We start from the raw sequence: 142,826 nt of genomic DNA, 5'->3' as shown, positions 1-142,826 counted from the left end.
GGCCAGGTGGAGACATCCAATCAGTAAAAGTACACATACTGTCTCCCTAACCACCAAAGAATGTAAACTCCGCCCTTTGGGCGCCAAACTTGAGTGCCAATTCTGACCAGAGTAATAGGTTAGTTCAAACAGCTACTCTAGGGTAAATTGTAATTCAACTGGCCACCTGCGTGTGACCTAACATGACTGTGCAACTTTCTCTGTGTGTTACAATCTCATTGGCCACCTATGTGTGGCCAAGCTTTTGCTCTATAAAAGGTAGTCTGTAAGATGGGGAGGGGTCGCCCTCTTCGGAGGCGGCCCTGACCGGTCAGTCAGTCAATTCTTAAGCCTGTAAGCTGGGGGTGGTCGCTCTCTTCGGAGGCGGCCCTGACCGGTCAGTCTGACTTCTAATGCTTAGCATAGAATAGAGCTTTGCATAACTTTCACCTTGTCTCAGTCTCGTTCCCCTGGCCAATCAGTCTAACTTCTAATACTTGTCATAAAATAAAGCTTTAAATAACTTTCACTTTGTCTCAGTCTCATTTCGTTTAATAACAGACCTAATACCCACATATATTGACTCATTTAACTCTGTAGCAGAGCGAGGCACAGGGCCTCACAACCAGTGGGCTTTTCTCAGAAAAGGCTTCCCAGAGGAGGGAGGGCTTGAGTTCGAAAGATGGGCACTGTATTCTGACTGAGAAGGACAGTAAAGGCAGGACGTGGTTTCCACATGGCCCTGGTTAAAATGCACTCACAACCTCGGAGGGTTCTTGGCTGTAAGAAGAGCCTGAGCCTTGAGGTACAGAAAGGAAACAGATGTAGCTCCGGGCTGGATGGGAGGGGAGGGGGGCGGAGACCTAGGAACCCAATAGGACACGCCCATGTCCTCCCACATGCTCTGACCAGGGCCACCCCCACTCTTCCTTAGCAAAACAAAGCTCACAGCCAGATGATTTTTCATACGAAATCAGGCTATTTCTGCTTTCTTTACCTCCGTCCTGTCTCTATCCATTCTTTTTTTTTAAGATTTTTATTTTTATTTATTTATTTGACAGATCACAAGTAGGCAGAGAGGCAGGCAAAGAGAGAGAGGAGGTAGCAGGCTCCCCACTGAGCAGAGAGCCCGATGCGGGGCTCGATCCCAGGACCCTGAGATCATGACCTGAGCCAAAGGCAGAGGCTTAACCCACTGAGCCACCCAGGCGCCCCTCTATCCATTCTTGAAGCTAATGTGGTTTTAGCCTCATGGACCCTCCTATTCCGAGGCCCTGGAAAAATCAGGAGGAATGTGCTCGCTCCAACTGGCCTCCCATTGTGCTGAGCGGAGTTGGAGTGACCAGGGACGCTCGGGGGGATCCTGCTTAGGGAAAGCTGAGTTGGCAAACCCACTTAGCCTGAAACCACGGATAGTACTGAACCCTATATTTCCTAGGTTTTTCCTATACATACACGCCTATGGTAAAGTTTAGTTTAGAAATTAGGCGGAGTAAGGAGTTAACAAGGTAGCTAACATTAAAATAGAACAATTATAATACACCGTCAAAGAAGTTGTATGCATGTGGGCTCTCTCAAATTATCTTACTGTCCTATACTCCCTCTTCTTGAAGGGGTGGTCTGCTCCTTCTAGAATGTGAGCTCACAAGCACAGTTTGTCTTTATTATACTCACTGCTGTATCCTCAGTACTTAGAATAGTGCCTGGCACCTAGTAGGCGTTCAATATTTGTTGAATGAATGAATCAATGAATCAGGAGTGGTCCAGACAGAGGAAGAGTGTGTGCAAAGATCCAGAGATGAAAAGGGGTGTGTGGCTTATTCAAGGAATTCTAAGGTTTTTTTTAATATTTTTTATTTGACAGACAGAGATCACAAGTAGGCAGAGAGGCAGGCAGAGAGAAAGGAGGAAGTAGGCTCCCCGCTGAGGAGAGAGCCCAATGCGCGGCTCTATCCCAGGACCCTGAGATCATGACCTGAGCTGAAGGCAGAGGCTTTAACCCACTGACCCACCCAGGTGCCCCAGGAATTCTAAGTCTTAAGGAGAAAGATCAAACCAGGAGAGTGGCAGGGATACCTGGGTGGCTCAGTGGGTTAAGCCCCTGCCTTCGGCTCAGGTCATGATCCTGGAGTCCTGAGATCAAGCCCCGCGTCGGCCTGCCTGCTCAGTGGGGAGTCTGCTTCTCCTTCTCCCACTGCTGCCCCCCCTGCTTGTACTCTCTCCCTGGCTCCAGCTGAGTCAGGCAAAGCAGACAGGAACCAGAGGGTGAAGGACTCCATGGACCAGAATGAGGATATTGGACTTCAGAGCAAGGAAAATCCACTGAAGAGTTATTAACCAAGGGAGCGGCATGAGCCTAGTTCGGCGCCATCATTGGCCATCATAGAGAAGACGGCTCTCTGTGGCAGTGGGGTGGGAGCGGGGGTGAGGCTTAAGGACTGGAGGCAGAAACACCAGTAAGAGGCTTCTGGAGCAATCCAGGTAAGAGATGATGATCTCAGAATAATTTGGGCAGTGCCAGTGGATTTGGGGGTCAGAGAGAAAGAGAAGTGTTAAGATCATTTGTTCAGGAAGGAGACTCAGGAAACTGTGATGATGGAACAACAGTAGAAGGGGTTTTGATAAGAGGGTGGTCATCTGTGCTGACTGTTGCTAGGAGGTCAAGCTACTGAGGACTGAAAGGTGTCTGTTGGAATTAGTGACATGGTGGGAGCTGGCAATCTTGTCAGGAGCATTTCCATGAAATGGGGACAGTGCCAATCCTCCGGTCTACACAAGTGACAAGTGAGTGGGGTCTGAAGATGTGGGGGTCTCTTTACATGTCCACAAAGTGCCTGACACCCAGTAGGCTCTCAGTACTTTTCCTCCCTCCTTTCCCTGTATTCCTTTTCTATTTAAGTAAGCTCCACACCCAACATGGGACTCAAACTCATGATGCCGATATCAAGAGTCTCACGCTCTCCCTCCTGAGCCAGCCAGGCACCCCCCCTTTCCCTGTATTAATGGTGTTGCGCATCTGCAACAGTTTTGTTGATTAAACTCTAGGTAAAGAAAAAAATGTTAAATTAACACATGACCATCAGCAGTCAAATATTTACTATTCCTTTGGTATCAGGTTTCCTAAGGTAAAATATTAAATTCAAATATTAATGAGGAAAACAGCTGGCATTGAATATTCAAGCTCCCAGAGGACCACATTAATGAATCATTTTTAAAGCCGGACAGCTTCCCACTTAATCTGTTCAAGGAATAGGAACACAGTCATTTCTCAATTATTGTTTTATAAAATGAATGTAAATTTCCCATTAGTCTGTTCCTGAAAATGGAAACAGCCTTTTAGCATTATAATAATAAACGAAATTCAGGCATGGACTTAGGGCAAAAAGGAGGCAGGGGAGACAGAGTTGCAGCTTTCCAAGATGAAAAACGCTCTGCAGCTGGACGGCTGTGATCGTCGCATAGCAGTACGAATGTACTTGATGCCAATCAAAGGTACACTTAGAAATAGTAAAAATGGCAAATTGCATGTTACACATATTTTACAATTTAAAAAATAAACCATTAAAAAAAAGAAGAAGAAGGGGGTGGTTACCGGGGGGAGGAGGACGGGGGGATAAGAGAACTAGGGGCTGGGGATGAAGGAGGGCACTTGTCCTGATGGGCACTGGGTGACGTATGGAAGCGTTGAATCACTATATTGTACACATACTGTACAGCCGCAACTAACGGTAATACTGTGTGTTAACCCACTGGAATGAAAACAAACTTTAAGAAAAAAGAAGAAAGGGAAGATCACCCCCTACTTACCTTACTTATGGTGGAAGTTAGCAGAGGGGATCATTCATTCTTCATTCATTCATTCTTCATTCATTCATTCGTCGCTGGGCGGATATTGACCGAAGGCCTGCTATACTCCAAGCACATGTCTAGGTGCGGAGAATACTTAGCGAACAGGGGTGCCTGAGTGGCTCAGCGGGTTAAGCCTCTGCCTTCGGCTCAGGTTATGATCTCAGGGTCCTGGGATCGAGCCCCGCATCGGGCTCTCCGCTCAGTGGGGAGGCTGCTTCCCCTCTCTCTATGCCTGTCTCTCTGCCTACTTGTGATCTCTCTCGGCCAAATAAAATGAATAAATGAAAAAAATGAATAAAAAATACTTAGCGAACAAAACAATGTCTTTTCCCTGGCGCTGAGCTTCCTTCCAATGGGGGAGAGAGCCCATAAACAAACAGGGGAGTATGTATTATGTGAGATAGTGATAAATGATCTGGAGAACGATAAGGCAGAGAAGGGAGAAACTGAGTGACGAAGACGTTGTGATTTTCTACAAGGAAGCCCTCGCTGATTAGGGGACATTTGAGTGAGGATTGGAAAGAAGAGCATTCCAGGCAGCGGGAATAGCCAAGGCCAAGATCCCAAGGCAGACGGAGGTTTGATGTGTTCGAGGAACAACAAAAAAGCCAGGGGCTGGAGTAGAGTCAATGAGGGGAGAGGATAGGAAAGGATGTCAGAGAGGCTCAGAAGGGTACCAATCACATGGGTCTCTGAAAGCGCCCAGAAGGACTTTGGGATTTTATTCGGAGGGAGGATGGAAATCACGCGAGAGTTTGAGCAGAGGAGTGGGCTGATATTAATTTGGTTTAAAAAAAAAAATCACTCTGGGACGCCTGGGTGGCTCAGTTGGTTAAGTAGCTGCCTTCGGCTCAGGTCATGATCCCAGCGTCCTGGGATCGAGTCCCACATCGGGCTCCTTGCTTGGCGGGGAGCCTGCTTCTCCCTCTGCCTCTGCCTGCCACTCTGCCTGTGCTCGCTCGCTCTCCTCTCTCTCTGACAAATAAATAAAATCTTTAAAAAAAAAAATCACTCTGGCTGCTGCGTTGAGATTAGAGTGAAAGAGAGCAAGGCATGAAGTGAGGAGAAAAATTAAGCAATTGTCATAATCCAGGTGGAAGAGATGGTGGCTGAGACAGGGATGGTGGCCGTGAAGACGGTGATTAAGTGCTCTGATTCTGGACTTACCTAGAAGGCAGAGCCAATGGCATCCACAGGACTAGACATAGGCAAGGGAAGATATAGGCTTTGTGTAGCCAAAAGCTTCTCTAACTTGGGGTCGGGGGTGGCACCTGGGTGGCTCAGTGGGTTAAGCCTTTGCCTTCAGCTCAGGTCATGATCTCAGGGTCCTGGGATCGAGCCGGGCATCAGGCTCTGCTGGGCAGGGAGCCTGCTTCCCCCCCCCCCCCGCCTGCCTCTCTGCCTATTTGTGATCTCTGTCTGTCAAATAAATAAATAAATTTTTTTTAAAAAGAAGGTACAAAATTAGGTACAAAAGTGAATATTTCAAACAAGAAAAGAAATCCCAATATATTACAAATTTTTAAAAGCTGACAATGGATGCCTGGGTCGTGCAGTTGGTTAAGTGAATGACTCTCCATTTCAGCTCAGGTGATGATTTCAGGGTCCTGAGATCGAGCCCCACATAGGGCTCTGTGCTTAGCATGGAGTCTGCTTGGGACTCTCTCTCCCACTTCCTCTGCTCCTCACCACTGCTCTCTCTCTCTCTCTAAAATAAATAAATCTTTTTTTTTTAAAGAGCTGACAAATACTACAAACATCAGAAAACGTGGAAAATACTAACCTCCCGCCACACCCCTCCAAGGTCTTTTTCCTATATTGCCAGTTGTGTACCATTTAGTCACCTGTCCATGTGATGATTTTGCAATCTTGTCTATAAAAGAATAGAAGAAAAATTCTCTCCTCTCACATAGTTGATCAAAATTTGTATTTTATTACTGATACTTCAAGTTCATTTTTATCATTGATAGAGTATTTAACTGTCATTGGGATAATAAGACAGGCTTTGACAGGCTGGTCTTCCTCTCAGTTTATAGATGTCGCTTCCTTCCTATCAAATTTAAATTCTTCTGCATTAAAAATTGCAGAAAACATACAAAAGTGATCTGAAAATACAGGCAATTAGAATGTGTTTAAATGTTTGAGGTGCCTGGCTGGCTCAGTCAGCGGAGTGTGCAACTCAGCCTCGGGGTTGGGGCTTTGAGTCCTTAAGGCTTAAAATAAAAGTCCTTTGAGTCCTTTGAGGCTTAAAATAAAAACTTTTAAAAAAAATCGGCACTGCATTATATTATGTAACTGTATAGTCAAATACTCTTAATATTGCATACATCGATTTATTAATTGGTTATTGGTTAATTATTGATTAATTGATTTATTAATTAATATGTTTAGGCTTTGGGGCACCTGGCAGACTCAATGGGTTAAGTACCTGCTTGTACTCCCTCTTTCTACTACTTTCTCTCAAATGAATAAATAAAATCTTTTTTTTTAAAGATTTTATTTATTTAGGGGCGCCTGGGTGGCTCACTGGGTTAAAGCCTCTGCCTTTGGCTCAGGTCATGATCCCAGGGTCCTGGGATCGAGCCCTGCATCGGGCTCTCTGCTCAGTGGGGAGCCTGCTTCCTCCTCTCTCTCTGCCTGCCTCTCTACCTGCTTGTGATCTCTGTCTGTCAAATAAATAAATAAAATCTAAAAAAAAAAGATTTAAAAAAAAGATTTTATTTATTTATTTGGAAGAGAGCATGAGAGGGGAGAAGTCAGAGGGAGAAGCAGACTGCCCGCTGAGCAGGGAGCCCAACACGGGACTCGATCCCAGGACTTGAGGATCGTGACCTGAGCTGAAGACAGTTGCTTAACCCACTGAGCCCCCCAGGCATCCCATATATAAAATCTTTAAAGATACATATACATGTTTAGGCTTTCTATGACTAGAACACTTGTTTCGTCAAGCTAGTTCGCTGTGTTCATGACACTTGAGTGTGCCATTCCCTCTGAAACCGCCAGGCTTCAACAGAACCGATCAATCAGATACATCAAAACACGATCCCATATGTCAAGAAGCATAAAACACGCAAATTCATACATGGAGAAAATCACAGGCTTGTGTTCTGCAAACATGGGATTTTTGATAAATTCTAGTTCATAAGATTCCCATAGAAATGTGCTATGGCCACTACAGAAAACAGCATGGCATGTCCTCAAAAGCTTAAAAATAGAACTAGCACGTGATCTAGCAATCCCACTTCTAGGAGTACGTCCAATAGAATTGAAATCAGGAGCTCCAAGAATTCTCTGCACTCTCATGTTCATCGCAGTATTATCCACAACAGCCAAGATATGGAAACAAGCTAATTGTCCGCGGCTGGATGGGTAAGCAAAATGTGACAGAGACGCACAAAGGAATATTACTCAGCCTTGGAGAAGGAAATCCTTTCATGGACTACAACATCCAAGAACCTTGAGGACATTATGCCAAGTGAAATAAGTCAATCACGAAAAGACAAATACCGCATGTGTCAATGTATACGAGGCGTCTGAAATACTCGAACTCAGAAGCAGAGAGTCGAAAGGCCGCTACCAGGGGCTGGGGAGAAGGGGTCGTGGGGAGTCCCTCTTCCAAGCGTATAAAGTTTCAGTTATGCAAGACAGATCAGTTCTAGAGACCTTCTATAGGACACAGTACCCATCGTCAACAATAACGCACTGTACACTTAAACTTTTACGAAGAGGGTAGAGCCTTATAGTAAGCATTTGTACCACAATGTAGAAACCGGATGGTGCATTTATAGCAGGGAAAGCTGCATTACTGAGTATATTAGCGACAGACGAGAATTCCCATTTTGACAAGGCAATGCTGGATCCTCCATACGCAGTTTTACATGGCTAATGAGTGGCAGAATTTTTCACAAGCTAGTTTCTGGCTCTGTACGTTCCAAACCTCATTTCTCCTCAACCATCTGTATTTCCAGTACCAAGTGCTGTAGGGATACATTAGTACCAAGACCGGACCTGTGGCCCTACACCATGAGTGAGCACAGTGCGAGATAAGAGTGTTCCTAGAAACCACTCCTATGCTGGGACAACCTACAAGTGACCTCAAGCCTTGTAAATACAACCGATCAAACCCCAGATAAATGTAAGCCTCGTTCAACTTCCCCCTTTTTTTATTTTATTTATTTATTTGACAGACAGAGATCACAAGTAGGCAGAGAGGCAGGCAGAGAGAGAGGAGGAAGCAGGCTCCCCACTGAGCAGAGAGCCCGATGTGGGGCTCGATCCCAGGACCCTGGGATCATGACCAGAGCCGAAGGCAGAGGCTTTAACCCACTGAGCCACCCAGGTGCCTCTCAACTTCCCCTTTGAACGACCTCCAAGTATCCACATGCACCCAGTGCCAACCCAGCCATGGAGGTGAAAATGACAGATGCTAAGCTGGAGTGGAAAGAGACAGCTATCTGAACTGACTACAATTAATTATTATTAATTTTATTAAATTTATAAATTTATTAATTTTAAATAAATTTAAAAATATTTCACTCTGGCAAATTTTACAAAAGTACGTAGTCATGTCATCCCACTGTTAGGGCCTCGTGAGCAGCCACCATGAAGGAGGAGCTCTGATGTTTAAGCTTCGTGAACTTTCTGGTGAATGTGGAACTAGATGGGGAGCGTGAGGGAAAGGGAGGAGTCGGGGATGATGGCTGGGTTTGGGGCCTGAGCCAACTGGAGTTGCGGTGTTGCCGGTTACTGAGCTACAGAAGATAAAGAGAAGTTCTCGGGGTGGGAATCAGAAGTTTGGTCTGGGATAGGAGAAGCTGAAGATGTCCTCCAGAAAGCTAAGGGGAGCGACCAAGTAAGCAGAGACGGGAGTGCTGAGTTCATGGGGAAGGTAGGTTAGGGAGACGACAGCATAGGGACTGTATCTGAAGACTCGAGATGGGATATGGAGTGGAAAAAGAGAGAGCTACCAGAGGTGGACCAAGATGGAGCCCTGGGAAACTCCAGCATTGGGGACACTGATGAATAAGGAGACTGAGAAAGAAGCCAGTGGGGCAGAGAGAAAGCAGGAGATTGCTGGGACCCAGACGCTAAGTGAAAACAGTGTTTCAAAGTGGAAGGAGTGTTCGAATCTTTCAAGTAAGTCACAGGAGGACTGAATGAAACATTATACCCGAGTTTGAATGTTCACATCAATGCAGTCAATGATGACGGAGAACTTACCAAGAGTTGCTCAGAATGAGTTGAGAAAATGGAAGGAGCTGAATTACAGACACCGGTCATACTTGGTGTTCAAAGACCTGCCCTTGGGCTTGTTCCCTATCAGCACATACAGATCTACTTGATCATTGTTTTTTTAAAGATTTAATTTATTTGACAGAGAGAGATCACAAGTAGGCAGAGAGGCAAGCAGAGAGAGAGAGAGAGAGAGGAGGAAGCAGGCTCCCTGCCGAGCAGAGAGCCCTATGTGGGACTCAATCCCAGAACCCTGGGATCATGACCTGAGCCGAAGGCAGAGGCTTTAACCCACTGAGCCACCCAGGTGCCCCTACTTGATTATTTTTAAAAGTTGTTTACTGCTTGGGGCTCCTGACCAGCTCAATCCGTGGAGCGAGAGACTCTTGGTCTCAGGGTTGTGAGTTCGAATCCCATACTGGGTGTAGAGATTACTTAAAAAAAATTTTTTTTTAATCTTAAAAAATTTAGTGTCAGGATTATTGTATTTGCCCAGTTCCCCTTTGATGGACTTTTAGGCTGTTCATCTTGGCGATTATAAATAATGCTGCAGTGAATCTCTTTGAACATAACATTTTTCCGCACATGCAAAATATGCCTCTAAAATAGATTTCTGAATTCTGATATCGCTAAATAAAGAGTGTGCACATTTCCAGTTTTGACGCATGCTGTCAAATTGCCCTCAATTGACCTTCTCATCAGTAATAATATGAGAACTGCCCTTTCCCCACATCATTTAAAGCACTGGATACTAATAACCTTTCTATCTCGCCACTCTGACAGGTTTTTAAAATAGCAATGTAATTTTATTTTGCATATCTTTGATCATCAGTAAAGTAGAACAGCTTTTTGTGTTTATGTCCATTTGATTTTCTTTTGTGTCACTGTGGGGACCTTTGTCCATTCTCCTATCTGAGCGTGTGTCCTCTTTTTATTCTAATCCATTTGTTAGAAACACGTTCATATACATGGCAAATATTTTCCCCAAAATGTTGTTTGACTCGAGATGTAATTTATGGGGTTTTTATGGCGTTTGGGTTTTTTCTATGTGGTCTAAGCTTTCATTGTTTTCTTTTAATGGTTGCTGCTTTCCATATCACAGCTGATTGTTTTTTAACAAGAGCCGCAGAAATAGATTTTAAGATTATTAACCCGAAGCTTAGAGAGAACACGTTCTCTTTTCATAGCTAATCAGACATCTGCAATGGGGACAAAATTGCCCCTCCCCACCCCCAACTTTAATCAAGACGTTTCTCTATATTACTGGCAAAAACTACCGCCTAATTGAGACTTCTGCGTACTGGATGAATGCGTCTGTGTATTTGGCCTCACAATGCCCAGGGGCTAATAGGAACATGTGCTTTCTCTAACAAACACGAGAACAGACATGAGTAAGACAGCCTATTATGGGCTTTTTCAGCCCTTTTGTAAAATATAACATTTGCAGCATGCAAATTACATAAAATGGTAATAATGCCGTTTTCTAGCTTTGAATGCATTTCAGTTCATTCTACTTATAAAGCAGACTTGAAATAAAATAATTCCATTTCAAAATATTTTTTAAAGATTTTATTTTATTTATTTGACTGAGAGAGTGTGTGCAAGCAAGGGGGAGGGGCAGAGGGAAAGACTCTCTCTCAGGCAGGACACAGGGCTCTATCTCACAACCCTGAGATCATGACCTGAGCCAAAACCATGAGTTGGATGCTTAACTGACTGAGCCACCCAGGTGCCCCCAAAGTACTTTTTTTAAGTTTTTTTTTTTTTTTTAATTTATTTGACAGAGAGCTAGAGAGCACAAGTAGAAAGAGCAGCAGGCAGAGGGAGAGGGAGAAGCAGGCTCTCCACTGATCAGGGAGCCTGATGCAGGGCTCAATCCCAGGACCCCAGGATCATGACCTGAGCCGAAGGCAGACGCTTAATGGACTGAACCACCCAGGCACTCCTGTTTTATGTATTAAATTCCACATAAGAGTGAAACCCTATGGTATTTGTCTTTCTCTGACTGACTTATTTTGCTTAGCATGATACACTCTACTTCCATCCACGTCTCTGCAAATGCCAAGAGTCCATGCCTTTTGATGGCTGAGTAATATGCCATTGTGTATATACACACCGCCTCTACATTGGCCATTCTTCAGTCAATGGACGTTTGGGCTCTTTCCATAGTTTGGCTATGGTAGATAATGCTGCTATAAACATCGGGGTGCACGTGCCCCTTCAATTTGGGCTTTTGTATCCTTTGGGTAAATACCTGGCAGTGCAATTGCTGGGTCCCAGTGTAGTCCTATCTTTAGCAAATTGAACTTTCTTTAAACCTGAAAGCTGACAAAAAGTTTCAGTATGAACTAAATTGTTACAGCAATTTTCTTAATGATTAACAGATCAACCCCCCAAAAGGCTGTCAGCTACACACAGAATAAAGATCTCTCAATCTTGTTTCTTTCCCAAAGTATCCCAAGTGTTTTAGAGGTAAATTGTGAATTCGGTAAGTGTCCAAAGAAAGAAAAACTAAATAGAGCACTTGGACTTCAATTACTACCAAAAAAAAAAAAAAAAAGCTTACAGAATCTTTCAGATCACCAGAAACTGTGAAGCTGTTAAAATATCAGAATGCAGGGGCACCTGGGTGGCTCAGTGGGTTAAGCCACTGCCTTCGGCTCAGGTTGTGATCTCAGAGTCCTGGGATCAAGCCCCGCATCCGGCTCTCTGCTCAGCAGGGAGCCTGCTTCCTCCTCTCTCTCTGCCTGCCTCTGTGCCTACTTGTGATCTCTGTCTGTCAGATAAATAAATAAAATCTTTTAAAAAAAAATCAGAATGCAGAAACAGGTCCCTCAAGCATTTCTGCCAGAGGAGCAAAAGCAGGAAAAAGATCATTCTAAAAGAACATTCTCTATTTTAAATACTTTCCTCAGACTGATCCGAGATGGTTGCTTATGAGAGTATCATACAAAATCAATAATCAGACTTTATCATAGAAGAAATTATACCACAATAGTAATAAAACCCATACAATATCTAGGACTAAAAAAAAAGAAAAATTAGCAGGAGGACCTCTCGAAAGAAAATGACAAAAGTCTTATAGGACATAACATAAAACTTTGATAAACCGAGATACATTTTATCCTTAAACAGGAAGACTCAACATTATAAAAATGTGAGTTCTCCATAAATTAATCTAGACTCAACATTATAACAATGTAAGTTCTCCATAAATTAATCTAGAAATCTAACTCTCACATAATGAAAATTCTAGAAAGAAATTCACTCAAGGGACAGATGGGGAACTTGACAAAATTATCACAAAATATGTTAAAATCTAGAAAAGGAGGGTAATAAGCAGGGATCAAGCCACTTTAATTATAATTATATATTAATATATATATTAATTATAATATAAGCCACCCTAATGAAAAGAGGGTGATACAGAAATTGACAGAAATTGGCAGTTTATAGGATCAGAATGGAGTAGAGAAATAGACTCAAATATTTGGGAGAATGTAGTACTATATGATAAAGTTGACATTCATCCATTCATTTAACAAATATTTACTGAGCCACATATGACGTAAACACGCAACGCTCAAAATTTCTGTTTTTAGAGTTTAAACTCTCATGGAGGAAAAAAATGCAATAAACAAAATATAGAGGACAGCAGACAGTCAACAGTGCTATCAAGAAAAGTCAGGCAGGGGGCGCCTGGGTGGCTCAGTTGGTTGGACAGCTGCCTTCGGCTCAGGTCACGATCCCGGAGTCCCAGGATGGAGTCCCGCATCGGGCTCCCAGCTCCACGGGGAGTCTGCTTCTCTCTCTGACCTTCTCCTCGCTCATGCTCTCTCTCACTGTCTCTCTCAAATAAATAAAAAATAAAATAAAATCTTAAAAAAAAAAAGAAAAGTCAGGCAGGAAAGAGAGATGGGACTTAGAGGAATTGGGATTTGAAACAAGTGGTCATCTCTGAGAGGGTGACATTTCAGCAAAGATCAAGAGATGAAATCAGGGGCCATGCAGGCATCTGGAAAAAGAGTAGATCAGGGTTTCTCAACCTGGGCAATATTGACAGTTTGGGCGAGATCATTCTTTGCTGGAGGGAAGGCTGTCGTGTGCATTGTAGCATGTTAGCAGTGCTCCCTAGCCTCTACCCACTGGAAGCCAAAAGCATCCTCCCCCAGGTTGTGACCATCAAAAATGTCTCCAGGGACACCTGGCTGGCTCAGTCAGTGGAGTGTGTGACAACTGATCTCAGGTCATGAGTTTGAGCCTCACGTTGGGTGTAGAGCCAACTTAAAAAAATAATTTAAAAAAAAGTTCTCCAAACATCACCAAATATCACATGGGAAGCAAAATGGCCCCCAAATGAGAACCTCTGAATTGGAAAGAACAGTGAGGACATCAGAGGTTCCGAATGGCTGAGGAGGGTGGCTGACCTATTAAAGGAACAGGAAGGGAGCAATTGTGACTGGAGTGGAGCGAGCGTGTGCCAGGGGTTCAGGGGCAGAGGGATGCTGGGAGGAGAACCGGAAGAACAGGAGGAACTATATTTCGGGGGAAGCGGTCTGTGGCAGATGGCACGGGGCCTTGTAAGACACTATGATGACTTGATCTTTTATGCAGGAGAGATGAAAAAACCATCAGAGGATTTCGTGCAGAGAAGAGATTTGATGTTTTATATTTGCAACGAACCTCTCACTCTGTGTGCTGTGTTGAGAGTATATTAGAGGGAGTGAGGGGCAATGCAGGAACACCAATTTTTGTGCCAAGCCAGAGGAGAAGTGAAGGTGACTTCCAAAAAGCTTAGGCTAGGGTCATGGTAGTGGACATGGGGAGAAGTGGCAGATTCTAGAGCTATTTTGATCGTAGAGTCAACAGGATTTGCCAACGGATGCAAATAAAAGAGGGCCATCAAGAATGAGGCCTAAGATGTTAGCTAAAGCAATTGAGAGGTAGGCTTGGCATTTACTGTTATGGGGAAATTTTCAGGGCTCACAAATTTTGAGAGAAGACTAGGACTTGGGTTTTGGACCTGTTGAACTTGAGTGGCCCTTTGTACATCAGAGTGGAGGGGATGTGGTCAGTGGATGTGTGGCTCTGAATTTCATGAGAGGTCAGGGCTGGAAATATAAATTTGAGGTCATTAGCATCTGGGTGGTATTTAAAGTCTTGAGAGCAGATGATCAATCCCAGGACCCCGAGATCATGACCTGAGCTGAAGGCAGCCGCTTAATGACTGAGCCACCCAGGCATCCTGGAAGATAGTTTCTAATAGTAAAATTTGGACATATGCAAATATCTATCACAGGGCACCGAATTTTTTTTTTTTTTAAATACCATCTATCCACAGAGTGTAATATGCTGCAGCAGTTTACAAAGACTGGAGCAGGACTGTGTGTGCTGACACAGAAAGTTACTCAGGTGATATTTTAAATGGAAAAAGCAAGTTGCAAATCACAGGAAAAAGAGGATCTTATTTTTTTAAGAAGAGAGAGGGAGGAGACTGAAGTACCATGAGCCGATGGCAGCGGTTTCCTAAGGGCGGTGGGAATGGAGCAGGAAAGGGGGTCAGAAAGCTTTCACTTTTTACTCTATACAGTTCTAAGTGACATAGTTTCTTTTTTTTTAAGATTTTATTTATTTGGGGCACCTGGGTGGCTCAGTGGATTAAGCCGCTGCCTTCGGCTCGGGTCATGATCTCAGTGTCCTGGGATCAAGCCCCGCGTCGGGCTCTTTGCTCAGCGGGGAGCCTGCTTCTCTCTCTCTCTCTCTCTCTGTCTGACTCTCTGCCTACGTGTGATCTCTCTCTCTGTCAAATAAATAAATAAAATCTTTTTTTAAAAGATTTTATTTATTTATTTGACAGACCAAGAGATCACAACTAGACAGAGAGGCAGGCGGCGGGGGAGCAGGCTCCCCACTGAGCAGAGAGCCCGATGTGGGGCTCAATCCCAGGACACTGGGATCATGACCCGAGCCGAAGGCAGAGGCTTTAACCCACTGAGCCACCCAGGCACCCCAGTGACATAGTTTCTACAAGACATTTCTTACTTTTGTAATAATTTTTTTTAAAGATTTTATTTATTTATTTGTCAGAGAGAGAGAGGGAAAGAGAGCGAGCACAGGCAGACAGAATGGCAGGCAGAGGCAGAAGGAGAAGCAGGCTCCCTGACGAGCAAGGAGCCCGATGTGGGACTCGATCCCAGGACGCTGGGATCATGACCTGAGCTGAAGGCAGCGGCTTAATCCACTGAGCCACGCAGGCACCCCCCCCCCCATGTAACTTTTTAAAAAGTAGTTTCTAACGTTACTGCAAGAGCAGCTACAGCCTGCTTTCTTGTAAATGTTTGGACAAACTGGACCACAAGCACTTTACTAATGAGTGGACGGCACTCCGTTTACCCACGTGCTCATTTCTTCATTCATTCAACTAATAGGTCTGAAGTCCCTGCTAGGTGCCTGACATTGGGTGCTTGGTGGCTCGCAGCTCACTCAGGTGATGGTTGCTAAAGCCGGCAGCCAGTCTGAAGGGCCCAAGCAGCCACAACAGTTGGGGCCTTAATCAGTTGTGTCTGATGAACAGCTACTAACAACAGAAGAACTGAAGGCCTATGTTAAGAATGTCCAAGAGTTGAAGAGAACAGGACAGAAGCTGAAATATTTTTTAAGTATCTTTTATTTATTTGTCATCTCTACACCCAGTGTGGGGCTCGAACTCACAACCCTGAGATCAAGAGCAGCCTGCTCCTCGGACTGAGCTAGCCAGGTGCCCCCGAGAAGTAGAAATTTTGAAACTAATGATTATAAAAAGAGAAAAGCAAGCAACGTTGGAAAATCCAACATGTCTCTTATAAAACTTCTGCCTCGAGCCTTTCTAGCTCTTGGAAGTGACAATGGATGGAATTCTTCCCTTGCTTGTACTTTCCGGGCTGCCGGAGTGAAAACCCACCCATGGAGCTCTGCATTTTCCTTCTGAGCCATCACGGACTCAGGGGGGAGAGAGGGGCAGGGTATTGCCATGGCAGCAGTGGGGACCTCAGGAACCATAGATCTGAATCCTTCCATTTTGGGGAAGATGGGTCTCATGGGGCCAGAACCAGAGGGTGAGGCTTCTACCAGAAGCAGTGTAAGCCACCAAGAACACAAACAGCAGGTCAAGCCAAAGCCCTTGGGGAAAAGCACAGGTCTGATCACCAGGAGGGCCTGGGGCAGGACCAAATCCAAAGAGCCAGAGGCAAGATCCAGACGGAGCCAAGAATCTGGGGCTGTGTCTCTCCTCGGCTTGCCTGCCTCCATCTCTCTGAACCACTAAATTCCCTCCTCACATTCCCCTTTCTGTCCGCCCACATCCTTTGGACTCAATGCATGATGTTGGCTTTCCTGTTAAAATCTTGGCTCTTCTCCACGTAGTGCTCTCTGCCCCAGGCTGCTGGAAAGGCCTGAGAGAAGCCAGCCCCTGGGACACTGCTACCCAAAAGTCAAGCCTGTTCCCGGTACTTTCCCCACCCCACCCCCACCCATCTGCCCTAGTCCCTTTGCTGGGGGGGAGACCAGGACCCAGAATACGGGCATGAGGATCTCATTAAGGGACCCCTGGCAAGGCCCTGTCTGAGCGGCTCTCCCTTCCCAATATCGATTTCTTGGCAATATTTGCAACACTTGGCAGGCAGATTTTTCAGTGTAAATTCTCAAACTGCTGTTTTGGATTAGCAATCGATCACTCGTAAATTTAGATAGGGCAATTCTGACCCTAGACCGGAATGCTCCTGGGGAAGCCAACAAAACAAAGTTTCTGAATCTTCAGATTTGAGGAATAGACACTAGAACCTTTCAGAAACAGACCCTAGGCCTCTGAGAGGCCCTGCTCATACAGCCAGCTGGTTTCTTTCTTTACCACCTCATGATGGCAACAGGCAGAGTCCAACAGATGATCCTGAAATGTAGGATCCTCTCCAGGAAGGCAGGCTTAAGGAAGGCCTCCAGGAGGGTCCCCCAGCAATGCGTAAAGGGTGCACAAGCATATGGCCGTAAGGATGGGTCAACGGCAAGAACGAAGACGCAGAGTGGCAAAGTGGTTAAGAATGTGGGTTCTGGGGGTGCCTCATTCGCTCAGTTGAGCATCTGATTCTTGGTTTTGGCTCAGGTCATGATCTTGCGGTTGTGGGATCGAGCCTCACGTTGGACTCTGCACTCAGTATGGAGTCTGCTTCAGATTCTGGCTCCCACTCTCTTTCTTTCTCTCTCTCAAATAAATGAATAAATACAAATTAAAAGAAGAAGAAGAAGGTGGGTTCCATCTGTGTTTGCCTCTCGGCCAGGCCACTTACAAACTGCAAGACTCTGGGCAAGTTAATTAACATCTCTGAGCCTCAGTTTCCTCATTCATAAAATGGGATCGTAATAGCACTTACGGCTACGTTATAAGAATTGAACGAGATAGTATAACAGAAGACTTAGCACAATGCCTAGCCCAGAGGAAGCACTTAGGAAATATCACCTGTTTCTAGAGGAGAGAGTACAGCTCAGGAGGTTCCAATGGGGAGAAAAAGAGAAATGAAAGAGAGCACTGACAAGGGCTCAGATAAAGTTTGCTTGATTCTCACTTTTCCCTACGACTGACCTTGAGTATTTTAGGCATTTACCCAGAATGCACTTGAATGTTTTGTACTTTCCCCATCATTACTGATTTCCAGTCCCAACTCTGTCCTTGTCTAGTTACATGACCTTCGGCCAGTCTCCTGATTGTTCTATGCCTCAGTTTCTCCAAATGTAAAACCAAATGGTTATTGTAGAAAAATGTTAAGGTCACTCTTATTCTAACATTCTGGTTCTCTTACATTCTTGTCTTTTTCTCTAGGAAAGTGTTATGGGTTGAATTGTGTCCCCCAAAAGATATGTTGGAGTTGTAGCCCCTGGCACCTGTAAACGTGACCTTATTTGGAAATAATTACAGGGGTGCCTGGGTGGCTCAGTCAGTTAAGCGTCTGCCTTCTGCTCGGGTCATGATCCCGGCATTCCAGGATCAAGCCCTACCTAGGGCTCCCTGCTTGGCAGAGAGCCTTCTTCTCCCTCTCCCTCTGCTGCTTCCCCTGCCTGTGCTCTCTCACTCTCTGTCAAATAAATAAATAAAATCTTAAAAAAAAAAAAAAAAGGAGAGACACCTAGGTGGCTCAGTCAGCTAAGTGACTGCCTTCCACTCAGGTCACGATCCCAGGGTCATCGGGCTCCTCGCTCAGCAGGGAGTCTGCTTCTCCCTCTGCCTGTTGCTCCCCTTGCTTGTGCTTACTCTCTCTCTCTCTCTCTCTGACAAATAAATGAATAAAATCTTTAAAAAAAATTTTTTTAAAAGGAAATAATTACAGATGTAATCTCATTAAGAGGAGGTCATTAGGGTCAGCCCTAATCCAATACGAGTGGTGTCCTTATAAGGAGAATAGCAGACATTTGGAAACACCCAGGGAAACATTTAGCTATGAAAAATAGGTCAACGGGCACATAAAATAAGTGTCACATTCCATTTTTACACTCAAAATCATGCTTTTAGAAACAACTGTGTTAAGCATCAAATAACATTCACGTGCAGATAACATGACCCAAAATACTTCTAAAAATCATCAAAGAACTTGATATACCTTTCAGACTATGTCTGTTTGTATGCTGAAGTAGCATTTCTACCCTGAAATTTTCCCAAACTAAGAAAATAGCCTTTAATAAAGACTCTAGTCTTATTATTCTGACTTCTGGGGCATTTGATAGCAATTTAAAGCATTATGAGACATTCCTAAGTATTTTACAGCAGCCTGCAAAATTTATCTTCTACTCTTTACTCATAAAAGAAACTTCCTAATAGATATTAATGAATTTGTATTAATACAGTAGTATGTATATAAAACCATGCTGTTTCTTGAATTTTGATTAATGAGCTGAAAGGAAAGCTACCCATTGTTAAATACAGTGTACTTAATCCTTTCATGAGTATAGAACCCACACCAGGGCATCTAGAAGGCAGGCTTAGTCCATATGCTTTTTTCTGAAATAGTATTAACAGCAGCAAAAAGTGTAACCTCAAGGAAACCATAAACTTTAACACTTCTAATAAAATGGCTTAATATATGCTTTTGTTGGGATGCCTGGCTGGCTTGGTCAGTAGAGTGCCTGGCTGGCTTGGTCTGTAGAGCATGCAACTCAACCCCTGGGTTGTAAGCTCGAGCCCCACGTTGGTTGTAGAGTTTACTTAAAATCTTTTTAAAATATACATAATGCTTTTGTTTAATAAAAAAGGAAAGAAAGAAAAACACACAGGGAAAAGACAGCCATGTGGTAATAGAAGCAGAGACTGGTGGTTTGCCTCGGTGGCTCAGTCAGTTAAGCAACCAACTTGGTTTTGGCTCAGGTCCTGATTTCAGGGTCATAAGATCGAGCCCCATGTCAGGCTCCACGCTGAGCTCAGAGCCTGCTTGAGACGCTCTCTCCCCCTCACTCTGACACTCCCCCCCATGCTCACTAGCGCCCTCTCTTTCTCTCTCTCTCAAATATATAAATAAATCTTAAAAAGAAAAAAAAAAAAGAAACAGAGACAGTAGCAACATCTAAAAGCCAAGGAACACCAGCCAACTGTCAGCAAACAACAGAAGCTCTGAGAGACAGAGAAGGACGCTTTCTTCCCAAAAGGTTTCCAAAGGAGCAAGACCCTGCTGACACCTTAATTTCAGACTTTTAGCCTCCAAAACTGTAAGAGAATCAATTTCTGTTGCTTTAAGCCCCCCAGTTTGTGGTACTTTGTTACAGTGGCCCTATGGAACTAATTCAGAAAGTTTTCCTCGAATCATGTCTGGCTTCCACTATCAAACTGTGATTTCCCAGGGTCCTGATTGCTTACATATCTCCATTTCTAATTAAAGGCAGCTTACACACAGCATTCTAAGTTCCTGATTTAGTAATTTCATTAAATGATAAAAATTAATGCATGATATACCAGATATTCAGAAAATGTAAATTGCAAGAAGATTGTTATAGCAACAGCCGTACTAATTATCATGTCTTAAGAAAGGCCATGCATGTTTAGCAACTAATTAGAATCATACAATCGAAAGAATAAAGAGCGCTTCCTTGGGGACACAAAATAAATAAATAACTACAATATTTTCATTAGATAGTTGGCAATGCTCCTTTAAACCGATTTGAGTGTTAGAAATTGATGTATAAATTAAATGGTTTTATAGTTTAGATTTGATATTTCGAAGATGTAGGCCATTAGAGAAAATGGTTTTAAAACATGCCAAATGTCTGAAAAATGCTATGATGCTTATGAGGCTGTGTGAAGAAAATGAACAGTAACTCATTTTGAATCTCGAAGAATGTTTTAGAGACCCATTTCCATATTCTTATAAGACCTGAAAAATTCTTAAAAGTTCAGAGGATTTGATTTAAAAATGTACCAATTCCCAGATCAGGGGTTCCCAACAATAACCCACAGCCCAAATTAATCTCACCCCTGGTTTCAGTCCATGGGTTAAGAATGTTTTTTTTTTTAGATACTCTAATTTTTTTTAATATAATATACTTTATTTTTTTTAAAGACTTTACTTATTTATTTGAGAGAGAGTGAGTGAGTGAGAGAGCACAAGCCGGGGGAGAGGAAGAGGGAGAAGCAGTCTCCCCACCAGGCAAGGAACCTGATGCAGGGCTCCATCCCAGGACCCTGAGATTGTGACCTGAGCCAAAGGCAGATGCTTAACTGAGCCACCCAGGCTCCCCATAGATACTCTAATATGTTTTAAATAATATATTTTTTTATTAAGTAAACTCTATGCCCAATGTGGGGCTCGAACTCATAACCCTGAGGTCAAGAGTCACATGCTCTACCGATTAAGCAGAACAGGTACTAATTTTTTAATATTTTAATTTTCTAATTTTTAAAATTTTTCTAATTTTTTAATATTTTATTTTTTATTTAAGTATAATTGACACACAATGTTACATTAGTTTCAGGTGTGCAACATGGTGAGTCAACAAGTCCCGGGGCTCCAGCACTTCGAATCTCTCTCACTGGGAAGAGTCTCATTCCTTTCAAAAGTTCGCAAAGTTCACTGGGTGGCTCAGTTGGTTAAGTGCCTGCCTTCAGCTCATGTTATGATCCGGGGTTCCTGGGATCAAGCCCCATGTCAGGTTCCCAGCTCAGCAGAGAGTCTGCTTCTCCCTCTCCCCCTGCTTGTGTTCTCTCTCTCTCTCTCTCTCTCTCTCAAATGAAAAAATAAAAAATCTTAAAAAATAATAAAGGTTCACCTGGTTAGAGGAAGTCTACCAAGGATAGTCCCAGCAGCACCTCGATTAGGGTCTAACTGAGCACCTGCAATAAAGTGTGCGTAGATCAGGGGCCAGGAATCTTGACGACCACCCCCGAATTCTGCCTGCCGTGTTGCTCTCCGCCTACTACGGCAGAGGTGAGGACCTGCAGGAGACCTCATGTGGCCCACAAAGCTGAAAACATTGACTATCTGGCCCTTGACAGAAAAAAGTTGGCTGATCCCTGCTCCAGATGAAGCTGAGTTTCACGTTCAATAACTGTGTGATCCCTGTTCAGCAAAGAACTCTAAAGCTGGGGGCAGTGTAGCAGCAAGAAGCCGCCACGAGGCTGAGGAAATGGAGGCATTACCAAAGCAGTTAAACACTTAACTCAAGCATACAGGAAAACAGATGATCCTGAAATTAATAGCACTTTCTTCAAAGAAATCATTTCAAGCACACGCTAGGGGAATAATAAAATAATTACATCATTTCATGACATCATCACCACCCAACTTTGTCAAATCTTCACATATTTGCTTCTTTCTAAGGAGCAAAACAGGGGTGCCTGACCGGCTTGGTCAGTAGAGATCTCCTGATCTCCGGGTTGTGAGTTCGGGCCCCACGTTAGACATAGAGTTTACTTAAAAGTTAAATTATATTAAAATAAATTAAATTAAATTAAAATAGAATAAAAAATTTAAAGTAACAAACAGATACAGTTGAAGCCCCCTGTTATATCTTTCTCTAATCCCACACCACTCCCTCCCACTCCAGAGGTTAACCACTACCCTGTGACCACACGTTCCCTAGACAACACATGGCCCAGTTTATCATGCCTTCGACTTTATGTAAATGGAATTATACAGCATGTATTCTGCAATTTGCATCTTTCGTTTTGTATATTTATGAGATTCGTCCACACGAATGTGTGTTGTTAAAATTTGTTCATTTTTATTGCCGTATAGTATTCTGTTGTAGGAATATACCACCCTTCGTCTATTCTCCCTGTGATATACATTTGGGTTATACCCAACTGTTTGCTATTAAAACAATGCTGCTGGGGCATCAGTCAGTAGAGCATGTGACTCTTGATCTCAGGGTTTTAAGTTCAAGCCCCCTGTTGGGTATAGAAATTACTTAAAAGTAAAATCTCTAAAAAAATTTTTTTAAGATTTTATTTATTATTTGACAGAGAGAGGGACCGCGAGAGAGGGAACACAAGCAGGGGGAGTGGAAAGGGAGAAGCAGGCTTCCCACTGAGCAGGGAGCCTTACGTGGGGCTCGATCCCAGGACCCCGAGATCATGACCTGAGCTGAAGGCAGACGCTTAACAACTCAGCCACCCAGGTGTCCTTAAAAACTTAAAAATAAAAAATAGGAGCGCCTGAGAGGCTCAGCCAGTTAAGCATCTGCCTTCGGCTCAGGTCACGATCCTGAGGTCCTGGGATCAAGTCCCGCATCCCGTTCCTTGCTCAGTGGTGAGCCTGCTTCTCTCTCTGCCCCGGCACTCCCTCTGCTTAAGCTCCTTCTCTCTCTCAATCTCTCTGTCAAATAAATAAATAGGATCTTTTGAAAAAAAAAGAATTCTAAAAATAAAAAATAAAACAATGCTGCTGTGAATATTCTTGTGTTGTCTCTTGATGCTGATGTGAAAATTATCTCTAGTGCATTTACCTGGGAGTAGAATTTCTGGGTCTTAGGGTATGTGTGTGTTTATCTTTATTAGATATTACCAAACACTTCTCCAAAATGGTTGAGCCAATTTATACTCCAACCAACAGTAAACAGAGTTCCCTTTTCCTCAATCCGTCCCAACAACTGGCATTATCAGACATTTTGCCAATCTCTGCAGGGTGACATGGTGCTTCATTATCATCTAATTTTGCAATATCTTGATCAGAAATGATAGTAAATATCTTTCCATATCTTTTTTAAAGATTTTATTTATTTGTCAGAGAGAGAGCACAAGCGGGGGAGCGGCAGGCAGAGAGCGAAGCAGGCTCCCCTCTGAGCAAGAAGCCTAAAGCAGGACTCAATCCCAGGACCCTGGGACCATGACCTGAGCCGAAGGCAGACGCTTAACCGACTGAGACACCCAAGCATCCCTATCTTTCCATAGTTTTATTGTCCCTTCGGTTCCCTCTTTTGCGACCTGTACTTGACAATTTTCCTCTTGAGCCATTTGTTCAAAGGCTTCTAATTGATCTGTAGTTCCTTACATATTCTGAATACCAATCCTTTATCATTTATAATCATTTATTCATTCCCTAAGTACTTATTAGTACATACTGGGTGCTAGACATGGGTTGAGGGCCAAGAAATATGGCAGCCAACAAAACAAAGTCCCTGCCCTCAAGGAGCTTGAATTCTAGTGGTGAAGTGGGCAATAAATAAATGAGCAGATACAGAATGTCAGGCAGTGGTAAGTGGTATGAAGGGAAAACAGAAGAGGAAGTGACGGAGACATTCTTTTCAATAAGAAGGTCGGGAGGGCCTCTCTGAAGAGGCGACATTTGGACAGAGACATTACTGACCTGAAGGGGAGAGCCAAATGTGTATTTGGACAAAGACTGTACCAGGCAGAGGAGGACCAGGTGCCAAGGGTCTGATGTAGGGACAAGGATGTCACAAATACCTCTTCCTCAACCGTGGCTTATTTTTTTCATTTTGTTCATGATTTGCTTGTACATAAATTTCAAATTTTCGGTATAGGAAAATTCATACAGGTTTCACTTAGGGTTTCTCTATTTACATTTTGTTTAAGAAATCCTTCCCTACCACAAGAACATAAAGACATTTGCCTATCTTACCTTTCAAAAGTTCTCAAGTACTTGTTACTGTTGGTCCTAAAACCACTTTGAATTTGTTTTTGTATATAGTGTGCAGTCAGGATGTAATTTTATTTTTTTTCTGTATGGATAACCAATGGTTCCAGCAACGTTATTATTAAATCATTCCTCCTGATCATAGGGCAAGGGAGGGAACAATAAAACAAGACAAAATCAGAGAGGGAGAAAAACCATGAGAGACTCTTAACTTTAGGAAACCGAGGGTCACGGAGGGGTGGGAGGTGGGGGACCGGGGTAACTGGGGGATGGGCATTAAGGAGGGCATGTGATGAGCTCACGTGATGAGCTCACGTAATGAGCACTGGGTGTTATATGCAAATAATGAATCACTAAACTCTACCTCTGCCAACTAGTAATACATTGTATGTTAATTAATTGAATTTAAATTTTAAAAAGAAAAAAAATAAATTCAAAACAATAAATTGTTCCTCCTCCTCTCTGCATTGGTCATGTATCAAGTTTCCATTTACGTGTGGGTCTGCTTCTGGGTTATGTTGTTCCACTGGTCTATTTTTTTCCTGCACTGTCTGAATTATTACCACTTATAAAAAGTGTTGACATCTGCTAGGGTATATTGTGCTGCTTTGATATTGTCTTGGCTATTCTCGGTCCTATTTAGAATTTTAATTGGAATTGCCTGAAATCCCTAAGTGAATTTAAAGGGACTTGATATGATTACTTATTAAGTTTTCCTATACATAAATATATTTCATCCCTCCATTAACTTAGGTTTCCTTTAATGTCATTCAATAAATGTGTATAGTCTTCTGCATCTTTTGTTAGATTTATTCTCTGGTGACTTACAGTGTTTGTGGCTACTGTAAACTTTAATTATTGCACTACGGACTTTTCCAGATTACTCTGATATCCTCAAACCTTGCTAACTGGTCCTAATTTTTCAATAATTTGTATATTCTCTTGTATTTTTATATAGAAAAGCATGCCACCTGCTAATAATAACCTTTGTTTCTCCTCTTTCAATCCTTACTTTTTTATTTACTTTCCTTTTCTTACTATATTGATTGGGACCTACAGTGCAACACCAAATGGAACTGATAGTTTTTCTCCTTTATTATCGTGATGATTCAATAGTTTTTTCCTTTTTTAAAGATTTTATTTATGTATTTATTTATTTATTTATTTGAGAGAGAGAGAGAGCATGAGTGCACAGAGAAAGAGGAAGAGAGCACAGAGGGAGAGGGAGAAGCAGACTCCCTACTGAGCAGAGAGCCTGATGCTGGGCTCAACCCCAGGACCCCGAGATCATGACCTAAGCCCAAGGCAGACACTTAACCCACTGAGCCACCCAGGCAACCCTCAATAGATTTTTCTAACGTTAAAAACATTCACATTATGGGGGTACCTGAGTAGCACAGTCGGTTAAGCATCTGACTCTTGGTTTCAGCTCAGGTCGTGGTCTCAGGGTCATGAGATCGAGCCCCACATAGGGTTCTGTGCTCAGCTCCAAGTCTGCTTCAGATTCCCCTCCCTCTGCCCCTCCTGCTCATGCCTTCTCTCTAATAAATAAATAAATCCTTAAAAAAATTTTTCATGTTTACAGAGATAAATACAACTTGGCCATAATGTATTTTGACACATTGTTGTTTCTTATTGCTTGTATTTTGTTTTGCATTTTTGCATGTATGTTCATAAGTGAGGTTAGCCTGTAATTGTCATTTCTCATACTAGCTTTGCTTCATTTGGCATCAAGTTTATATTAGCCTTATAAAATGAGTTGGGAGGGCACGCCTGGATGGCTCAGTTGATAGAGCAAGCGACTCTTGATCTTCCAGTTGTGAGTTCAAGTCCCATGTTGGGTGTAGAGATTAAGTAAAAATAAAATCTTAAAAAAATTAGCGGAAAGGGATTTACTGTGATAGTTTATGTAGTATTAAGATTATCTGTTCCTTGAATGTCTGATAGACTCCTCTGTATAACCAGCCCTCGAGGGGGTGTATGGTGAGTTGCATATTTGCTTGTTGGTCCATTGGTTGATTGGTTGGTAGATTTTAACTACTGCTTCAATTTCACTAATAATCATAAGTCTGCTCAGTTTCCCCATTTCGTCTTGAGTCAGTTTTGGTAAATTGCAGTTTCATATGAAATTAACCATGTCATTTAAGTTTTCACATTTGTTGACATAAAAACGTTCATAAAGTTCTCTTATTATTGTTTCAATATCCTATTTACTGTATCACTTTACACCTCTTCTCATTCTTCTTGTTTATTTGTGCCTTCTTGCCTTTTCTGTCAGAGTTGTCCCCATTATTCATCTAGCCAGAGAGCTGTCTGCTCTATTCATCTTTTTCAAACAACGAGGTTTTCTTGTATTTCTTTTTTGTCTGATTTGTGAATGCACTTACAGGAGGGACTTAAAAAGGCTACGTCACATTTTATTCCCTATTTAAACAACATTCATCAGAAAGAATAAAATTACATGAGAGGAAATACAAACATTAACAACAATTATCTGTTAACATAAGAGGTAAGTATGTGAGATCAAGCCTATCTTGACATATCTCGCATGTATATTTGTCATCTTTATATTCATATAAAAAACTAGTGTTTCATTTTGTTGTTCTTCTTAATGTGGCTTGGCATTCTATTTCATTAATTTCTTTCCTTCTACTTTTGTGTCACTTTATTACTAATTTCTTTAGTTACTTTTTAGCATTTCGCCTTTTCTAATATAAGAATTTAAAGCTATGTATTTCTTTCTAATTACCGCCTTAGCTGTATCATCATAAATACTGCCATTTAGTTCTAAATATTTTCTAGTTTCCAGTGCAATTTCTTCTTTGACCCACATACTATGTGATTATAAACATCCAAGTACAGGTCGCCTTACTTTTTTTTAAAGTTTTTATTTACCTCGGTAATCTCTACACCCAACATGGGGCTCAAACTTGTAGTCCCAAGATCAAGAGTCACATGCTCCACTGACTAAGCCAGCCAGGCATCCTATATGAGACTTTAAAATTACCCTCTTATTTGTCTTTTTTTTTTTTTTAGATTTTATTTATCTATTTGACAGAGAGAGAGAGGACACAAGAGGGGGAGTGGCAGAGGGAGAAGCAGGTTCCCTGCTAAGCCAGGAGCCCAATGTGGGGCTCGATCCCAGGACCCTGGGATCATGACCTGAGCCGAAGGCTGATGCTCAACTGACTGAGCCACCCAGGCGCCCCATAATTTCTATACTTTCTTGATGGATTGTTCCTTTCATCATGATGTAGTGCCCACATTGAGGCCCAATCATGTTTTCTACCTTAAAGTCTCGTTTGTCTGATATTAATACTGTGGCACCAGTTTTCTTTTGGTTCTATTTCCTGGGCATATTTTTTTCTGTCTTTTTACTTTCAGACTTTCTGTGTCCTTAAGAGTTCAGGTGTCTCTCTTACAAATGTGTACAGCTGAGATTTTTTAAAAACACAATTTGTCGATATACGTTGTTGAACTTATAAGTTTCATCTGTTTACACTTTCATTGTTGGTTTATGGGATTTCTTCCTACCGCCTTAATTCGTGCTTTCTATTTACCCTTCCTTTTTTTTTTTTTTTGGTCTTCATTCGCTATTTATCTATGCTTGCAAGATTAGTGTTATTTTCATTCTATGGCTGGGTTTGTTGGTGAGGGGGCACTGAGCAGAGGGGCATTTATTTGTTTGTTTTTGCAGGAAACTTTTTAATCCACATGTATCTTTTGTAAGGGTTGTTTAATTGAAGCAAGATCATATTATCCATGAATTCACTTAACTTGGCATAGTAAGTGGCAAAATCTTATAATACGCTGGAAAATGAAGAACACAGCAGCACTGCCAACCCTGCTGTATGGGGACCTTCCGCATTTCCCTCAGGATACCCTGCATCCTGCTTCTGCCAGCTGTCACACATAGGACTAAGCGAGCATGCCTGTGATGGCAATATACATATTAAATATAATACCTTACTTTTTGGTTTACAAAATGAATATATATTCTAATATTTTTATCTCTCTCCTCAAAAGGGTTAGTGTTATAGGTTGAGGGAAAGCCCCCCAAAAAAGAGATGTTGAAGTCCTAGCCCCCTGTCCCTCAGAGTAAGACCTTATTTGGAGAGAGGGTCTTTACAGAGGTAATCACGATAAAATGAGGTCATGATGGTGGGCCCTAATCCAATGTAACTGGCATCCTTTAAAGAGGGGAAATTTGGACACACAGCCAGAGACCTAGGGAGAACTCCAGGTGAGGATGAAGGCAAAGATGTCTACAAGCCAAGGAACACTGAAGATTGCCAGCAAAGCACCAGAAGCTAGGAGAGAGGCATGGAAAAATTCTCTCTCACAACCCTCAAAAGAAAAAAATCTGGGGGTGCCAGGGTGGCACAGTCGGTTGGGCATCCACTCTTGGTTTTGACTCAGGTCATGATCTCAGGGTCGTGGGATCAAGCCCTACATTGGGCTCCACACTCAGAGTGGAGTCCACTTGGAATTCTCTTCTCCCTCTGCCCCCCCAAAATAAATAAATAAATCTTTAAAAAAAAAAGAAGAAGAAGAAGAAACCTGGGAGCACCTGGCTGGCCCAGTCAGAACAGCATGCCACTCACAATCTTGGGGTCCTGAGTTCAAGTGTCACATTGGGTGTAGAGATTACTTAAATAAATAAATAAAAACTTAAAGAAAAGAAAAGAAACCCTGCTAACACCTTGATCTCAGATTCCTTGTCCCCAGGACTGTGAGATAATAAGTATCTGTACCCAGTCTGTTGCTCTTTGTCACTGCTGCTGTGTTAGCGATATAAATTAGTATTAATATTAGTGTTAGTGACGCAGGTGTGAAGCATTCACCTTGTCCACTGCATTACTGGAACTAGATGTCTATAAGGGCAATTTTTTACTTCTCAAATGCACAACCTTTTTTTAAAGATTTGATTTTAAGTAACCTCTGGGCCCAACGTGGGGCTCAAATGGACAACCTCGAGATCAAGAGTTGCAACTTACCAACTGAGCCAGCCAGGCACCCCTCTAATATGCAACTTTTAAAATGGTTTCATTCAATGAGAGAAGACAATAAGAGGATTAATAGAGTGGTGTCCCAGGGGCAAATAGATGGAGAGCCAACAAGGATATCGTTTAATTATACAATTTTTCAAAAGCAGCAAAAGAAAAGAGGCTGAGGGTAACACACTGATAAAAAGCCATGATCCCCTTTCTAGTTCCTGACCTGAGTCAGTTTTCAGATCCAAACCCACTGACTAAAGAGGTGGCTGGGTCCCCAGGAGGAAGAACTCTGCATCACCATGGCAACTACGTACCATAATAATAATACTAGTCTAGGACAGCTACATGCAAAAGAATGAAACTAGACCACTTTCTTGCACCATACACAAATATAAACTTGAAATGGGTTAAGGACCTAAATGTGAGACCTGAAGCCATGAAAATCCTAGATCAGAGCACAGGTAGTCATTTCTCTGACGTTGGTCATAGCATCGTCTTTCTAGATATGTCTCCTGAGGCAAGAGGAAACAAAAGCAAAAATAAACTACTGGGACTAAATCAAAATAAAAGCTTCTACATGGCAAAGGAAACAATCAAAAAACTTTTAAAAAAACTATAGAATGGGAGAAGATATTTGCGAATGACATACCTGATAAAGGGTTAGAATCCAAAGTATATAAAGAACGTATACAACTCAACACTAAAAAACAAATAATCCAATCAAGAAGTGGACAGAAGGGGTGCCCAGGTTGCTCAGTGGGTTGGACATCTGACTTTTGATGTTGGCTCAGGTCATGATCTCAGGGTGGTGAGATCGAGCCCCGCATCAGGGTCTGCACTCAGCGGGGAGTCTGCTTGAGAGTCTCTCCCTCTCCCTGCTTGTTCTCTTTAAAATAAATAAACAGGGGCGCCTGGGTGGCTCAGTGGGTTAAGCCGCTGCCTTCGGCTCAGGTCATGATCTCAGAGTCCTGGGATCGAGCCCCGCATCGGGCTCTCTGCTCAGCAGGGAGCCTGCTTCCTCCTCTCTCTCTGCCTGCCTCTCTGCCTGCTTGTGATCTCTCTGTCAAATAAATAAATAAAATCTTTAAAAAAATAAAATAAAATAAAATAAATAAACAAATCTTTTTTTTAAATGTACCAAAGACATGGACAGACATTTCTACAAAGAAGACATACAGATGGCCAACAGACACATGAAAAGATGCTCAATATTGCTCAACATCAGAACAATGGAAATCAAAACCACAATGACATATCACCTCATACCTGTCAGAATGGGTAAAACCAAAAACACAAGAAACAACATGGATGGAGCTAGAGAGTGTAATGCTAAGCGAAATAAGTCAAAGAAAGACAAATGCCATATGATTTCACTCATATGTGGAATTTAAGAAAACAAAGAGAAAAAGAGACAAACCCAAAAACAGACTCTTTACCTATAGAGAACAGACTGATGGTTACCAGGGGGAAGGTGGGTAGGGGATGGGGGAAACAGGTGATGGGGATTAAGAGCACAGTTAATCATGATGAGCACCAAGTAATGTATAGAATTGTTGAATCACTATATTATACACCTGAAACAAATATAACACTTAATTATACTGGAATTAAAATTTTTTAAAAAATGCTTCAAGTTCCTCCCTGCCAGGACTTATGAGCATTACTTGGGTGACTCTACACTGGGAAGACGGGGGACAGTTATATGATGATAGGACTTGAATAACCAGAGATCCAAAGTGTCTCTCAAGCAAGGGGTTCCAGGTATGAAATAGGGAGGTAAAACATAAAGTTGGATAAAAGATAGTCTATAAGTATAGGAATATTCCCCTGGGATACAGAGGAATCTGACACCCTGGCAAGGATCCTGAACAGTGACAGAAACCCATGGCTAGGATGGCTCCTAGAAGCAAGGAAAACACGTTGGCTGACACTCAGCTGGGCAGAAATGCCTGAACTTCCAGGACAGGCAGTGATCAGAAGGCGCAAAGAGGTGGGCATGCTGGAGTAGAGAAGTTATATGAGGCCAGAACACGCGCTGGAGGACTTGACTGTCCCAAGCCCACTGTTCACCAAGGCCATCGGGAATGTGCTGGTGAGAAGCGCACCAACAGCACTGAGCAGTTCCCGTGCCCCTCCTCTACGGGTCAGCGCAGGTGGCAGGAGAGGCAATCACAGAGCCAGGCTCAGGACTAGCAACAGGGATAATGGGACTTCTTCCATCCAGGAAGGAGCAGCCCTTCGTTCTCACGGAAACGGACACTTACGCCAGGCATGGTTTTGCCTTTCCTGAGTGCAGGACCTCAGCCAGAGCCACTGTTCAGGGACTTAAGGAATGCCCGATCTACATCCTGGAATCTGACCCAGCACAGCATCTGACCGGGAACTCACTTCGAAGCGAAGGAAGTGTGGGAGTATGCCTGCGACCCCAGGACACTCTGGGCATGGCACCTGCCACATGACTCAGAAGTGGCTGACTCAATAAAGCAATGGAGTGGCCTGCCGAAGATGCAGCTAAAGCAGCAGCTGAGAAGCCAAATGCTGCCAGGATGGGTTACCTTCCTCCAGGACCCGGTGTGAATGCTAACTTAGAGACCTCTATAGGACGCCTATGCCCCAAGGGGAAAAACACGTGGGTGCAGAGACCAAGGGGTGATGCAGAAGTGACTCCATATACATTGATTCCCAACAGCTTCCTGGGAAGGCAATACTGTACTTTCAGATCCCAGTATTTTGAGATCTGCAGTGTAAGGCGCACTTGCTCCCAAAGGGGACACACTCCCACCAGGGGCACGGCAGGAGTCACGTTGAACTACAAGCTACAGCTGCCGTCAGGGCCCTGGGGAGGCCGGAGGGATGGGGGTAGGAATCAAAAAGACTCTGTTACAAGGTACCTGCCCTACACATTAAGCGGTACAATATTATTTGAAAGGAGACTTAGATTCGTTAAAAATGTATGCCATGGGTGCCTGGGTGGCTCAGTTGTTAGGAGTCTGCCTTCAGCTCAGGTCATGGTCCCGGGGTCCTGGGATTGAGCCCCGCATCGGGCTCTCTGCTAGCGGGAAGCCTGCTTCTCCTTCTCCCACTCCCCCTGCTTGTGTTCCCTCTCTCACTGTGTCTCTCTCTGTCAAATAAATAAATAAAATCTTAAAAAAAAATGTATGCCATATGAGTGTCTGGCCGGCTCGGTCAGTAGAGGATGCAACTCTTGATCTCTGGGTTGTAAGTTAGAGCCCCACGTTGGGTGTAGAGATGACTTAAAAATAAAACCTTAAGAAAAAAAAAAGCTCAACTGCAACCATAAAAAGACAGAAAAAGAGGGTGGGAGAACAAATGCGATAAATAGAGAACAGTTACAAAGATGCAGACATTAACCTAACTATATCAATAATCACTTTAAATGAGAATGACCTGAATGCATCAATTAAAAGACAGATATTGGGGCACCTGGGTGGCTCAGTCATTAAGTATCTGCCTTTGGCTCAGGTCATGATCCCAGGGTCCTGGGATCGAATCCCACATCGGGCTCTCTGCTCAGCAGGGAGCCTGCTTCTCCCTCTCCTTCTACTGCTCCCCTTCTGTGCTCTCTCGCTCTGTCAAATAGATAAATAAAATCTTTTTTAAAAATAAAAAATAAAAGACAGAAGGGCACCTGGGTGGCTCAGTGAGTTAAAGCCTCTGCCTTTAGCTCAGGTCATGATCCCAGGGTCCTGGGATCGAGCCCCGCATCAGGCTCTCTGCTCAGCAGGGAGCTTGCCTCCTCCTCTCTCTCTGCCTACCTCTCTGCCTACCTGTCTGTCAAATAAATAAATAAAATCTTAAAAAATAGATAAAAGACAGAGATTGTTAGAGTAAATTAAAAAAAGAAAAGAGACCCAAATATAGGTTGTCTATAAGAAACCCACTTTAAATGCAAAGACACAGATAGGTTAAAAATTCAAATGGCAGGAAAACATTAACCAAGAGACAACTAGAGTAGCTGTGTTAGTATCAATGTAGGCTTTAGAACAAGGAATACTACCAGAAATAAGGAGCATTACCTAACGGTAAAGGGTCAATTCTCAACAACTGAGAATTAAAATTAAAAAATGAGCAGAAGGCACAAACAGATATTTCTCCAAAGCAGACATCCAGATGGCCAACAGACACATGAAAAGATGGTCATCATCACTCATCTTCAGAGAAACACAAATCAAAACTACAATGCGATATCACTTCACACCTGTCGGAATGGCTAACGTCAACAACACAAGAAACAACAGGTGTTGGCGAGGATGCTGAAAAAGGGGAACCCTAAAGGGGAACCCTCTTGCACTGTTGGTGGGAATGCAAACTAGTGCATCCACTATGGAAAACAGTGTGGAGATTCCTTAAGATCTAAAAATAGAACTACCCTATGATCCTACTGGGTATTTACCCAAAGAATACAAAAACACTAATTCAAAGGGATACATCCCTCCCTAAGTTTATTGCAGCATTATTTGCAGTAGCCAAGATATGGAAGCAGCCCAAGTGTCCATCAACTGATGAACAGATAGAGAAGACATGGTATCTATATACGCAATGGAACATTACTCAGCCACAAAAAAGAATGAAGTCTTGCCATATGCAACAACATGGATGGAGCTAGAGAATATAATGAAAAATGAGCCAGAGAAAGACAAATACCACATGATTTCATTGAGATGTGGAGTTTAAGAAACAAAACAATGGAGCAAAGTGGGGAAAAGAGAGACAGACAAACCAAGAAACAGACTCTTAATTCTACAGAACACACTGATGGTTACCGGCAGGGAGGAGGACCAGGGGATGGGGATGAAGGAGGGTGCTTGTCCTGATGAGCACGGGGTATTGTGTGGAATTGTTGAATCACTAGACTGTACACCTGAAACTAATATAACACCATATGTTAACTATACTGGAATTAAGGCAAAAACTACTTAAAGACCCCCAAAAATGTTAACTTCATGCAGAAACACCCTTACAAATACACCCAGAAAAAAAAGAGGGGCACCTGGCCAGCTCAACCCTTGGAGCACGTGATCTTGATCTCAGGGTTGTAGCTTGAAGCCCCAAGTTGGGTGTGGAAATTACTCAAAAATAAAATATTAAAAAAAAAAAAAGGAAGAATGGTTTCTTTAAAAAAAAAAAAAAAAGCAGGGGTGGGGGGAGAAGAGGAGCATTACCTGATGATAAAGGGTCAATTCGCAACAATTGAAAATTCTTTTTTTAAAGATTTATTTATTTATTTATTTATTTATCTTAAAGAGAGAGAGAGCAGGGGGTGAGGGGCAGAGGGAAAGGGAGAAACTCAAGCAGACTCCCCACTGATCACAGACACGGGGATCGATCCCAGGACCCCGAGGATCAAGACCTGAACCAAAATCAGGAGCGAGACACCCAACCAACTGAGCCACCCAGGCGCCCCCAACAACTGAGAATTCTTAACAATCCTGAATGTATCTGTACCTAACAACAGTGTGTCAAAATACAACAGTGCGTCAAAATAAATGAGACAAACACTGACAGAACTACAAGGAAAAATAAACACATCAACCATTGTAAACTGGAGACCTCAACACCCTTTGGTTGGTAACTGTAGGTCAAGTAGACAGAAAATCAGTACAGGTATCAAAAACATATTCGAGAAAGGAGAAGATGAGAACCAGTGGCTGCACTGAGGGCAGCTACAGCAAGGTGTAGCACTTTGCACTCACCTCTTCCGGGTTCATCCTCAGGAAGTCCACAGGAACATTGAACGGGTTTGGAGAAGTGAGTCCATGCAGCACCAAGGGAGGATGGTGGCAGGGATGGAGCTGCACGCTGGACCTCCCTTCAGGAAAGAGTTTGCTATATATCTCTAAGGGACACTGTTCACTGACAGCCTCCTACTGTGGCACCTGGCAAGATCAGCTGCCATGTTCCTGACAAGACCATGTGTTCTTCTGGAAGGTTCTAGCCCATGACCGAGCACAGTGGTAGTACCAGGGCTGAGCTGCTTCTGCCCAACATGGGACTCTTCTAACAGGTGGTCTTTTCCCCAGAACTCCTCATTGGGTTGACCAAGGCTTTGTCCCATCTGCCTTGCAGTCTAAGGCAATTCTGCCCATTTCCCTTCCTCCCGGTCCCTTGCACATGGGGTAGATCTGCATTAGGGTCTAAGGGTTTTCCCTACCCATTCTTGCTCTCTGCCCTCATATCTTTCACAAGCATTGTCCCCAGTCAACATCTTGCATTCCTAAGTCCATATTAGCATCTGCTTCCTGGAGGACCCAAATTGGCACAATTAGCCACTCACCACTGCCAACCACTTTGGAGAAATGCTGTAGAAGACCCTTAATCAAGCATTTCGAGAGTCTCTTCATTAAGATCAAAATGTTCGTAGCAAGTTCCTCAGTTGAATTCAAAACTAGGTTAATTCAGACCATGAAAACCATTCCACACCCCAAACTCCTCAGCTTCAGCAAGGCGCACGTGCTAAGGTTACAGCTTTTGCCACCCTAGCATTCTGTTTCTCTTGCGTGGCACGGCACTGATGAAGCTTGTCGCCACCTAGGGTTGTTCAAAGTCAGTCCTCCTCATGCCTATGATCATTCAAATCAAAGAAGCTCCCTCCCTCCAAAACACATAGATTTTTCTTAAAGCTCAAATAGTTAAGCGACATTTCCTTAGAAAAATCAGTGCAAAAGCAGTAATTTAGAGTCATTGCCCATCTCTTCATAAAGCTGAGGGGGGAAAAATTCTTAACGTGACTGACAGGGATTAAGTGCTTCCCCGTGTTTCTTCACAGGTAGCTTGGGTGGAGAGGGCTTCTCTGGAGTGAGCAACTGTGTGTTGCTGTTAGTCAGGGCAGATCAGACTCTGCCGTGGTCACAAATAACCCTGAGGGGCGCCTGGGTGGTTCAGTCAGTTAAGCGTCTGCCTTCAGCTCAGGTCATGATCCCAGGGTCCTGGGATCGAGCCCCGCATCTGCCTTCCTGCTCAGTGGGGAGTCTGCTTCTCCCTCTGCCTCTGCCCATCCCCTCCCTACTCATGCTCCTGTTTTCTCTTTCTCTCAAATAAATAAATAAAATATCTTTAAACAAACAAACAAACTCTAAAACACCAGCGGCATAACACAAAGACTGATTCCTCACATACACCAAGTCCCAGGAGTTGGTTCCTCTGTGAACAGCACCCCCAGGTAGGCTTCCTCCAAGTGGCAAGTTCAAGGACCCAGGTTCCTCACATTTCATTCGGCCATTTTAGAGTCTTTTGCTTGCAGCTGCCCCAACAGGGTCTCAGCATGGAAAATTATGAGGGCTATTGCACAGGTGCAGCCCAGAAGTGGCAGTTTTCAATTCCGCCCCACATGCCATTGGCCCAAACGAAACCACGTGGCCCCACTTGGCTAAAAGGGAAGTTGGGAAAGAAACAGGAGCACACAGGTGTCAGTGCTTCATCTCCACCATAATAGACTCTGCTTTTGGTGTAGCATATTGAGTACGGGAAATGGGCCCTCCAGTTGGGTTGACCAGAGCTCCAACGTGCTTCATACTTTCTACATCACTTTCAGTCTTTCTCCTTGACATCTTTTTTTTTTCTAAAGATTTTATTTATTTATTTGACAGAGAGAGACACATGACCGAGCACAGTGGCAGTACCAGGGCATCTTTTAAGGGCAACAAACCTCATGCAAACTACGTGCAAAATAGCAGCAGCCTGGCAATTACGGTGATAGATCGGGCTAGTCTCTAGTTGGGACATTAAACATCAGAACCAAGCATGTCCCACTTGCAGGAGGAGCTCAGCCCTGTGAACCCACACTAAGCCATCGGGCCCCAATCTTAGAGAACACCCAGAAGAGACCATGAAAGCCATTCCCAGCGCCCTAGTAGCACAGGGCCACATGGCTCATGGTGGCTAGCTGCTACCTTTACTATTGCCACCAACACCAGCTGCCTGGAGGTGAAGTGACATTTTACACTACTACAGCTGGACCTTACCAGAAGGTGAGAGTGAGGATGAGGGTTAAGTTAGGGTTAGGGCTAGGTTAAGGTTAGAACTACCCATCTGTGATGCACTAAGTCCCTAGAGCCTTGAACCTCTCCTCCGGATGTTCCCTCCACATCCTGCTATAACTGAAACCTTGGCTGTCTGCTGACCCGCTGAAGTGCAGGCTGTCTATTCTCTCATCACCACACAGCTCAGGGCATGACATGGAGTTGGGGCTCTCCTTGCTCCCCAAAGCCACCTTAGGTCTTTGCCCCCCCCCACTCTTTTATTTTTAAAGATTTTATTTATTTAATTGACAGAGACACAGCGAGACAGGGAACACAAGCAGTGGGAGAGGGAGAGGGAGAAGCAGGCTTCCCACTGAGCAGGGAGCCTGATGCAGGGGCTCAACCCCAGGACCCTTGGATCACAACCCGAGCCAAAGCCAGACACCCAATGACTGAGCCATACAGGAGCCTCATGTCCTCACTCTTGAGAAACCTCTGACTCCTCCTTGGCTCCCACCATCCCATGCTTTCAGCTCTTCCCCGTCCTGGAGGTAGGTAGTCTTGTCACCCTCCCAGTCACTGCCCTCATTCCTGAAGGCTTTAGTCCCGGGCTCACTGTCTGTCCTCTTTGACTCAACTTCTCCCGTCTTTTCAGTGATTTCAACGTCCATCTGGTCAACCATCCAGCACCCTGGCTTCTTGTTTCCCAAATCTGCTCATTGCCAATGACCACAGCCATTTTGGGAAGCACTTCGAAAGCCCAGCATGGAGTGCCAGTATGAGGCCTTGTATCTTGAAGACCCATATACCTCAATGCATTCATTTCATTGGTACATCAACACATGATTTCCAGAAGCTGGTCAACCTTTAGTACAGGAAGCGTATAAAGGCATGTAGCATTTTTATTAGGAATTAGTCTTGTGCTTCATATAGCATCCAGTGTAAAAAGCCAAGTACCAAGGATTGTATCTATAGAATGTTACCTTTTATGTAATAAAGGGAGACATTTTCATACAAATACCTATACACACATATTCCTGGAAGCTTTATTCGTAATAGCTCCAAACTGGAATCAGCCCAAATCTCCACCAATGGACAAATGAATAAACACACAGTGGTTCATCCACACGATGGAATAGTACTCAGCAATAAACAGGAAGAAACTATTGGCGAACACAACAACATGAATGAATCAGAGAAGCATCACGCCGAGTGAAAGAAGCCAGTCTCGGGGCGCCTGGGTGGCTCAGTGGGTTAAGCCTCTGCCTTTGGCTCAGGTCATGATCCCAGAGTCCTGGGATCAAGTCCAATACCGGGCTCCCTGCTCTGCGGGGAGCCTGCTTCTCCCTCTCCCACTCCCCCTATTTGTGTGCTCTCTCTCTTTCTCTCTCTGTCAAATAAATAAATAAAATCTTTTTAAAAAACCTTCTAAAAAATGTGATGAGTTTAGTGTAGGCAGTTGGATAGACATGAGCTAAAGGCAAGGACAGTGATCAATAAGTTACTCTTAGAAGTCCAAGGGCACAACGTCTTGACCTTGTGACTTCCAAGACTCGGGGCTAACGGACCAAGAGCCACAGGTGCAGAGCATGCGCTTTCCTCTCCCACCGCCGCCCCAGGGTGACCCCCCAGACTCATTATAACGCATTTGCACTGTGGTTATAGCTCCCCTCCATCGGGAAAGCCTGCCATGGACGACGTTCCATACAAACCTTGTAGGGTCAAAAACTCCCCCTCCCAACCTCCATTAGAGGCTCACATAAAAGGAAAGGACCGCTGTAGCCTCAGGCCAATTACCACCCCTCTGGGCCTGGCGCTCTTGCTCTCCAACCTTGAGAGTGCACTGTCCTTAATAAAGCTGTTTTCAGCTTTCACTTGGGGCACTGATCTCTAATCCTTTATTAGGCCTGTGCTAAGAGCCGAGACACAGGCTTTTTGCGCTGACACTAGGTCTTCAAATAGGCACTAGAGATGTATTATCACTCTATCACCTGGACTATCTCTTAGAGTTGTAAAAACACCAGCAGCCAGGGAACTAAAAGGATCATGGGACTACCATTAAAAAAAAAAATGTTGAATTTGGATTACTATGGCCTGGTAATGGGAGCTAATTAAATTCCATTATGCGACAGCATAGTTCCTGATATAGAGTAAGTATTGGATAAGTTTGTGGAACAAATAAATGAGTGATTGAAGGAATGAACAAAAGGCTCACACATTTCAATATGAAACCTTCCTGCTTCAAACATCATCAAGACTTTTGACGCAGAATGGAAGGATATTTGAGTATCACCTGAAGTTAAATACCATGTGCTAAGGGATAAAAATGCAAAAGCCATGGAAGCCACATTCCGTGGTGCATTTACTTATTTGTTTTAGGCTTATTTATTCATTGGAGAGAGAGCATGAGCAGGAGGGGCATGGGGAGAAGGAGAGAGAATCCCGAGCCAACCCCATGCTGAGCACGGAGCCCGAAGTGGGGCTTGATCTCACTACCCTGAGACCGCGACCTGAGCCAAAACCAAGAGTCAGACACCCAAGTAACAGCACCATCCGGGGGGGCCTATTTTTTTTTTAAGTTTATTTATTTAAGTCATCTCTACACCCAACACAGGGCTTGAACCCACAACCCCGAGATTAAGAGTCACATGCTCCATGGACTGAACCAACCAGACGCCCCTCTGGTGTTTCTATTTCACTGCAAATGTTAGAGATAGATGCTGACGTCATTCACCCTTGACACACTTGCCCAAACGGCTGCTGAAGACATGGTGGAAATCATGGCTGGGAAGAAAGCAAGCGGCTCTGTCAGATACCAGTTCACTCGAGAATTACAGATGTGGCTCTCAACGTAAAAGGGCAAATTGCCGATTCTGACAAGGCTGAATATTACTCATTGCAAACTGAGGAATCCACTGATCTTGGGAAGTGAGCTAATCTTCAGCTATTTATCACACCTGACCTAAAAAATTTCATGAAGACACTGTGTTAGTCTGTGCCAAATTGGACAACGGAGAAAGAGATCCCGTCCCTCCCTTCCGTTTTCCCTTCCTGTGACTAATGCTTGCAGAGAACTACGTGTCAACCAGCATTCCAGGCACAGGGGAAGAAAAGAAAAGCAGGAGATAGAGATAAACGCTCTACAGAGAATTGAAACAGGGCAATGTGGCAGAGTGAACGGGGCCTCTGTAGGCGGAAACATTTCAGCAGCGCTCTAAGTGACAAGAAGGAACCAGTTCTGCAAACATCTGGGGAAAGAACTTTCCAAGCGCCGAGCAGCAGCTAGCACCGTGGTTCTCAAGAGGAATGGCCTTGCCTTCCAGGGGGCATTCTGAAAATCGGGGGAGGGGATGCCACAAGGCTTGGGGTACTCTGCTGGCATTTAGTGGGCAAATGCCAGAGATGGTGCACATCTGCAATGCTTAAGAATGCCCTGGGTCAGGGCACCTGGCTGGCTCAGTGGGTTAAAGCCTCTGCCTTCGGCTCAGGTCATGATCTCAGGGTCCTGGGATCGAGACCTGCGTCGGGCTCTCTGCTCAGCGGGGAGCCTGCTTCCCCCTCTCTCTCTCTGCCTGCCTCTCTGCCTACTTGTGATCTCTGTCTGTCAAATAAATAAATAAAAATCTTTTTAAAAAATTTAAGAATGTCCTGTGTCCTTTGTGACTTTCATAGACCCAACCAGACCCGTGTGTAGGTGGAAAGCTGTTAATAATTATCGGAGCTGAGAATTTAACTCTGCCTAACTCTTAAAGAGAAAAGACATTTTTTGCACAGTGTTTCTGTACAAAGAATTTTCCAAGGGATGCAAGTACCATGTAAAGAGAAAGTAGGTCCGATTTTGTTTCATTCCGAACCTTACGGAGAGCTGTTCAACATTTCAAAAACCAACCCCTCCCCATGAAAAAGCAAATGTTTCACAAAACACTGTACCTAATGGGAATGCTTCAGAGGAAATTGATGATGGACAAGAAGGTTTTTTGGGTTTTTTTTAAACTATTATTGATAAAGAAATTTTTTTAACCTGGAGAAAGAAAAGAGTGGGGAAGCCAACAGTACTGTGGGGAAGGAAAAATTACCTCTGCCCTCTGGCATTCTTCTAGCTGGACCAAGAATCAAATTGACATGAGACAAATTGACGGGAGAAAATCAAATTTAATTTCGCGTGCACAGGGAATCCACACACCCATGAGATTCCAAAGACAGTCAGGTAACATGAGATCATCCTGAACTAAGGGGAAAAGGGATGGGGTCTGAGACTTCAAAGGGAAGGAATGCAACTCAGGAAGAATGAAAAAGAGCAAAGGTTTGGTAAACAAATGTTTACCCTCCAGAAACAATGGGACAGAGAGGATTTTGATCAAACAGGCCTTGCTGAATTCCTTCCTGTCCACCACGCCAAGTTCATAATATAATGTAGGTGTCCAGGGTGATAGCTCCCTTCCAGGGGCAGGCCCCTAATCTAAATTCTTTTAGGCAGTTTTGGGGGGAAGGTCAAAGTTTCTTCCAGAATCCTCTGGGCCTTGATTGTTTTTGGCTCAGCATAATCTTCTGGTCAAAGGGACATGTCTTGGGGGCCGTATAACACAAAGGGACACCGTCAAAAGGCAATCTCCCTTGGACTTCTGTTCCTAGGTCTCCCAGTCTCCTTTTCTAGAGATAACCTGATTAACAGCTTTTTGGAGAGCTCTCCCCAGGCATTATCTCATTTTTGTTTAAAAGAAAGAAGGGAGAGAAGAGGGAGGGAGGGAAGGGAAGGGAAGGAGAGAAGGAGAGAAGCTTCAATAATAAAAGGAGGGAAGATTCAATAATAAAAATTCAGCAGAGTAAATTTAAAGATCAAATTGGCTTTATCCAACTATTCCCAAACTGGGCAGCATCCCATGTGGTTTCAAATAGTAAGGAGCTCCACTGAGCTGCCGAAAAGAAAAGGGTTTTCAGGGCGCCTGGGTGGCTCAGGGGGTTAAGGCCTCTGCCTTCGGCTCAGGTCATGATCCCAGGGTCCTGCGATCGAGCCCCGCATCAGGCTCTCTGCTCAGTGGAGAGCCCACTTCCTCCTCTCTCTCTGCCTGCTTGTGATCGCTGTCTGTCAGATAAATAAATAAATACTTTAAAAAAAAAGAAAAAGAAAAGGGTTTTCAAGGCAGAGGTGAGTAGGGAGGTATTATTAGCAAAGAACGCATTGTTTTAGGCAAGGCAGCCCTCCTAAGGGGAATGGAAGGGTCCATGGGCGGCGGATTACTCCCTAATGCAGCTGACCAGAAAAATTCCAGGCTGTCTGGTTAAAGATCACATTTCTGGAAGAATCAGGGAAGCTGCAGTGAGATTAGGCCCCAGGTTCTGGTGGGGTTTAGCATAAGTGACTCCATTTTTAAGAGAAGGAAGGAACGAAGGGAGGGAGGGAGAGCACGAGGGAGGGAGGGGAAAACCCCATATAAACGAGTATTTGAGCAGGAAGAAAATGGCCCCATAGCACATGCAGAGGCACCTAACTCTCTCGAACACACTACTGTATCATCTGTCTTGGTGTCAACAGCTATTTACTTCTTTTGTAATTTGCAAAATAAGACTTAAGAATAAAAGACAAATTTAAAAAGCGGGAATCCACCAACACTGGTACAATTATAGCAAGATAAACTAAAACCTGAGGAACATCAGCAAGTCCAACTAAGCCAATGTATTGTTTAAACAAAAAAAAAAAAGGAAATGAAAAGAAAGGCAAGCGCAAATTGGAGTGCCCCCCAACCCCAGGACTGCCAGCCAAAATTTAATGAGTTTCCACCTCTCCCAGGAATGTGACTTTTTTAACAATCTGGAAGTCCTTATCAGCACTCGTAATGTAATCTGCATGATAAACACCCCACCATTCCCTTCCACCCAAAAGCAGCTGTCCCAGCCTAAACCGATCCTTTCTTTTGCTAATAACTTTTTGCCACACACCACCCTCCTGCCCAGAACAACCTTCTACTTCCATAGAGTTCCTATGAGCCTCTCTACTTGCCACAGGGAGTGCAGCCCTATTCCAGAATCGCCTAAGAGAGGTGCCTGGGTGGCTCAGTCGGTTAAGCATCGTTGCCTTCAGCTCAGGTCACGATCACGATCCCGAGTCCGGCTCTCGGCTAGGTGAGGAGCCTGTTTCTCCCTCTGCCCCTCCCCCTGCTGGTGCACGCCCTCTCTCTCAAATAAATCAATGTTTTTTTAAGAATCACTTAAGAGGGCGGGGGGGGGGGGGGGCACCTGGGTGGCTCAGCGGGTTAAGCCTCTGCCTTCGGCTCAGGTCATGATCTCAGGGTCCTGGGATCGAGTCCCACGTGGGACTCTCTGCTCGGCAGGGAGCCTGCTTCCTCCTCTCTCTCTCTCTCTCTGCTTGCCTCTCTGCCTACTTGTGATCTCTCTCTGTCAAGTAAATAAAATCTTTAAAAAAAAAAAAAGAATCACTTAAGAGGGGGCACCTGGGTGGCTCAGTGGGTTAAAGCCTCTGCCTTCAGCTCAGGTCATGCTCCCAGGGTCCTGAAATCGAGCCCCGAATCGGGCTCTCTGCTCAGCGGGGAGCCTGCTTCCTCCTCCTCTCTCTCTCTCTCTCTACCTGCCTCTCTGCCTACTTGTGATCTCTGTTAAATAAATAAAAAAGAATCACTTAAGAAAGAAAAACCACTTAGGGGCACCTGGGTGCCTCTGTGGGTTAAGTGTCCAACTCTTAATTTCAGCTGAGGTCATGATCTCAGGGGTCTCAATCCAGCTCCACGCTGGGCGTGGAGCCTGCTTAAGATTCTCTCTCTCTCCCTCTGCTGGGAGCTGCTCACGCTGTCATGCATGTTCTCTCCCCCTCCCCCAAAAAAAGAAAAGAAAGAAAGCCAATTAGATCTTCAAGATTATTTGGTTGATTTTTTTTTTTTTAACAGTACAGTGGAGAAAGGATATCACTTAGAAGAGAAAGTGAAGAATGACAGTTGAATTTAAAACTGTTAGCATCTCCCAAGGCGGGACCAGGGTGACTGGAGGCCTCGTGCCTTCAGTCAGCCAGCCACCTTTCTCCTTCTGTTAAATTACTACCCAGCTTGTTTGTTTTATTACCTGCCTCCTTTTAAAATTTTTATTTTAAAGTAATCTCTACACCCAACATGGGGCTCGAACTTACAACCTCCCCCCCCAATCAGGAGTTAGTGCTCTACCAACTAAGAAGGTACCCTCCACATCTTTTTTTAATAAATTAATTTATTTTTTTAAAGATTTTATTTATTTATTTGACAGAGAGAGAAAGCGAGAGAGAAAGAACACGAGCAGTGGGAGTGGGAGAGGGAGAAGCAGGCTTCCCGCTGAGGGAGCCCAATGTGGGGGCTTGATCCCAGGACCCCAAGGTCATGACCTGAGCCGAAGGCAGAGGCTTAACCATCTGAGCCACCCAGGCGCCCCTGCATCATTTTCTTAAAGTAATCACACATTTATTTTTTTAAGATGTTATTTATTTATTTGAGAGAGAGAGCCCGAGTGGGGGGCAGAGGGAGAGGGAGAAGCAGACTCCCCACTGAGCAGGGAGCCTGACATGGAACCTGATCCCAGGACTCTGGGATCATGACCTGAGCTGAAGGCAGACGGTTAACTGACTGAGCCACCCACGAGCCCCTCATACATTTATTTTTAAGAGTACCCCAGTTTCACATCTTGTGCCTTTTTCAAAGTTGTGGGTCCTTAACCTGCTGTGTCTCTTCACCGACTTTTCACCAAGTGTGCAAAAGAAGCAGTTAAACTTAGCCTGAGTCCCCAAGGCATCGTCTAAATATGGGACATGCTCAGGAAGTGATTTATGTTTAAGATCAATATACATAAGTTCTCTATGGTTAGCAAATAAATGAGGCTCTCGCTGAGAATAGGAACACACCTCATTCCATTAGCACCCTGCTACGAAGACAGAAGGCAATAACTATACACTTCCCTGTTACTCATTTTAACTGTTGAACCTATAGCAAAACAAATATATACATTTTTACTTTAAACCACCAGCTCCTGACTTCTCCTGGCCCAGAACTGTGAAAAGTAAAAATGGTTCTTGCCTCTGGTTCACCGGAACAATCTTATTCATGAGGGACAGAAAAGAATAGCATTGCTAAGGAAAAGCATGTCCATACCCGGTCCCCAGGATGGGGGCAGTGAACCCCTCACACAGGCTGCCTTGCAACAAAAGGAAAACAAGGGACTTGAGCCAATCTCCATACAATGGGGTGGCTGCATCAACTTTTCCATTCTCAGGGCGAAAGGAGCTTTAGGACAAAGTGCTACCTGAAGGTCCTGGTACTGTTGGCCCCAGGTTCCAGTTCAAGGCCTCTTCAAGTCCACAGTCACAAGCCTCCTTTCTCCAACCTCTCTCAGCTGGGAAGTCCGCTGACAGCAGGACAGAAGTCACGAAGTATGAAAAGTCAGCATTCTCCAATGTTTGAAAGCAGAGCTAGGCATCCGGAGTTAGAACCAGTCCTGTGAATCTGGGCCCTGGGACACCTTCTAGAGAAGGTTCCTTTATCGTCCTGTGTGTTAGTCAGTTGGAGGAAATAACCAGATAAGCCTCAAAGCAACCGTGCGCCTGGGGTGTCTCGCCCTCACAGACTGCTCACGGCCCCTTTCCCTTGCACTGTTACTATCAAGGTGGTTTTTCAAAAACAGAGACAGGGAGACACTTGGAATTCTGTTTCACTTAACAAAATTCTTCTTGGACTCTGGCCAAATCACTCTTAGCCCTTCTTTGCCTCCATTGTCCTCTTAAGCAGACAGGGCCACTGAGAAGGTCCCTGCTTGAGTTACATTCTCAGTCACAGGGGATGTGTAGCGCAGCCGCTGGTTGGTGTAAAATCAACCTAGATTTGAATCCCGACTGCCCCTTGCAGCTGTGACCTAGGGTAAGCCAAGCCCTCTGTCTTGCCTTCCTCTTCTGCAAAATAGTATCTAATCAGAGCTTCGGACATAAAGCTGGAGGGGCCACTGGCCGGCTGCCCCAAAATGGGTTTGCCCCTCCCTTAACTGCACAGAAGAATCTACACTGGGGGTCTTTTCCAGAATAAGGATTATGACCAGAGATCAACTTTATCTGAGTGACACATCTGTCTGGCAGGGCACACATCTCAGCGCCAGACATCTGCTCTTCTTTTAATTGTTCCGGGAAGCGCATTCCTCTGTGAAGTCCCAAACCCCTCCCCACCTGTCCTTTAGTTCAGGATGACCCGGATACCTTGTTCTGCCTGACTGTCTTTGAAATGTCCACTGTCTGTGTGGATTCCCCGTGTGTATAAAATTCCATTTGATTTTCTCCTGTTCATCTGCCTCCTGTCAATCTGATTCTTAATCAGTCTAGAAGGCGCTGGAAGGGGACTGGAAATTCTTGCTGGCGCTGACCTGTGTCACTGTTCATTTAATCCTCACAACAACCCCTAGAGAAAGAAACTATAGATGAAGCAACTGAGGCACAGAGAGGGGTTGGACTGACCTCCCCCAAGGTCACACAGCTGGTGAGCTGCCAAGATGCCAAGGCACGTTCCAGGGTCCAGACCACCGCCAGAGCCTCTCCAACCGAGGGCAGTAGCTGAGGTCATGCCCATTAAGGGCTCTCTTGAGGATTCAGTGAGTTCACGCACGGGAAGCCCAATGCTGGACAAGTGTGATAGGTGCCGCGGCGTGAGAGGTTTCTTTTCCCCTCCTGCCCTGCGCACTTGGCACGGCTGGGCCGCTTCTTGGGATCGGAGGGAGGGGAGCCCAGGCCAGGGGTGGAATGTGGAAGGAGCTTGGAAGGGTGGTAAACAAGAGAGGGGAGGCGGCGCGGGGTCGGGGAGCGCGGAAGACCCGGTAAGCCAGAAGCAGAGCCTGCGGGGCCTGCGGGGCCTGGAATTCTCCAGGGCTCACAGAACGCCGCCCGCCGCAGAGCCCAGGGGAAGGGCGCGGCCTCGGCCCCGGGGCGGCCTCCCCAGCCCCAGCCCCAGCCCCAACCCCGAGGCCCGCGCGCGGGCGAGCAGCCGGCTTCCCGATCCGGCCGCGGCCCGCCCCACGTCGGGCGGGGCCCCGAGCCGCGCGGCGCGACGGGCCGGGCCGGGCCGGGCCGGGCCGGGCCGTCCGCCGGGAGCCCGCCGGGAGCCGCAGTCCCGAGCCACGCGGTCCCCCGGGGTCGGGGTGGGGAGGGGGGGGTGCCGGGCCCTGGCGGCCGGAGCGGGATGGCGACGTGGCGGCGGGACGGCCGGCTGACGGGCGGCCAGCGGCTGCTGTGCGCGGGCGTGGCGGGGACGCTCAGCCTCAGCCTCACCGCGCCGCTCGAGCTCGTCACGGTGCTGGCCCAGGTCGGCGCCGCGCGGGGCCAGGCCCGGGGGCCGTGGGCCGCGGGGCTCCGGGTGTGGCGCGCTGAGGGGCCCCGGGCCCTGTGGAAGGGGAACGCGGTGGCGTGCCTGCGCCTCTTCCCCTGCAGCGCCGTGCAGCTCGCCGCCTACCGCAAGTAAGAGCCGGGCGCGGCGCGGCGGGGCGGGCCCGGGAGGGGAGGGGGCGCCGCGGGGAGGGGGCGACACCGCCCTGCTTCCCGGGATCGGCCTCGGGACGGGGGGCGCGTCGCGGCGAGCCGCGGCCTCCTTCCGGATCGCGCGGGAGCCCCTCGGGGCAGTCGGGCCAGGACGCGGCACCTGCGCAGGCCCTGGGGTGCACTGCGGGGCCTCCCCGGCCCGCCAGGTGCCGTTTTGCGGAGCGCAGCCCCCCGCGCAGAGAGGCTCCGGGAGTTGGACCGGCGAGGAGGGGGAATGGGGCAAAAGGAGATTGGGGGAGGGAAGGAATGAAGGCCTGTCCGGAGGGACGGCTTCCTGCCCATTCCCACCCTCCACTAACTTGGAAATGTTGCGTTGGCTGGCTCAGGAGAGCGACCGTTCGGAAGGTGTGTGTGTGCAATTGTGCCTTCGTCGGCAAAGCCTCAGAGGAAAGTGCTTGGCGGGAGGGGGGCGGGGGAGGGCAACCCATGGCCACAAAAGGCCACAGATTTCAGCTCCCCCCCCCCACCCCCGCCAATGAAGCTTGGCCTTTAGGGCCCAACAGAGGTCCCCCAACTTACTGTCTCACCCCACCCTCTGCCCACTGGCCTCATTCTTTGTGCATTTTCCACCCAACAACAGCTGCTTCTTCCGAAGCTATCTAAACATGCAAATGCCAGATGAGTCTTCAAGGGTCCCTCAGAGCTCAGAGATATTTGCGTTTTCACCGAAACAAGCCTCGAAGAATGAAATGGTACTGATGGAGCTTCAGGAAGAGAGGATGTTTCTGACTTGACCGGGGGCTCCCTGTGTGCCTCATTCCGTGGGCACAGTGCCAACTCTGAGGACTGGCCTTGGCTTTGAATTAGACAGACAGCTCACAGTCTTCACCACCTAGTTGAACCCTTGGAGGCTCAGTCAGGATTCTCACCATTGGTGCTGGAAGGCTCACCAGGCAGCTGACAAGCTGGATGGAATTTTCCTTCTCACTTGAGTCCTCTTGGCCCGCCCACATTTCACCTAGGCTGGGGAGGAGTTCCCTTCTCTGCCCCTGAGGAGGAAAGGTAGGGAGATCCTGAGGCGTTTGTCTCCAGGCTCTCTTTCCTCCTCAGCAACAGCTGGCTTATGTCTGTAAACAGTCCTCTCCACACGGTGGTATGGAAATCTGCCTTTGGAATGTAGGCCGAGGATTAGGAGACCAAACTTTACAGGCGGGTTTCAGTATTGTGGCTTGTCGGGTAATCACCGCCTGAGAAGAAGACCTTTTCCTCTGTCCAAGATTCTTCTTCTAGTCGGACGAAGAATTCAATGGACGTGAGACAGGCTCCCAGGAGAAAATCAAACTTCATTTCCTCCGTGTGGGCAATCCACACACACATGAGTTTCCCAAGACAGGCAAAAGGAGGTATAGGTGTCCTTCTGAGCGGAGGAGGAGGAGGTAGGGGTCTGGGACTTCAAAGGGAAGGAATGCAAATCACAGCAGGATGAAAGAGAGCAAATGTTTGGTAAGTGTTGGCTGGGCCACTTGGAAACAGGGAACAGAGAGGAATTTTAACCTTTGCTAAACTCCTCCCTACCACCCCTAATTCTTGCCTTTTTTTTTTAAAGATTTTATTTATTTATTTGACAGAGAGAAAGATCACAAGTAGGCAGAGAAGCAGGCAGAGAGAGAGGGGGAAGCAGGCTCCCTGCTGAGCAGAGAGCCCTATGCGGGGCTCGATCCCAGGACTCCGGGATCATGACCTGAGCCTAAGGCAGAGGCCTTAACCCACTGAGCCACCCAGGCACCCCTAATTCTTGCCTTATTGATGGTCTTCCTGGAGCAGGTCGTCTAAAGGCTTTTCAAGCTGTTGCGGGGGGAGGTCAGAGTTTCTGCCCGAGTCTTGGGCCGTGATTGTTTTCTGCTCAAGATAATCTCTACCACACTATTGTTGCCCATCATGGGGGAGGCCTGTCCTTGGCCCCGACACCGCCTAGTATATATACATCATTCGATTTTGTTAACGGCCTAATTGAAATATATTTGACCTATAAAAAAAATATATAAAACTTGATGTTTTGCTGTGCATATATATGATGAAATGATCACCGCAATCAAGCTGATCAGTATAGCCATCACTGCTTAGTTACCCTTGGCTGGGTGTGTGCACATCATTGGATTTTGGTAAGGTCCATCTGGTGGGAAGTATCGTGCCCATTTTCCAGATACAGAATTGGGCTCAGACTGGCCCCACCATTCCTCAGTGATAGGGCTGAGAGCCCCATCAGCTGACCTTCTGCCTCCAAATCCATAACTCTACTACACCCTGCTGCGTTTCTCTCTGTGTTCATTTGGAACTAATAACAGCCAGGCCTCCTTAAGTACCTGCTGGGACGAAAGGGGCATGTTCCCGGGGCCCCAGGGCTTACAGAGGAACAGAAGAATGGAAGATTATTGTGTCCACAGCATGTGGCTGAGTGCTACAGAAATCCACGTTTCTGGGACGCCTGGCTGGCTCATTCAGTACAGCATGCAGCTTGATCTCGGGGTTGTGAGTTCAAGCCCCACATTAGGTGTAGAGATTACTTAAAAATGAAATCTTTATTTTTTTTTTAAAGATTTGATTCATTTATTTGAGAGAGGGAGGGAGAGAACACAAGTGGGGTGAGAGGCAGAGGGAGAAGCAGACTCCCCGCTGAGCAGGGAGCCCGATGCCATGCTCGATCCTGGGACTCCGGGATCATGACCTGAGCTGAAAGGCCGACGCCCAGCCAACTTGAGCCACCCAGGTGCCCCAGAAATGAAATCTTTAAAAGAAAACAGATTCACACTTCTGAGGAGGAGGAGATGTGAGGACCTCACAGAGGAGAAAAACCACCTGGCTTTGGTCTGGGGAGATGCGTAGGAGTTTGCTGGGCACAGATGGAGAGAAAGATAGAAAGATGATAGGTAACGTCATGAGCCAAGGCACAGAGGTGGGTAGGCATGCGGCAGGACTGGAACACAGGGTGTGTCTACAGCAGCATTGGGAAGTCCAGCCAGAAAAGCAGGTTGGAATGCCATCTCAGAGGGCCGGGTTAAGGACTTTGGACTTTGTTCAGTGTGGCCAATGTTAGCTGTGGGAGATTTTTGAGGAGGTGGTGGTGGTGGGGAGGTGATGATTAGAGCAACTCAACAGGAATTACTGTCACTTGGTGGCAGGGTACGATGACTAGAGAGGAGGAAGACCAAGGGTGGCTGGGCCAGTTAGGAACCTGTTGCACTGGTCCATGTGGCAGCTGCGGGCACCTGACGTAGACTGGTGGCTGGTGACTGGGAGAGGAAGAAAGAGTTCCCAGGTCTAAGTTTGCTAATAATGTTTCCTGTGAGATTATTTTCCTCCTGGAAACTAAAAGGGAGTATTTCAGTGAATGGCTGGGCATAGAAAGCAAAGTGGTTGGCTAATCATGGTGCTAGCCTTCCTACACAGAGATGATACCACTGGTCCATCCTTACACTGACTCATCTCTACTCTTTCCTGGCTGTGAGTTTGCAGAAACAGTTGGCTAAGGGTAATGGTATAAAGCCTAGGATCGGGGGTTTGAACAAAGCGTAAACATGGAGAATGTTCAGGAAATGGAGTGATTAATTGACTTGTCCCCAAAGAGAATTAATGGCAGAGCTGGAACTGGAAACGGGTCTTCTGGCTTCTTAGTCCAGGGCTCTGCCCACCATTGTGATGCTGATACGTCTGCTCCCTTGGATTTATGATCAAAAGTCCACTGGGTAGAGTCTATTAGGAGCTGGGCCCTGGCAATAAATAGAGCGGAACACAGCGGCCAGCTGTCAGATCCATCGACCAGTGGATCTTCCTCCAGCTTTACTGGACAACTACTTGTCGAGCTGTATAGACGTTGGTTGGTGTCCCTGCAGCTCTGGAATAGTTCGGAACCAGCCCCACTTTCTTACTGTATAACCACTCCAGGAGCTCGTGTTCAGCTGGGTGGCAGTTCTAACTCCGGATACCAGGGGTGGGGGCGGGGCGGGGGTGTGTGATAGCCTGTGGCTGAAAGGAAGGGGTTACTGCTGTTCACCAGCTTAGCCAGTCTTTCTGGGAAAAGCTTCTGTGCATGGGGGGCGGGGGTGGCAGGGAAGAGCAGAAAGGGGAACACCGCTACCCCAGCCAATCAGACAAGAGCTGAAAGGGCGGGGCAGGGCAGGATGACTTCACTGATGACTGATGGCCTATTAGGGTCACCTGCCTTGACTCTGCAGTTCCCAGAGGAAGGGTTGGTGGTCCTTGTCTCTACCGGATGATAAGAGTCTAAGAAGAAAGGACTTGCTTTGGTTCTTTGGAATTTTGTCTATTTGATAGTAAGACCCGACTTTATAAACCAACCTGCCGTGAGACAGGGTTCCTGTTCCTCGTCCATCAAGTTGTTCCGAGAACCCAGGGCTTTGTTCCTCTCCCGTTGTCCCTCTCCACCAACTGCTTTCTCAGGACTGTAGAGCTCTGTTAGGACCTCTGCTGAGTGCGAGCACAGTTGTGTGGTGCATAGTGCATAGTAGAAGTTCGATAAATGAGTCTGGAAGTGGCCAAGTGGGATAGGGAAGAAGGCGAGGCAATGAGAAGGAACGGTGTTTCTTTGGCATTTCAGACTCCCACCGTCATCTGGATTGTTCCAACTGGCTGCAGACCATCCGGCCGGTCAAGCATGTCCATTTCCTCTGTCTCCCCTGCCCCTCCTCAGGCTCCCCTCCAACTCGACTGGCCCTGGGGGAGAGAAAAGGCAGGAACAAGGAAGCGTGCAGGCAGTGAGGCAGGCCGGTGGCCCATTGACAAGGCCCAGCTTTAGTGACCTGCATCTTTCAGAAGTAGCTGGTTAACTCATGACTGTTTTTTTTTCTTTTATGACTGTTTCAATTAGTGCAGTTAACAGTAGTCAACAACAGTTTGACAAAATGAAGACTTTCCTAGAGCTTGAAAGAGATGCTTTTATCTTTTTTTTATCTTTTTTTTTTTTTTTAGGATTTTAGTTATTGGAGAGAGAAAGAGTGAACGGGCAGGGGCAGTGGCAGAGGGAGAGGGAGAAGCAGACTCCCTGCTGAGTGGGGAACCTGACGCGGGGCTTGATCCCAGAACCCTGAGATCATGACCTGAGCTGAAGGCAGACGCTTAACTGAGCCGCCCAGGTACCCCTTGAAAGAGATGCCTGTGATCATTGAGTGTTTACTTGGGAGCAAAGGGTTGGTCCTAGGACTCCTTAAATGATTTCACCTGAATACCCACGTGTCTTATTTATCACACAGAGGGCCCCGGCTTGCTGCCAGGCTAAAGGAACAGGACATGCACCTCTTTATGGGAGACTTGAAAACCAGAGAACCGGGGATGGTCTGAAAAGATACAGCGTGCCTGGGTGGCTCAGTCTTTAAGTTTCTGCCTTCGGCTCAGATCATGAGCCCAGGGTCCTGGGATGGAGCCCCACATCCTGCTGCCTGCTCGGCGGGGAGTCTGCTTCTCCCTCTCCCTCTACCCTTCCCCCCCAACTTGTGTGTGCGCCCCCGCTCTCTCAAATAAATAAAATCTTGAAAAAGATATAATACTTTTTTAAAGCCTAGCCCTGTTCATTTTCCTTTTACTCAAACCCTCACTATTCCTTCCCTCTCCCCTATCCCATTCTCTAGTAGAAAATACTATTTTTCCTGGTTTCCAAGCCCTTCTTGATTTTGTCCTCATCAGGAAGGAGTAAAATTCCTTTGCCTCCTGGGCGGGGAATGTGTACCATGTAAAAGTGCCCTTTGAACAATTTCTGCCGAGATTGGTCCTGACTGCTTCCAAAAAGAGGGACCACAACAGTCTTCCTGGCTTGCATTTGGAAAAGTCCACCAAAGCCATTATAACGCTGTAAAGAAGCACAAAGAAGAGTGCCCATGTACCCACCATCCTGAAGTAACAGCATGAAAGACAGCATCAAAGATACTTCAAGTATCTTTTTTTAAAAAACAATTTTTTAAAAGATTTTATTTATTTATTTGACAGACAGGGATCGTTAAGTAGGCAGAGAGGCAGGCAGAGAGAGAGGGGGAAGCAGGCTCCCTGCTGAGCAGAGAGCCCAATGTGGGGCTCGATCCCAGCACCCTGGGATCATGACCCGAGCCAAAGGCAAAGGCTTTAACCCATTGAGCCACCCAGGCACCCCTCAAGTATCTTTTTTTAATACAAAGAAATAAAAGGTTCCAGAGAAAGAAGTCCCGTTCATTCCGATTCCCTTCCCCCCCCTCCATCTTCCCGAGGGCCTATTTAATACTTCTCTATTTTTTTTAAGATTTTATTTATTTATTTGAGAGAGCACAAGAGCAGGGTGAGAGGCAGAAGAAGAAGCAGACTCCCCGCTGAGCAGGGAGCCCGCCGAGGGGCTTGATCCCAGAATCCTGGGACCACGATCTGAGCCAAAGGTAGACACTTCACCCACTGAGCCACCCAGGCATCCCTGTTGACACTTTTTAAAATACGTAGCTATATCCATCCATGAATAATACAAGGTATGCTTTTATGGGTATGTTTCTTCATTTAAATAGATGGTTGTCATACACTGTAAGTCACCCTGCAGCTTGCTGTTTTCGCTCAACTTTATGCTTTTAGGATTATCCGTATGAATACCTAGCCTCAAGCTCATTGAAGCTGTAGTTGTACGATTGCTCTAATTTACCCATTCCCCTACGAATGGACTTTTAGGTTGTCTGACTTTTCACACGAACACACAATGTTGTATTGTCTGCACGTGTGTGTGGGCAAGAGCTCCTCTAGGATGTGTACCTAGAAATGGAATGGCTGGAGTGGAAGGAGGCATTCTTTCAGTTGTGCTAGATACTACAAAGGGGCTGGACCAATTGACATTTCTGCCAGCGGAGATGGGAACACTCCCATCTCCATCTCCACGTGTCCTGCCCATCACTTGATACTGTCAGACTTTTTCATCTTTGCCAGTCTGCTGGGTGAGAAGTGGTATCTTGTTTGTACTGGTCATTTCCCAGGGAACTAGCAGGGGTGCCGCATCTTCCCTTATAACTGTTAAACCAGTCCATATTTTTAAAGATGTTATTTATTTATTTATTTGAGAGAGAGAAAGAGCACAAGCAGGCGGAGGGGCAGAGCAAGGAGGAGAAGGAGAAGCAGACTCCCTGCTGAGCAGGGACTCCTATGCAGGCTCAGTGGGACCCTGGGATCATGACCTGAACCGAAATCCGATGCTTAACTGACTGAGCCACCCAGGCGTCCAAACCAAGATATTTTTTAAACTCAATTATTGGGGCGGGGTAGGGGGAGGGCGCTGGGTGGCTCAGTTGGTTGAGCGTCTGCCTTCAGCTTGGGTCATGTTCCTAGAGTCCTGGGATCGAGCCCCACATTGGGCTCCCTGCTCCATGGGGAGTCTCCTCCCTCTGACCTCTCCCATCTCATGCTCTCTCTCATACTCTCTCTCTCTATCAAATAAATAAATAAAATCTTAAAAAATAAAAATAAATAAACTCAATTACTGGGAGGGAAGGGAGGGGCATGACGCCTGGCTGGCTCAGTTGGTAGAGCATGAGACTCTTGGTCTCGGGTTGTGAGTTCAAGCCCCACGTTGGACATAGAGGCTTTAAAACAAACAAACAAAAAGAAACCTTAGTTACTGAGGATGCTCAAAGTCATCATTTCATGCAGTTTCATTTCTTTTAAGTTTCAAGAGAACCAAAGGAGCACATTCTAGTTCAGTATTTGCCAAGTACTCCTGTTCATTTATACCCCACCGGCAAGCCAGGATTGAGAGTTACACAGATAAAGGGGGAAATGCTCAAAATGAAGTGGGAAGAACTTAAGGTAGACATAAAGAACAAAGGCATCTCCTTATAGCTCACGAAATTCTATTAAGATAGTAGAATTGAATGTGCTATTCATGAATCCTAATACATTGATATAGTAATTTTCACTTTGTAAAACATTTCCAAATGCTGGGAGATACTGTAAGAAGTGGTATAGAACACTCAGGCACAATCCAGAGCTGATTCTCTTGGGTTTTTCCTCCTTTTTTCTCCTAGGTTTGTCATACTCTTCACGGATGACCTGGGCCATATTTCCCAGTGGAGCTCCATCATGGCTGGGAGTCTTGCAGGCATGGTTTCCACCATTGTGATGTACCCTACAGACCTCATCAAAACCCGGTTGATTGTGCAGAACTTGCTCGAACCATCTTACAGAGGGATCCTCCATGCTTTTTCTACTGTTTATCAACAGGAAGGGCTCCTAGCCCTGTATCGAGGGGTTTCCCTTACTGTTCTAGGTAAGATGGAACTTTTCACCTTGTCCAAGGAAAGGTTGTGTTCTTTGGTATAGATGAATATTGTATACCTTTGTTTGTAACCAGTTAAATGTGGTTTTTTAAGGGCAAGTTCCTGTGGATTCAATCCATGTGGAGCCAATTAGCTTCATTCTATTCCTTAGCCACATACCCTCTACCCTGCTCCTAACTTTGGCCAGTCACATCCCAGGGAGGGGAGGAAGGGAGAGTGAAGGTGGCTCAGCCCAAACTGATAGGAAGATAATCTCACACACCCCATCTGACTGCGGGAAAGAGACTCAGCCTGCATACAGACATATGTGAGCACAACCAGGTAGCAAGCATACCTTCCATGGTCTCTGGAACCTTTGCCAAGACCACACATGCACGAGTCACCGGAGTCCCCCAATTGCCAAACCCGGCAGACTCTCACCTGATATCGGACCTTTGTTGCAGCATCTAATGAGACTGACCACCCCTTCTCCTGGAAGCCTGGCTTCTAGGAGCCCACCAACTCCTGGATGTCTTTCCCAGCTCTCCAGCAGCTTTGTCTTATCCAGCTGATCTGATGCTGCTAGCCCCCCACATGTCACTGTTCCCTCAGGGCTCCTTCCTTGGCTTTCTTTTCACCCTCCATCCCCACCCCAGGTGGCCTCAGCTAAGCTCATGGCTTAACCAAGCATCATGATACTCTAAGGACTCCCAGCCTCTGTAACAACAGTGACTACCATTTACTGGTGCCCTCTTTGTGCCCCGCACCATGCTGAACGCCTGGCGTACAGTTTCTCACTGAAGCCTCAGCTTACAGACAAGGAAGTAGATGCTCAGGGACTGAGGACTGAGGGACTTGCCTGAGATCACATAGGTAGGAAGTGGAAGAACCTAGCGATGTAACTCCAGAGCCCTCTGTCTTAACCACTGACTGCTACCAATTCCCAATGGCAGGACGAGTACCTGCTATTGGACACCTTCACCTGCTGCTCCCGGGGCACATCCAGCTCGAGACTAAACCCGACGTCCTCGTTAGGCTCACACCTGCTCCTCCTGGGTTCCCTAAAGAACGCGACCACCTGCCTTTCACCCAGTGGCCCAAGCCGGAAGAAACCTAGAACAGCTTCAGCTCCTCTCCTCTCTCCGCTGTGGCTTCCGGCTTCCGGCTTCCAGCACCAAGTACTGTCAGTTTGACCACTCCACTCTCCATCTGTTGCCCTCCTCCTTCCCCACCTCCCTCTGCCCTCATCCTCATGCTTCCCACAGACACTTACAAGAGGTTTCTACAGGGTCCCAGTCCCAGGCACTGCTGCCAGGGCCTGGTGACCTTCTGAAACCTCATTCTTCTGTCCTCTGTTCCAGCCCTCCCTGACTCCTGAGATACAGGGAAAGGCCCAAATTCCTTATGACGCACCATTAGATCCTTCATACCTGGCCCCGGTCGGCCCGGCCCCCCTCACCTCCTGCCGTCCCTCCCCTGGCACTCATGCCCCAGCCATCCAGAAACACTTGCAATTTCCTGGAAACACCACTCCCTTTGCACCTGCTGTTCCCTCTGCCTGGACTGCCTGTTAGCTCTCCCAATGTCTGGTGAACTCCTGCTCAATCCTCAAGACCCAGTGGGCAAGTTTTTTCTTCTGTGAAGTCCTTCCTGATGCCCTAGGTAAAATTAATCCCTCTGGTCCTTGTGTGCTTAAAGCACTTTGTACCGCCATCCCACCCTGGCCAATTAGCACACACATCAGCTGTCTGTCTCCTCCAGGAATCAGCTCTTTGTAGAGCTGTAGCCTCTATGGCTCTTTGTATTCCCAGCACCCAGCATAGGGCCGAGCACATCACATAAACTCCACAAATATTTTCTGAATGAAGGTAAACAGGGGGGTTGGTACTTCATTTGCAATGTGTTTATTAAATAGATACTGCCTTTTCCTCAAGATAAAGTTAGCTGATGCTAGCCTCTGATGCTAGCCTCTCTTTTAAATCTTATTTCGACAGAGAAATTTAGCTCCTCTGTAAACCTAAGATAGCTCCCAAAGTTTCTGGAAGTTTCTTGAAAACTGCACTACCTACTTGACATCTTTTCCTGGACCCTGATATGGCCACATCATTCCCCAAAGCAAGGTCAAGTGCCCTCGCTCACCAGAACAGTCTCGCTTTCTAGTTCACACAGACTGTCTCCTCCTCACCCAGAGACCAGTCCCTCCTAGCCTTGGAAACCTGGTGAAGTGCCACTCCCTGTTTCCTCTATGAGAGTGATCTCCCCCCCGCCGCCCAAGATTTTATTTTATTTTTTTAAAAGATTTTATTTATTTATTTGACAGACAGAGATCACAAGTAGGCAGAGAGAGAGGAAGGGAAGCAGGCTCCCCACTGAGCAGAGAGCCCAATGCGGGGCTTGATCCCAGGACCCCGGGATCATGACCTGAGCCGAAGGCAGAGGCTTTAACCCACTGAGCCACCCAGGTGCCCCCCAAGATTTTATTTTTTAAAAAAATTTCTGACACTACACTCAGAAGTTATAAGAATCAAAAATACCCACACACCCACCATCCGGACGCTCCAGTTAACACATGGCTTTATCATGTACGTGTCCATCCCTCTGGCCATTCATCGGTCCATCTTACATATTTCTGGATGACTTCCACGTAATTTGCTGACATCAATGCCCTCCACCCCTCCACCGTTCAACATGTGTCTCCCAAACTAGAGTTCGATATTTGTTTGCGGTTCTTTGTAAAGTAAAATTTGTATACAGCAAAGTGCACCAACCTTGAGTGAACTGTTTGATGCATTTTGACAGATAACACACCCCCTATCCAAAGGAAGCACCTTATTGTCACCGAAGAAAAGTTGCTTCAGGCAGCTCTGGCTGGAGTGCTAACCCTAACCCGGAGCCAGTCCTGTTTACTTGCCTGGGATTCCCCAAAGCGTTTGTGCTCTCAAGCCAGCGGCGCTGGAGACAGCAGCAGCCTCTTCCTGGCCTTCTTTTCGCAGGTGCTCTGCCCTTCTCTGCTGGCTCCCTTCTAGTTTACATGAACCTGGAGAAACTCTGGAATGGACCCCGAGATCGGTTCTCACCCCTCCAGAACTTCGTCAATGTCTGCCTGGCCGCTGCCGTAACCCAGACCCTCTCCTTTCCTTTCGACACAGTGAAGAGAAAGATGCAGGTGAGGAGTTACTTGGGGGAGCAGGGGACATCAGGTAGGAGGGATGCCTTGCTGTGCTCGGGGGCGGTAGCAGCTGCAAAGTACAGTGACCGTGGGTGATGCCAGGTTTCCAGGGAGCTCGTGAAAGCTCACACAAATACGATGCAACCCCCCCAACACACACACACACACACACACACACACACTCCACTGGCATTTCTGCTTCTAAACTCGAGGCTGCTGGCTCGAGCCCAAGCAGCCTCCCTGTTCCCATACTCTGCTTTTTTAGGTCTTTGATGAAGCCTCCAGATGAAGCCCACTTTTCTTTCCTCTCTTCCTTAAAGCTGTCTCAGTGAAAGAGACTCTAACTTCTAACTTGTCTCTCTGCTGGCTCGGTTACCCTGGCTTCCCCTTGCGGCTTTCTTGGCTAGATTTGGGCCTCTCCTTCCTCAGCACTGAAAAGTCTGAAAGGGCTGATCTCAACCTATAAAGAAAAACTGCTTTCAGAACAATTAACACATCACAGTGATCCCCCAACTCTTCTACCCCCCCCATCCATCTCACTTCATTTCTCCAGGTTGTATTCGTTTCCTGTCCTTGGTCCAAACAAACGATGGTCACATTATTGTAATTATAATGTAGATGTAAGTTTAGCGCCTACTTAGTGCACGTCTATTCACAAAAACCATTATTCCCAATTTTTTAAGACTTTATTTATTTGAGAGAGAGAGAGAGATGCCTCGAGACAGCATGATAGGGGGGAAGGGGCAGAGGGAGAGGGAGAAGCAGGCTCCCCACTGAGCAGAGTCCCATGTGGGGCTCCATCCCAGGACCCTGGGATCATGACCTGAGCACCACAAAAGCAGACGCTTAACTGACTGAGCCACCCAGGCACCCCTATTATTCCTAATGTTAAAAGTAATGTACTTACCCTTAAAATGGTCAGTTTTATGTTACGAATGTTTTACCACAATCACTTCTGGGCCTTTTGGCTAATATCAAGTGTAGTATGAATGTTTTGCCACAATAAAAAGAAGTAATGCACATAGATTATAGAAAATTGGGGACACACAGAAAGGTATAAAAAAGAAAATAATTGGGGCATCTGGGTGGCTCAGTGGGTTAAGCCTCTGCCTTCGGCTTGGGTCATGATCTCAAGGTCCTGGGATCGAGCCCCGCACTAGGCTCTCTGCTCGGCGGGGAGCCTGCTTCCTACTCTCTCTGCCTGCCTCTCTGCCTACTTGTGATCTCTGTCAAGTAAATAAATAAAAAAATCTTTTAAAAAATTGCTTATAAACCCAACACCTATGCACAATGATTCATAGTTTCTCTGCATACTTGTATGTGTGAACAGGTACATATGTATGTGCATGATAGGTGAGATACATGTCTATGGGAGAGTTTGTTGTTTTCAAAATTGTGTTCCCACCGTATATAAATTAGTATCCTATTTATTTCCACTATTGCCCCAGGCCATCAAGTATTGAGAATACCTTTTTAGATTTTCACGTAATAGTCCACAGTATGGATGTCCCATGGGTATTTTTAAAAAAAACAATGATTTCTTCCACAAAGTGCTGCTGGCTTGAATTTTTTTTTCTTTTTTAAGATTTTATTTATTTGACAGAGAGAAATCACAAGTAAGCAGAGAGGCAGGCAGAGAGAGAGGAGGAAGCAGGCTCCCTGCTGAGCAGAAAGCCCGATTCGGGGCTCGAACCCAGGACCTGGGATCATGACCTGAGCCGAAGGCAGCGGCTTAACCCACTGAGCCACCCAGGTGCCCCTGCTGGCTTGAATTTTAACACGTGGGTGTCGGCAGGGCCGTGCCCCATTTGAAGTCTGTAGGGGAGGTTGCTTCCTTGTCTCTGCTAGCTTCTAGTTGCCCTAAGCATTCCTTGGTTTGTGGCTGCGTAACATCCATCTCTGCCTCCACTGTGCCATAAATAACAATTTTTCAGTTTTTAAATATTTAGGCTATTTCTTATTCATCAGTATGATAACATTGCAGTGAAAACCCCTGTATTTTTTTTTTTCTCACATCTGTGATGGCACCCTTCAGCTTTATTCCTACAAATGGACTTAGAGTTCACAAGATAAAAAGAGTTCTGGGACACCTGGATGACTCAGTTGGTTAAGCATCTGACTTTTTTTTTTTAAGACTTTATTTATTTATTTGAGAGAGAGAGAGTGTGTGAGAGAGCACAAGAGCGGGGAAGGTCACAGGGAGAAGCAGCCCAATGCGGGGCTCAATCTGGGACTACAGGATCATGACCTGAGCCGAAGGCAGCCCCTTAACCGACTGAGCCACCCAGGCTCCCCGAAGCACCTGACTCTTGATCCCAGCTCAGGTCTTGATCTCAGGGTATGAGTTCGCCCAGCATGGAGCCCACTTAAAATAAATTTTAAAAAAGATAAATATAATTCTGAGGCTCTCAATGAACTGTGCACCCCAGAAAGGCTGTAAGTTTACACTTGCACCATCTGTGAGGGAGTGGTTCATCTCCTCAGCAATCATCAGCAATGATTAATAACACTTTTCCATTTTTTTTAACCACAACACTCTACTATAAACTGGAGTAAGATACCCTAGAAGTGAGTATTTGGGAGTAAACTTGATCATCTCTTCCCTGGTATGGAAACCTTCTTGCAATAGATACTCATAGCTTCAACAACAAGCTTTAAAATAAATGCAAAGTCATGATGGTTATAAAAAAAAAAAAAATCCCACGGCATCTGAGTGGCTCAGTCATTAAGCATCTGCCTTCATTCAGCTCAAGTCATGATCCCAGGGTACTGGGATCAAGCCCCGAATTGGGCTCCCTGCTGGGCAGGGAGCCTGCTTCTCCCTCTCCCACTACCCCTGCTTCTGTTCCCTCTCTCACTGTGTCCCTCTTTGTCAAATAAATAAATAAAATCTTTTTTTAAAAATCCCAAAGAGCTAATTACATGGTTTTCATAAAATATGATCAGCATCCAATTATGAATAACATCATAAATATCATCCAAAGGGTGATAGGAAGTGAATTCTTAGGGTGGCGGCCAAGTGTGATTTTACAGGCATTAATAAATATAATAATACCTTGTCCACCCTACTTTAAAAAAAAAAGTAACTCAGGTGCGTGGGTGGCTCAGTTGGTTAAGTGGCTGCCTTCAGCTCAGGTCATGATCCCAGGGTCCTGGGATCAAGTCCCGAATCAGGCTCCCTGCTCAACGGAGAGCCTGCTTTTCCCTCTCCCTCTGCCTGCCGCTCTGCCTACTTGTGATCTCCTCTCTGTCAAATAAATAAATAAGATCTTTTAAAAAATAAAAAATAAAAGTAACTCACTAGATAGAACCACATGAGAACATTTTCAATGAGAACATGCAGTGCTTCCTCTGGCCATTAGATGTCGCTGCAGTAAATGGAGCGTTTTGGAGCGCTCCGGGTATTAGCCCTGCCGCCAGTGATTTCTGTCCAGCTAACAAGCTCCTAATCCCTTCTCGAAATACACCTTCAGTTTGGAGGACGAGTAGCCTGGAAACAACAAAATAACCCAAATTCTGCTGTGGGGTTTTTTCCCTGCAAAGCACACGGTGCAGCTTCTCCGAGAGCTTCAGTAGCAGTCTCCCCACAACGCAAGGTTTAACAGCAGAATTTATAAAGAGGGAACTGTGTAGGGCAGCCAAGCTGCTCCGAACTGAGCACACTTTATGGTAATATCTGCATTCCCCTGGTCTTTCCTCCTTGCACTGCCCTTCAGGAAGCAAACCAGCGTCGGGTGTCTGTTAGATAACCAGCTGGACAGGGAATTTTTCCCAGCTCTCGCACCGACTGGCCACTTTGTCTAAATGTCTCATTCTCCTAATGACACAGGCACACAGACACACACACACACACACACACACACACACACACACACAATCAGTCTGCCCGTTTAGTGCCGCATCAGGTTGGAACTCTCTTGAACATTAACGACAATAATCAGAAGTCTTCCTGAACCAGCTGAGCCCTTCCTTCACCATGCTTCCACTCATTTTATTCCTTTCTCTTTTTCTTCCACTGGCTCCTGACTGGCATGCTAGAGAATGGGGAGGTAAATAAATTATGTATGTGCGTGTTTTGATGCAACAGTTTCGGGTGGGAAATGGGGGATAGGTCAGCCCTGCACAAAGGGAATGAGGCGCCCCCCACCAACCCGGTGTGCTTTTCACCCTGCCTGAAAATCGCCTTCACTGCACTTCGGGGCCTCGTGGCTCAAGCTCTTTTGGGTATGACCTGACCTGTTCATACGCATTATCTCCCACGCCTGGCCCGGAGCGTGGGCCTGAAATGGACTGTATTGAGAGAAAAGCGGGAAGGGTAAAACAGTGATGGAGCTTAATTTGTCTGATTAATCTGTGGGCCCCGACTAAGGACCAGGGGCGTCCTGAGCAAAGGGTTCTCTGGACAGGCATACGTGGAAGAGAGAGGGAGAAAAGCAGCCCTGAAACTCCAGGGAGCAGCCGAGAACATGGGAGCCTTGGAGCCCCCGGTGGGCCCTCAGACGATGGGGTGGGAGGCACCAGGCAAAAGCCTGGTCCCCTCTCCCCACCCCCCGCAACTCTGTCCCCCTCCCCTACAGCCCATGTTAGGTGTCTCCGTTTCATCAAATATAAAACCAAGTGTCCTCCTGTTGCTCGCTACCCCAGGGGACTTTGACCCCATCAAGGCTCACAAGGCGAGCAGGATTAGGCCAGGTCAGCATTGCAACTGAAGGACAAAGGTAGCATCCAAGTGGCACAGCTGACTGAGCAGAACACACACGGTCCCCGAGCGAAGAGAGGCCCCAGCCCTGTTCAAACAGAGATGCTGAACCTGCCCGAGATGCTTAACACCTCGGGCAGCCCACACCAAATTGGGCGCCCTCCTGGTTTCTCATGGTCAAGTCCCTGTCCTCAGCTCCAACCGACGCTTCTCAAGACCAGCTGCACGGTGCCGTCTTGGCTAGCACCTCCACGCTGTCAACTCTGACTTCATGTGTGTCAAACTGAACTCTTCTTCCCCCAAAACTTGCTGCCCAGTGTTTTCCTTTTCAGTGCCATCACCCCAGCACCGAGTCACACAGGCTGGAAGTTCAGAAGTTGTCTTTGACTCTTTGTCTTGCCCCTCCCCCAGGTATCCTCAAGCCCAGTTGGTTCCTGGTGCCTAGTCCTCCCACACTGGTCTTTCTTTTTGGCTTTGTCCCTGCCCTAATCTAGGACCTTGTCAACTCCTCTCATTGGTCTCCAGGTTTAATTCTAAAAATGACCATAAGCATGGAGCGCTAAAGAAATACGTCCATTATCTTATTATCATCTTACTGACTCCTTAAAACAGCCCTACAAAGCAGGTACCATTCATATCAGGCCCATTTTGCAGATGAGAAAACAGAGGCACTGAAAAGGTGTGTAGCCTGCCCAAGTCCACCCGCCCAGTAACTGAGCCGAGATTTAAGACCAGGTAGCTTGTCTCCACGGCCGGCACTCACTTCAGTCCCTCCAGCTCCAGCCGGTGGCTCCTGCCAGACCGGGTCTCTTAAGATCTGCCTGTGTTCTGTCCTTCCTTATTGCCCCAAGAGAGTAAAAGCTGAGGCCGAGCCCCTTGGCCTCGCATGTGGCCCTTACCCACTTTGCCACCCTCATTGCACAGGAGTCCTGTATTAGGAGTTGCAAAATCAAATGCCAACAAGAACTTGGCAGTAACGCGAAGAAAAAATGAAAAAAAAAAAAAAAAGCGGGGAAACCCAGATGACATGCACTCACCCACCAAAGACAGCTTTCATAGGCGTTCTCAGTCATCACAGGCTTTCAGCTTGCAAAGCATTCTGGAGAGCTAACTTGTTCTGTGCTGGCAAAATGTGATTAGCATCTAAATACCGATGGGGGGGCGGGGATAAAGCCGGCCAGTGGAGGCCAAGACCAGTGCCTCTTCTCCAAGGGTTTTATGCCGTTTTGAAACGTGGGCTCAGTTTTTCTAGGGAGATGAAAATCCCAGTTTTTCTGTAAAATCTCCCAATTTCTCAAGTGTCAGCAAATCCAAATTGTTGAATCGCACGTGGGCTAACTAAAACACACCTTTTTATAAACTCTTCTCTATTCAAGCCTCCAGTTCCGCCAAAGGGATCTTGGTCCCCTCCCCACAGCACCCTAAAGAATAAATGAGTGTATTTCACATTCCTGTCACCTCCGCCTTGGAGCATCTGTCTTCATCTTAAAGGCTCCCCTGAGATTTGCTTCAGTGCTGCCTGGCTCTTCTGACGGAGGGTAGCTTGTATCTGTTGGTTTTGTTTGGTAAATGAATCGGCTTTTTCCCCACCTCCAAACAACTTGATGAAGGCAGGTGTCTCGCCCTTGCAGAACCAGTGGGGGCATTCCAGGAGGAAGGGACTGGGGGGCCGGAGAAGCCCAGTTAACTCACAGTGTGCTCTAACAACTGTGGATGCTTGGTTTTCACACACACCCCCACCCCGCCCAGGGTATAGTTATTTTGTTCCAAGAGTTTTGTGGGTGAGTAATCCCTCTTAAATGATGCCCGTTCGTCTACAAGTGCCCTCTGAGCCAGCCGGTTGAATTTCCTTAGCCTTTCCCCACGTGTCCCACCTTCTCCCTTGTCCACACCATTGTCTCACCCTGTCAGTGCTGCCCGCTTCTGAATGCCTGTAGCTCACTCACACTGTGGCTTTCTTCTGGCTCATGTCACATGCTTCCTGCTGTCACAGTCCTCGGTGCCATGATTCCCTCGACGCTGCAAGCTCTTCGCCTTTGGGAAGCATGGCTTACCCCTTTGTGTATCCCCGCAGCACGCTGGCTCCTGTAGCAGGCACTTGATACTTGTTAAAAAATGAATGAAGTTCAGGGCTGCTTAGGAGAGCTCACTGTCTGTGAGCACAGAATTGAACCTTAGCTGCCTCGGGGCGAGCTCCAATTCAGGTGCTCGTTCCTAGCCATGCTGGAGGTGAAAAGAGCTTTCCCCTTCGCCGGCCTGCTGCCCTAGGTAAACCTCTCTCATCCTCGCTCTGACACCGCGCGATCTTCAATCGCTTACCTTAGCAGTCAGGCTCTGCGTCCCGCAACCCAAACAGCTATGCGCATTTCAACATGGGCAGATAGGCGCGAAGGACAAAGGAAAACCATTCTGACACCGTTCTGATGTCCAGCCCCTCTTCACGGCAACCTCCCGCTGCCTGTACGGTGCCTAGAAGTGCACGACACATCACAGCCTCATAGAACTTGTATTTGTTTATTTGTTGATTTCAGCAAAGGGGACCTGAGGTAAATGAATGGGGTCTAAATCTGTGCTCTCTTGTAATGGGGATGCTTTTGTCACGAGTAAGGGTGGGGACAAAATATGTCTGGCGGAGGGAATGAAAGGAAAGCCTTCCTTTGGAATGAGAAATTATAAGGACCTCAGAGTAACTACCATTTACTGGTCATTTAATATGCACGATGCAGTTTATTATCCCATTTCATCCTCTGTTGACCCTGTGGAATAAGTGCCGGTATGATTCCTATCCTCTAGATGAGGAAATGAGGCACAGAGAATGTTAGCTACTTTCCCAACAGCCTCACAGCCAGCAAGCAGTAGAGCTGGGATTGAACACCTGTCTCTCCTTCCTCCAGCGCATGCTTTACCCTCCAGGAAGAAAGACCAGGGGCTTGCTCCTAGATGCTAGGTAATCTGTTCATTCCTTGCCCTGGGCACAGGAGTAGAGGACTAGAGAGAAGGAGACCTGACTTTGACAATTGGGAGCTCACAGGCTCAGTGCAAGAGTGGTTGGGAAGAAAAAAAAAAAAACCAACAGTGATGTGCAAGCTCAGAAAGAGACAGGCAAGAGCCTGGCTTTGGTCAGGAAGTGGTTAACTCAAGTTAGGGTTGGGGGGCAGTCTTCAGAAAACCAGAGCTGCCCAGGGCCCCTGCTTTTAGTCCCTGGCAACCTGACAATGGAAGGCTTGAAGCCAGCAGATGGGAATTTGGAGCATAGATCATTCCGTAGCCGTGGCCTTCTGGCTGGCCACAAAGTGACCATGGCCGTTGGGAGGCACTGGCTCTCCGAGCCCCTGAGGGTGCAGGCACAAAGTCCCGGGAGGGGAAAGTAAATTACCATCACACCTCCTAGGAAGTGCTAACAGGTTTCAGGTTTTCTGCGTAGCTCAACATTTCTTGGTTGACACAGCATCCATTCTCAGGAGGGACAGAGCTCCATTTCCCCAGCCGAGCTGCCTCACCTGGCCGCAAGTACGAACACTGGCGTTCTAACCCCTCGGGGGCGTGGGAGAGGATGGGGACGTTACCTCTGCCTCCTTGCCTTGTCAACTTCTTGCTGTCTCCCGGCTTAATTTGGGGTGTGGCCCCTCTGGGCACTACCCTCTGTCTCAGGTAGTTGTCGGGCGGGATCAGGCAGGACATCCCTTAGGCGAGGCGGCTCTGTCTGAGCATTGTTGTTCGGCTGTGGGGAAAGGAGACCTCTCCCCCTTGTTTTCCCAAAAGGTGGAGAGCGCCCTAAATACTTGAGGGACCGCAGTTGTTGATCATGGAAACAAGACTGTCCCCAGAGCGCCGGCGAGGAGGGAGGAGCCTGCCTAATAACACTCTTGTAAAATTACTCTGCCCTTCTCTCCTGACCTGAGCTGGCTTACTCCTTTCACAAGATCTAGTCTGGGAAGCAGAGTGGCCGCCCCGGGCTAAGCAGGCTTCTCCGAGCTCTAGCGAAATAGTAAGAGCAGCCCTGATGGGGGAGATGACCCCCCCTCACCCATCCCCCCTCCGCAATGGTTGGGAGGGAGGAGGTAGGGGAAAGGGAAAGGAGGGTCCCAAAAAGGCCTCCTGTCAGCCAGGAGAGACAGCAGCTCCTGCTGAGGGGACACCCCCCCCCCAACCTGGCCTCAAGCCAGCTCAGAAACACAGGCAGCCCCAGTCGTCCCCTCCCTTCCCCCATGGAGCTGTTGCCTCTTTGGTTCTGACAGCTGGGCTCCTCTGAAAGCTCCAGCGGGCAGACCCGCTCAGCGGTCAAGGGCGTGGGCTTAGGATGTTGGCCCTGGCCCTCCTCCTCCCCGCCCCCCCGCCACGACCCCAAGTGAGCTGCCTGGCCTCTCAGGGCCTCATCCTCCTCGTCTGAAAACCATGGGGACAAGTGTCGCACCTGACGCACACACGGGAGAGAGCTCCAGAGTGGGTTCACGCAGATACAGAGCTGAACACATAACCCACACTTGATGAGGCCGAGGTGCTAGCTTTATTGTTGCCGAAGCATCTCTTCAGAATCTGATGAGCACCATAAAAGCCAGCCCAGGTGTGCTTCTGTCTCTCTGATTGCTAGAAACACACAAAGGGCTAGCCAGCCTCACAAAACCTCAAAGGACCCTCGAACTCTCTAGATGGAGCTGAGGATGGCGGGAGAGTTCATTACTCATCCGTGCGGCACGCCGGGCAGGCAGGCATTTACCTGGAGGCCCCATGTGCAAGCACCGCGCAGAGCTCTATGTTCCCAGCCTCCTGAAAACGCTCTTGCAGTCTCTTCCCTCAGCCATCAACTGCTTCCCCCTCCACCAGGGTAACACTAGTGGGCTCTTCGGGGCCACTACTGCTGCCACGACCTCAGCCTGGGTAGCTCCACTCGCCTCCCAATGGCTTCCTCCAGTCTGGCCCAGCTGCGCACCCCCCACCCCCCACCCAGCGCGTGCACACGCACACGCCACCTGGCTCTCTCTCCCCGCTCGCCCCAAGCATAGCTCTAACCTGCGGGCCCTTTGCTCTCCTCCCCACCGTTACTGCTACCGCGGTCTTTCTGGGCAGTGAGTTGGTCCCCTGGTCTGCTGAGAGGGGAGGCACATGCGGCCGCGGGAGTGGAGTAGCCGGCTGGCAGGTGGCCCATGCTGGGGACCATCACCCACGCCCGCCTGTGCAGACACCCCCACCACGGAGCCGGGGGCGCTTCCCAGCTATGTGAGAACAACTCCTGGGGGTCGGGCTCTGCCAAGAGAAACTTGGGCCACGTGGTTCCCAGGACAGAAACGTCCTTTTATGGGGCACCTGGGGGGCTCAGTCGGTTACGAGTCTGCCTTTGGCTCAGGTCATGATCTCAGGGTCTTGGGATCGAATCCCACGTCAAGCTCCCTGCTCAGCAGGGAGTCTGCTCTTCCCTCTGCCTGCTGTTCCCCCAACTTGTGCTCTCTCTCTGACAAAATCAAGGAAGGAAGGTCCTTTTACTGCAATATGATTGGAGCTTTTAGCCCTTTTCGATCAATGAAGCACTTTTTTATTAATATTTTTCTTTGTATGTAAAGGAGGAACCGTAACCCTCCGTAGCTGTACATATAACCCTTTCCTCCTAAAGAGGAGTCAGTCAGTGCTCCTATATTTTTCATTTTTTGTCAAAGCAGGAAGTAAATAACTTTAGAACTGTTAAATACATAAATAAAGTGAATAAAGTTTAGTGTTCAAAAAAAATTTTTTTTTTTATTATTGGGGATGGGCCAAAAGACAGAAGCTTCCCGCACAACTGCCTTCAGCATATACACCCTCAGACAGTGTGGGACGTGGACAGCTTGGTCCTCAGGCTGTGTCTGACACGTCCATGGAGGATAAAAGTTGTTTCCAATAACAAACAAGAGGTTCTGGAAGCGCCTGTTTGCTCCAGCTGGAAGACTCCCCCCCCCCCTTTTCTTCTTTCCTCTCCTTTTAAACGCTCTTTTTTAAACCAAGACTTGATTTTTTGACCAGTTTTAGGTTCAGAGAAAAATTGAGAGAAAGGTACGGAGATTTCCCACACACACCCTGCCCCACCACATACACAGTCTCCCCATTATCAACAACCCCCCACCATAGGGGTACGTCTGTCACAACTGACGAGTGCACACTGACACATCGTCATCCCCTCAAGCCCATGCTTTACCTGGCGGCTCACTCACGGGGTTGGACACTCTCTGGGTTTGGACAAATGTATAATGATGTATACCCACCATTCTAGTGTACAGAGAATTTCTCTGCCTACCCGTTGACCACCCCAAGCCCCTTAAAGCACTGATCTTTTTGCTGTCTCCATAGTTTTGCCTTTTCCAGAATATCATATAGTTGGAATCATATGGTATTATATAGACTTTTTTCCATTTGTTTGTTTGTTTGTTTGTTTTAAGTAAACTCTACCCCAGTGTGGGACTCGAACTCACTGTGTGGGACTCGAACTCACGATCCTGAGATCAAGAGTCGCATCCACTCCTGACCGAGGCAGCCAGGCGCCCCCTCAGTATCCAAACTTTCCAGACGTGCTTCTTCCACATAGGAAGATGCATTTAAGGTTCCTCCATGTCTTCTCATGCCTCGAAGCCTTACTTCTTTTTCATGCTAAATAATATTTCATTGTCGGGATATGGCTTATGTCTGCATTCCCATACTGACAAAGGACCTCCTGTTGCTTCCAAGCATTAGCAATTATGAACGAAGCTTCTTTAAAAGTCCACATGCAGGCTTTTGTGTGGACTTAAGTTTTCAACTCCTTTAGGCAAATCCCAAGATCGGATTTAGTCAGTGCAGCCACTAGGCCATGTGTAAGGGTATGTTCAGTTTCATACGAAACCACCAAACTGTCTTGCAAAGTGGCTGTAGCAGTTGGCATTGCCACCAGCAGTGAATGAAAGTTCCGATCACTCCACACGTCAGCAGTGCTCAGCGGCGTCAGCGTCCTGGATTTTGGCCATTCTAATAGTTGTGTAGTAGTATCTCACTGCTCCTTTAACTTGCATCTCTGTGATGACAGAGTATAAGGAGCATCTTTTCCTGATGAGATCTCTGGTGAGGTGTCCAGGCCTTAGGCCCATTTTTTAATCGGGTTGTTTGTTTTCTTATTGTTGAGTTTTAAGAGTTCCTTGTATATTTCAGATAATGGTCCTTTATCAGATGCATCTTCTGCAGATATGTTCTCCCAGTTTGTGGCTCGTCTTCACATTTTCTTTTAAAATTAAATTATTCTACCTTCTGCATAGGTCACATGGGCATATGGTAGAAAATCCATAAGGTACGAAGAGTATACGTTGGAAAGGAAGGTTTCCCGGACCTTTGTCCCCTGGCCTCTCAGTTCTCTGCAGACAGCGCTTCCCAGTATCTCAGCTGAATCTTTCAAAGATGGCCTATGCAAAGACAGACATACATATGCATGCACATTCATGTTCTGTTTTTAGATCATCAGCGACATAGACTCTTCCAGGCCATTTTTTTTTCACCTCCCAGTGTATCTCGGAGATGGCACCGTATCAGCCAGCGGGAGATGCCACATATTTTTAAATGGTGACACAGTGTTCCACGGTACCATGAGCTCTTTCTTTAACCAGCCCCCTGTTGGTGGACATTCAGATTAATTCCAGTTTTCTGCTGTTACTAACAGTGCTGCAACATAAATCCTTGTAACACACACATTGTTTCCCACGTGAACGAATGTTTCTGTAGAATAAATTCCTAGAATATGATTGCTTTGGTCAAAGGGCATATGAGTTTTACATCTTGAGAAACACCATCGCCTTATGTCGGGGCTTGTGGGAAGTACGAAAAACCTAAAATGTTACCTCTTTCGGAAGGCCTCTGCGGACTTTCTCGGAGAAATAATCAAGTTCTTTGCTTTGAAATATTTACCTTTCATTTTCATGCACTGCAGATCTGTTTCTCTTCCCTTCACTATCTATTAAGCACATGCTGAGTGCCAGGCTTGTTGGTGGGCTTTAGGATAAAGCCACAAACATGACAGACCCGATCATTGCCCTCCTGGGATTTCTGGTCCTGGAGGCAGGGTTGGGGGAATACACGTGGCAGAAATAGTTACCCACTAAATCATGACAAACTGTGTCACGTGCCATGATGGGGAAACACAGGGGGGCCAAAAGTGTTTATCAGACTCCTGACTTAGTCTGGTGGGGACTCTGAGAAGCTGTCCCTGAGGAAGGGGTATGTATTCTCTTTTTTTAAATACTTTATTTATCTGAGAGAGAGAGAGCACAAGAGGAGCAAGGAGGAGCAGAAGGAGAGGGAGAATCAGGCTTTCCGCTGAGCAGGGAGCCCAATGTGGGACTCGATCCCAGGACCCCAGGATCATGACCTGAGCCAAAGGCAGATGCTTAACCAATTGAGCCACCCAGGCGTCCAGCAATGCGCATTCTGATCACTAAGAGAGACTTAGGCGAGCAGAGGAAGGGCCAGGCTGGAAGTCCTAGAGGCAGGAAGGACCTTGGAGGACCAGCAGCATGGATCAGAGGCGCAAGAAAGGCCTTCAGGGCATCTGGTTCCACTCTTCTCACTTGACATGTGAGAAAACCAAGGTTCAAAGAACTTCGGGAGCTGAGCAAGGTCGTCCAGAGAGGGGCAGAGGCAGACCGAAAAGCTGGCTTCTCTGGATCTTTCCAGACGGTGCCGTGGCTTCATGCTCATCCTGGACTAGATCGGCGGGGAGGTCAGTTGCTCGGGCTTGTGTGGAGGGAAGATGTAAGCTCAGGTCCTTGTGACCAGCAGCCTGACATGTTTCATTTCTCTTTACTAGTAAGATACAGTTTGGGCAAGTCTCATGTGCCCATCTAGTGGGTTGGTTTGGTCTTCGGCACCCTCCTCTCTTCTCCAAGTTCAGATAGTCAGTAACAGTGACATTCATCATGATGGTCGCTTTTGTAGCACTTGCTGTATGTCGAATGCTGTTCCAGGCACTTTACATGTATTTCATTTAATCTGGACAACAATAAGGTCAATATTCTGATTATCCCCATTTTACCGATGAGGAAACTGGGGCTCAGAATGGTCAAGGTGTGGGCTCCAGGTCGCAGCGCTGGCGAGTGGCCCGTGTGCCATCCGTTTCAGCAGTGGACTGTTGGAGCCAGGTCTGCACACCAGAAAGCACAGGCTCTGGGCGTGGGTCCCCATCATGATGGTCTGGAAAAGCTTCCCGTTTGAAAAGCCTCATACGCAGCTGAGGGTTGAGAAGCTCCCATCATTAGCATTCCTTCTTCCTGTGGGGGTAGCTTCATCTGGGCAGCAATCACAGAATACCATACACCAGTGGCTTGAACAACAGACACTGCTCACGGTTCTGGAGGCTGGGGAAGTCCAAGATCAAGGTGCCGGCAGACTGTGTGTCTGGTGAAAACCCCTTTCCTGGCCTGCGGACAGCCACCTTCTCGTCGTGGCTTCACACGGTGGGGGTGAGAGGGATCATTTCTCTGGTGTCTCCCCTCATAAGAGCACCAACCCCATTCATGAAGCCTCCATCCTCACGACCAGTAATAATACCCCATAATGAATGTTGGGGGCCCGCAAACATTGTCCATAGTGGGGGACAGCCAGGAATTCGTGCTTGCCTTTATAGTCATTTAGTCTGACACCAGCAGAGGCATTTATTCAAAAATACCATGAGTTGGGGCGCCTGGGTGGCTCAGTGGGTTAAGCTGCTGCCTTCGGCTCAGGTCATGATCTCAGGGTCCTGGGATCGAGTCCCACATCGGGCTCTCTGCTCAGCAAGAAGCCTGCTTCCCTCTCTCTCTCTCTGCCTGCCTCTCCATCTACTTGTGATCTCTCTCTGTCAAATAAATAAATAAAAAATCTTAAAAAAAAAAAAAATACCATGAGTTCCGGAGCACCTGGCTGGCTCAGTCAGTGAAACGCGTGACTCTTGATCTCAGGGCTGTGGGTTCAAGCCCCATGTTGGGTGTAGGGACTACTTAGAACATTTTTTTTTCTATCTTTTAAAAAAATACCAGGAGTTCTGGTCTTAGCCTAGAGAATTCATTCAGGGTCCACGCTGTGGCAGCCACATTCAGTGCTGATTGTCGTCAGCAAGTGTGTCAAGGGCTAAGAGTATTCTCAGTTTGGGGCAACAGAAGACAGTGGAGCTCAGTGGAATAGAGCTTGATTCTGAGTCCGAGAGACCCAAGTTCAAGTTGATGCTTTGTCTCATGTTCCGTGATTTTGGGAGAGTCATCCTTTCACAGACTCCATTTTGTCATCTATAAAATAGGGCTGCGAGGATTCTACTACCTATCTCACGAGGCTTTTGTGAGGATTAAATGAGATGGTAGGTGTCACGTGCTCAGTATAATGCCTGACCCTGAGCTCTCGGGAAACATTACTCATTTTTTTGTTTCATTACCGTCTATGTGGCTTATTTGAGCCTGATCACAAGTAAACAGCTGTATGTGGGAAAAGCTACTGGTGACACTGATACTGAGGGGAATTTGATTTGACGTTTGACAAGTGCCTGATATGTGAGATGAAGAGTGTTAGACCCTGAAGAGGTAGGACAGAAGGAAGGCCTAGTGCCTGATCCCACAGGCCGGTGGGCCACCAGCCCAGATTTGTACTCCTATAACTCACACTAGGTCGACTGTACCAGCAGAGGTCCAAACAAATAGCAAAGAGAGCACAAGACAGGGAAAGAACCTCGACTCAAACAAAGAAGCTACAAAATAATTATACAAGGCAATGAAGGAAATGGGAACACTAATCAGATACATGATATTAAGGCATTGTAATTTTTTAGGTGCAATAATGGTGTAATTATATATATTTACATATTAGAGAAGAAGCCGTTATATTTTAGAGAAACACAATTAAATATCTACAGATGAACTGAAATGATGTCTCATAGGGGTAGAGATGAAAAGAGATTGGCCATGAGTTGCTGATGGTTGAAGCTGGGTGAGGGAACTTGGTGTTCATTTCACCCTTTCTGTATACGTTTGAAATGTTCTACAATAAAAAGCTGTTTGTTTGTTTTTAAGTAAACTCTAGGCCCAGTGTGGGGCTTAAACTCCTGTCTCTGAAATCAACAGTCACATGCTCCACTGACGCGGAGCCAGCCAGGCGCCCCTACGATGAAGTTTTTTTTTAATGAGAGGTAAGGGGGGCATGGGAATGGCTCAGTTGGCTGAGTATCTGACTCTTGATTTCAGCTTAGGCCGTGATCTCAGGGTCGTGAGGTCAAGCCCCATGTCTGGCTCCACACTGGGCATGGAGCCTGCTTGGAATTCTTTCTCTCCCTCTCCTCTGCCCCCTGACCCTGCTGGCGCATGCGCAAGCATTCTCTCTCTCTCTCTCTCTCTCTCTCTCTCTCTCTATATATATATATATATATATATATATATACATATATAACTATTAAAAATTTTAAAAATTAAAATTTTCTCTCTTCTCCCTCTATCCCTCCCCACCTCTCAAAAAGAGAGTGGGGGGGGCACCTGGCTGGCTCAGTCAGTGGAGCGTGCAACTCTTGATCTCAGGGTTGTGAGTTCAAGCCCCATGCTGGGTGTAGAGTTTACTCACATAAATAAATAAGTAAACAAACAAACATTAAAAAATCATTTTTAAAAAAGAGACAGAAGGAGGGCAAAAGAGAGGAAGAAGCAACAGGGAAACAGGTAGTTCCAATCAAAATCCAAAAAAGTTTCAAGATGAGGTGGCAGCTGACCCGAACCTGGATTTTGCACAGCTGAAAAAGTCGTTCAGGAAATAACAAGTGTGATTGGATGTAGGTCTCCTGGGGTGAGGGGAAATGTTAGTCGTGGTTCTCTAGAAAAACAGAGCCCATAGCATATGTATATATGTAGAAAGAGAAAGAGATTTCTCTTAAGGAATTGCCACACACAACTGTGCACAGTTCGAGTCCAGAAGCTGACTACTGGCAGAATTCCCTCTTCCTGGGGGGACCCCAGTCTTTTTTCTCTTTAGGCCCTCAACGAATTAGATGAGGCCCACCCACGTTATGAAAGGTAATTTGCTTAAACTCTAGTGACTTTTTTTTAAGGTTTTATGTACTTATTTGACACAGAGAGAGAGAGACAGCGAGAGAGGGAACACAAGCAGGGGAAGTGGGAGAGGGAGAAGCAGGCTTCCCACCAGGCAAGGAGCCCTACGTGGGGCTCAATCCCAGGACCCCAGGATCATGACCTGAGCCGAAGGCAGATGCTTAATGACTGAGCCAGCCAGGTGCCCCTAAACTCTAGTGACTTAAATGTTAACTCATCTGACCAACAGACACATGAAAAGATGCTTATTTTCACTTATCATCAGGGAAATGCAAATCAAAACTATAATGAGGGGCACCTGGCTGGCTCAGTGGGTAGAGCATGCAACTCAATCTGACGGTTGTAAGTTTGAGCCCCACATTGGGGGTAAAGATTACTTAAAAATAAAATCTTAAAAAAAAAAAAAACTACAATGTGGGACGCCTGGGTGGCTCAGTCGTTTAAGCCTCTGCTTTCGGCTCAGGTCATGATCCCGGGGTCCTGGGATCGAGCCCCATGTCGGGCTCTCTGCTCAGCGGGGAGCCTGCTTCCCCACTCCCTCTGCCTGCTGCTCCAACTGCTTGTGTTCTCTCTCCATCTCTCTAATAAATAAATAAAATCTTTTTAAAAATAAAAAAAGTTTTAATTTAAAAAAATTTTTTAAAAACTACAATGAGATATCACCTCACGACTTTCAGAATGGCTAAAATCAACAACACAAGAAACAACAGGTGTTGGCGAGAACGTGGAGAAAGGGAAGCCTCATGCACTGTGGGTGGGAATGCAAACTGAGGCAGCCACTGTGGAAGACAGTATGGAGGTGCCTCAAAAAGCTAAAAATAGAATTACTCTACAATCCAGCAATTGCATTACTGAGTATTTACCCTAAAAATACAAAAACACCAATTCAAAGGGATACATGCACACCTGTTTATTGCAGCATTATTTACAGTAGCCAAACTGCAGAAGCCGCCCAAGTGTCCACTGATGAATGAGTGGATAAAGAAGAGGTGGTATAGATTTACAGTGGAATATTATTCCAGCATCAAAAAGAACGAACTCGGGGCGCCTGGGTGGCTCAGTGGGTTAAAGCCTCTGCCTTTGGCTCAGGTCATGATCCCAGGGTCCTGGGATCAAGCCCCACATCGGGCTCTCTGCTCAGCGGGGAGCCTACTTCTCCCTCTCTCTCTCTGCCTGCCTCTCTGCCTACTTGTGATCTCTGTCTGTCAAATAAATAAATAAATAAAATCTTTTAAAAAATGAACTCTTGCCATTTGCAATAACGTGGATGGAGCCAGAGAGTATGATGCTAAGCAAAATTACTCAAAGAAAGACAAATACCGTATGATTTCACTCATACATGGAACTTAAGTAAGAAAACAAACAAGCAAAGAGAAAAAAGAGAGTCAAAGCAAGAAACAGCATCTTAATTCTAGAGAACAATCTGATGGTTGCCAGAGAGGAGGAGGAAGGAGGAGGGGGAGAAGGGGGGCGGGAGGGGGCACAGGTGATGGGGATGAAGGAGGGAACTTGGGAGGAGCACTGAGTTAATTCAGAGAAGTGTTGAATCACTATATTGTACACCTGAGACTAATTTTACACTGTATGTTAACTATACTGGAATTAAAATAAGCACTTAAAGTAAAAAAAATATTAAAAATGTTAATCTCATCTTAAAAATACCTTTACAACAACAGCTAGCCTGGTGCTTGACCAAATATCTGGGTACCACAGTTTAGCCAACTTGACACGTGAAACAAACCATCACGGGCCGATAGTGGAAAATAATACTGGGAAGACCAATGGGCACCAAACTATAGAGGGTTTTGAATTCGGTTAGGTTTTCTCTTTGGAAAACTTTTCTTAGAAAACTGGGATTTGGTAAAGGTTTCTTAGAAAACTGGGATTTGGTAAAGGTTTCTTAGCAAAGCCGTGACAGCAACTGGTGAGTTTGGAACAGCAGCCGGCTGCCGTGTGGAGGGTGGGCTGGAGAGGGCAGAGACTGGAGGTGTGTGGATGGGTAAGGCAATTGTGTCGATTTCTTGCTCCCATTGAAGAGGTTTGCAGGGGGCAGGTTGTGTAAGGCTTATCACCTTCCAGTGGTGTGCTCGAGCCAGCTCCTGTGGGCCTAGGAGAGCTGATTGTTAAGTTGTAGGCAGTCCAGGAGCTGGCGGGCCTCACAGATGGTAGCTTGAAATCAACCATGTGGCAGTACTGACATCACTGAAATTGGCAAATGCGACCACTCCGGGTTTTTTTCTCCCCAGAGAATCAGTTGTTAAATATTTACCACTACATTACCATCACAGCTTACAGGTAACAGTAAGAAATGTAGATTTTATTCTAAGTGTTCTATAAAGCCATTAAAGTATTTTAAGCAGATGAGTAAAAAGATCTGATTTTTTTTTTAATTTCTCCAGCAACTTCTTTAAAAAAAAGAGAATGGACTATAAAGGGGCCAGGCGAGGAGTCTCAAACCCTCTCTATCCCAAGGAGACCAAAAGGGAGCTGAATAATGGTCCATGTTGACAATGATGGTGGCTTGGTAGAGTGAAGCAAAGACATCTGGAAGATGGCTGAGGTCCTAAGGTTGAACATAGCTGGCCCTTGATTCATCACAAGTTGATTATAGTTGCTCTGTTAACTCATGTCATTTGCTTAGTGTCTTTTTGTTCTAGTTGTGGGGTGTAGGCACAGCATTACAAAATGATTACCTTGACCCATAACTCAGGGTTTTTTGTAGTTTTACTGGAAACTAGCAGAAGATAAATCAATCATATGATCTCATAACAGAATAAGAAAGTTTATTTCCTGCATGAATATAATCTCTTTTCAATATGTCAGTCTTACAGTAGCAGGAGGAACTTCAAGTCTTATGATTAGGCAGATTCTTTCTAAGGGGAAAGGAAGCTTTTAACATCTGTTTGGCAATGGCTCTTCATCGGCGGGATAAGAAGGAATAGTGTCTCAATAGTGTCCCGGTAAACATTTTAAAGTAAGACATTCACAAAGACCCCTGGCCATTTTGGCTCCTGAAACTCCAGGTTGGGAGACTCAGCTTGTCCATTTCATGTTTTATTTTTCATACTCTGGTCTGTACTTGACTGTACTTGACCCCAAAGGGAAGGGCTAACCCAGAGGTTCACCCTTCACCTTGACATAGGACTGTATATGGTTGAAGCATAGAATGTTGATCCTTCAACAGGGCGCCTGGCTGCCTCAGTCGGTAGAGCCGTGTGATCTTGATCTCAGGGTTGTGAGTTCAAGCCCCACATTGTGTGTAGAGATTACTTAAAAATAAAATCTTTAGGGGTGCCTGGATGGCTCAGTCGGTTAAGTGCCTCCTTTCGGCTCAGGTCATCATCTCAGGGCCCTGGGACAGGGCTCCCTGCTCAGCGGGGAGTCTGCTTCTCCCTCCACCCCTTCCCGCTTGTATGCTTTCTCTCTCTCTCTCTCAAATAAAATCTAAAAAAAATAAATAAATAAAATCTTTCAAAAAAAAGAATGTTGATCCTTCGAGCTGGATTAAATGATGAAAGATACAACGCTCTTTCATATAAAATGAAGAACTGTGGAACTTTATTAATTTGCCTGGCACTAAAATTATAATAACAACCCAAGGTTCAGTAAGGAAATGAATGATATAAACAGCAGAAGGCATTATCCTCCCCATTTTTGAAATGAGGACATGGAAGTTCAGAGAAGTTAAGGAACTTGCTTTCCATCACAGAGCTAGTGAGTGGAAGAGATGAGGTTGGTTCAAATCCAGGTCTGTGTTATGGTAAAACCCATGCACATGACCTTGTGCTCCACACAGGCTTTCACAAATTGCTCAGCTAGATGAGAACATAGGGCCCGGAAAGTCTCTCTACTCCGCTGCCCATCATTAATCCGGTTTCAGTCATATATAACAAAATGGAATATCCTCCCAAGACTTCATAAGCTAGGCTTCACTAATTTAAACTAGCCTCCCCCAGACACATACATACATGTTGGAATTACTGACATTTTTCTGTATTGTTTATCAGATGCCCTTATGGTGAGGGTTCACGGGAGAGGCTAGAGTCTGACAAGGAAGAGGACGACTGTCCTTTTGCCAGCAACAGGTGGCAGGATAGGATGTCCTGCGAGGACACAAGCTAGGTAGGTGTCAGGTGCGGCACATATTGTCATTTTATGTCTTTGAACCTAGAGGCCGAGGTCAGGGAGTCACTGGGATGCAGGGTCCCGGAGGGCAGAGCACCTGGCTTTTGTCCCTCTTGGTCACTCTTCCTCTCAAGATCTTGGGTTTCTATCTGTAAATGAAGTCACTGGATCGGAATATGTTTTTTTAAGGATTTTTTTAAAAGATTTTTATTTATTTACTTGACAGAGAGAGATCACAAGTAGGCAGAGAGGCAGGCAGAGAGAGAGGAGGAAGCAGGCTCCCCGCTGAGCAGAAAGCCCGTTGTGGGGCTCGATTCCAGGACTCCGGGATCATGACCCGAGCCGAAGGCAGAGGTCTAACCCACTGAGCCACCCAGGCGCCCCTGTTTTTTTAAGGATTTTTTAATAAAGATTTTATTTATTTTTTTTGACAGAGAGGGAGATCACAAGTAGGCGGGGCGGGGGGAGCAGGCTCTCTGCCGAGCAGAGAGCCCGATGTGGAGCTCAAACCCAGGACCCTGAGATCATGACCTGAGCTGAAGGCAGAGGCTTAACCCACTGAGCCACCCAGGCGCCCCAAGGATTTTATTTTTAAGTAACCTCTACCCCCAGCACGGGACTCGAACTCACGACCAAGAGATCAAGAGTCATGTGCTCCACCGACTGAGCCAGCCAGCTGCACCCATTGGACCGGAATATCTTCAGGTCCCTCTCACATATGAGTCTGTGGTTTGGGGATTCAGGGTTGTCATGGCCTGGAGTCATGAGACCCAGGACCAGAACAAGAGCAAGAAAGGGCAAGCTTCATAGTCAGAGACAACAAAAATCTATAGTCCACAAGGCCTGACCTTCCCGGTAGTGCATTTCAGTGATTAACATTGAGTTTTCGTGCTACTTCTCTGGTTGCGATGTGTTCATACATTCTACAGAGTTTTATGGAGCCTGGAGAGAAGAGAAGCTGAGTAAGACATGGTCCCAGCTACCAGGGATCACAGTCTCCTGGGGGAAAGAATATGAAGCAACTAATTCAGATGAAACAGAATAAAATGTGTTATTTCTGAGCCGGATGACCTTGATCAAATCACTTAGCCAGTCCCCAAGCCTCAGTCTCCTCACCTGGACCAGGCATACATCTAAGTACACGAGAAGCAGTAGCAACATTATTGTGGCTATTCTGTACTCAGATGCCATCACTTCTTGGTCAGATAGAACTATCTACACACTGTCGTTGCAAAGAGTGAAGAAATCATGCGAAGTTTGATCTTCGTTTTCTGAAAAGAGTCTATATCATATCATATAGGTTTTGACCCAGTTTTTATAATTCATGCACGGCGTTATGTCAGAATGCTTTTAAAATTCCAGACCACTCCTGTACTGAGCATTTCAGGCATTTATTCAGCAAACCATTCGCTGAGCACCGACCACATGCCGGCTGCCGAGGAAGGCTCCAGAGATCTGGAAGTGAACAAGACCAGTCCTTACAGAGCGCACAGCCCCCTGGGAGAAACAGACATGTGAGTCAGGCCTGGTTACATTACAGTGCGAAAGGGGTCTCCTGCAAAGGGCTGTCCATATTCACTGTCTCCAGTCTTTCTCTTCTCATCTCCATTGAATCATTTCAGTCAGACTTTTGCCCCCACCACTCAACAGAAACTTCTCTTCCTAAGAGAAGCTGTGACCTCCCTGTCTCTAAATGCAATGGTCGTGGCCCAGTTCTCATCTTCCTTGGCCATTGGGAGCTCACCACTTCCTGTGACACACTCACTGCCCAGCACTTGGCTTCTTTGCCAGTCCTCCTCTTTGCCTTGACTTCTAAATGTTGGGGTATCCCTGGGCTCGAGCCCTAAGTGATCTCATCTAGTCTCCTGGGTTTCAATACCATCTCAGTGTTGAGGATTGTCAAATTAGATCCCCAGCCCTAACCCTCTCTCCTGGGCTGCAGACTTGCATAGCCAACTTCCCATTGCCATTGAGATGTCAAAGGGGTGTCACACACTTGAACTCCCGATGTCTCCTCCACCCACCCTCCAAAAAACCCCCTACTTCTCCTGTGGTTTTTCCCATTTGGTTAGCAGCACTTCGTCTACCCAGTTGCTCGGGCCAGAAACGTTAGAGTCATTGACCCCCACGACTAGCGTCCCAGTCCAAGCTACCATGATTTCTTGCCTCACTTCCTCCTTATAATCTCCTAACCAGTCTCCCTCAGTCCTTCTACCCTTTCCTCCAGCCTTCAGTCTTCTCCACACAGCAGCCAGAGTGGTCCTATTAAAACATAAACTAGGCTCCTTCACTCTTCTACTGAGAACCCAGCAGTATCTCCCATTCTCACTCGGTAATTCAAGTCAAAATACAGCAGCCTGCCAGCCTTACAGGGTCCAGTCATGCGTGGTCTACTTTCCTGATGCCTTGTCCGGTCACTCTCTCTTTTGTTCATTCCATTCCCACCATACTGGCTTCCTTATTGTCTAACACCCCAGGCCTGCTTCTGCCCCAGGGCCCTTGCAGGTAACGGCACCATTCACTTCCTTCAGATCTTCACTCAAAGGCCATCTTCTTGGTGAATCTTCAGGGACCACCCTACTAAAAACATCAGCACCCTCCAGGCACTCCCTGTATCTTGGCCCTGCCTTGATTTGCTTCAGAGCAGTCACTGCCTTTTAGTATTTGGTATAAGTATTTATTTCTTTTGCCTGTTCCTTCCCCACAACTAGAATTTCAGCTCTGTGGGAACAGGAGCTTTTTGTCTGTTTGGTTCACTGCTGTATCCTCAGGGCCTGGCATATACTAGGTACTCAGTAAACATTTGCATGAATGAAAAGTCTTCAGAGGGGATAATGGGAGGTAACAGAAGTAGAGAAATATTGCTAAGGAGTGCAGGGGGTGGACGGTGCTTTTAATGCTGGGAAAATTGTCGTTTAGGGCCTTGTGTATCATTCTAAGGATCTTGGATTTCATCCTATAGGTGGTAGAAAGTCTGTGAAGGAGTCAGTGGTCCGCACTGAAATGTTGGAGATGCATTCCGAATGCACTGGGAAGGACAGGAGTGGGTCATGGAGACCAGTAAGAGACTGTTGCAGTGACCCACGCTTGAGGTGGTGGTACCCTGAACCAAGAGAAAAGCAGTCGAGAACACAGAAAGGGATGGATCGGAGAAGGGCAGTGTTTAGGAGATCAAATTGGTTGTTGTACTTGATGACTGATTGGCTAGGGCAGTAAGAGTGAGCGAATGAAGGAATCCCGGGTTCCTGGCTTGGGGCAGCAGGTTGAATGATGGTGCCATTTACCGAGCTAAATCAGAAGAGGGGCGCCTGGGTGGCTCGGTCCATTAAGTGTCTGACTCTTGATCTCGGATCAGGGATTGATCTCCCAGACGTGAGTTCAAGTTCCACGTTGGGCTCCAGGCTGGGTATGGAGCAAGCTGTATCACTAGCTAGAAATACAGAAGAAAGAATAAATTTGATGTGGCCAAGGTGAAAGGCAACACTCAGTTCTAGGTGTGTCAAGTTTTGAGAACCTGTGTGCTCTCTGGGTGGAGATATCTGGTAGGCCCCTGGATGCTTGATTCTGGGGCTCAGGCTGGGAGGTCAGGGCCAAAGAGAGAGATTTAGAAGTCATCTACCTGTAGATGGTGTTTAAAGCCATGCGATGGTAGAACTTCCTAGAGAAGTTGTATAAATTGAGGAGGGCAAAAAGTCGCTGGTCATCAGTGCCAAACAGTGCCCCAAAAATCCAATAAGAAAACTATCCTCCCCCCAAAAAACCCCATCTACTGGATTTGCCAGGTAGGAGGCCCTGAGCAAATATATTTAATTTATTCAAATATTTCTTGAATATCCACTACCTGTTGAGGATACTGAAGATACAGTAGTGAACCAAACAGGCAAAAAAAAATCCCCTCTCCCACAGAGCTACAGTTCTAGTTGGGAGGAGTAGACAAATAAGAAGTAAGTGAATTTATACCAAGTCATAAAAGGCCGTGAGTGCTCTGAAAATAAAAGAAATTTTTAAAAATTTTAAAAAAGAAAATTGGGGATCCAGGGTAGGCCTGGCCAGAGTCAGCAAGCAAAGTAACGGACACAGATCCAGACTGCAGTGAGGAGAGCGGTGATGGGGAGAGAGGAAGTGGAGTCAGCCAGAGTCCAGTAAGTTTCCAGCCTCTTTGAGTAAGTGCAAGCGAAAAGGGAAGCGGGTGTCCACACAGTGGTACATCCACACGATGGAATAGTACTCAGCAATAAACAGGAAGAAACTATTGACAAACACAACAACATGATGAATCTTGGAAGCATCACGCCAAGTGAAAGAAGCCAGTCTTGGGGGCGCCTGGGTGGCTCAGTTGTTAGGTCTCTGCCTTCAGCTCAGGTCATGGTCCCAGGGTCCTGGGATCGAGCCCCACATTGGGCTCCCTGCTCAATGGGGAACCTGCTTCTCCCTCTCCCTCTGCCCCTGCTTGTGTTCCCTCTCTCACTATCTCTCTCTCTCTCTCTGTCAAATAAATAAATAAGTCTTAGAAAGAAAAAAAAAGAAAGAAGCTAGTCTCAGGTGCCCGGCTGGCTGAGTTGGGAGAGTGTGCAACTCTTGATCTCAGGGTCATGAGTTCAAGCCCCCCATGGGGTGTAGAGATTACTTAAATAAATAAAACTTGTAAAAAATATTTTCAGAAGCCAGTCTCAAAAGGTTTTGTGCTGTTGGCTTCCATCTGTACGACATTCTCAAAAGGCAAAACTGTAGAGACAGAGAGAAGACCAGTGGCTGCCCAGGCCTGGGAATGGAGGACACCTGGACTGCAAAGGGGCAGCTCATGAAAATGGTGGTGGCAGAAGGAGCAGATCTGTGTCCTGATTGTGGTGGTGGTCAGACAAATGAATACATCTGTCGAAACTCCTAGTCCTTGACCCCAAAACCTGGTAATTTTACTGTATATTAATGTGGGAATAAGAGGCTGGACTATATCTGAAGGGCAAAGTCAAGATCAGCACAATAAGTTGTTTTAAAGATGCAAGAGGGACTTGAGTTTATTCATTTGCTAAGGAGAAAGTCAGGTCTCTTGGGAAGGGTGCCCAGGAGGAGTTCAAAGGTATGAGATCCAGGGCACTGGTTGGAAGAAAAGATGTTTATGTGAAGAAGCAAAAGTGGAGGCCCCGTACAGTCTGTTTTCTCTATGAAACAGGAAAACAGGTGATGTACCTAGAATTGAGGACTGGATGCAGGGTGCCAGGCGTCAAGGGCTGTGGGAAGGTTTGGCACAGCCGCCTTGAGGAACAGGCAAGGATGCTTTGAAGACTCGGTTCACAGTACGAAGGCCCAGCAGAGGCTGGCAACCTCGAAGCTTTGGTGGTACCGATCTGCCCCTTTGCGGATTCGTCTTCAGTGGCTTGGGGCAGAGAAGGGATGTGTGGGTGTGAGGGGCTGAAGGACAAGGAGCACAAAAACCTGGGCAGGGATTAGAAAAGGAAGCCACTGAAGCCAGCAGGGAACTGTGGCCTGGGGGAGACAGGAGGGGGCAAGTGCCCGGGGCCTTAATGATCTAACAGTGATAGGAACCAGCATGGAGGGGTGCCGGTGGGTAAGGACACTGTGGTGCCAGGGGTTCAGAAGTTTAGCATTTCAGAGGTGGGCATGGAGGACTAATAACATTAGATAAGGGGCTATGTTGCTATTTAGCATACTTTATTTTTTTTAAGATTTTATTTTATTTATTTGAGAGAGGCAGCGTGCACAAGCAGGGGGAAGGGCAGAGGGAGAGGAAGAAGCAGGCTCCCAGCTGAGCTGGAAGCCTGATGTGGGGCTCGATCCCAGGACCCGGGGGATCATGACCTGAGCTGAAGGCAGATGCTTAATGACTGAGCCACCCAGGCACCCCTATTTAGCATACTTTCTATGTAAAAGTAATAGCAATGCTAGCTCATACCTACTGACCCCTACCATGTGCCTGACACGGCTGATTGCTTTATATGCATATCTCATTTAATTCTCATAGCAGCCACAGGACGCGAGTACTGTGAGTAAGGAAACTGAGGCTCAGGAGGGTTAGGTAAGTGCCCAGGGTCCCATGGTGCATACATGAAGCGGCCAGAGCTAAACTCTGACTCCAGAGGTTTTGCTTTCCGGACTGTTAGACTACACTGCCTCTCCCACATGCAAGATGGTGTTGTTGTTGTTGCTGTTTCTTTAAGTAATTGCTACACCCAACCTGGGGCTTGAACTCACGACCCCGAGATTAAGATTCTGACTGAGCCAGCCAGGCGCCCCTCCCACGTGGAAAGTTTTGATTCCACTTCCCTAGAATGCTGTGCTAGTCTCAAGCAGACGTTTCAGAAACAAACCAAAGTATATGCGAGGCTTTGCGTGACCCTGACGCCATTCCTCAAAGCCAGCTCTGAGGGGCTATCCCCCTCCCCCCGGGCAACAGGTGTCAGTTTTATATAGAGATGGTCTACTGAAAAGTGCTTTCATCTGATCCCAAAACTGGTTTCTACCGAAGGACAAAAATGTTCCTTTCAGAGATGGAGCGTGTTATGTGATAGTTACGTGAGTCATGATGAAGTCCGTGAAGTGGTTGAAGTTGTGGGTGGCCAAAGAGGCGTAAAAATAAGGGTCACTGAGGTTGAGGTCCAGAAACTGGGTGTGGGAAGGGTTGTCTTATAGATGCCAGTTCCCTAAGACGATGGTGGCTCTGGAAGATGGGGAGCCACCAGGCGGCGAGGTCTCAGATGAACAGAGAAGACTTTCAGGAGGTCAAGAGATGAGAGCAGCAACAAGGAGTGTGGTCAGGGATGGGAGCCCCAGCCGGGAACTTGGGGCATGACAGGGAAGTAATTGGGGTCTGGGGACAGTAAGAGGGAGCTAGAAGAAGGCTGCCATCACTCTGCTCATCACCCTGGGACATCTGGGATGTGGGGAAATGAGCAGCCCACGCGTGACAGCTTCATGGAAGGGCCATCAGCTAAGACAAAGAGACCAGGGGAGGGACTTAACCTTAACCTTAAAAAAGGTTAAGGGCACAGGAGAACGTTTATCATGTCCAGAGGGCACAGGTGGGGAAGCGACGGTCCTAAATGGTTGCTTCTTTCCAGGCAAGATAAGCCCTCAATAGGGTGACACCCCCGTTGTCCTGACTTGGCTGTGCATTACTCTTCATTCTGAGCCCATTGAGCAAGGGCCCTGTGGCGGCCGTTCTTGGTGGGCATCTCTGCTGGGAGCATAGCAGCCAGCGCCCAGGCTTGAGACCTGGGCTTCCCCGACTAGAACATTTCTTTCCTGGTGATGCAATCACCACATCCCCGTCTTCTGTATTTCCTGCCAGGCTCAGAGTCCACACCTTCCCCACCGTGGAGGAGTAGATGTGCATTTCTCAGGAGCGGCGGACTGCTTCCGGCAGATAGTCAAAGCCCAGGGGGTCCTGGCGCTCTGGAATGGACTGACGGCCAACTTGCTGAAGGTGAGAGGGGCCATCAGTCCCTTGCTTCCCTGCCTCTTCCACTTCTAGCCCTTTCCCCTGCCGCTCCCCTGAAGGCTACCTGGGGACACCCCCCGCCCCCCTCGCTGTCTAGCACTGACAGTCGCACAAGACCAATGAGCGCAGGCTGGCGGCCACTCCTGAGAGAGAGGGACCCCTGTGCAGTGGTGGGGCACCAGACACCCCATCCCAGAGGAGCTGAGTTTTAGTGTAGCGGCTCCTGACATGGGGGTTCGTGGACCTCTAAGGGGAACATAATCTCCCAGCCTAACATTGTATGCAAAAAACATGTAGGTATGGGCATGTTGTGCATCTCTCTGGGAGAGGATCCATCGTTTTCATCATATTCCCAAGGAATTTCATGCCCCTCCCCTAAAAAGGTTAAGAACCCTGGGCTAATCTTGCACAAATGTCAGCTTGTCTACGGCATATTAATCCGGGCCATGCTTCCGCAGTACATTCCCTTTAACCACTACTGTTCCTCTTCCCTGACCCAAACCGTGCCAGCCTTCATTCTGCCGTCTTCCCCGATTCCAAAAAGAATGATGTTGTGTTGTTCCCAGCCTTTACCTCAGTTTACCCCAGTGCAGGTTGACTACAGATACACTGACCTGATTTAAGATTTTTACATGGTCTTCATTTCTTTTTAAACAGATAGTTCCGTATTTTGGAGTTATGTTTGGCACCTTTGAGTTCTGCAAGAGGATCTGCCTTTACCAAAATGGTTACATTGTGTCTCCTCTGAGTTATAAATTAACCCCTGGGGTGGATCAGAGTTTGAAGCCCCAGGAATTGCGGGAATTTAAAAAGCTCTTCAAAACAGGACAGCTGAAGTCTAAAAAACCAACTCTCTAAAATTGACCAGAACAAGAAGTGCACTGACCGAAGGCGTGTTACAATCATAAAAACCTCGTAACTTAAATCTGCGCAGGGTGACCAGAGGAAACTCCCGTCTGCCACTCTTGGAAATGGGAAGATTTCGCCACATACCAGCCTCAAGCTCCAAACTCACGTCCTGGTGACCACCTGTGCCATGGGAAAGCTTCCCAGCACGACCGTTGCATGGTGGCACTCCACCAGATAGCTCCACAAATACCCAGCATTAACAAAACGTGCGATTTACACTCTATAAACAGGCAACTTACAAAACACCAAAGAAAGGCAATGGCCATGACCTCCAAGTGAAACGTCGTTGAAGCGACTGAGCAAATAGCACATCAGGAGCTCAGCCACACAGTCGCAGCTTGCACTGACCCACACTGGCCTCGCGCTGCTCCATTCCACCCAAGTCTTCCCAGCACACTTGTTCTGAAACTCCTAATGTTTGCTGACTTCTGAGTGTGCACGCTATAGTGTAAATTATGCCTTATTGGAAACTAAATTAAAGGGGCACCTGGGTGGTGCAGTCAGTTAAGCGGCAGCCCTCAGCTCAGGTCATGATCTCAGGGTCCTGGGATCGAGCCCCACGTAGGAGCAGGGAGCCTGCTTCTCCCTCTCCCTCTGTGTGTGCTCTCCCTCTCTCAAATAAATAAATAAATCTTTTTTTAAAAAGAAACTAAATTAAAACCTTTAACATTTAAAAGTCCACTCTCTCGTGGTGGAACCATCCTTTCTTTAAATCTGAAGATGCTGTAAATTTGAGATGCTTTAAACCTGAAGCATCTCAAGCTTACAAATTGCAGGAATCTTTTTTCAAGGCAGTTGTTACTGTGACCACTTAATTAATGACCCCAAAAGACCTCCTTCCAATTGAAGTCATGTACAGTTGACGTGGCCTGAATTCTCTGCCTTTCTAACTTGCTTTGCAAGCCTACCCTGAAAATAAATTATTTAGTCAACTTAAGTTATTCTCACAAGATGTCCCAGTTGCCTAGAAAAGGATCAAATAGAACATCTGACACGCATATCCAAAAGAGAAATGGAACTGAACAAAAACACTTCAGGCTAATCATCTCTACTCTTTTAAAAAATCGAATTTTGGATTGTTCCACCTTGAGAACTCCATGTCAAATTTACACAACCTCACTTTCAAATAGTGCCTACCTATGCATTAAAACACAGTAATAGGGCGCCTGGGTGGCTCAGTGGGTTAAGCCGCTGCCTTCGGCTCAGGTCATGATCTCGGGGTCCTGGGATCGAGTCCCGTATCGGGCTCTCTGCTCAGCAGGGAGCCTGCTTCCCTTCCTCTCTCTCTCTGCCTGCCTCTCTGCCTACTTGTGATCTCTGTCTGTCAAATAAATAAATAAAATCTTTAAAAAAAATAAAAAAAAATAAAACACAGTAATAGTAAATCGTTAATTTACACACACACACAGGTTTTCAGGATGCTCCACGTACTTTTCCCTGTTAAATTTGTTTTCCAAAGAAAAAGGTTGTTTGGTCATTTGTTACTAAGGTGAGTTCTAGCAAAGGAATAGCAGTTAATACACACAGGAAGGTCTCATCTGTAGCCCAAGCTGTTACAGTGGGGAGGGCGGCAAATTCTTTACCCACCACTAATAGTCCTGTTTATGAACTCTTCATCTTCCTTGAGGTGAACAATTTTTTTTAAAGTTCTGAAATCTGTGTGTGTATATATATATATATATATATATATATATATATATATTTTTTTTTTTTTTAACTAGATCTAAAATCCTAGCCTCAGGTTACTTATATCATGTTAATATCTCTGTATTCTTCTGCCCGTATTATGAGATGGCTAGCCACACTCTTGCTACTGTGACACACAGAAATGTTTTCTGAGCTGTAGTTTTGGCTTTTTCAATAAAGTTAAGTGAGGAAAAGGAATGCCTCATTTTTTTTTCTTTTTTTTTAAAGGTTTTATTTATTTATTTGACAGACAGAGATCACAGGTAGGCAGAGAGGCAGGCAGAGAGAGAGAGAGAAAGGGAAGCAGGCTCCCTGCTGAGCAGAGAGCCCGACGCAGGGCTCGATCCCAAGACCCTGGGATCATGACCTGAGCCAAAGGCAGAGGCTTTAACCCACTGAGCCATCCAGGCACCCCTCAATTTTCTAATTTTAGGACCGCTCCTAAAACTCTGGGGTTGTTGGGGGGGTAGGGGGCTCCTGGCTGGCTCAGTTGGAAGAGTGTGCAACTCTTAATCTCAGGGTCATGAGTTTGAGGCCCATGTTGGGAGTAGAGATGACATAAATAAATAAATAAATAAATAAATAAATAAATAAATAATTTACTTTAAAAAAACCTCTAGTTTTGTTCCAAAAATAAACTTCCAGCTTTTTTTCATTTTCTCAGGGGGTGTGAAGGGAGTCTTCTGCTTTTCTGCTTTTGTGGCTGACAGTGTACACCAAGCTGGACTAAGTACTTGAGGAGGAGGATTAAGAAGTATGATGCAGGGACACCTGGGTGGCTAAGTGGTAAAGCCTCTGCCTTCGGCTCAGGTCACGATCCCGGGGTCCTGGGATCGAGCCCCACATCGGGCTCTCTCTCTGCTCGGGAGGGAGCCTGCTTCCCTTCCTCTCTCTCTGCCTGCCTCTCTGCCTACTTGTGATCTCTGTCTGTCAAATAAATAAAATAAAATCTTTAAATAAATAAGTAAAAATAAACTGAAGTACAATTGACATACAATATTAGATTTAAGTGTACAACATAGTAATAAATAAATAAATAAATAATAAATAATAAAAATAAATAAATAAAATCTCTAAAAAAAAAAAAAGAAGTGTGATGCAATATTACCCAGGAGAAGCACAGTCTTAATGACAGAACATCCCTACATATAAGAAATGAGTCTGATTACAAAGCAAATACAAGCAAAGACATGATAATGCGGTAATAACTATCTATAACACTAACAAGGGGCTCCCTACTGAATCAGTGATTAAAGGGATCATCAAAGGGGCGCCTGGGTGGCTCAGTCGGTTGAGCGTCCAACTCTTGATCTCAGCTCAGGTCTTGATCTCAGGGTCGTGGGTTCAAGCACCACTCTGGGATCCACAATGGGTGTGGAGCCTACTTGAAAAATAAAGAAAAAAAAAGAAAGGAATCATCATAGGCGAGAGGAGCTAGTGATGAGTCTTGAGCTAAGTTTTGAAGGAAAAGAAGGTATATTAGTTCCTTGCCCTCGTAGAGCTTATATTCTAGAAGGATGACAGTTAATAAGGTAACCTGCAAGTCAGGTAATAATAGATTGTAATGTTATGAGAGAAACAAACAGGGCAGTTTATCAGAGGATTATGTGGGAGTGAGGGAAATATTTTAAGTCAGGGAGTCAGGGAAAGCTGCTCTGAGAGGTGACACTGAAGATGAGACCTGAAAGATGACAATGAGCCAACTGTGCAAAGAGCTGGAGAGAAGAGCATTCCAGCAGAGGGAACAGACAGTGCAAAAGGGCTACGGGTAGTGGGAAAAGACTGGTAGTGTGGCGCGTGAGGGAGAGTGTGTGTGAGATGAGGCTGGACAGAGGGCCAGATCATATGTGGCTGTCGAGACCATAATAAGAAGTTAGATTTTGGGGCGCCTGGGTGACTCAGTGGGTTAAGCATCTGCCTTTGGCTCAGGTCATGATCCCGGGATCCTGGGATAGAGCTCTGCATTGGACTCTCTGCTCAGTGGGGAGACTGCTTCTCCCTCTCCCGCTGCCCCTCTCCCCACCACTCATGCTCCCTCTCATTATCTCTTACGCGCTCTCTCTCTCTCTCTCTCTCTCTCAAATAAATAAATAAATAAAATCTTTTTTTTTTTTTTCAAAAAAAAGTTAGACCTTATTCTAAATGCAGTCAGGAGGCATTGAAGGTTTTTATGTACAAAAGCAATATAATCTGATTTTCACTTTAAAAATATCCCTCTGGTTGCTGTGTGGATAATAGATCAGAAGGAAGAAAGGCTGTGAATGGGAAGACCAGGTAGAAGAGACTTACAAAGTCCAAGTAAGAAATGATGCCTTCAGGGTCCCTGGGTGGCTCAGTCGGTTAAGCATCTGCCTTTGGCTCAGGTCACGATCTCAGGGTCCTGAGATCAATTCCTGCATCAGGCTCCCTGCTCAGGGAGGAGCCTGCTTCTCTCTCTGCCTCTGCCCCTCCCCACAATTTGTATTCTCACTTGCTCTGCTCTCCCTCTCTCTCTCAAATAAATAATCTTAAAGGGAAAAAAAAACTGGATGTGAGCAAGACTGTTCCAGAAGCTGAAGTAGTAACAAGAGACTAGATACAAGATGATTGGCCAACAAACGATAAGCATTGTTTTCTCCTCAGTGACCTCGCAGCAAACACCAGTCTTCCATACCACAAATGCGAGCTAGGTCACAAAACCAACAGTGCTTTTTCTGGGTACCTCTTAGACACTCAAATCCTGCTTAAATGGTCTCTGGTCTGGTTACCAGATTATAGGTAGGGTCCTCGCCTGGGACTGAGAACTGGCTTACTGCCCTACTTAAGCAAGGTTGAAGTGATTTGTCCATTAAAACTCAGAGTAGGTCAGGCGCCTGGGTGGCTCAGTGGGTTAAAGCCTCTGCCTTCAGCTCAGGTCATGATCCCAGGGTCCTGGGATCCGGGCCACATCGGGCTCTCTGCTCAGCGGGGAGCCTGCTTCCTCCTCTCTCTCTCTCTGCCTGCCTCTCTGCCTACTTGTGATCTGTCTGTGAAATAAATAAATAAAAATCTTTAAAAAAAAAGCTCAGAGTAGGTCAACCTAAGTTAGTATTTTTCTTCATACTATTTTAACCTTTTATTATTATTATTTTTTTAAAGTGAGCTCTATGCCCATTGTGGGGCTTGAACTCCCAAACCAGAGATCAAGAATCACATGCTCTTCAGACTGAGTCAGCCAGGCACCTCAGTGTTTATTTAGTATTAATAAAATCTAATGTGTACGGAACACTCACTATGTACCAGACCATTTATGCATACATTATCTCATTTAATTGTCCCTAAAAGGCAGGCAGGGACAAGGGGCCCCGCCCCAAAAGGAAACCACCCTTCCAAGGATTTTACACCACCCTGGAAGGAGCCTGCCACCCTTTCCCACATGATAGGCAGGTGACAAAAACCTGATTGGGTGACAGGTGCATGAGAGTTAATCAGATTAAAACAGCCCATCTGCAAGCCCCCCCACCCCCCCCACCCCCAGCAAAAAAAACCCAGACTTAGAAACTCCGGTGGCAATCCTCTCGGGTCCCCTTGCTCTTCGGGAGCTTTGTACTCTCTCACTCAATAAACTTGGCTTTGCTGCCCACCACTCTTCAATCTGGTCTACCTCTTCATTCTTCCAAGCGGCATGAGCAAAAACTGCATGCACCAAAGGAAACGAAATCCTGGAACACTTGGAATCATAGGTGCTATTATCACTACCATTTTACACTGGAAGAAATGACGTTTGGAGGGTTTAAGCAACTTACCCAAGGCCTGACAGCAAGTGGTAGAGCCAGGATTTGAATTCCCGCAGTGTGTCTCCAAAGCCCACCCTCTTGACCACTGGGCTAAATTACCTCTCTCTTCTTATTTGGCCCCAGATTCCCAAATTCAGAAGCTCAAAGCCATTCAAATTTATAGAGATACAAAGAATACATAAGAGGCACAGATTCCTTCATAAGAATAAGAATAAGATACACAGAATCTTAGAATCGGAAGGGTGCAGAACTCTTCCCAGTCAATGCAATGATCTCCTCTACAGTGTCCCTAACGAGTGGTCCTTCTGCCTCAACTCTTAACATCTCCAGCAATGAGAAGTTCCCCCACACCATAAAGCAACCCATTCCACCTTTAAGTAGCCCATATTTTAGAAAGTCATTTCTTGTTCAGCTGAAGTCTACCTTCATGATACCAGCAGGTGCTGACTATTCATACAGAATGTCTAATTGTCTTCCGGAAATCCTTCAATTATGAACACAGTTGTTTTGGGGTTTTTTTGTTTTGTTTTTTTTTTTTTTAGTTTATTTAAGTAATCTCTACACCCAACTTGGGGCTCAAACTCACGACGCCGTGATCAAGGGTTGCATGCTTCTCCCACTGAGCCAGCCAGGTGCCCCACGAACACAGTTACGATGTCCCTCCTTGACCCAAAGCTCTTTCCCAGTATCTCTCATTCAAATATTCAGCCATTTCTCATACAACACGATTTACAGGCACTTCAACTTTCCTCATGCCTCCTTTGAATATGTTCTAGTTTGTTGATGTCCTATGAAACACGGCATCCAGAAGTGAGCATAAATCTCTCTGGGCTGACCAGCAGAGGCCTTGATCTGCTCACCACCATCCTCTTGGCCCAACTCAAGACTCATCAGCAATTTCTGGCATTGCCAATTCACGGTCAACGAAGACCCCCAGTTATTTATCATACACACTACCATTAAGCTCTAAAGCCTCATCCTTAACTGTCCTGCAATAAATAAAACATTAGAACCCTTTATTGTGGTCCATCCCATTTTATAAGCCTGGGTTTATTCTAGACTTCAGCCCTTCTGACTCAGTTCCTAGAGGTTTGTGATAGTCTTTGGTCTTTGTCCTTGGAAGTCCAGCCCTCCTGTCATCTACATATGTACTTTTAAAATCCGAGCTCTTCAGAGAATAATGTGTAAGGACACTTACATTTACCTCTCCTTTTGTAGTTTCTTATTGGAATTTTTCTAAATTAGACAGGCTTGAATTTTATCTTCGGAATCTCTTGCCCTCTTCAGCTATCTTTCTCTTTTGGTATTTGGCCAGACCATCTATTTATCTTTTCTCCGATCTTTTTGAAGTCTACCCTCTCCCCGTGGCCCCACACACACACTAGTTAACCTCTCTGGCCATGCCCAGCATTCTACTTAACAGACCCACACAGCATGGTCAGTTTCCCCAAGATTCTTGTCACTTTCACTTTGCTAACCAGATCTTCCTTATTTATTGTCAGGATTAAGCCCAGTTTAGCAATTGACCTCACTGATCCTTTAGTCTTCTGAGAACTGTAATTATCACCAAGAGAGTTATGAATGTATCCAATGTGTTGCTATCAGAATAATGAGACTTACAGCAAGGATTCAGATGGTCTATGCCTCTGATCACCATCTCTAGCCTATGTGATTGTTTTATGAAGTATTATTCACAGCTGTTATCTAACCAGGCAGTTCCTTGTATACTTCACGACCACAATCACTTTCATTTCTCCCTTTCATTTTCACTGAATGCTTGTCCCCCTCCAGTCAAAGAATAACTGATTATACCTTCTTGGTATATTGTTACTACCCTGCTGTCCTCCATGGTATCTCCCGGAACCAGGTTTCCAGGACAGAAGTCTTTCCTTTTCCAGACAGAAGTCCTACTCTACAAAGTTTGCACGACACCCATAAAATTGAGTTTTCTTGCTTGTATTAACATTTTACATTCACTTTATTACCTATATTCTGGGTGTGTTGGTACATAGATAACTGAGGCCCAAGTATCATTTCTGACCTTCTTCCTAGTTTTTTCTTGAGAATTACTAGGCCCTACCTTAGCTTTAGTTCCTCTTTCTTAATTATACCTGCAGTCTAAAAAGCTTCCAGAAACATAATAGTTACTAACACAGAGCCCCCACTAATGCTTCACTGGAGGAATTTGTTTTTAATGATTTGACCAGCCATATATCACCACCAACATCATCATTATTATCATGAATATTAATCTCTATTTTTCCTGGACTTTTGCTCCTGGTTTCTTCTTCTCCTTTTTTTTTCCTTTTTAATTTTTTTTTAACTTTCAGATATAAAAATTTTGCGTACACACACAAAGTATAAAGAATTCCTAGGTATGCCTGGGTGGCTCAGTCAGTTAAGAGGCTGCCTTTAGTCATGATCCTGGAGTCCTGGGATCGAGCCCCACAGCGGGCTCTCTGCTCAGCGGGGAGTCTGCTTCTCCCTCTCCCTCTACCTCTGCTGCTCCCTCTCTGTCAAATAAAATCTTTTTTTTTTAAAGGAATTTCTATATTTCCTTCACTCAGCTTCTCCAAATGTTACCATCTTACACAACCATTGTAACTAAGACCAGTATTGGTGGACTACCAGTAACTAATCTACAGATACTCAAATTTCAGCAATAGTACCATCAATGTCCTTTTTCTGGTCCAAGATCCAATCCAGGACCATATGTTGCATTAAGATGTCATTCTCCTTAGTCTCCTTTAATTTGTGACAGTTCCCAGTCCTTCTTTGTCTTTTATGACCTTCACACTTTTGAAAACATCTATCTGACTCCTTGAAACATACCTGATCATAAACAACTAAGAAAGCTCCCGCCCATGGTGGATTTAGCAAAATAGCAAAGCATGACATGAAGTTGCTTTGAAATGACCATCTTGTATTTCATCTTTAATAAAACTACACTTAGGCACCCAAAGACTGAAAAGGGACAAATTCTATGTAATTATTTGATCATCTTTTCGCAGTGAGATAGAAATCTGACACAACAGTACATGTGAAAGTGCTTGAGACAGCAAAGGATTTTTGGAATAGAAAGCAGTAGGGACATCATGCTCAAAGGGAGTAGCAGATGTGGCCAGTGAAAGACAGATAAAGGGGTACCTAAGTGACAGGCAAGGGGTATCATAGAGTAATTAACACTTCAATAAAAATGCATTAACCAGAATGTCAAGAGTTCAAACTGCAAAGGTTTTCAATTCTACTTTGAAATGCATTCTATAAATCACCTCCGTCTAAATAAAATGCTCTGCAGATTTTTGTTTTAGTTGTTAATTCTCTCACCAGTAAAGGCAAGGGGAGGGACTATCACTTTCGGAGAATATACATCACTGTAACTCTCCAGCAAAGTCATTTCTGTATCCAGCTGCATCACCGTTATAATCAATTAATGAGAAATGGAGCAGCTTCTCATGAACATCAGGCAAGGGTTTTACCCAGGATCAACAAAGCTGGATTCCAAACTGCTCTTCTCTGAACCCTCTCCATGTGTGCTCATCACTTCAGACTGCTGGAGTTCCTGGGAAGACTTCCAAATTGCAAAGTATAACTAAATGAAGGACCTCATGATCCTGGAGGAACCCTAGAATTGGGCCCTTCAATGGGCAGATCTGGAGAAGGTGGGAGAGAGCAGGAAAGGAAGGTGAAGGATATGCCTCCTGTCTGTGTCTTCACTGTGCTGGGCAACCTCGGGTTGGGTGGCAGTTGCAACTTGCAGCAGTATCATCATTTTTATAAATATTGTTGTTACTATTTAGACATATGATATGTGATTATACTCTTTGCTTCTGTTCCTAACCTAAGAGAGTGCACTCGAGCTAGCAAGTAGGTTTTTAAGGACTTGTCTGGCAAATGCTTACCCACTGCAGGGATTAAGGGGCTCAGTAAGCACTTGTCCATTGACACAAAGCCTGTCAATCAAATTCTATTGATTCCTCTAAAAGCTCTGGAGTTCAGGAATCTACTCAATCCAAGAGCACTTTACTTTGCGTCCAAGGAGCTAAATGCCAACCTAGTTCACATAGCCTCTTAACCTTCCTGGTACAACCTCTTTATTTGACTTCTGGCTAAAATAATGTCCCCACCCCCAGCAGAGTCCTTTGGACTCTCCTCTGCCAATTCCGGGGAAGATCTTTGTTAAATCGTTTTTGCAAACCAAGAGCCCAACCCTGCTATTCCCCCCCAGTTTCCCCTGGTTTCACCAGGGAAGCTCCAGAGCAGTGCCAGGTCTGGGGTGAAAAGACTGAGGCTCCCACCCTAGCACAAAACTTAAGAGGCACCAAACAGCTCAGTAGTCACAACAAATGATTTTTAATGCACCATTTTTGAAAAATCAAAAGTAAGGCCAAAATCCATGAAGAACAAATTATCACCATTTAAAATAAAGACAGAATCGCACCCCGCACTTGCAGGACCCTGCTTCACATACCTCACCCTAATCCCAACCCTGGGGCTCCATTTCAATTTTATTTACAGAAACCGGCGACCGGCCATCGTTTGCCCACAGTATTTTTTCTTTTTTTTTTTTTAACATTGCATTAACTATTATTTTAGTTACCGAGATTTTTGGTTTGTTTTTTGTTTTTGGTTTTTTTTTTTGCGTCCCCTTCAATACTGCAGAGGTTTCTATGCAGGCACACCCGTGACCTAACCCGCCCTCCCAACTCGAAGGCCTCCCCCAGAGTCCAGCGGCCGGAGCCCAGGTATAGCCCGTGCCGCTGGGTCCTCTGGCCCGGGCAGGTGCCCCGGGCGAGGCGCGCCGCGCGGGAGGGCGGCCCTGGGGCCCGACTCCGAGGCTCCGCCCCCCGCGTGCTGAGCCACTCAGCCACCCCGCGGGCCCGCGCGCCGGGGCTCGGTGCCCGCCCAGGCCCGCCCCCGACGCCGGCCGCCGGGGCGCCGGCTCGCCCTATATAAATCGGCCATTTGTTTCGCTCCGCCCCAGAGTCCCGGAGTCCCAGCCGGTTCCTACCGCAGTCCCGCAGTTGGCCGTCTCATTCCTTTCAACATGACAGATGCCGCTGTGTCCTTCGCCAAGGACTTCCTGGCGGGTGGAGTGGCCGCGGCCATCTCCAAGACGGCGGTAGCGCCCATAGAGCGGGTCAAGCTGCTGCTGCAGGTACCTCCGGAGATTGGGGGGGGGGGGGTCGAACCAGGAAGTGGGGGAGGGGGCGCGCAGAAAGCCTGGCCCCGGGGCCAGAGGGGAGGGGGTTAATTCTTCAGTCCCGTCGGGGGAAGTGGCCCGATGCGGGCAGGGGTGGCCGCAGAGGCGGACCAAAGGGCCAGCTCGGGGGAGGTGCTTTGGTGACCTGAAGTTCTGGAGCTAGGAAGGGGTCGGGGCGGAGGGAGGCGAGGCGGGCCCGGGCCTTGGCGCCCCGGGGGGTGGGGGGGCAGCGGCGAGCTCGGAATGAGCAGCCCGGCAGCGGCCGCCTCCCGGGGGCCTGGAGGTCAAGGGCGAAGCCTGGAAGCCGGCACTGAAGGGAGGGACACCTGGCCGTGCCGAAGGCCTCAAGGTCGCGGCAAGGAGATAACATAACAGCCCGGCGGAGGCCATGTGGCACGTCGGGGGGCCGCGCAGCCAGCGGACGCGCTCTCACCTCGCTGGGCCGGAAGCCGGCGCCGGGAAGCGCGTGTGCCCGCTGCGTCCGCCCCCGCGCAGCCGCCGCCGCGTCCCAGCCGCCTCGCGCCGCGCTACCCCGCTCCGGCCCTAGAGGGCGCCCCCGGACGGGCGCAGGACTGGGGGCCTGTGGGTCACCTCTGGGAGAGGAGCAGGGGCGGAACGGAACCCCGAGGGGGCGGCCACGGCCACCGAGGTGACCGCGCCCTAGGCGGGACAGCCCCAGATGCCTCTGAAGCTGGGTCTGAGGTAATGACCTTTCTCCCAGGTCTAAAGGTCACGGGTCCGACCCAGGGTGCCCCCCCACCCAAAGGGGTGGAGGCTTCATGCCTTCTAAGGTTGCAGAGCACTCCTTCCACGGGGACTGGCCTCCAAGGGTCGGGAGGGTCCATCCTGTATGATCTAGAAGACTGGCTGTGGGGAGTAGTTAACCTGAAAGCCCCGCCAGTGATACAGAGGATAACATTCTCTTCCTGTCTTCCTGCTCCGAGGTTGTAACTCTCCCTGTCGGCCCTCCTCTTGTCTGTCAGGTGCAGCATGCCAGCAAGCAAATCACTGCGGATAAGCAATACAAGGGCATTATAGACTGCGTGGTTCGTATCCCCAAGGAGCAGGGAGTCCTGTCCTTCTGGCGCGGTAACCTGGCCAATGTCATCAGATACTTCCCCACCCAGGCTCTCAACTTCGCCTTCAAAGATAAGTACAAGCAGATCTTCCTGGGTGGCGTGGACAAGAGAACCCAGTTTTGGCGCTACTTTGCCGGGAATCTGGCATCGGGTGGTGCAGCTGGAGCCACGTCCTTGTGCTTTGTGTATCCTCTTGATTTTGCCCGTACCCGCCTAGCAGCCGATGTGGGCAAAGCCGGAGCTGAAAGGGAATTCAGAGGCCTTGGTGACTGCCTGGTTAAGATCTACAAATCTGATGGCATTAGGGGCCTGTACCAAGGCTTCAATGTGTCTGTGCAGGGTATTATCATCTACCGAGCCGCCTACTTCGGTATCTATGACACCGCCAAGGGTAAGCTTGCTCTCTCTACTTTGAAGCTGTGTTCCTTTCATCGGAAAGGTGGTTAATGCCGGCCGGGTTTTCCAGAGCCAGAGATTTGCTGTAATTGCTAGAGGAAGCCGTGGTCATCCAGGGCAAACTCTACGCAGGGATGAGAGGTTAGGGGGGAAGGGGGAGGCGGGGGTGTAGGAAACAACAGGCCCCTAAAACTCTGCTTTCTAGTAAAAGCGTCTCTTCCCTGTTCTCAGGAATGCTTCCAGACCCCAAGAATACTCACATCTTCATCAGCTGGATGATCGCACAGTCTGTCACAGCGGTTGCTGGGTTGACTTCCTATCCATTTGACACTGTTCGCCGCCGAATGATGATGCAGTCTGGGCGCAAAGGGAGTAAGTTCCGCTGGAGCAAATGATAAAAAGACGCGGGGGCCACAGGCTAGCGGTGCCTGGCTTTAAAAATGAGGTCTGTTCCTGATGGCGGGATGGGGTTGATGGTGTCTGCCTTTGAGCGGGCTCTTTGGATGCCTGTGAATGAGGGTGCTTAAATGGTGTTAGAGCTTAAGGCCAAGGGGTCGTCTACATAGCCCTGTTCTCTACTCACGGCATCAGTAGTTCAGTATCACCCAGGCGAATGTGTCAATGTCGAGTTTCCTGGAACTGCCGTGGGCACTCTTGGAGGTGGGGCTCCGGTTTGGTCCAGTAAGTCTGGGAAGGACTCTCATCAGCCTTCGGTCACCGACTCCGTGTCTTTATTCTTTGCAGCTGACATCATGTACACAGGCACAGTGGATTGCTGGAGGAAGATCGCACGCGATGAAGGCGCCAAAGCGTTTTTCAAGGGGGCGTGGTCCAATGTTCTCCGCGGCATGGGTGGTGCTTTCGTGCTGGTCTTGTACGATGAAATCAAGAAGTTCACATAAGTTATTTCGGAGCCTTCTCCCCCTCCCCCCCCCCCCCGCCCCGGAACAGGCATGTTGTATGATAGAACATATCCTGAGCATTCTTGACAGACTGTTGGCTGTCTGTTTATCGATGGCAACTTTCACTGGTTAAACGGGAAGCAATAATACATGAGCAGTTTTCTCTTAAAGCCATTTCCACGATGATGGGACTCAATTATATTTTTTATTTCAGTAACTCCTGATAAATTTGAAGAAATAAAAAATATCTGAAATATGTTTTTGTCCTTGACTTGATTTGCGTATGTGGTGAGCGCTACATTTGAGTAGATGTTTGTTACATGTCCTTTAAACGCTGCAGTAGCTCCTGAGAGGGAAAGCTTTCTTTCCAAACCAGTCTCCACCCCTTCACTTCTCAGACAATACCTTGGTCCTGTGACCCAACGATATTCCCAATATAACAGCAGAATTCAGGCCCGGTGTATCCAGAACCACAAGTCTGTTGACTGGGGATGGTCCTAACCGAATGAGCTTTCTCCTAAAAGGACCATGTACCCACCTTTCCCGGTCCTGTGCTTACTAATCAAGAAATATAAACAGTTGTCCACTTTAAAATGGTAATTGTATGAATCTCATCTAATTTAAACAGGAGAAACCCTTAAAATGCAAGGTAATAAGTGAACTTTCATCCAGTTGCCTTCTGTCCTCCATCTTGACCCAGGCCGAGCCCTTTTAATTAATCCCATTCAAAGCAGGATTAGGGCTGGCGCAGGTACACGGGGCTGAGACGGCAGTGCAGGTCACAATTAATGGGTGGGAGCAGAACAACCGCCACCTCAACACTGATTTCAAAAGAGAGGAAATGGGCATCTGCTGCCTTCTGTCAAACATGCTAATAAGCCAGGTCTGTGGAGGACACTTGTTTCTTTTGGATAAGCCCTTAAGCGGGATCCACATGAGAAATGGTTAAGGGGTGCCTGGGTGGCTCAGTCATTTAAGCGTCTGCCTTCAGCTTGGGTCATGTCATGATCCTGGAGTCCGGGGATAAAGGCCCACATCCAGCTCCCTGCTCAACAGGGAGTCTGCTGCTCCCTCTGCCCCTCCCCCTGCACCCCTGCTCATGCTCACTCGCGCGCTCTCAAATAAATAAAATCTTAAAAAAAAAATTAAGTTTCTGTAGCTCCGGGGGGCTAGGCCTCAGAAATTCAGTGGATTTTGCCTGCAACCCAAGATTTGTAGGAAGAATAAAGTGCCATGGCTGTCAAATGGCAACCCTGAAAGTAGAATGTGATGGGTGACCCATGCATATGGGCAAAACCCATTTCTGAGCAACAGCACACGCCCCGGCAAGGTGAAGTGCAGCTCACGGCCAGGGTCTGCATGGGGGAGAGTAGTGCCTTGTGAACCTTAGAGGTGCTTGTGGCATGCCCCCTGGCCGAGCACCAGGATCTCAGCATGACTTGGCTCAGAATACTCCACAATGTATACCTCTATCAATGCCTCAAGTCGTACATCTGAAATCTACACCATTTTTATATGTTAAAGATACCTCAAAGTTCTTTTGGGTTTTGTTTTGTTTTTGTAAAAGAGGGAGTTTATTAGAGCACACAAGCAGGGGGAGAGCACAGAGGGAGAGGCAGAAGCACACATCGATGCTGAGCAGGGAGCCCAATGCGGGACTCGATCCCGGAACCCTGAGATCATGACCTGAGCTGAAGGCAGACGCTTAAATGACTGAGCCGCCCAGGTGCCCCAATATCTCAAAGTTTTTGGAGAGCTGAAAACTCTGTTTTCATATATCCATATGAAAAATTCATATATTTCATATATTCATATATTCATATATTCATACATATATTCAGAGAAGCCTGGCTCGTGCTGTTTGGTTGTGCTCTTAGGCAAGTTACTTGATTGCCCTAAGCCTTGGTTTTCTTCACCTATAAAACGAGGATAATAATGCCTGCCTCAGAAGGTTGTTGCAGGGGTGCCTGGGGGGCTCAGTGGGTTAAAGCCTCTGCCTTTGGCTCGGGTCGTGATCCCAGAGTCCTGGGATCAAGCCCCACGTCAGTCTCTCTGCTCAGCAGGAAGTCTGCTTCCTCCTCTCTCTCTGCCTGCCTCTCTGCCTACTTGTGATCTGTCTGTCAAATAAATAAAATAAAATCTTAAAAAAAAAAAAGAAGGTTGTTGCAGGGATTAAATAATTTATGCAAAGCCTCTCCTGTAGAACATACATAATAACCACTCTCTAAGTGGTAACTGTGATCACTGTTAGGAGGCAGTGAAGAGTTCAGGGCCCCAGAATCAGAAGTACTCGGATTTGAGGGACACCTGGCTGGCTCAGTTGATAGAGCATGTGACTCTTGATCTCCGAGCTCTGAGTTCAAGCCCGACCTTGGGTGCAGAGCTTACAGATGTGCATACATACATACACACACTAAAATAAAAAACTAAAGAGAGACAAGTACTTCAATTTGGATCCTGGCTCTTGTTTACTAAGCTGTATGACCTTGGGCAAGTCCCTTAGTCTCCCAAGTCTCAGTTTCCTCATTCATAAAATGGGCATATAACAGCGCTAACCCTATTTCCTAGTGGTGTTGTGAGTGAGGATCAAGTAACATAAAGCATTGGAACGAGCATGACATCTGGCATCTAGGAAGTAAGCACTCCAATGTGAATTTTTCATAATTACACTCCATTTTGTTCAATAAAGATTTGCCTAAGCAGAGCACTACTTAAGAATGAAATCAGCCGGGGCGCCTGGGTGGCTCAGTGGGTAAAGCCTCTGCCTTCAGTTCGGGTCATGATCTCAGGGGCCTAGGATCGAGGCCCACATTTGGGCCCGCATCGAGCTCACTGCTCAGCAGGGAGCCTGCTTCCTCCACTCTCTCTGCCTGCCTCCCTGCGTAGTTGTGATCTCTGTCTGTCAAATAAATAAAATAAAATCTTTTTAAAAAATGAATTCAGCCAACAGACACATGAAAAGATGCTCGACATCACTCATCATCAGGGATATGCAAATTAAAACCGCAATGAGCTATCACCTCACACCTGTTAGAATGGCTATCATCAAAAAGACAAGAGAATGGGGCGCCTGGGTGGCTCAGAGGGTTAAGCCTCTGCCTTGGGCTCGGGTCATGGTCTCGGGGTCCTGGGATTGAGCCCCACGTTGGGCTTTCTGCTCGGCGGGGAGCCCGCTTCCCCCCTTCTCTCTCTGCCTGCCTCTCTGCCTACTTGTGATCTCTCTCTGGGTCAAATAAATGAATGGAATCTTTAAAAAAAAAAAAGACAAGAGAAAACAAACATTGGTGAGGACGTGGAGAAAAGGGAAGCCTCGTGTGCTGTTGGTAGGAATGTAAATTGGTGCGGCCGGGTTGGAAGTTTCTCAAAACTTCAAAACAGAAATACCAATAGGATCCAGTAATTCCGCTGCTGGCCATTTACCCAAAGAACGGGAAAACAGCAATTCAAAAACATATATGCCCTCCTATTCATTGCAGCATTATGTACAATAGTCAAGATATGGAAGTAACCTAAGGGCCCGCTGATAGATGAATGGATAAAGACGTAGTGTGTACATGTAATGGAATAGTACTCAGCCATAAAAAAGAATGAGATCTTGCTATTTGCCACAACACGGATGGACCCGGAGGGTACTATGCTAAAATGACAGAAGTCAAAGAAAGCCAAATACCATATGATTTCATTTGTATGTAGAATGTAAAAAAACAAAACCAAACAGGCCAACGGACACACACACACACACACACACACACAATCTCAAATACAGATAACTGGTGGTTGCCAGAGGGGAGTCAGGTGTGGGGATGGGCAAAATAGGCGAAAAGAATTGAGAGAGACTAACTTCCGGTTCTAAAATAAATAAGTCACAGCGATGAAACACATAGGGAATAAAGTTAATAATATCATAATATTACAATATAATATCCAGTCTGGTGACAGACTGGACCCATTATAGCGTGCAGAATTCATATAAAATAAACTTCAGCTTAGGTCTTTTTCAGCTATGGATTTGATCCTGGAAGGGGAAAAGGGGATCTCCGCTTAGGGTCGCAAACGACAATACAAGGGAACCCCAACCCCCTTTATGGCTATTACGATAGATATGTACTCACTGATCCGGTAGCTATTAAAATAAACCTGGGACCGGGCATTAACGACCAGAAAGCAAGAAGTGGTGTGTTGTACAATGGGTGGCTGACATGGATGAGGGGTTTTTGTTGTTGTTCTTTCTATTCTTGTTATTCAATGATTTTTGAAATTTAATTTAAAGACAAAGTGGTTTTAATCTCTCCAAGCTGTGCAGGATAGTGCTATAGAATTCATTATGTCCATTATGTTCATGCGAACATGGATGGTACACAATCTTAGCAACACCCTAATTTATGCCGTTGTTTTGTCACTATCCAGTGCATAACACAATCCGTGAAGCCTGATTTCAGGTGAGAGTACAGGTCAGCTCGCGCACAGCCGCGCTTTCCATTCCCGGGGCCTCTTCACTCAGTCACCGGAGGCGGTGTGCTGCGGGCGCTCTGGACCGCGGGAGCAAGAAACCAAGGGTGTCTCCCCACAGGGGCAGTTTTCGTGGATGGTAAGTCATTTAAGCCATTATTTTTGTATTAAAAGAGATGCAGATATGTTAGCGAGTCTCTTGCACAAATTGAATGCGTTTTAAAAACATAAGCTGTGGCGAGAGTTCTTGCGTACCAAGGACCCGGGGCTGGCACTGTCCCCAGACCCCCGGGGGAACCTATTCATCCACCTCTGTCATTATAGAGACTTTGGTAGAAATTTTTTTTTTAAAGTACTGCTGTACCGGGTAACAGATTTTCAAGTGTCAGTATTACTGGGATGAATTTCATTTCTCCTGCGAAGTTCGCGTATATAGTATTTCTCATTTGTGGGTTTTTTTTTTTAAGATTTTTAACACCATTAATATCTGTACATGGTAATCAAAATCAAATAGTGAAGGAGAGCTACAAGACCAAAAGCAAATCTGTCTTCCCTCTCCCGCCCCCCGTGCCCCTCCTCAGAAGTAACCATTATGAACAGCTTCTGGTAAATCTCTCCCCACCAAAATTGACACATATGGTTAATAGCGGCTGATTTGCTTTTATCGGAATCATATTCTGACTGCTTGGCTTCAAAATGGCATGATTCTTTCAGACTAGCGTCAGACAGTGGGGTCTACCAGGACTCCCAGATGCTGTCGGAGCCAGGGGCGTCAGGGAAGAGGTAGCTTCTGGACTTGGAGCAAGGATTGATTTCTAAGGGTGACCCTTTATTATTAAAAACCCCAAACCAGTACTTTCCTTTCGGGTTTTACTTTTTTAGCTGTGGTTGCTGAGCAACCTGGGGGCAGGATGTGTCTCACATCAGAGCTTTGGTTTGTCCTGTAAAGTCCCCCTCCAGTTTTTGATGTCCTCGGGCTCCATCATTTTCACATAAAGCCAAATCAGTGAAAAGACTATGATTAGGTGATTTAATCCTTCCAGAGAACATTTTAAATATTGAACACAGTTGTAAGTAAATAGTGTCTGACTCAGACTGTGTGGGTAGGTTGGCGTTGGCAAGTGAAATTACAAATGTAAAGATTTACATTAATTTTGGGACCAAGAAGCTGAGCAACAAAATTACAGCTCAGAGTCTGGGTCAAAGGTGAGCTGATTTACCTCCAAATAATTAATATCTGTCTTTTCAAAGCCCGATCTTATTATGTATAATGTGCACTTCGGTATGCGGGTGGAGATTTATTTGAACAACAAATACTGGGATGTGGCGATTTCTGGGCACAAAAAATGCCTTGTGTTCCACTTAAAATGTTTGGAGGAGCTTTCCCATCATTTCAGCCATTATTTGCTTGATGTGCAGGTGAACAAGTTCAGATGCATGGTGCTCTTCTTAGCCAAAGGCTTAACAGAGCCTTTGGTATCCTGGCAACAAATATAAACAATATTCAAGTGACAGATTGAATGGTTGTTTTTACTGGACCCTCTTCAGAGACAAAAACTGAGTTAAATTAAAAGAGTCTATGAATCCATGCCTTTTCCACGACTGTCAACGAGGGGGACAGGGGGAGAGAGGTCTCTTCTTGATGGTGAACATTCATTCTGGGATTTCATTTCCTTGGGCAACTTCTGCAAGGCAGGCAGGAAATGGAGCACTCTTCAAGATTTAAGAGAATGTGCCAAACGCGATCACAGGACCCCTTTCACCGACTCGAACGTTTTCACTCCCAAATTGAAGATGGTCGTGGCTGGAAAGCCATAACCAGAGAGCAAACCCTGCATTTTGCTGTTGACAGATGGATTCTGCAGGGCCTCGTGTTGGGGAGCGAAAAGGGAAAGCCTACCATCAAAAGGATATTCCAGTGCCCTGCTCGGCCGGGAGCGGAGCCATCACCTGGCCAGGGGACAGGTGGCTGGCCAAGCTAATGACTTCCGGGCTTCAGAGCCACCCTTCACCCAGAAGGCACCAGGGCAACGTGTTGATTTGGTTGTGTGGTCTCATGGAATATTCAAAAGCAAGATACGCTTGTGTTGTTTTTTTTTTAAAAGAAGGTTCCAAAATTATATAAGCTGATGTCCCCACAAAACAAGTACTGACTCCTGCTGGTGGAAGGAATTCCCGGTCAGCCCTATAAACTGGGGCAGAGGCCTTAACCCAAGTCTGGGACTTCCTTACCACCCGATCAACCCTGCTGTTCCCCATTTTCCCACTCGGGACTCACTTGTGGGTCTCTTGAGCTAGAGGTCTCGTTTTCAAACACCCAACTTTCTCGCGTGACAACTCTCTAACTCAACTACTTTGCACCTCAGTTTCCCCAGCTGGCATAGTGGGTACCCCTAGTCCCTACCTCATAGGAATAGATTAAAAGGGTTAATATATGTAAAGGGCTTAGAACAATACAATACTTTACATTCTTTTCATTTTATTCCTGGGATCCATCCCTGCCCTCCAGATTTTCTAAAATAGTCTCAAGAAAATGCCACATGTGCTGTAGAAAGGGAATGGCACAGCCACACATGCAGAGAAAATCATAAAGAAAGAAAAGGACATTTCTGAACTGGACTGAATAGGAACATTGCTTATAGGAAAATTCTGAGCTCTAACTCAGAGCACTCATTTCACAACAATGATTATAAAACAGAGCAAAGGTAAAAGAAAAATTCCCTCCTGCCTCACACACACCCAGACCCCACTCACTGCTGGCCCCGTTGGGTACGGTGTGACCATGAGAGCTGCCTTTGCTTGTATAGTATTTCGGGGAATCCATAGGGTCCCAGCCTGATTTCCCAACCCTATGACTTCACTCCCCAGGGAAAAAAGGCGCAGAAAAGAGGAAACATACTAAGGTCTTTGAAAGCAAGAGGTCTCTTTTCACTTTTGCCATTAAGCTCGCGGCTCAGGAGTGCTTTTATTATAAAACTTGAGACTTGAGATGGATTTATTCTAGAAGGGAAGGTCACGGGGTAAAGGAAGGTGTGTGAGCCACTAAACAAAAGCATGTCATTTGCCAATTAGGAGAGAAAGCTGAAAGTCGGCCAACCGACATCGTCTTTCCACTTCAGCCCCATGTTTCTCTGTGTCTTGGGCCATCATGGGTTAGTGCCTTGGTCTGTCCACCAGGAAGATTGGAAATCAACTTTCCTTGTTGTGGCCCTTGTCAGAATCTCTAGAGCCAGACAGATTGGATGAAGTGAAGCCTGTTTCTTGCGATAAAATAGTTGATACAACCAGGTACTGGGGAGTTTTCAGAAACTACAGAATCAGGGTAGGATCACGGCTGTGTTGACCTCTTCTGCGCCTGATGTCATGCTAAGCACTTCACAGGACATAGATTAACTCTCCCGATCCTCTCAACAGGCCTGAGAGATAGGAATTCTAATTAATTCCATTTCACAGCTGACAAAACTGAGGCTTGCAGAGTCAAGATAATGCATGTACTCTGAGCTGTCTCACTTGCAGGGGGTTTCAAAGAGCACGGCAAGGTGAACCTGTCCAACTTTTTATTGCGGGTCATGAAACATATTAAAATATGAAAGCCCACTAGTTTCAATAGCAAAAGACAGAATTCACATGACAAATACTGAAGAGAAATTGTAATAAACAAAGCATGGTTTACAGAATCCATTTTTAGAGGACAGGTTATTTTCTCTCGTTATTTTTATTATTTTTTTAAGATTTTATTTATTTTTTTGAGAGAGAGAGAGTGCATGAGTGCGGGGGGAGGAGCAGAGGGAGAAGGAGAAGCAGGCTCCCCACTAAGCAGGGAGCCTGATGTGGGGCTCGATCCCAGGACCCTGAGATCCTAACCTGAGCCGAAGGCAGACGTTTAACGAACTGAGCCACCCAGGCACCCCTATTTTTCTTTTTAGCCAATTTAAGAATTATTGCTGTAAAAAATCACGAGAACCTAAAGCTCTCGAGTTAAATTTTATTTTATTCAAGTTTCCTTAACTTTTCCAGGACAGACCTTCCTTCTAAATGAAGGCTCTTGGCAGAGAATGCGGAGCCCCTGTAAGGTTGCACGCCTGGAGGCTGGGCATATGGGGCCCTAGGGTAGGCTTAGCCCAAACCAAATACCACAGGCACATGGCCAGATGGTGTTGGGCTCCCTTTCGCCTCTCACCAGGGTTGGGTCTCAGAAAAATGCAGAGACCTGACTGGGCCTTGGTCTGTTTTACCTGGTTGCACCTACCTGGAGAGAGATTGCTACTACTCTTTTTGGCGCATGCTCTGCAGTCCCAAACCAAACCACTTGTCATTTCCTAGTGACTCTGCCCATCCACTTTCAGGTTTCCAGGCTTTGTTATATTCTTACTACCCGCCCCGCCTGCCTCTTGGCCAAGACACAGTCCTTCAAGACTCAGCTGAAATCACACCTCGTCCTCCTCGGGGCTTCCTTCCCCAGACTCCACCACCCAGGCTCTCGGCCATCTTCTTTGAACTGCTAAAGTAGTCTATTTCTATCAGCTCCATGAGCACGGTGATTTTTGTCTGTTTCATTCATGGCTATATCCCCTGTGCCTAGAACAGTGCCTGGCACATAGTAGGTATTCAAGAAATAAGCATTGAGTGATTGAATTACAATGTTTATTTCATGCTTTGGTAGCCACATGCTTCCTTGTCTGTTTCCATCTGGGGTTCTGTCTTGCTCCTCTTTATGTTCCTAACACTGAGCACAGAACCTAAGTCAAAGTGAATGTCCACTGGAGAGAGAAATGAGTGAACGAAGGAAGGAGGGAAGGAAGGAATGACACGTGGAATTTGTTCCTTTGCTTATCCATCGGCTTGATTGAATTTGGGCTGGATCCAGCCTCTTGCTACCTGGGGACAATTCTGTACTGAATCACGCAGGGCCTTCCAGACTTGGATCTGTTTTTCGCCTAGTCCCTGGGCTTACAGGGAGGATCTGGATACAGCAGGGGTTTGGAAATCCTGTCCTACTGTTACATTGTCCATGCTAGAGACCTAGTCCAAAGCAGTTGCTCCTACTATCCAGCGAGCACACGCTGCCCATTCGATCACAAGCCCCTGACACAGAGCCCTTCATATGGAAAATACTCGATGGGTATCTGATTGCAATCGTGACAATGCTGAACACTGATTGTCACACAAGATGACTCAGGCCACTCCAGGGGAGAAGAACAGGCATGTTATTGGGGCACCTGAGGACGCTGCCATTAGAGCTGTACCAACTGCACACCCACGTGACCTATTAGGGCTGATTAGACCAGACATACTTCTGCGCCTGGGCCTGATGTTCCCAGCTTCTAAGACAGCGCGGTCATTGAAAGCGGTTAGAACCCTAGACTGAATGTGACCCTCTCTGACCTGCTCTGCAAGCAAGTGAGTTTGTTCTTTCCCTCCATCTCTGTCTCTGTGTCTCCATCTCCCTCTCTCTCTCTCCGAGGTGGATGGGAAGCCCTTAGGGTGACCAGGGTCTTGGTCTATTGCTGCTCCCCCATTGTCATGTCTTGAGCGTTTTCTGACGGGCCAGGCGCTCTGCTCTTCTAATTGTGTATGGATCCTCTCATTCAATGCTTTCGGCAGCTTTATGATGTGAGTGCTAGGATAACCATTTCTCAGATGAGAAAACTGAGGCAGCTGGCAAGCCACGTAAAGCCCCTGCGGCTGAAAGCAGGGGCCCCGCCAGTCAGAGAGGGCCGGGGAGCAGCGCAGGATAGTGCGGTGCCTGGGAAATGACCGGGGAGAGCTGAGGGAGGGGACCGCTTCAGTCTGGGAGCCATCGGCCTGTTTGGGGGCTGACCCAACGTCGGCCGCGAGGAGAGGCACTCGGTATAGTGCTTTATCAAGAGCATGACTCTGCCTCTTTCCAGCGGCGAGACCGTGGGCAAGCCCCTAAGCTCTCGGCGCCTCAGCTTGCTCAGCTGTGGAATGGGGGCAAGAACAGCACCGTAGTGCGGACGGAATAAGTGAGTCAGTATCTGCGAGGTGCGCGGGCCAGAGCACGGCCCAGGATGCGCGCCCCAGCGGGGAAGGCCCGCCGACTCTCGCCCCGCACACAGGCCAGCCTCCTCCGTGGGGAGGCCGGCTTTTTCCAGGGAAGCTTTGCAGGGGGCGCTCTCGGCGTGCTGGCGGCGCGGTAGGGTCCGCTCCGCGGTCGATCCGGGAATGGCAGAGGGAAACGCCCCCACCTGCCACGAGAGGAATTGAGGGCGAGTACCTGGTCGAGGGGAAGGCTGAGCGCGCTCTGGGGGAACAACACGGCTGTCGTGGGCCTCGCGGCGACTGAAAGCCGCTGGCAATGCCAGGCTGGATGAGAGAGGCGGGCCGAGGAAGCCCCCGGCGCAGCCCCCGCCACCAACTGCGCGCTGACCCGCCGGGCTCCGGGCGCCTCCTCGCGGCTGCCTGCAGAGGGCGCGCCCCGCGCCCCTGCGCGCCGCCACCGGCCGGCTCCGAGGGCGGTGCCCTCCGCGCGGGCTGCTCCCCGCCCAGATTGCGCCAGCCCACCTCTCCCAAGAAGCCCCCTCTGCCCGCTGCGGCCGCACGCTTCCGGCCGAGAACCTCCGACCTGTCGTCTGCACTTACGTAATTTGGAACTTGGGTGTGTGCTGGCTGGTCCCCCCAGTGTGCGGATGCACGGGGCAGACCTGGGCGGCTCAACAGTCACATAGCAGGTGTCTCGCCCCCCATCACACACAGCCCCAGGCACCCCGGGAGCAAGGGCCCCGCAACACTTGACCTGCCTTTATGAGGTCTCACCGTAGTGGCTCCGGAAGGAGAGCCCCGGGGGTGGCGGAAGAGGCTCCTGGCGGGATGCCTGCAAGACCTCAGTTGTCGCCTTGAGCCTTCACTAGCACTAGCAGGGCGGGACTGGGAGGCAAGGCCTGGGTGTGAAGGGTACCTGTCGGCGGGAGAGCCCGAACATTTCAGTACAGAGACCTGTGCTGGGCACACAGGGCGCGGGTATAGACAAGCTGCTGGCCCTCGTGGGAGGCAACGTGGAAAAACAGAAAGGAGAGATTTCGAGTCGGAAAATCCGCACCCCACCCCCACCCCACACACTCTAGTTGTGTGACCTTGAGCACACCATGTCACTTTTCTGAGTCTGTTTCCCCACTGGCATCTCTGAGGGGGTCTAGAGTGGGGGTGGGGCGGGGCGAGGTGCTCAAAGAATACCGGAGCCAGGTCTGTACCGTTAGCATTTTCACGAGAATACATTCATCTACCAAGTAATTCAAATTATATTTTATTATAGTTGTTTTTATTTTTTTAAGATTTTATTTTTTAAAAGTAATCACTACACCCCAACGTGGGGCTCCAGCTCACAACCCTGAGATCAAGAGTCGCACGCTCTAGAGACTGAGCCGGCCAGGTGCCCCTAAATGACATTTTATAGCTGAAAAGTAAAATGGCATTGGTAGCGTTTTGCAACAATCAAACAATCAAATATTTATGAAAGCTCTTTGTGCGTTCCGAGAGGCTCCACAAAAGGTTTGATTTTTCCGTTTGCTAAAATACACAGTAGCTGCTTGCTAACTGCTTCTTGAAGGAGGAAGAAAGTGCGTTCTAGGTGACAATGAGAACGGTGGGCTTTGGCAGGTGGAGGCCAGGCTCACCCCACACCTTGAGGATCGGACTGGATTTCAGTAAAGAGGCATAGCGCAGGGCATCTAGACAGAGGCAGGAAGGTCGTGCCAGAGGCCGCAGATCTCTGCTTCAGCTCACTATCATGTCCCAGCACCTAGCACCGTCCTCGGCACATAGTAGGTCCTCAGAAAGCGTCTGTGAAAGGAACCAACAAATGAGCAAATGAATCTGGCCAAGTGGAAACCAGAGTTTCCCATACACTGAGTCAGGACAAGCAGACAAACAGAAACCAGAAGGACGCAGCGGCTTTCGAGAACATTTTCTCCCCAGCTGGATTGGAAGCTCTAAGAAGTGGGGACAGAGCCATGGCTGGCGTGTTCCTCCCTGTATCCTCAGCACCAAGAACGGGAACCAGCACACAGAAAGAGCTCTACAAATATTCAGTGAAGTGAGTGGCTGAATGTGGCCATTTGCGGAAAGGTGTAGTCCGAGGAGTAAGAGAGCCGTGAGTCTGAGGGCCGACTCTGCCTGCGATTGCACGGGTGACCTCTGATAAGTCGCCTAACGTCTCGGAGTCTCATTTTCCCCTCTGATGGTAAGCCCCACTTCACAGCGTTGTCCTGAAGTTTTAGTGACAAAACACGCATCAGTGCCTGCTGCCACCTGCAGGGACGGTTGGGAGCCCTCACCGTCTCACCCCTTCAGAGGGAGCAGATGCGGGTTTCCGGGTGCTGGCAATAGGGGAGAGAGAGAAAGGGCTGAGGGGGAAAGAAAGATTGAAGGGCCTTGTTATTTCCAAAAGGAGACCGCAGGGTGCCTGCGTGCAAACTAAGCGGGGAGATAGGGATGAGCTCAGGAAGAGACAGAGGCCTGCCAAGTGGGCTTTACTGCTGAAGAGCAGTGCACCGAGTGCTGGCTGGAGCCCCTAGGCGACAAGCAGAAGAACCCAGAAGACTCCCAGGGGGTTCTGCCATGCCTGGTCAAGGAAAGCCACAGTGGCCGATTCCCAGACACTGCCAGGTTTTCGGGCTGTGGTATTTTCGCAGGAATTTTAGAGACGCACGTGTATTTTCTTCTCTTCTCCCAAAATGTCAGAAAAGCACAGTCCACAAGGGGGCAGATGCTATCTCTCGGAGTCCAGTCACTGTAGAAACGCGGGGTACTAAAAGGCCAGCTTCCCTTGTCAGATTCTCCAGCACCTAAATGAGCCAGAGAAGGCAGGATCCTTGGTGGTAGTCCCCTCCCCTGCCCTCATTAACAGAGGTGTGTGAGTCATGATGTGGCCACGAGGGTGAGTGCTGGGAAGCCACAGGCCCTGACTGATGCCAGGGGACATTGCTTCGTGCTCAGACTTGGCACGGCTCCCTGCTTCTGGTCTAGCTCCTGGCTGCCTTGCCGTTTGTGTCTCCCTCGCAGGGCCAGGGAGATGCGAAGGGCCTTATGCCCCACAGTCCTCGAGGGGCAAGCAGAACTCCTGCAGACAGATCAATCTGGCCCGTGCTCACTCCACACAGGGCCCAGGACTGGGTGTTGGGAGGTGGAAATCCAGGAGAAAGCAGAAGGAGCTAATGGAAGCAGGGAGGCAAACCCACAGCGATTCAGAGAGTGGCTCTGGGGTCAGAGAGTGGCTCTGGGGTCAGCTCCCAGCTCTATCACTTCTTAACTGTATGTCTTAGGACAAGCTACTCAACCTCAGTTTTCTCATCTGGAAAATGGGGACAGTACTAACAGCCACCACCTCATAGGGTTTCAATGGGACAACGTATCAATGAGCCAGTGCCTGGGCAAATGATACTTAATAAATGGTGGCTGTCATCCTTGTTACTGTTCGTAGTAACAGTAAAGCAATCTGGTACCTACTGGATACAGAAAAAACCTGGAAGACACAGTGACAAGGTAGTAGGTGGTGGGTTTTTCCCTGAGTCGTGGAAGGTGAAGAGGCAGGAGTTGTGAGCACGGAATGGAGAGGGCATCCAGATAGAGGGGAAGGGGGTGAGGTCTTTAAGGTTGACAGGTGTCCTTGAATAAAGGGCTCACTTGCTCTGCGTTGGCAAGGGTGGGGCTTCCTCACAGGGGCCCAGCGGCTGCCAGGCTGCGGAGGCTGCTTGGTTCCCCATTTCAGTATTAAGAAGCTGAGGACGTGATGTGGAAAAAAAAAAGGGGGGTCTCAGGTGATTAGTAGAGAAGTCTCTTGGTTTCCAGCCTCGACATTTTAGAAGAGGAAGGCAAATCCAAGAGAGCAAGTGCATTAGAGTTCTCAATAGGAGGTAGAGATAGATCAATAATAGAAAGGTAGGAAGACAGATTTTTTTAAGATTTTATTAGAGAGAGCGGGAGTGCATGAGAGAGAGAGAGAGCAGGGGCAAGGGCAGAGGGAGAGGGAGAAGCAAACCCCCTGCTGAGCAGAGAGCCCGATGCAGGACTCTATCCCAGGACCCCAAGATCATGACCTGAGCCGAAGCTGGGTGCATAACCCACTGAGCCACCCAGGCGCCACTAGAAGAGATAGTTATTATAGGAACTGGCTCGTGTGATCAGGAAGGCCAAGAAGTCACAACAACAGCCACCTGTAAGCTGGAGACTCAGGAAAATTATTGGTGTAACTCCGAGTCCAAAGGCCTGGGAACCATGTGGCCGATGGCACGAGTCCTGGTCCAAGTCCAAAAGCCCAAGAACCGAAGCACCAATGTCTGAGGGCAGTAGAAGATGGATGTCTCAGCTCAAGCAAACGAAAAGGGGGGGGCAAATTTGCCTTCCCTCCAGCCCACACTGGTGAGGGCAATGGTGTCTCAGTCTCCCAATTCAAACGCTAATCTCTTCCAGAGACCCCTTCACAGACACACCCAGAAATCACCTTTTACCAGCTAGCTGAGCCTCCCTTAACCTACTTGGCACGTAGAACTCACCAGTTCTGCAAGCCGCAGAAGAGAAGAGCCCCAGTGTTTTCTCTGCAGGTGCAGACCTGGCGGGAATAAACTGGGAGCACAGAATGAAGCCGTCGGACGCGTATCTAGAATTCCTCCGCCGTGACCCAGCGGGACCTAGAAGTCTGCTTCCACCCACAAACGCCTTACTTTCAGCCGTCAAATGTTCACCCCCAGACAGCGCCCTCCCCCCACCCCACCCCCAGGGCGGTAAGGGAGGGGCGGGGGAGAGGGGAGAAGGAGGTTCCTGACATCTTGAGTCCCAGGGCCTGGTCTAAGGCTTTCATTTCCATACTGACTTTACAAGCTTAATTTAACGTTCCCTGTTAGCAGATCTTTCTAGGGCCTTGACTCGGGCTGTCCACATGGTAGGCACCCAGCGAACCCTGGGTCCCACGGGCCCTTGGGGGCGGGGAGGCCTCAGCCCGAAGAGCCCCAAACAAGAGATACTATATTTAGCCTGAAGATACCGTAAGTGATTTTTTTGGCAGCACTTTTCCTTGCCCGAATGAAGTCGGATTAGGCGAAGATGAAAATTAAGTTTATGAGAGAAAGCGGCCCGGAGTGGTTAAGCGCAGCCGTGATGGGCTCGTATCCACACGGACCGATTTCCGACGGGTCCCCACTACTTTCTAGCTGGTTCTGCGGGGCTGAGCTTCTTCAGCGTAGAAGGCACGCGGCCGGAAGCCCCTCCTTGGGGGCATGTCCGGGAGGATCGCTTGCAAGAGAGAATGTGTGCACAGGGCTGAGCCCCGCCGGGGACCCCCGGAAGCGTTCCGGAAAGGTCATGCTTATTTGCACCTACTTCCCAGCAGGTGGGATGCGCTTCGCAGAGAGGAAGCCTGGAGGTAGCCTGGGGGCCTGGGGTGAGGTGCAGAAGGAAAGTCAAGGCAGGATTCCAAAGGGTGGTCGAAAAACCACGCCTCACCAGAAGACTGCCTTGTCCCCTTGCCCCCACCCAATAGCCGACCCTTGTTCTCCGGCTGGGGCTAGACCCTCCGCCGATTCTTGCGGCATCCCGCCGGAGGCACTGGCCCCTGGCCCGCTAGCCAGAGCCGATCGGGAAACACTTCTCTGCGCCAGGGCCAGGGGCAGGCCCGCGGCTGGGGACAGGGGCGTGTCTGCAAGGTGACGGGCTGTCACCCACAGAGTCACCTTTGTCCATGAAGGGTGGATGACTCGGTCAGAGCCTGTGGAAGGACAAGCTCCCTTCTGCCTTGGGCAGGGCTCCATCTGCCTCTGCGTTCTTGCCAGATTATCGGTCTCCTTGTGTGACGTATTTGGAAAAACAACTAGCAAACGGGTGTCTTTTTTTCAGCCAGGACATGGTAAGAAGACCTCTTGGAAATAACCCCCATGGCAAAAGCCTGAAGTGTGTCCCAAGTCAGGAAGGCCGATTGGTCAATTCCATCCATACGTCCTGGTTCCTTTGTTGCTGTCAACAACCCTGGCACTTTATTTTATTTTTTTAAAGATTTTGTTTATTTATTTGACAGAGAGAAACACACAGAGAAAGGGAACACAAGCAGGGGGAGTGGGAGACGGAGAAGCAGGCTCCCACTGAGCAGGGAGCCTGATGTGGGGCTCGATCCCAGGACCCTGGGATCATGACCTGAGTGGAAGGCAGATGCTTAATGACTGAGCCACCCAGGCGCCCCAACCCTGGCACTTTACTTTTTTTTTTTTTTAAGTTTTATTTATTTACAACATCTCTACACCCAGCATGGGGTTTGAACCCACAACCCTGAGATCAAGAGTCGCAGATTCTTCCGACTGAGCCTGCCGGCTCGCCCTGACTTATAGTCTGCATAGGTAACATGTGCCTCTGCTAGCAACCCCCAAGGGGTTGGTGGTAACTGCTCAGTCTCTCTCCCACTGCTATCGCCATCCTCAGATGATCTATGCATTTTTACTCCGGTTTGTGGTCCCTGTGCTCAGCAGAGCGCCAAACAAGTGTCCCTTTAAAGAAAGTTCGGTGCTTGAAGGTTTTTGCTGCAAAACATGTTGCCCTTGGGGCACCTGGGTGGCTCAGTGGTTTAAGCCTCTGCCTTCGGCTCAGGTCATAGTCTCAGGGTCCTGGGATCGAGGCCTGTATCGGGCTCCCTGCTCAGCAGGGAGCCTGCTTCCCCCGCCCCCCCCCCCCCCGTCTCTCTGCTACCTCTCTGCTTACTTGTGATCTCTGTCTAATAAGTAAATAAATCTAAAACAAAACAAAAACAAAAACATGTTGCCCTCATCCCAGCCCTGGGTGCGGGCACTGTCCCCGTTACTATTTCCACGGGAACAGCAGCGCATTACCTGTCCAGGCTTGCTGTTCTGGCTGTACTTGCTCAGGACTGAGACTTACGAGGCCACTACGGCCTTGCTCACTGTAAACAACTTGTCATCTACCCCAATGTACTCCTCTTCTTCCCATTTCTGCTCGGTGACAAGCCAAAGCTTAGCTGGGGCCGCTTTTCGGTGGTGGTTTTTGCCTGAGGCTGAGTTACAAGGATTTTTTTTTTAAAGATTTTATTTATTTGTCAGAGAGAGAGGAGAGCGAGCGAGCACAGGCAGACAGAATGGCAGGCAGAGGCAGAGGGAGAAGCAGGCTCCCCGCCAAGCAAGGAGCCCGATGTGGGACTCGATCCCAGGACGCTGGGATCATGACCTGAGCCGAAGGCAGCCGCTTAACCAACTGAGCCACCCAGGCGTCCCCTGAGTTACAAGGATTTTGATGCCGTGTTCATCTTTGGAGAGACTCTCGGCACACTCAGCCCAGAATCTAGGCTCGGAAAATAAACTGCAGGAGTTTCCGAACCCTGGAGGTATGCCTCAGCCCCCGCCAGAGCTGACTTTTCCAGAAGCATCTGAGCATCCAATGTCCTCATTTTCTTTCTCCCTCTCTCTGTCTCTGATGTGACTGGGGAACAAGCTGGACCCATGTACCTCATCCATATAAAAGGGCCTACAGAAGAAAGGAAAAGGGGAAAGGGAAAGGTCACTCCCTGTCCTGCTCTGTGCTTCCAAGGATGATAAGCCCAGGGAGGCAGCAGGACAGAAGAGTAAAGAGAACGGAGTCTGGGGTCACTGCCTGGGCTGGAGTCACTCTGCCATTTATCAGCTGTGTGACCTTAAGCAAGTTATTTAACCTCTCTGTGCCTCAGTTTCTTCAACGATCAAATGGGGATGATGACTGGACCTACTTTAAAGGGTGGTTATGAGAACTAATGAATTAACAGATCGCAAAGCATTTAAAACAGTGCCTGACCTATGGTCGATGCTATACACGTGCTTATATTTTTTACTTTTTTAAGATTTTATTTATTTATTTGACACAGAGAGAGAGAGATCACAAGTAGGCAGAGAGGCAGGCGGGGGGGGGGGTGATCAGGCTCCCCCCTGAGCAGAGAGCCCGACTCGGGGATCAATCCCAGGATCACGTGATCCCAGAGATCACGACCAGAGCCGAAGGCAGAGGCTTAACCCATTGAGCCACCCAGACGCCCCCTGTACACGTGCTTTAGAAATAAAAACGAAAATGCTCCTGTTAGTGGTTCCTATGTTAGATCCAGTTCCCCTAGTCCCTGCCTGTAAGTTTCAAGGCTGCCCCTGATGGATCTGGGGCTCATTGGTGTATGGGAAAAAGCTGAACGTTCTGGGGTGTTTGGTGCATCTCTGACACAGAGGGAAGCCTGGAGAATAGCCTCTATTTAGACAAAAAGTCTGTATAAAGGCAGGACTGTGCTAGCTAAAGTCCTATGACACCGGCCTTTGCCTGGGGCTGCCCTTGGGGCCCCACTCCATCGCTAGGGGGCTGAGAAGAGCCCTCCTCGGAGCTTCCCCAGCCAGGGCCTTCCAGGAGCTGGGCTAAGCGCTTAGCCTCCCCAAAGGCGCTTGTGCTGCCATGGCAACGGGCCTCTGCCCTGCAGGGCTGCGGAGCGAGACACCAGCCAGGAATCCAGGTCCAGGGCTCGGTGGGCATCGGAGTTCATTCTGCCTGATTGGCAGGCTGGGCTCCAGACAACAGAGGTGCCTTGTGCTTTTCAAAGGGCTGGGTCTCCTGTTTCTGTTTTATGCCGACCCAAGCAGTGAGCTTACCAAGTGCCCTAGCCCCAGAAAGCCTTCCAGAGTCCACTCTGCAGGGGCTCCTAGAAAGTTCCATGGGAGGAGCCAGGGACTGTCATCTAGGAGAACTTCAGAGCCTCAAGGATGGGTCCCAGTGAGCCTTCAGTCACCCTTGGAGACTCACTCAGGTTTTGACATCCCTCCGTAATGGGAACCCTCATGGCCCTGACCACATACACCTGCACTGCCTGTGTTCAGGCAGGGCCGAGCCCACCTGTGCCAGGACAGCAGGGGTTCGAAGGGCATACTGCCTGGTTCCCAGGTGTCACCTAAACAAAGTTTAGTGCAGTTCTGCGGAAAGGTGAGGGCAAGGAGCTTATCCTTACCAAGCAATACACTTCCGGACTCATTCAGCGAAACTTTGTTGAGTGCCTGCTAGGAACCAGGCCCTGTGCCAAGTACTGAGGGGAGGGGAAGAGGATACAGAAATGAATTAAGTGTGGGTTTTGGTTGTTTTTTTTTTTTTTTTTGAAGATTTTATTTATTTTCCAGAGAGAGAGAGAGAGAGAGACCGAGCACAAGCAGGGGAAGCAGCAAGTAGAGGGAGAAGCCCACTCTGGGACTCGATCCCAGGACCCTGGGACCATGACCTGAGCTGAAGGCAGATGCTTAACCCACTGAGCCACCCAGGCGCCCTTAAGTGTCGTTCTTGTCCTTAAGGACTTTGTTCTCTACCAGAGAGGGCAGCTATATGGATACATGTAGTTAACTAACTATAACATGAGACCAAACTCATTCACTGATCTGACATTTGCTGAATACATATTCTGGGCAGGGCACAGCAGAGAACAAGAGAGAAAAAGTCATACCCTTAAGGAGTGTATAGCCCAATAAGGGAGGCAAAGAAGCAAAAAGACAAGTATAATATAGTGTGATGAGGGTCTGTAGGCAGATCTTTGGGAGGAAAAAGCATGGCTGTCTGACCAGCACTTGGGGACTGGGAAAGCTTCCAGGAGGAAGTTTCATCTAAACCAAGACCCACAGCTGCCACTTGGCATGGCTGCAGTGTGAATGGCGGCGCCCCCCTGGAGCCCCTGGAGTTGGGCATCATTTGTGGCAGCCCAGGCTGAGGAACGAATAAGAGTCAGCCGAGAGTACTTGGCAGGTGTGGCAAACGGGTAGTGGCTCACAATGGCTAGAGCACAAGGACCAACTGGTGACTGTGGATGGAGGGAGTGTGGGAGTAGGAGACTTGTCATTTTTTTAGAAGACTTTATTTCGAGAGCATGCACACACGAGAGCAGGGGAGGGGCAGGGGCAGAGGGCGAGAGAGAATCTCAAGCAGACTCCACTCTGAGCGCAGAGCTCAACATGGGGATCAATCCCAGGACCCTGAGATCACGACCTGAGATCAAAATCTAGAGTGTCAGACATTCAACCAGCTGAGCCACCCAAGCCGCCCTGGAAACTCGTCATTTTGCAGCTATCATTGTAAGGACTGGATCGGACTATGCATGCTAAACCCAGTGGAGGTTTCATACATTCATTCATTCATTTAATTAGCAGGGGTAGGAGTAGGGGCAGAGGGAGAGAGAGAACTTTAAGGTCCTATGACCAGCGCAGAGCCACGCGCGGGCTTCATCTCACCACCCTGAGATCAGGATCTGAGCCGAAATCACGAGTCCCATACTTAACTGACTGAGCCCCCGAGGCGCCCCCCAGTGGAGACTTTAATGAGAAGCAGGATATTTGATGGTCTTACAGTGTCTCCCCACAGACTGTTTATTATATGCAAGGGAGGAAAAAAGTAGCTATAGGGTGGAGACTCCCCAGGCCACCTTGAACTGGTGATCAAAATTAGCATCACCAAGGAGAGACAGATCTAGGCTAAGCGCCCCCAGATCGGACACCCTATTACCTACACCGTGTGCCAGCAGAGATTGCCAGCAGCAATCTGATCATGAGGAAACCCCAGGCAAGCACAGCATGAGGTGCATTCTGCCGAGAGAAATTTTGGCAGGAAAGAAAAACGCGAATATTTAAATTGGCAGGAGGGGGAAGTGATCTGTCCAAAAACAGCAAGGTCAGAAGAGACCCAAAGATGCCGTGGGGTGTTCCAGATCAACACGAGCTGAACAGAAAGAACAACTCCAGGCGATACCCGATCCTGAGCAGCTCCTATACTGGAAGGGAAGAAATGTTCTAAAGGGCATCAGTGGGTCACCTGACAAAGCTGCAATACGGACAGTAGATTAAAGTATTGTGACAGTAGGGTGGCGAGGCTGGCTCAGCCAGTTGCGCTCTGACTTTTGGTTCTGGCGCAGGTCATGATCTCAGGGTTGTGAGATCAAGAGCTCCATGCTCAGCGGGGAGTCTGCTTCTCCCTTCCCCCTCCTTCCCCTTTCCTCTCCCTCCCCTTCTGCCTCTCCCCTCCAAGCATTCTCTTTCCCTCTTTTTTTTTTTAAGGTTTTATCTATTTTAAGAGAGAGGGACAGGGGGAATAGGGGAAGGAGAAGCAGGCACCCCACTGAGCAGAGAGCGTGATTCGGGGCTCAATCCCAGGACCTTGATATCATGACCTGAGCCGAAGGCAGACATTTAGCGACTGAGCCACCCAGGCGCTCCTCTCTCTCCCTCTCTTAAAAAAAAAAAAAAAGCATTGTAACACTGTCGCACATATGAAACTGAAAGTCATACGATGGTTATGGAAGACTATGTCTCTCTGCTTAGGGAATTCACTGCTTAGGAAATTCACCTACACGGAAGAGGAGGAGTGAAGAATCGTCATATATACAACCCACCCTGGCATGGCTCAGAAAAAGTGTTCATGTGAGAGTATAAAGTGACATACAGGATGTAGACATACAACATGAGTATATGCACATGTGTATGTATAATGTATATACAGAACGTGTGTGCGCGGGCGTGTGGAGAGAAAATCAAATGATAAAGGCAATGGCATAATGTTAACAATAGGCTTATCTGAGTAAAGGTTCTACAAGTGTTCCTTGGGCTATTTTTGTTTTTCCGATGGTTTCTAAATTGGAAATTCTAAGTAAAAGTTTAACAAATGATGTCCAGGTGTCAGGTACAAAGGAACGGGGGCTAGGGGAGCACAGAGAGGCAAAAACAGCAGCCAGATCTTTGTTTTCGCAGCTGTACTGAGCTGTATTTCACAGGTTATACTGTGTAAGTTTAAGATGTACAACGTGATGGTTCGCCGCATTTATATATTGCGAAATAATGACGTCAGAGTGCAACTTGCTAGTTACATTTCCTGGTAAATTTCCTAGTAACTTTCTAGTATCTAATACAGTCTGATGAACTATTAATGCCACGCTGCATGCTAGATCTGTAGAACTTACTCATAACTGCAAGTCTGTACCCTCTGACCGACATGTCCTCTCTTAGCAGTGGCCAGATCTTGAAGAGACTTGCAAATTATGATTGGAATCTGGACTTTAATCCTGAGGACAATGAGGTCTACACAACCAGTATCTGTCGGACAAAAAAGACCTTGCACCGCCATGTTGACTCATGTTTTGTTTTGTACTTTGTAGCTTTGGGCAGTTTACAGATTTGGAAGCCTCGTCACCTCCCCCAGGGCGGGTGTTACAGGGCTGTAGGGTTGAGAGAGGTAAAAGGTGAATTCCCAATGAGTTCAGGGAAAGGGGCTGGTCTCAGAGGAAGAGCCACCACCCATTTACAGCCCCACCCCCAACTCCCTCTCCCTGACTTCCGCCTCCCTTCCGGAAGGAAGCCTGGACCACCTCCTGGGAAGTCTTAGATGGCATCACCCTGGAGAGACCCTCGGAGGGAAGTTTCCACCCAGTCAGTGCAGGAGCTGGCGGTTCTGACCCTCCCTTTCCCAAGGCAATGCCTTCCTCCTCGCACACTTTCTTCTAGATGGTTCCTTCAGGGCGCCTGGGTGGTTCCGTGGTTAGAGCCTCTGCCTTCGGCTCAGGTCGTGATCCCAGAGTCCTGGGATCGAGTCCCGCATCGGGCTCTCTGCTCAGCAGGGAGCCTGCCTCCTCCTCCTCTCTCTCTCTGCCTGCCTCTCAGCCTACTTGTGATCTGTCTGTGAAATAAACAAATAAAAATCTTAGATGGTTCCTTCAGGACCCAGCCCAGCCCTTCCCTGGAAGCCGCTTTTCTCCCATCCTGGGAATGGCCCTAGCCCTGCGGACCTGCACCTTACCCTACTCTGGGGCCTTCCCCTGCCTTCCTCATTGGTGTCAAAACTTACTTTTCATTTCACATGCCTTCCTTTCTGCCCAGGAAAATTCGATGCCGGTAGGAAAAGTCAGAGAAGCTGGGTTCTGCCCCAGAGTAAACTAGCTAATATGTCAGCCAGGTCCCCAGAACTTACCGAAATAAGGGGCACTTTGGGCACCTACGAGTTGGAGAAAAATGTGTGTTTGCGCCCTCTTCCCCGCTGCTTTGGGCATATCAGTGGGGGCTGCTTTAGGGATCAGGCTAGGGATGGTGTGGGTGTTGGATCAGGGATGACGGGAGGGCTGGAGGCAAAAAAGCACATCAAAAGGTTGTCACCGTGCTTGGAGAAGTTGGTGACCTGACCTAAAGTCTTGGCAGAGCATGCAGGGTCAGCTGGATGAGGCCCAAGTGTGCGGGAGAGAACAGGCTTGACTTGCTGGCCAAGGGAAGTTGGGGGGACGGGGGTGAGGGAGTGTCCAGGTTTCCCAGTTGGCCACGGAGGTGAGTGGCAGCGCAATTTCTTGAGAAAGGGGTCATGGGGCAGGACCAACTGTGGGTTCGAAGAGGAAGGGGAGGACGAAAAGCATAGGGTATGGAAATTGCAGTTGCTTATGGGACATCCAAGTGACACGTGGAGTGAGGGCAAAGTCTGGTCTGGAAACAGTTTTAATATTTTAACACACACACACACACACAACCAGAACTTCCAACCTGCTACACTCTGAGGGTCCTTCAGCCCAGGACATGTTGAGAGAAGGGATGTTGGTTGGGTGGAGCGTGGGGGCTTGGCAGGGAGTGGACCGCTGGTACATCTGTCCCCTGGGACCCCTCGTGCTTCTGAGGGTACTGAACCCTTACTGTCTGCTTCCTCACCCTGGTCACTTCCCATCCTCCGTCATATGGGGAGGAGGGCCCCAGCCTCCCAGCTGCAGGGGATGTTGTCAGGCTTGAGGCCAGGAGCAGCCAATCCCCCATCAGCACCTGGGCCAGCAGCCCAGGGAGGGGAGGCGCAGGGTGGGGCGGCACACAGGGAGGGCTGAGGGGTGAAGGTGACTTTCCGTTTAGGTTGGAAGGAAAACAGTTGGCATCCAGACTTCCTGATTACCGAATAGCTAACTGGTAAATTTTGGTGTGTGCCTGGGGATGGGGTGGGGCAGGGATTGGGGAGTTTGCCCTTCTCCCGTCCCCCAACTGTTAGCAATAATAAAGGACACTCCTTGGACAAGATTCCAAAACGAGTACTTGGACTCCGGGCTCCACACTGTGATTCTGTTTCACCAGGAAGAAATCTTGACTGTCTGCCAGGCCTGTTATCAGTGATGCACTGGGTCACTGAGGGCTGGTCTTTGTATGAAGTGCGGGCAGGGGCGGGACTGGGGACCTGGGCCCTTGGAGAGCCGCCCACCAAGGTGCACACACAGAACGCTCAGTCATGCCCTGGCATCTGAGCCTTGCAGCTCAGCATGCCCCGACCGCCTCTGAGCAGACCTGCTAGATTCCCTGCTGGTGACCTGGAGAGCAGAGACAAGGGCATGCGGCCTGGAAGGAAACGGGGCTGGTCTGTGACCCACACGCAGAGGATGGCCCAGAATGCCGGGCAGACTTCCCACCAGACAGAGTCAGATTCCGAATCAGCAAGAGGCCCAACGGAAGACCCAAAGTCACGGCCACCCTCTCCTGCTGAAAAAGGAAATGGGCCCAAAATATAGACTCCAAGAACATACATCCGACTGCCCTCCGGGGTAGATTTCAGGGCTCTGGCTAACATCCTAGAGGCAGGAGGGAAGGGTTTGCCTCCCCCCACAACTTACTTACAGTCTCCAGGGTCACCAGCCTTTCTGGAAAGCTTTCAATGGGAAATTATAGCCCAGGAGTGGAGCCAAGTGGACAGAGGGCTGAGCCCGAGCTCTCTCCTGCCCTCACCCCCTCATCCTCCCTCTCCCCTTAGTCTTGAGCGTTTGCCAGATGTGCCTTCCAGAGTCACCACCAGTGTCCCTGGCTCTCTTCCACCTCCGCTTTTTTTTTTCTTCAGGCAGAAAGAGGCCACCCAGCCATGGAAAAGCCTCTGGTGTCACTCTGTCCCCAGGGCCCTCATTCAAGGTGGCAACTAGGGTGAGCTCTGGCATCTGGGAACTCCTCATCCACAGCCATGGGCTGGGAGGTCCTGAATCAATGGCAAAGGGGCATGGGGGTGGGGGTGAAGGTCATTCAGGACCTGGGAAGATAGTCAGGCCCAAGAGTGTGCTCCGTTGAGAGCCACGTGCTACATTGTCACAAACGTGAGCTCGTTGTTGCAAGTTACACTGAAATAAATTCTATTAAAAATTAGGTAAGTGGGGGTGCCTGGGTGGCTCAGTGGGTTAAAGCCTCTGTCTTCGGCTCAGGTCATGATCTCAGGGTCCTGGGATCGAGCCCCACATCGGGCTCTCTGCTCTGCAGGGAGCCTGCTTCCTCCTCTCTTTCCCCCTGCCTCTCTGCCTGTTTGTGATCTCTGTCTGTCAAATAAATAAATAAAATCTTTAAAAAGATAAAAAATAAAAATAAAAATTAGGTAAGAAATACCCCCAAACTCATCACTTCCTCATCATTTTACTCTGTCTTCCGGCGATCTGTGCCCTTAGGTGATTATGTCCCGCATTCGTGTGGCTGAATTATTGGATGACACGCTGAGTGCTTATGACTCAGAGATCAGTCGATACTCTTAATCAGGCTTTGCTTTATTCTTTTTGTTGATTTTCTAGACCTAAGAAAGTGAGGGGGGAAATGTTAGTAATGCCGCTTAAACCCAGCTGTGTGCCCTGTCAGTAGCTATCGACATCGTGAATAAGAGCAAATGATGAGGCAGTGACCTTCCGGGGTCGGAAAACCATGACTGCATTCAAGAAAGAAGTCACTCACATCTCTGAGGAATGCATGAACTTCAGACACGTGTCTTTGCTGTTTCACATGTAAATGAAAAGCTCAACTCACGTTCGTGGCAGAACTACATTCGTTTAGCAATGGTGGCCACGAGTTGGTTACCGATACAAGAGTCTGGCAAAAATCCACAAAAGCATCCGGTGAGAATGGGTTAGCTACTGATAAACAATTAATATTAAAATTATCAATTAATACCAACAATATAATAATAATAATAATGTGTTGATAATAAACTCATTGAATACATTTATTAAGTTATTAATTATTAATACTTTATTAATAATATTGTATGCATCTTATTATTATGTGTAATTTGTGGGGCATACATACTTTATACTGGTAAACTTTAGAATTAACTTATGTATATAGATACATGCACGCGCTTCCCTGCAGAGAGCTGATCATTAAACATTTACCAACACTCCATTGGTTAAGCCCAAGGTTCAGAACTATTTTGGCACCAGAAACACAAGTTTCAAAGGTCTGAGAGGTTCTCCAACCCTAACCAATCTGGTAGAGGATGGACACGTGACTAAAAATCATGTGTGTGTGTGTGTGTGTGTGTGTGTTTGTGTTTAAACCCCGCAAATAGAAACCTTTTTTGGATCTCACAAGGCTATCAGGTCTACGAATGTAGGTAGGGACTTTGCCCTTCTCGTTCACAGTGATGGCCTGGGCACCCGCCCAGTGCCTGGCTTGGAGAAAGCGCTCAGTCACGTCTTCTTGAAAAAAAAAAAAAAAAGAATCTGGGGCACCTGACTGGCTCAGGCCATAGAGTGTGTGACTCTTGAGCTCAGGGTTGTGAGTTCGAGCCCCACGCTGGGTGTAGAGATTACTTAAAAAAAAAATCTTAAAAAAAAATGAATGGTTCTTCTGTACCAACTCACTTTGATCTAACTTCCTCACAGTATTACCCAGAAATGGCCCTGACTGGAAATCTAGACCTGTAGTCCTTAGCCTAGAAATTCCCCTCTCCACAGGTTCCTTGCTTCACTGTCAGTCCTGCCCCGAAAGGACTCCAGCTCTCGAATGTCATGTAGGCGCCTGACAGGAAGGTCCACTGCTTTGCTTTCTGGATTCTGGCTCCGCAGCAGGTGCCTCCACCATCTGACAAGCCACTTTGGTCTAGCTATCAACTGTACCGGTATGGACAGAATGAAAGGAAATTAGTGAAGGGAGGGAGAGTAGGGGCAATGAGGGAAGTCCACAAAAGCACATCTCAGATGGGAAGCCATTTGGCTCAGGGAAAAGACAAACATAGACCAGTCTCTGGCACTAGAAACCTATGGAAATTTCTAGTTCTACTTACCACTTAATGGCTATGAGACCTTTCTCTAGTCACTTTACCTCTCTGATCCTCAGTCGGCTAATGTAGAAAACGATCTTGAGGGGCTACTCTAGATCTCCTTCACCAGCTTTGCTGGCTTTGAGGGCTGCTACTGGTACATACACCTGCAATCTGGTGGGGGGGGGGGCAATTCCAGTGCACCAGAAGATGGCATCGCTTGACACTGGGGAGAGGTATGTTTTTCAGAAAAGAACTCCTCTGTAGGAGGAAGCAAAAGTGCGCAGAAAACATTCCAGTTGCTGAGGCAGACAGAAAAATATAACATTATAACATCCAAAAGGCTTGGATAAATTCATGGCTGAGGGTTTACTCAAGGGCATTTGGGTCTTTGCATCCCATGATGTCCTTGTCCAAGTCAGAGGAATATGCCACTCTTGTGTTCTCATGTCCTTCAAATGCTCTGGCTCAAGTCCCTGCAGCCGCACAGGCATGCCCATACCTTCTCCCCACATCCTGAAACCACCACCCAAAGGCAGGCAAGGTGATCAGCAAAATGACGCCAGAGGCTTCCAGAAAACAGACAGGAAGTTTCTTCTCGGCTCCGCCCCCCTCTTGCCACTTCCTGTCCCCAGCAGCACTGTGAGCTCAACTCCCAGGGAGTGTGAGCCCCAGGCCCCTTGCTCTGCTCCTATGTGCTGATGCTGTGGAAAGGGTAAGGCTGGCATTTTTCCCTCCTGCCGTCACACAGCAGGTAGGAGTGGAGCCTTCCCCAGTGGTGTTTTCCTCCTGCTTCTCTTCTGTTCAGAATGCCTCCAACTGCCTGCTCATTTGAGTCCAAATTCACAGCCTGACCTTCAAAGAAATGTTGCCAGGAGTCGACACTTGCTGTGTGCCAGGCATGGAATCCAAGCGTAGTCATATCGCCTGAACCTGGTAGCTAGTCTAGGTTAGCCTCTCCACTGTTTGTCAAATGAATACATGAAGAAGTCCTCAGGATAACCCTGAAGGGCAGGTGCTTTAAATCCTTGTTGTACCATTTAGGAGCCTGAGACATAGGGAGTTAAGTAACTTGCCCAAGGTCATGGTTAATAAGAGGCAGGGTCAGGATTCAAACCCAGGTCTATCTGACGCTGAATCTCTGAGATGATTTGCAACTGCGGTTCTTCAAACCTCTTCCTCCCCCCACTCCCTCCTCGAGAGGGTTCTGCCTAGCAGACACAGCCCTGTGATATTTTTGGTTCCAGTTATTCCTATGGAGGCGGCTGCAGCCCTTTGGGCAGGGGACACCTGTGCCAGTCGCCCGGTCTACAGGCTCTGCCCACCACAAATGGTTTGTCTTATCCAGAGGACTGGCTGGATAATAAGGCGCTGCCCCTGGGAACTTCCTGAACCTTCCCGGGACAGGCGCACCATTGGCCAGTCCCAACCCCTGGTACATCAGGGGAAGAGGCACTTCCTAGAAGCTCTGGTGGTAGAAGTATTTTCCTCCAGGCCACTGCTCCACAGCGGGAACCAGGTCGGGGATCTGGGAGGGGGGCCCACCTTCCATTGGGAGGGCCACCTCCAGAAGCTGAGCTAGCTCATCTTCCTGTTCTTTTTTTTTTTTTTAAGATTTTATTTATTTATTTGACAGGCAGAGATAACAAGTAGGCAGAGAGGCAGGCAGAGAGAGAGAAAGCAGGCTCCCCGCTGAGCAGAGAGCCCAACTCGGGGCTCGATCCCAGGACCCTGGGATCATGACCTGAGCCAAAGGCAGAGGCTTTAACCCACTGAGCCACCCAGGTGCCCCCTTCCTGTTCTTTAGAAGCCGGTTCGCCAGACTTACCAGGTGTCACTAGGCTCTGACAGTGCTGTAACAGCTAGGTCTCTAGACCTCCCAGCGCCTTGGTTTCTTTCCCTGTAAAATGGGGATTAAAAAAAAAAAAGATTCCTACCATATTTTAAGACTCGAGAAAAAGCTTCAACTGGGGGGGGGGTGTATGGGTAAATTCGAGACGCCAAGGCCCCCCGTGGACACTCAAAAAATTCTTGGTGCCTGGCCGGAGTGATTAGAGATAATTTGGTGATATTAATCAACCTTTTTCATGTCACAGCACACACAGAAAATATCTGGCAAGCACACTGGGATAGAAAGGAAGAGGTTTCTGTGGACCAGAACTGCCCCAGGCTCAGCCCAGCTAGCCCCCAAGGCCAAGGGCGCGGACAGCGCTGCATTCTTGGAGTCCTTGGGCAGCATCTGAGCTGTCCAAGATGCTATAGACAAAAGCGGTGGCCAAAAGTAGTGGTGAGCCTTGCTGACAGTCTCTTTCCCCTCCTTCCTGTCGGTCAGCCAGCAGAGGGCTGGGGTGGGAGGCCCTGCTCGCCCAGACACGCGTGGGAGTGGTCGCCGAGCAACTTGGGCAAGGCTCTTCCCGGCCTGGCTGTGGCCACAGCGTGGCGGGCTTGTTCTCGCTCCTTCCCTAATGCAGGAAGGTGAGGCCGTCACAGCCAGCCACAAACCTCGGGGCAGGCAAAATCAGGAGAGGGGGGCATCTGCCTTCTGTCTTCTCCCAAGCTTCTTGTTCTCTTTTCTCCTCCTGCTACCCCCTCGTGCCTCATTGACTCATCCATCCCCAAAGCCCTTAATAAGTAGCGACCAATGGCCAACCCCCATGCCTGGTTCTGGGACTACAGGATGCAACTCTTGGCTTCAAGGCACTCAGTCCGGTGGAAAGAAAGACCTGGAAAGAGAGGCAGTGAAGAAGGTGCCCTAGTCTAATGGATGTCTGTAAAGAAGAGGGGAAAATTTGAGGGCTGGAGACAGGCTCAGAGCGCCTGAAGTTTGCAAGGACACTTGCAGCATAGACGGGGTGGGGGGTGGGCAAGATGGGGGGGAAAGAGGAGCCAGGGAGTAAGGAGGCAGCTTTCCAGAGAGAAGGACATGCACAAAGGACAAAGGAGGCATTGAGACATGGGAGAAGGAAGCATGTTCAAAGCACTCCAAGTTGTCCAGTTGTGCGAGAATAAAAAGCACTAGACGGGGCAGAGGGTGAGGGGAGGCGGTAGGGAAGCCAGGCAGGTGGTAGCCAGATCAGAGAGGTGGTGCCAGTTTCTGGCTCGAGTCACTGGGTACACGGTGGTCCCATTCACTGAGACTGGAACACAGCAAGGACGAGGACGGGGCAGGGGTGGAGGCGAGTGCCATCATGGATAGGCTGGCTCTGTGTCAAAGGAGGTTTTTGTTGAAGATAGTTGTTCAGATTTCCATGCTGAAGGGAAGAGATGGAAGGGGGGTTGGGGAGGTTGAAGCTTCGGGAAAGAGAAAGGAAATGAGTGATGGGGCAAGGCCCGAGGGGTGGGGAGGGGAACTGGACCCCAGCACACCAGATTGGGGAGGAGGGTCTCAGCCTTGGGCAGGAGGGGGGCGTGGGGGCAGGAGAAGAGAGTGTGGCAGGTCGGGTTTGCTGAGAAGCCAATTCTTTTTATTTAAGATTTCATTTTTTTTTTTATTTAAGAGAGGGAGGAAGAGAGAGAACAGGCAGGGGCAGTTACAGAGGGAGAGGGAGAAGCAGGCTCCCTGGTGAGCAGGGAGCCTGACACGGAGCTGAATCCCAGGACCCTGAGATCCTGACCTGAGCTGAAGGCAGACACTTAGCCGATGAGCCACCCAGGCTCATTGGCCCCGAGAAGCCAATTCTGGGATCAAGATCAATAGGTTTACTAGGGAGTGATCTTGGGAGCACTTCTACCACCCATGGAAGGGAAGGAATGAGAGCAGGATGGGAGGAAGGAGATGCTGGGCTGCAACTTGGGTTCCACAAAGCCTCAGGCAGCCCCATGGGAAGCTCAGAAGCTAGGAGTTGGGACGGGGTGGGGGGGTGGCCTGGGCCTTTATACCTCCTATCAGTCCTTCATGGAGAACAGGCTGCCCTGGGAAGGGGGCCTGCCCTCGGGCAGAGAAGCTTTCTTCAGCTGAGATAATCCCCAAAGGGGTCTAAGGGCTGAGCACCCTGAGCCACAGCCACCACTGGGTCCTTCGGGCCTCGAGGGGGTCCCGGAAGCACATCCAGTGCCCACGACAGAGAGGAAGGGGGCGCTGTTGCATTTGAGTTGAATCTGTGGGCCAGCAGGTGACAGTGTAGAGGAGCTGATAGGGGACATGCGACAGGATTGCCAAGTGGTGTTGGGGTCTTAGTTAAAACTATAGGACGAATCATTTAGGCAGGCCCAAATAGTTTTCAGATTTCAAGGACCCTCATCCTTGACCACGTGGCTCCATCCTCTCTCCCTTGGGTTGGTTTGTACCAGGAAACGTGTATATTATTTAGAGAACTGGGTTCCTAAATTCCTGAACATTTTACCTCAACTACTACCTTTTTTTAAAAAGTATTTTATATTTATCTGAGATAGAGTAAGAGAGAGAGAGAGAGAGCCCAAGCAGAGGAAGTGGCAGACAGAGGGAGAAGCAGGCTCCCCGCTGAGCAGGGAGCCCGATGCAGGACTCAATCCCAGGATCCTAGGATCATGACCTGAGCCAAAGGCAGATGCTTTAACTGACTGAGCCACCCAGGTGCCCCTACCTCAACTACTTCCTTTCTTAAAAAGGGTTATTTATTTTTTATGTCTTAATCTACATCCAACGTGCCCCTCGAACGGATAGTCTCCAAGATCAAAAGTCAGATGCCCTTCTCACTGAACCAGCCTACCTACACTACTTCCTAAACACAGATCCCAGAATTTTGGTAGCTAACCATTATTTTTGTTATGACAATCGTTACTTACATTAATGCCAACGATCTAGCTAATAGGCAAATAAAACTATGTGGATATTGCAGGTTACAAAAAAACCACTCAGAAAACTATTTCTGAGAGGACAATGAATAAACACTTGTCTCTGAGCAGATGAATGAAAATTACAGGTGTCAGCATTAAACCTAATTAGGAGGCAAATACGATATGTAGAAAATGACAAAGGAAAACTAATTAGAGAGCTACAAAGGAAAACCCACAGCGGTGGTGCGGTGCTGACCCGACACGGAACCAGGGGGCTTATCCGGTACTAGAGTGACAAAAGAGAAGTATGCCACCTAATTACATGGGCTTTCTAAATGCACACAGGAATGACACAGGTGACCATTCAGAAACAGTGCCAGGCTCTTCTGAGAAGAAAGGGTCCCCGCATGGAGCGGGGGCAGAACGAGAGCCCCCTTGGCTTACAGCGAGGGTCAGGCTGCCAACTGTGTCTCACTCAGGAAGACAGCTTGCCACCCCTGAGCAGCTCTGAGTGAGTAGCAACCACTTTCCAAACCGGCTGCAGCCGTATGGTTCCTAGGACAAAATGCAATCGCCAATTCACAAACAAAGTCAGCCTTGGTGATGGGGCCTCACCCTACATCCCCACACAGGTTTGCCGCCGAGCATGCTCCTGCGATGAGTGACTCTGATTGCAGAAATGTTAGGACACAGAGAGTGGCAGCCTGGGAGGGGAGCTGTTTAGGAGGGATCACATTGGTGGGCCCTAAAATCATTCTAGGTACAAGGGGAGTCGGTCCTGCTGCCAAAAGCCTGGCCTTAGGGGAGAGATGGGGCTACCTAGAGCTTCTAGGGGCAGATCCCTCCTAGCAGACACCATCTTCTAGCTCTTGCCGCCAGCCTGCCAGACCACTAGGTGTGAATTCTGGGAGCGCCAACTATTGTTCTCCATCCCATACCCCCTAATCTCCAACACACACACACACATGCACCACACATGCACGCACACATGCACACACCCCACAGGTGATCTTCTGAATCTCCAATGATAGTACATAACATATCATGTTCCAGACCACCTACTAGAGGTTTTGCCTTGTCTTTTTCTCTTGAGAACCCTAAAAAGTAGGCACTGCTGTTATCCCCACTTTATAGATGAGGACATTGATGCAAATAAATAAAGTGATTTGCCCAAGGTCACAGGGAAGCTGAAGGAAAGGTTGTGCATTTCCTGTAGACTATTATGTCTCCCACAATTTGAGTAGATCCTCACCTTTCTTTCTTTCCTTTTCTTTCTTTCTTTCTTTCTTAAGTTTTTTTTTTTTATTTGAGAAAGGGAATGAGCAGGGGAAAGAGGCAGAGGGAGAGGGAGAAACAGACTCCCCGCTGAGCAAGGAGCCCAATGTGGGATTCGATCCCAGGACCCTGGGATCATGACCTGAGCCAAAGGCAGACACTTAACCAACTGAGCCACCCAGGCACAATTCTCTCTCTCTCTAAGATTTTATTTACTTATTCGAGAGAGAGAGAGAGCATGAGCAGCGGGGAGAGGAAGAAGGAGGCTCCCCAGTGAGCAGGGAGCCTGACGTGGGACTCGATCCCAGGACTCTGGGATCATGACCTGAGCCGAAGGCAGACCCTTAACAGACCAAGCCACCCAGGTGCCCCTAGCCATTCTTTCTTCACGGGCCCCTCTGGTGAAATCAGTGAATCCCCTTCACAGAAAAATGCCCATCTCTTGCATGTACCCAAAACATATTTAATTTCAAGGAGTGCGGGGACTCTCTGAAGCTCAACCTGAACCGCATGGGACCCAGTTTAGGAACCTCTGCGGTAGGCTAGTCCACTCCCAGGAAGAAGCTTGGCCCAGACGCAACTTGGCTCATTGCGCCCCTCACTTCCTCTGGGAAAGCTGCCGTCCACGGCTTGGGGCTACCCTCACAGCTGAGGTTCAGAATGCTGGGGCTTTGTAACCCTGCACTCGTGACCTCCCATTCCCCCCACGACGAACCATGCCTGTGCCAGCTCCCGCTGCACGGGGGGTGAAATTTCTGGTGGGCTTGCCCAGCCCCAGCCCAGAGAAGAGAAGAAAGCTCTGAGCCGCTCCACGAAGAGACCGGGGCACTGGGCTCCGACCATGGAAGCAGAGAGGGAGGGAAATGGAGCTCCTGGGCAGAGCTGATGAAAACGGGTGCGGCCAAGGGTGCCCCAGGCCCTGCCACAGGTCAGAAGTGGAAATGAAGTCGAGAAAGGATACAAGGGGAACCAGAGGGAACCTCGCTGTGAGGGCCTCTAGCGTGGGGGCTGCGGTTTGGCTTCTCCTCCCGAAAGAGCAGTGGATTTGAGCCATTCCAGAACCCGGAGAGCTGGCTCTGTGGCAGAGGCGTGCGGGAGTCCCCTTTGGGCTCAGGACAGGTGGGGATGACCCCACCTGCAGCCCATTCACTGAAGCAACGGGTAGTATTTGACATTTGTTTCGTTGCCTGGCACTTACCAGACACCCGGCACCCGTGCTAAGCGCTTGACAAATATGGACCTGCTTGGTGCTCCTAATGCCTGGTGAGAGGGACTACCGGGGTCTCCGCTCAACAGATGGGGAGCCTGAAGCCCAGCGGGGGTCACGCGACTTGCCTGAAGTTCTACCGTGAGTAAGTGGCAGGGCGGGATTCAAACTCCCGCAGTCCACGCTCTGCCCCACTGTGCTCTGCAGAGAGCATGATCAGGGACTGAGTCAGGGACTGGCAAGGGAGCCGTAAGCAGCCCAGATGCTGTCTCTGCAGTAGAGGGACTGACGCTTAGCGGGTGACAGATGATCACGGCCCGGCCTGCTAGGATGCATTCCCCCATCGGCATGGGGGGGGGGGCTATGGCGGTGCTTCAGAGGGGCGGGAGGGGCCCAGCCTCCAGGGAAGCAGCTGGCACGTTGCAGGGACTCCTTTCTCAGGCCCAGGACAGAAGCAGATAGCAGAGGGAAGAGCGTTCCGGGCAGGGGAATGGCAAATGTGAAGGCCTCAGGCAGGAATGGGCCTGGCATGAGAAACCGTGAGAACCGGGGAGGAGACCACAGTGGCTGGAGGGGAGTGAGCAGAGGGGGATCGTAGTAGGAGTTGGGGGTCAGAATGAATGAACAAGTCGTGGAGATTGTGCGTGGTGCCTACCATCAGGGGAACCAAACTGGTTCCCCAGCTTGGAAGCCCTCCAAATCCCTGCTGGGACTCACTGGGGGAGGGTGGGGAGGCCCCACAGGAAAGTCTATTAATAACTCCCTCTCTCCAGAGCTCCATTCCAAAGGCATGACTGGACTCCCTCCTCCACCACCGACCCCCAGCTACCAGGGAGGACAGGCAGGGGCTTCCAGGAAGCTCATCCTTCCTCTCGGGCTGAGACTGGGGCTGAGCTGGCAGGAGCAGGCTGAGATTAAAACTGACCTTTCAGGGCGCCTGGCTGGCTCAGTCGGTAGAGCATGAGGCTCTTTTTTTTAAGATTTTATTTCTTTATTTGACAGAGAGAGAGTAGGCAGAGAGGCAGGCAGAGGGAGAGGGGGAAGCAGGCTCCCCGCTGAGCAGAAAGCCCAACACGGGGACATGGGGCTCGATCCCAGGACCCTGAGATCACGACCTGAGCCAAAGCCAGAGGCTTATTAACCCACTGAGCCAACCAGGTGACCCAGAGCAGGAGACTCTTTACAAAAAAAAAAAAAGACTTGACCTTTAGAGTTTACACAATATTCTTCTACCTCGAGAGTACGAGAGAGTACTACACTTACGTCCTTTCAGAGACTGCGATGGAGGCCACGGCCATGATGGCTTGGGGCCACCTGTTCCCTCTGGTCCTTCTGAGAGAAAAAAACCCTTTCACAGTGGGGGTCTTTAGACAGCAAACTCTCTTGCAGAGTCCTACCTTCCCACCTCCCTCCCTCTCTCTTCCTTCCCACCTCCCTCCCTCTCTCTGGCTCTACCATCAGAGGCAAACAGAGAGAGTGGCCTTGCCCTCCTGGTGGGATGTCTGTGTCTGAGTCCCAGAGTCAAACCCTCTATTGTCTAGAAGATGATTTGTAGTTCTCTAGAGATTTTGGACATGAGCTTTATACTTTCCTGTATTAGAAATATCTTCACCTGCTCTGTAGTTTGCTATTACACTCTCTTAATAGTGTTTTGTCTTTTTTTTTTAATGAATAGAAGCTCTTAATTTTAATGTAGCCAAATGCATACCTCTTTTATGGTTAGTGCTTTTTGTGTTTTGATGGAAAGGTCTTTCACTTCCCAAAGATAATGAAAATATTTTGCTATATTGTTTTCTAAACTTTTTACAAGTTTTGTTTGTTTGGTTTAAAGATTTTATTGACAGAGAGAGAGAGCGCACACACAGGCAGGGGGAGCAGTGGAGGCAGAGGGAGAAGCAGGCTCCCCACTGAGCAGAGAACCTGATGTGGGGCTCGATCCCAGGACCCTGGAATCATGATCTGAGCTGAAGGGAGACGCTTAACCGACTGAGCCACCCAGGTGCCCCAAGAATTTAAATTACTTTGTCAAGTCCCCCCACCCCACCCCTGTCTCAAACACACACACACACACAGGTATACATAGGTATATAATACATATATATATATATTACACATATATATATTACATATAATACATATAAATACATAGGTATTTTTATGCTATTATAATGACTTAATATTCATTTAAGTTTCCAAATGCTTGTTGCTTATATAGACAAATACAATTATTTTCCATATTGAGCACATGTCCACCAACTTATTTAAATTCATTTATCAATTCAAATGCTTATCCTTCAATTCTTTTGGATATTCTTTGTATGCAGTTGTGTTTTCTACAAATGATGACAGCATTATTTCTTCCTTTCTAGATCTTTGACCTTTTTGTTTCTTTTTCTTCTTTTATTGCACTGGCTAGGGATTTCCAATACAATAGTAACAGAGGGAATCCTTGCCTCATTTCCAATTTCAGGAGGCAAGTTTTTGTTTGTTTGTTTGTTTGTTTAATTTTTTTTATTTATTTGTTTGACAGAGAGAGAGAGATCACAAGTAGGCAGAGAGGCAGGCAGAGAGAGAGGAGGAAGCAGGCTCCCTGCTGAGCAGAGAGCCTGATGTGGGGCTCGATCTCAGGATCCTGAGATCATGACCTGAGCTGAAGGCAGAGGCTTAACCCACTGAGCCACCCAGGTACCCCAGGAGGCAAGTTTTAAGTATGATACTTGCCATATAATTTTTTGTAGATACCTTTGATCATAATTAAGAATATTTCTTCTATTCCTAGTCCCTTATTCCCATATGCATCCTTACAATAAATCCCAATTATTTAGGATAACTTTGAGTATCTGTTCCTAATATCCAAAAAAACCTAACTAAAACAATGATCATGTTGTCACTTCCTTTAAAATACTTATACCTCTCAATTTTCTTATTTTATTCAGTAAGGTAGAACCTCCAGCATAATACTGAGTAGTAGCAATGATGGCAGACATCCTCGTCTCATTCCTGACATTAATGTAAATGCCTCTAGAATGTCATCTCAATTCTACTTGTTAATATCTTATTTAACACTTTGGAAAATCGAGGGGCGCTCATGGTTAAGCATGAGCTTATGCTTGGTTAAGCATATGCCTTCGGCTTGGGTGGTGGTCCCAGGGTCCTGGGATCAAGACTCACCCGTGTTGGGCTCTCTGCTCAGCGGGGAGCCTGCTTCTCCCTCTGCTGCTCCCCCTGCTTGTGCGGGTGCTCGTTCTCTCTGTCAAATAAATAAAGCTTAAAAAAAAGAACTTTAGAACATCTATATTCAAGATTTTTATATGTGTATTTTTAGGTGAGATTGGTCCAAACATTTCTTTTTCCCGCTATCATTGTCAGGTTTGGTATCAGTTATCCTATTTTCATATAAAGAATTGTGGGAAATGATCTTTTTCACTCTCTAAAATAGTTTAAGAACTATCTGTTCATTAAAGTTCTGCTAGGGGACACCTGGGTGGCTCAGTTGGTTAAGCCACTGCCTTCGGGTCAGGTCATGATCCCAGGGTCCTGGGATCGAGTTCCACATTGGGCTCCTTGCTCAGTGGGGAGCCTGCTTCTCTCTCTGCCTCTGCCTGCTGCTCTGCCTGCTTGTGCGCTCTCTCTCTCTGACAAATACATAAATAAAATCTTAAAAAATAATAAATAAAGTTCTGCTAGAACTCAATGACACAGTCTCATTACCCAGAGATCACTGCTGTTAGGCTCTCAATGCCTATCCTTCCAGATCTTTCCCCTCCCCATGTATATGTGTGTACACGTATGAACAAATATATAATAAACCAAGTGAGATCACTCCATATTCTGTTCTGAAAACTGCTTTTTTTGGCCAATAATCTTCACCATTTTAATAAACTTTCATCTCATCTAATACCATATATTTATATTTTTCCAAATGACCCCAAAATGACCCTTACAGCTGGTTTACCCAAAGCATAACCCAATCCAGAACAAGACCTTAATTGCATCTGATTGTTTTGAAAAAGAAAGTTTTTCTAACAATTTTATCTGCCTTAAAATGGAAATGTCTGCTTTGGGAGGTAGTTAAGACTGGAGATTCTCAAGCAAAGGCTGGACCCATACGTGTCTGGGGGCTGCCGGTGGGGGGTTCCTGCATGAGGGAGGTTAGAGCACACAATTCTTAAGGTGTTTTTCCAAAGTTGAGTGATGAAGATACTAGGGCTGATTTTCCACAAATCGTCTTATTGTATCACTTTTGCACTGGCTCCTATCCCCTCCTGTCTACTCGGGTAGATTACTCTGGTAATTATCTCTCCTGCATGATTGATTTTTACTTCCCTCTTGTCTTTTTCCTCATTAGCATCCAAATATGCTGTTACTTCGTCTATCTTGAAAATACCTACTGTCAGTCTTACTTGCCACTCCACATACTACACTTCTGTTTTCCTTTTACAGCAAAACTCCAAAAAAAAAAAAATGGCATCTGTATTCACGGCCTCTGATTCCTCTCCTCCCGTTCTCTCTTGAACTCACTCCTGTCTGGCTTTTTTGCTCATGCCACTCTACTGAACTGCTCTTGTCAAGGTCACCAAGGACCTCCACTGAATGCAATACTCATTTCCAAGTCCTCGTCTTACTTACATGTGCTGGCCACTTCGCCTGTTCTGCTCCGCTGTGTAGTACAGACAATTACAGATCCCGGGTGTCCTGCCCCTCTGACTTCCGGGCGGGTTTGGCCAATGGGCATTACTGGCTGAAGACTGGAGAGCAGGAGGAGGGGAGAAGCGAGGGTGCTCCCCTTCCTTTCCCTCTGTGCGCAGTGTCATCTCTAACACTCACTGCATCTCTTCCGTGGCCCCCCCGTAGGCCCTCCCTCTGTGGACCAAGCTCCCGTGGGGCCAGCCTTCCTGCTTCTGCTGGGTGGTCCCTGACCCTGGACTTGAGTAACACCAACTTCTGCTTTCACCCCCTGTGAAGGGGAAGCAGCTAGAAGCCCTCAAGGGGAATGGCTTCCTGCTGTTGCTGGTCTCTGGGTTAGTTCACCATCCCCTCCTTAGCTTGCCAGCGCTTCCTGAGAGGAATAGCTCTCACCTGAGTAACCGCTTCCTCGCGTTCGGTTCTTTCTGTTTACAATTCTGAGTTTGGCTTCTGTGCTCCAACTGGCCCCTGGCTGACAGAAAACACCCATTTCTCTTAGCTTTCAGGATAGTTCCCTCTGTTTCCCTTCAACTTTACTAGCCATTTCTATCCAGTCTTCTTCGCTGGTCTCTTCTCATCTCTTGACCATTAAACGTTGGGAGGCCCCAGGGTTCAGTCCTGCACCTGTGTTCTTTGCCATTCACACTTACGTCTTTGGGACTCTCATCCTGGCTTGTGGCTTTGAATGACATCTACCGAAACCTCCTGAATATTTCTATCTCTAGCTAGACCTCCCCAGTTGAGTTCCAGACCACATAGCCAACTGCCTGTTGGACATCTCCACTTAGATAGCCAGTAGGCATTTCAAACGTAACATGTCTGTCCTAACAGTGTTTGGCTTCCCCCCACCCAAATGCTGTTCCTCCCCATCTCGGTAAATAGCACTTCAATTCACCCAGTTACTCTAGTCACAGATCAAGAGATTGTCCTTGATTTCCCTCTTCCCCTCACTTCCCATGTCCGATCCATCAGCTCGTCCTGATTTACAAAACCTCCCAAACACACCTCCCTTCACTTTCTCCAACTCCTCCTTTCCTACCCTGGTCCGACTGCTCTCAACGCTCGCCCAGGCTATGACTGTCGTCTGATTGGTCTCCCCGCTTCCATTCTGGCCTCCCAATGACAAGCCATTTTCTGTGTGGCAGCTAGAATCATTTTAAAGCATAGATGATATTACTCTTCTGCCTAAAAGTCTCCAGTAATTTCCCCACTGTGCCTTTAAGGTCCAAACTCCCTGTTTGGGCCTGCAAGGCCGTTCACAGCCTGGCTCTAGTTCATTCCTTTGACTTTACCTCTTGCTTACTCGTTCTCTCACTTAGTACAATCCAGTCCCCCTGGCCTTCTTTCTGTTCCTCCAACGTGCTCAGCTTATCCCTCCACGGGGCCTTCGTATTCCCTGTTGCCTTCATCCGGGTTGCTTCCCCCTCCCATCCTTACCTGGCTGCCTCCTTCTCATCCTTCAGGTCTGGGAGGCTGGAGGGTCCCTCCTCAGAGTCCTCCCCCGACCACCCGCCATTCTCTGTCACGTCACGCTATTTTAACTGATCCATTTCGGGTTCACTTGCTTGGCTGGGATCCCTGCCCCAAAACATGAGCTGCTCTGTTCTCCACTCTGTCCCCAGCTCCTCATGCAAACTCTAGCCCATAACAGCTACTCCGTATCTAGGAGTTGACTGAGGAAGGGATCGGAGTAGACTTGAGCACGAAGTGAGCTACCTCTGCCTCCGGGACTGGAAGGAGAGAAGGTCGGGAACGGATGCGACTAAGGGTGCCCCTATGTCCTCAGTGCTTTGGGAAGAAAAAATGTCTGCTGAGAGAGAAAGGGCTTGCAGGCAGAGAGGTTGGGGGAAGCGGTGAAGGCTCTAAATTGTTCCAGGGGGACCCAGGAAGGTCGCTGACCCAGACAGGCCGAAGTGCTGGCCAGCTGTGGCGGGACCCCATCCCATACTGAAACCAGAGATCCATGATGTCAGACTCCATCCACTCACAAGCTCGGGACACTCATCTATCTGGGGAAGAGGTCAGAGGAAGCAGATTGCTAAACTGGGAGTTTGCAGGGCAGATGTTATAATATTAAAAGGAGGGAAGATTGATCTAGTCTTGTTTCCAACAAAGCACGGTTGCTGTAACAGAGATCAAGCCCAGG

At 47.5% G+C, this 142,826-nt stretch overlaps 2 protein-coding genes and 2 long non-coding RNA genes across 6 annotated transcripts; 3 read left to right on the top strand and 1 right to left on the bottom strand.

The window, feature by feature from the left end:
* The first annotated feature begins 46,858 nt into the window (after nt 1-46,858).
* On the top strand, nt 46,859-90,172 carry SLC25A43 (solute carrier family 25 member 43). Of its 3 annotated transcripts, XR_007124788.1 has the most exons (6): nt 47,002-47,602; nt 55,660-55,901; nt 58,884-59,056; nt 87,234-87,368; nt 88,041-89,446; nt 89,668-90,172. XR_007124788.1 is itself a non-coding variant. In XM_047716060.1 (5 exons), the coding sequence occupies exons 1-5, from the start codon at nt 46,892-46,894 to the stop codon at nt 88,239-88,241; spliced, it is 825 nt and encodes a 274-aa protein (XP_047572016.1). In that variant the 5' UTR covers nt 46,859-46,891; the 3' UTR covers nt 88,242-89,572. The 3 variants fall into 3 exon arrangements, 2 of the variants coding, with proteins under 2 accessions (XP_047572016.1, XP_047572015.1); XM_047716060.1 differs by lacking the exons at nt 47,002-47,602; nt 89,668-90,172 and adding an exon at nt 46,859-46,965 and having other exon boundaries at nt 88,041-89,572; XM_047716059.1 differs by lacking the exon at nt 89,668-90,172 and having other exon boundaries at nt 88,041-89,572.
* Nucleotides 90,173-92,402: 2,230 nt separating this feature from the next.
* LOC125091953 (uncharacterized) lies at nt 92,403-93,590 on the top strand. The gene is made up of 2 exons (XR_007124796.1): nt 92,403-92,821; nt 93,031-93,590. It is a non-coding gene; the product is annotated as an uncharacterized LOC125091953 (long non-coding RNA).
* Nucleotides 93,591-98,677: 5,087 nt separating this feature from the next.
* Nucleotides 98,678-101,569, top strand: SLC25A5 (solute carrier family 25 member 5). The gene is made up of 4 exons (XM_047716491.1): nt 98,678-98,891; nt 99,920-100,406; nt 100,643-100,783; nt 101,156-101,569. The coding sequence occupies exons 1-4, from the start codon at nt 98,781-98,783 to the stop codon at nt 101,311-101,313; spliced, it is 897 nt and encodes a 298-aa protein (XP_047572447.1). The 5' UTR covers nt 98,678-98,780; the 3' UTR covers nt 101,314-101,569.
* Nucleotides 101,570-113,068: 11,499 nt separating this feature from the next.
* LOC125091972 (uncharacterized) lies at nt 113,069-141,630 on the bottom strand. The gene is made up of 3 exons (XR_007124802.1): nt 140,624-141,630; nt 130,586-130,657; nt 113,069-113,562 (listed from the first exon to the last, which is right to left on the bottom strand). It is a non-coding gene; the product is annotated as an uncharacterized LOC125091972 (long non-coding RNA).
* Between the last annotated feature and the right edge of the window lie 1,196 nt (nt 141,631-142,826).

This window comes from Lutra lutra, chromosome X (genome assembly GCF_902655055.1).
Source record: "Lutra lutra chromosome X, mLutLut1.2, whole genome shotgun sequence".
Taxonomy (NCBI): domain Eukaryota; kingdom Metazoa; phylum Chordata; class Mammalia; order Carnivora; family Mustelidae; genus Lutra; species Lutra lutra.
This window is presented reverse-complemented; position numbering and strand designations above follow the sequence as displayed.

Coding starts and splice junctions, on each gene's coding strand:
- SLC25A43 (XM_047716059.1), top strand. CDS start 47,328: ATGGCGACGTGGCGGCGGGACGGCCGGCTGACGGGCGGCCAGCGGCTG. Junction 47,603..55,659: donor CAGCTCGCCGCCTACCGCAA/GTAAGAGCCGGG, acceptor TTTTTCTCCTAG/GTTTGTCATACTCTTCACGG. Junction 59,057..87,233: donor CAGTGAAGAGAAAGATGCAG/GTGAGGAGTTAC, acceptor ATTTCCTGCCAG/GCTCAGAGTCCACACCTTCC.
- SLC25A5 (XM_047716491.1), top strand. CDS start 98,781: ATGACAGATGCCGCTGTGTCCTTCGCCAAGGACTTCCTGGCGGGTGGA. Junction 98,892..99,919: donor GGGTCAAGCTGCTGCTGCAG/GTACCTCCGGAG, acceptor CTTGTCTGTCAG/GTGCAGCATGCCAGCAAGCA. Junction 100,407..100,642: donor TATCTATGACACCGCCAAGG/GTAAGCTTGCTC, acceptor CCCTGTTCTCAG/GAATGCTTCCAGACCCCAAG.